The 115,157-nt window shown below is 39.7% G+C and overlaps 4 protein-coding genes across 4 annotated transcripts; 3 read left to right on the top strand and 1 right to left on the bottom strand.

Moving 5' to 3' along the window:
- Positions 1–8,272: 8,272 nt before the first annotated feature.
- On the top strand, positions 8,273–94,918 carry LOC131693194 (uncharacterized). Its single transcript, XM_058980826.1, has 5 exons — positions 8,273–9,117; positions 93,806–93,992; positions 94,049–94,435; positions 94,503–94,609; positions 94,692–94,918. Exons 1-5 carry the CDS (start codon positions 8,297–8,299, stop codon positions 94,912–94,914), a joined length of 1,725 nt encoding a protein of 574 aa, XP_058836809.1. The 5' UTR covers positions 8,273–8,296; the 3' UTR covers positions 94,915–94,918.
- On the bottom strand, positions 15,730–93,364 carry LOC131693195 (carbohydrate sulfotransferase 11). Its single transcript, XM_058980827.1, has 6 exons — positions 92,970–93,364; positions 73,098–73,787; positions 17,518–17,788; positions 17,249–17,454; positions 17,024–17,191; positions 15,730–16,962 (listed from the first exon to the last, which is right to left on the bottom strand). Exons 2-6 carry the CDS (start codon positions 73,230–73,232, stop codon positions 16,573–16,575), a joined length of 1,170 nt encoding a protein of 389 aa, XP_058836810.1. The 5' UTR covers positions 73,233–73,787; positions 92,970–93,364; the 3' UTR covers positions 15,730–16,572.
- An 8,128-nt stretch (positions 94,919–103,046) lies between the features above and the next one.
- On the top strand, positions 103,047–104,291 carry LOC131688423 (uncharacterized). Its single transcript, XM_058972628.1, has one exon. It carries the CDS (start codon positions 103,065–103,067, stop codon positions 104,289–104,291), a length of 1,227 nt encoding a protein of 408 aa, XP_058828611.1. The 5' UTR covers positions 103,047–103,064.
- An 8,361-nt stretch (positions 104,292–112,652) lies between these two features.
- LOC131689699 (adenine phosphoribosyltransferase) lies at positions 112,653–113,913 on the top strand. Its single transcript, XM_058974958.1, has 3 exons — positions 112,653–112,901; positions 113,321–113,558; positions 113,613–113,913. Exons 1-3 carry the CDS (start codon positions 112,798–112,800, stop codon positions 113,847–113,849), a joined length of 579 nt encoding a protein of 192 aa, XP_058830941.1. The 5' UTR covers positions 112,653–112,797; the 3' UTR covers positions 113,850–113,913.
- Positions 113,914–115,157: the final 1,244 nt, after the last annotated feature.

Below are 115,157 nucleotides of genomic sequence, written 5' to 3'. Positions count from 1 at the left end.
GTATCCTCGATTTCGTTCCACTGAATCATACACCGCCTTGAAATCCACAAAGTTCGCCAATCATATCCCAGGATTTTTTGCAGGGTAAACGTTTGGTCCGTCGTTGATCGTCTTTTTAGAAACCCGTCGCCTGAGCCCACCTAATAATTCATCCAGCTCGTGCCGATCACGTACTGGATGGCAGCGCAGACTGCCGGGATTCCGTCCTTTCCAACGACTGCCGTTTTTCAGTTCTAGAATATCCTTTCGTACTTCATCTCAAGTGGGTTGATCCACAGTTTTTTTGTTGGAGACGGACCACTGCGACCAACATTTAGATCTATTGTGGTTGATCCACAGTTTGTCCACCATCCACATTTTGTTTGTACATTCCATACTGGCTTCTCAGTTCTATAGCTCACAGTGCTCTTTCCACCTGGCAGCTATTTCTGTGCGATCTGTCAACAAGTTGTAGTTCCTGATCGGTACATATACCATGTCTTCCCCCCAGAAGTAATACCGAGAGGTAGTTCCTGGGAGGAATGATGGCGGAGCCCAATGGAGTTTAGTCGGTATTAATGGCTGGTCACCATTCGAGTCCGACACGCCCCCAGTGCACCCCGTGTGGTAGATTGGACCCTACCAATAGGACGTGTACTGGGCTAGGACATAAAGGTCTTCTCCATTGCAAAAAAAAACATATACCATGTACCTACCTGCTATCTTACGCCGATGAAGTTTTTTCTCGACTGACATGTAGCCGCTGCAAGCATTCGGCTCCTGGCCGGGGGTTTGTTCGTCCGTCGCACTTGCATTCAGCATTGAACTAGCCGTCACACTGGTTTTGCACGTGTGGTACCCAAATCTTATGTGGCTGTTGTACTGACCATCTCATGGACCAGCTGCCACGCTGCATCCAAGTTATCTCAAGTTGGCCGATTTCCCGACAACGCCCTCAGGCGTCATTAACTGTATGTTCAGTCGCATAGTTCTTTCACGCCTGGAACCTGTCATGCTGGACAGTCTCATGCTAATCTTACACACCAACAGAAAATTGCAAGCTCTCCATTCTAATAACTGGATGAAAAAAAAATGGCTCCTCCAGCGGCTAATAAAGGGAGCCATGGTTTCCCGTCGTTGCGATTTGGTCAGCAATCTTCTGGCCTGTCTCCGACGAGCTGCCAATGAGTTGGCTTCCTCATTCCTGTAGTGACCGGGTACCCAGCATATCGTGGTCAACGGATCGCAGGTGTCCTCTATACTGCCCATAAAAGCGTAAGAGTCCCATATTGAAAAAGAGGCACCCGAGAAAAACTCTGTTGAAGATATCTATTTTCATTGATCCTTATGGATGGGACAACCATATTTTGGTATTTTTTCGATATTTTCCAAACAAAGCTTATTTATGTATTGTGATTCAGTGGTGATATAGAATACAATCCAACAGGTAACTCATTTTTGGCAAAAATCCATATAAAACTCTTATGCTTTTATGGGCAGTATAGTCTGTATGTAAGGGTGGCGTGAACCCCACTTCGACTCTTTTTTGCGGCTTGGAAGCGTCAGTGTTGATCCGGACGGTTCGGGAATCGTTGGTTCATCAGTTCTAGTGATTTGGCCTGAGGGACTTCGGGGGGACTGCACGCAGCGACCTGGATAGGTTGATGTTGGTGTTCGGACTCCTCGTGTATCAGGGTCGGTCCCGGGTTCTATGGAGCGAGCTATTTCTGGGTGGTGCCTGTGTGTTCCAGGAATATAATTTGAGCCATTTTCAGAGGGGCACAAGTACTACCAGAAGTCCTTTCAAGGAATGTCAGGGCGCGCTTGAGTATGATGTTAGCAGCCGCCCACCGAAAGGGGAGAATGCTTGCTTCGACACAGGCTGGGAGCACGGTTCAGCGGGAGTACGGTTCGATCCTCCCACTACAACGATTCTGGTGTCGTCGGCGTAGACGAAAATATAAACTCCCCCGGCAGAGATGCAAAGAAGGAGTTCATACTGACGAGGAATAAAGTGAAGGCTAGGACGGATCCCTGTGGGATACCGTTTTCTTTAACATACGTTCTGGATTGTAGGTTACCCACTCGGAACGCACGATTGTTGAGGTAGTCCTTAATATAGTTCCCAAGGTTTCCAGTGACTCCCCAGGTAGCTAGTTGCCGGAGAACCTCCTCGTGGTAACTGTGCTGTAGGCCTTGGCGCCAGGGCCTGCCGGAGGATTTTTCCAAAGCCACCAGTCTCTCCAGCCTTGCGGAATGCAAATTTTCGCTGCTCAAGATGGTAGTTTTTTTTGAGGTAGTTCATAAGCCGGTTGTTGACCACCCGCTCCATAGTTTTCCCTACGCAGGGGAGTAGGCTAATCGGCCGAAAGTCTTTCGCCGTACGGGAGTGTTACCCTTCTTTGGTATGGGAATTACAAGAGCCGTTTCCAAGAGGATGGGATGTATTGGCCATTCCAGATGCGGTTCAAACATTTCAACAGCACTCTTCTAGCCTTTAGTGTAGCATACTGTAGCATAGGGTAGTTGACGGGTTGTAGACACTCTGTTCAAGTTTTGTCCGGAGTCCAGTGGGAAGAATATGGGCGCTTCCCAAGTTTTCTGCATCGTACTAAAACGTTCGAGGGAGGGCAGCATCTGAGGATAACGAGCTGAAGTGTTTGACTAGTTCTTCAACAATTTCTTGGGGTTCGATTGGTGTGGTTTCGTTTGCTTCGAGCGAGAAGCCTTCTTTGCCCGCTGACTGCGTTCACTCTCGTCCAAAGTTCGGCGGTAGAAACATCGGGAGATATCCTTTGGAGGAACACGTTCCAGCTCATGATCTTCGAAGCCTCGATGGCCTTCCTGGCCCGGCTTCGAGATCTACGAAACTCTGTAGCTCTTTGTTCTTTCTTGGAGTAGCTAGCGGGGGTCTTTTTCAGTATCCGGAGTGCTTTGTGGCGGTCTTTGATGGCTTGACTGACCTGGTTCCACCAGTGGGTGGCTCAGGATGGAGGTTTGCCACTTGTACAAGGAATATTGCGCTCGGCGGCCTGAACGAGTGTAATCATTAGTTGGTCGGGTGTGTATGCACGGCCTGGTGTGAGGGAGTCCGAGACTTCCTCCTCGTTGGCGACCCAGTCCGCCTGGTCGTATAGCCAGCATCGACGGTGTAACATTCATGTAACATCTAATTTAGAGTGTAGTCGGTAAAATGAGATAGGACTCCCAGAGAAGAGATGGTAAGAATAAAGATTCATTCGAACTTGAGCCGTGATCAAGCGCGGAGGCAACTAAGTGTTTTATTTATCTTTTTACCTTGATATATTTCACCTCAGTTATCAAACATATTGTGTTAGGACATTAAAGACGGCAAGTCGTGGCTAGTGCGGTCGTACATAATTTAAACTGAAAAGCGGTCTCTATTTCCGGTGTCCGCGAGAACGAAGCAACCACAGGCCCCAGCGAGCTCCGCGGAGCAGATATGTCCAAGACTAAAGAGTATTGGCCTCGGAAAAAGGTGAAGCTTCCGTTGTTAAGTACAATAACGTTACATTGTTCCATGATGTCGGCAATTTGGTTACCACAGCGGATGATGAGCGCTGAAGTCCCCCCTTCAGTTTTGAATCGAGATTTCGCACTCCACCGGGAATGTAGATAGAGGTCACTGTACATCTGACCGGATAGAATATGATTCGTGTTACGATTATATGGTCCGCGTTGAGTTGTACCCGTGTTGCTGATATGTTGGTCCGGATATGAATATCTTGGAGTGCCAAGCATATTGGTTGAAGTTGAGCAATTTGCAACTGTAGATCCCCCAAGCAACCCCGAAGGCCGTTCATGTTCTACTGTAAAGCCAGGAGGTGGAAGGTGATTGATTTGCTACAATTGTTGGAACTGAGTCTGTGGTTTACAGTTGGTTGGGTTTTGTAAGGTGTGTGGTCGGACGCTCTTTCCTTGCTTCCTCTGACAGGAGGGTTACCGTGAGGTTTCGACTCGCCGATAATAACGGTACTGAGATGAGACTTCATTCCTCCTACGGGGTTGGCGAACAGGACAGCGTAGGGAGAATTGTTGTATTCGATGGGCTGTCCGGATATGCTGCAGGGGCGATAATCTGGTCTAGGTTGTAATTATGGGAGGCAACCTACCCGTGGCCGGAACCCCTGCACTGGAAGTTTGTCGACTATGGTCGATACTACCCCAGACAGGGCCAATGCAGGAGGGAAGGCTTTCTTCCTGACTACCCAACAAACAATTTGGCTAGATAATGGCTTAAACAGATCTTGTTCAGCCTATTTTCGCTGGTTAAAGACTTGTTCAGCTTTCGTTGTTTGTTGGGTAAACGTCTGGCGATTTCGGATAATGTGTTGGAGGCTAAGTTCTCGGTCGGCCTTCGATCAGGTCTGGTGCCACAGAGCTCACGAGGAGCGTTCCTCGGTTGGGGGTGGTGATCGAGTGGGTTAGCGGACTGCCCTTCCAGTAGCCGCAGTGGGTATGACAATGACATCGCGGGGTAAGGCTAGCTGTTACTTCGGTCGATTGCCAGATGTGGAACCTCATTGGATACCAAGATCATCCAGCGATGGGACTGATGGGCTAGCGATTTCGGATATTTTGTTTGAGGCTGAGTCCTCGGTCGGTCTGCTAATGGATCTTATGCTGCTGGGCTCATGGAGGCGCACTTCTCTTGGTGGTGGTGCTTGAGTGGACTAGCGGACTGCCCTTCCAATAACCGCAGTGGGTGTAGTAAAGGGTTACCTGTTGCTTTGGTCGGTTGCCAGTTGTGGAACCCAATTGGATACCAAGAGCATCCGGCGATGGGGCTTGGTGTCCGGTGTGCTGAGATTTCGGTGTAATACCTATTATTAGTTGGTTGATTTGAACGGGTGCTCGTAAGTGGACGTTGCTTTCCTTTTGTTGATTACCCGGGGGCGGCTAATTGATGTGCTGAGCTGTCTGAAAACAGTTCAGAAACGTACGGCTGTTCTTCGTTGCTTGGAAAAGGTGTGTTGCGACTTACCCGGGAGAGGGCCAGGTCGCCTCAACCGATAGCCGCCGGAGGATCGTCGACTGTGGACTTTGGTGTTCTTTGTTGATTGGGCTGTGAGATTTGTTTGTGCAATTGTTTGTTTCTGTTACGGCTGGATCTCCTTTCACCGGAGCATGAAGTTTCTGGGGTTACTAGGTAGGTTTGCATTCTATCGGACGACCTTTATCTCGGCCCACAGAAAATAAAGTTTTTGAAAAGGCAACCAAACTGATCTTCCTCGGATACGCGTCGTACAGCTCATCCTATCGTTTGCTGAATACGTCTTCTGTTCGAATAGTCATCAATCGAGACTTATGGTTCTTGGAGCTCGTCGAAGTGGAGAAGTACTTGAGAAATTGAATCATTCGTGTCCCACAACGAAGACGATTTCGGTTTGCAATAGTGTGTGGTGGTTACAGAGATCGATCTTCGGCGTTCCACATGCGCTGAACAGTGACGTGATTGGTCCGTACGGTGAAGCAATTACGAGCCCGGATAGTGAGGAATGGAAAGCGGCAATGGATGAAGAGATCACATCCCTCCGTGAAGGCAGAACGTGGACACTTACAATGGTACCCCGACAATGTTGGTGGCAAGTACGTAAGAAAGTTGAGTCCGGACAGGTTGTGTGATACAAGTCCACATTGGTCGGTCAGGGATTTACTCAATGAAACGGAACTGATTACGATCAGGTTTTTACTCCGGTGGTGAAGCAAATCACAATTCATCAGCACATCACAGCGATTGCTCGTCAGGCTTGCTGTAGGAGATTTTTATGCTACAGCTTCCGGGATACTCGAAAGGATCATCGAGATACTGTGTGCTCCATGCGGAGTCCATAGGGGATGAAGCAGGCTGGGCGAGTATGGAACCTGCGAATTGACGCGGGAATGAAGAGCATGGGATGTCATCTATGAGCGGCCGATCCATGTTTTTATTCTCGGATTGTGGACGGTGTATACGAACATAATGATCTACGTCGAGGATATTGTTATCGTATGCTGAACCGAGTAGGAATTTAAGCATGAGCTTCCAGATTTCGGAGCTAGATGACTCAGTGTTTTTCGTTAGAATCCACGATCGACACGAATCAAGCCGGTTCGTTTGGATCCAGAAATTGGTTCACCATGCACAACTGCAAAGTGTCTCTTGTCCCCATGATGAGCGTCTTCATCCATCAAAACAATGAGGAATGTGAAACGCGCACAGTCGCATAGCTGTCGGAGCTTTATTGTACATTACTGTCGATATCTGCGGTCTCGACATCGGTCAGTCATTAAAAAACAACAGCGAATTGAAACGAACCGAACCAGAATGCTTCGGGGACGCAGACTGGATTAGTACTCGGGTTAGTAAAGAGCTTAGCGATAAACTTGTTGGTTGGGAAGCAGAAATCTGAAGTACTAAAGCTGAATAGGTCGGACTAGCGGAGTGCTTACAAGAGCTGCAGCGGCTGCGACGATTGGTAGACGACTTGGGTGAGCATATTACGTTACCCATTGTGTTCAGTAAAGACAACCAGAGCTGCATTGCACTTATGACGGTGAACAGGATCTCTCAGAAGTCGAAATATATCGACACCAAGTACTGTTTCGTTAAGGATTTGGCAGTCAGTAGGTGGTATCGTATCCATTCGGTACTGTTCAATGGAGTAGATGCAATCGGATCTTCTAATCAAACCCTTGAGTTAGGCTTCGGCAGCTAACATACGGTAAGTTGATAATATCCTACCAAATGATATTGAGGACTCCAGCCTCAATTTCGGCTAATTTTCCGGGTGGACTTACTGGGTACTCGCTTTAAAGGTTGATTTAGACGATATATCAGCTTCCGTCAACGTTAACGGAACGTCACCGTTCCGTCAGGATATGTTCTCCACAAACATATGATTACGGCGTAAAAGCCAACTGTCTCAAATGAAATTCCGGACAAACCGTTATAGGCCGACATCAGTTCACAACAGTTAAAAAGAGAGAAAACTTTTCTCCTATGTTTACTACCAACATCTGTGATTGGCGAGTAACGGTTTGTCCAGAAGTTCCGCTCAAAGTGAATTTTGACAGTAGACTTTTACACCGTAATCATATGTTTGTCGAGAGTTTATTACTTTTCTCTTGTGCACACGTGCCGTATCTCAAACCGTTCCGCGCCGTTGATGTTGTGTGTGAACGCTTCCATTTAACATTCCATTGGATTTAACTGCATGTCTTATTAATCTTGACGTTCCGTACCGGTGACGGAAGCCTGATGTATCGTGTGAATCCGAGGTGTATACAGCTGTACACATTTTTTTCTATGTGTGCATCAGCTGTCATTTTTTTCGGACAAACAAGAAGAAATGAAGAAGAAAACAGAAGCACGTGGTTCCATACTTTATTCTGATTGGTTAGTGATGTAAACATTTGCTCTTTTGCGATCCCGGGCGCCATACTTATTTTTACCACGTGCTTACAAGCTTCGTTTCGATTGGTCGGTTTGTTGATTATGTGCTTCGCGGTCCTGGGCCGCCATGATTAATTTCACTAGCAACAAATCAACACACTCAAACATAACGAATGTGAACACCTATACTATAATGCATCTCGGTGTGAATCGTACTTATGTGGTTTTTGTTTGAGGCGAAACTGAGTCAGTTCCTAACCCCAACTGCTGTCACAATGTATGAACTGACAGCGGTTGGGGTTAGAACCTGACTCAGTTTCAGGTTCAAGGGAAATCGCCATTAAGGTTGCACAGAGAATGCGCAAAATTCGCAAACGAAAAAAGCAGTTTTTCCACACCCTATGTCAGATCTTCATAAAAATCAATCAGCAGTACTGTAACAACATTCTACACACGCTGATTGATTTTTATGAAGATCTGACATACGGTGTGGAAAAAACTGCTTTTTTCGTTTGCGAATTTTGTGCATTCTCCGTGCAACCTTAATATGTTAAATGTGTGCCTTCCTCCAGGTGCCTGCTCCTGCACGATCTGTCAACAGATTCCTGTCTCGGTCATTAATCTATAGGTTAGTTCTAGTGCAAGAATCGGATACTCGAACAATCTTTATGTTTACTATACTTCCTACAACAATACAACTTCTATTTTTTTATGCGCAATGATGTTTAATTTTGTTTTAATTAAAAACGATCAGAACGGTAAAATCGAAACATTATTAAGATTATCAAGTAAATTGGCAACTCTGCTCAACATATATGTTTTTTGTTTATCTTTCTCGCAGCTGCTATGATTTATGTTTACATTCTTGTTTAGTGCCCGGTTCGTTCACCGCGTAACCCAAAAGTATTGCAAATTGTTTCGATGGAATTCGCCGATGAGTACAGTGAATATCGTGACGAAATTCCCAGGCGCCTGCACAACCAGCTAGCATTTGTTAAAAGGATTGTTATCAGTCGAAAATGTGTAGTGCTAGTTGTGATTATCAACGATGGATTTCAACTATTAGAAGTGAAGGAACGTGCTATTATTGCCTCGATTCAGCTTGCACAATTTTTAACCGCAACAGGAGCATCTCTTCCAGTACCAAGTATTTTTGGGACACTCTCGCCGATTCCGGAACCAGAGCTCAATGATAGTAAAGAAATTTCATTTTCTGTTTTCCGGTCGAATGACAGAATTGAGAGAAAGCTGTTCTATCTGATCAGCATTGATCGTAAACTGGTGGTAATTGAGAGAGAAGATCAACCGTTGGTAAAATTTGTGCATTTTCAAACCTACGAAAGCTACATCCGGCATGAGATTACGGAAATGGAAGATCGTCCGGGTTTTCCTGCTGTGAAAATATATCTTGAACATCAGACAGCTCCAATTGTGACTAACTTCCAGGCCTATCGCGTCGAACCCAACGATGCCAGTGTAAACAATTTCACATGCTTCCACGAAATTCAGCGAACGTTGAAGGAACAAACTAACGAGAAGCAAGCGGAACTGGCCACGATTCGATCGATGACGGGTGAATTGTTCGATCAATTGAACGATCGGCTGAAGCAGGTTCCGGGTCTACTGCGAACCGAGAATCCGGACGAAAAACGTCCGCTCGTAAAATACGGTGACATCTGGACAAAAGTACACAACGAACAGCTGGTGATTGGCTTTCCGGTTTTCAACTGCACGTACAAACGGTAGGTCATCATACAATTAGGAATAGTGCTCAGGGTTGTAATAGTTTGAAATTTAATTTATTATTGCCATGCTTTGATTTGAAATTCGAATTGGTTTTGCTAGATTAAGTCTACTCGCGTTGCAGTTGATATTTTTAATGAGTTCACCTTAGTTCAAATATTACGATGGAATCATCAGAATCGTGGGAGGCATTCTTCAACAGAATACTCTGTCTGATAAGTGTCCTGAACGAGAAGTCGAAAACATTTTTGCTGTGTTTGAATAACACGTTTCTTTGCCAAATGAAACAAGTTCTAGTGACACTATTTTAAACGTGTATCGCAGGGCTACGTTCCGTTTTGGCTGATTTGCAATGGATTGATTGATTTTACGCTACTCGAAGAGATATGACCACTAAATAACTTAAAATGTGAATAACAAGATGACTAACAAGGGGTGATTTGAAGATTTCGAGTTTTAGTTTTATTAAATGGGTTCATCCTGGAATGGGACTCGCAGATATATGGTTTATTTTTTCTGTTCATTGTATGTTACGTCCCGCATAGCCTCTTATTATGCCTCACAAATTTTAAATAGACTGACTGCTTTGAACGTTTTCGTTTCCGCGTATCCCGTACCAGGGCACTTTGAATTGTTTCGGTAAGTAAAGTTCAACTAGAGCTGAGCCAAGTTTCAGTTGACTATTGTCCGAGTAGGCTGTGTACAATCTTCGATGATGGTACCGTCTTAAGCTGATTATTTTTTTGGATCCGAATCACAGTAGGTTTGACCTAATGTATAAAATCCCTAGAAAACTGGCAATTTCGAGCAAACTTTCTCTGATCCGGGTCAAAAAATATGGCATTTTATTTTTTCTTTTGCAGAAATAGAAATAACGAACAGATATTTCTTAAGATTCAGATGACACGAGTCTCTGAATTCTGATGTGATCCACAGGATTCTGTATACTGGGTATTTTTTATACTTTTTCTGTTCAGAGCTTCGACGGCCAGATTCGGTTATAATTTGGGCTGCAGTAGCTTCAAACGGTAAAAAATCTCGAGTTTTTTCGGATTCCGGGTGACGTGAAAATCAACCAGTACGTTTAGCTGGAGTTTTGACAGCAAAAAGTTTTGCCATTGATCGCAAATGAGTTTTCAGACGTTGGAATTTCCTTTACCTAAGATGCAGCACCAGCACACGGGGCAAAAAGCATGCAAACATGGTGCCACCATAATTTCAAGCATTTTTGGACCAAGGAAATATAGCCTACAGGGCATTGCTGAGGATTCATACTAGGTATTGCTGTCAGTGAGAACCACACGAGTATGTATTATAATTTTGATAATTTTCGAACCATATCCTATTACCTACGTGTACCACTACCAACATAATATATTGGGTCTGGGAGGGACCCCCAGGGCACCCGATTAAAACGATTTGCACAAGGGGAGTACAAATGCCAACTTACTGTTGCTAACGGCTTTCTTTGTGGTTGACTCTTGAGATCTAAACAATGGAAGGCGATCCTAAAACACACCCGTGGACCCTATGAGTGAAGTGATTACTCTCGAGTAAGTGAATTACCCAGCGGACACTTTTTTTCCTTTTCGACCCTTCATACAGTGTTTAGCAAACTATGTTCAATGGGAAAAGATTGAACAAGTTGTAATGTAAGAGTAGGGCACTTGCCTGTAATTGAAAAAGCATGGAGCAATATTCCAGAAGAAACTGAGCGAGTCAGCTGTTCCAGTGTTCTAGCAGACTATCGCAAATAATTAAGTCAAAAGGCTCCCATTTCGAAAAAGTTTAATGAAATAAATCTGGCGAAATTCTGAAACGGACAGTGGACACTATAGTGTAGGGATCTAAATAGCTCATGACAAAATTAAAGGGCTGTGTACAGGACACGACCACGGTGACATTGAATATGTAGCATTTTTCAAGAGCGTGCAATATAATTCGCGAATGAATTTGAATGAATCTCTAACAAACCCAAGCCTCTCAATACGCGAAAGTCAAGTAGAGTCAGTATCACGTATCTTTGAAATATTAAACGTGTGTGTCAATAGGCTCGTTACCATATGTACATACAAATTACCGAAAACACACCGTCAACCCAAAGCACATACAAGCATGAAAATTAATTAATTTATCTCCATTCGCAAACTCACAAGTAGCAATCAGCACACACGTACCAACCTGCAGTGAACTAAATCGACATTGTACACGACTCGAACCTATCGCATTTCTAATTTCGCGTATGCAAAGTTTCAACTCGCGCAGCGCACGATAAACATTGCACACAGCAAGGAAACGGGTGCAAGTTGTGTACGGTTTAACTGTGTGCGGGATGCAAAAATGCCATAGCATCTACCGCTTATTGTACTGTCCGGACGATGTAGTCATGACGTTGCTCGTTTGGAATGCAAGCATCGACTGACACAAACAGACGCTCGGCACCTTTATTTACAATCTCCCTATTGACGGCTCTGCCCAAAATCGACTAACTCGTATATAGGAGTTTTCACTTTTTCCGTTATCTATTGATTTTAACGGGTTTTTCAATAGTGAACTATTGAAACACATAAACTATGTAGCAATAGTACATAACTTTAGTAATTCCCGACTTTTTTCGTAGTAAAAAGACGGAAATCCATCCTTAACATGTTAGCGTTCAAAAGAGTGACGCAAAAACGCGACAGCGTTTAATTTTAGATTTTAGGATGACACCCAGCCCTAGATAGCGCAGTAAGATATTTTCAATATTAAAACGAGATATTGGTTTCTGGAGAATCTACTGTCGGAGTAACATAGATTCGTAGCCAGAAACTATTTGACGACTTCCTTCGTCGCTCTCGCAGGTTGATGGGATTGACGTTATTGTAAACATCATCAATCCGCAATAGATTCAATAGAGTTATCTAAATATAAGGACCTTCGCTCTTTTTAGTTTCTATTTGCACCAAGTTCTACTACTAGTGGTTAATTAGTTCTCATGTTAATAATCCACCAATCATTATGACTACTCAGAATTTGATTTATATAAGAAGCCCGCTTCAAGATGTTGATTACAATACGCCTCGATAGTGGATAGCTGATATGAGCCTTTTTTCTGTTCTATACCTTTCCTCTATTTACCCGCTCATAACCTACAAACAACCAGTAACGAATGGATAATTGAGAAAGAATGTGCTATGTGTGGTGGTTGGCTATTCAAGTATTAGTAGTGTTTGAAGTACTAATGTATGTCTTTCATATGATGATCATAACTTTAGCTGTATCTTGCATCTGTCTAATCTATTACGTCTCTCATATATTGTCTTTTATTTCTTCTTTTCGAGTCCTATACAGTCATTCTACACCCGCCTTCAGCTGGGTCAGCAAAGATGGTGATAGTGATCGTCTTAACACTCACACATTCTCAAACGCTATCTCAAGCGAGAACCTACAAAAATGCCCTCGCGCACGCGATTACGAATTGGTCATGTCCGGAAGTCTGTCCTTGATCCTAGAAGCCTGGGTCCATGCCTTCAGCTGGCCCAAATAAGAAAACACGCTCATACCTATTAGACAACACGTCTCATGGCGACATGACCGGGAATCCTATCGATATAAGGGATCCCAATCTCTGTCAGAGTTTAAACTGCACACCGAAAATTTGATATCAGACTCACGGTTCGCGCGACCATTCAGGAACACACGCAAATATGTTACAAAATCACGTCGGCGTACAAACGTTAGAGCCCCTCGCGATTTTCCAAGCAACCTACACCCACGAACTCGCAAACATGATTACACCCTGGTGATAAGGTGAACGTTTCAGCACTCAAACTTACCAACGCGATCTCAAGCGTCAACCTACAAACTCCCGTGCCATCATGAATCGGGATCGTCCGGAAGTCTCTATCCTCGGCACCAACAGTCTAGGTCCATGTTAATTAATAAAAAAATAAAATTGAAAAATTAAGCGAAAAATAACTCCCATATCCCATACCCATACTCCCATATGGGGTAACTCACTCCCTGTCAGTATGTGATCTCTACACCGAAAACTAAATATCAAAATATGTGAATGGCCACAGGGTTTCAAAATCCAATTTATACACGCGAAATCACATACACGCGAGCACACGCGAACAACACGTCAACATACGAACGCTTAAGCCCTTCGCGATCATCTCCGCACACCTATGCCCGCGATCGCGCAAACTTGATAACACTCCGGTAATTATGTGAACGTTTTAGTACTTACGAAGTTACAAACGCGAACCCGCAAACGCGCGCGATCATGAATCGGTCACGTCCGAAAATCCTTACCCTTCATTCTAGCAACACAGGTACATACATTCAGTTGGACCAATCAAAACATAAAGCTCATATCCACTAGACCTAGTGATATGGAAGAACCCACTTTCTTCTAGAAACTGAACCATGCACGAAAAATTAAGTATCAGATTCACGGTCCGCGCGCGATAATTCTAGAACATACGCAAATATGCAAAAGGCAAACGGTTATAAAATATAATTTATACACGCGGAGTTACATACACGTTAGCACACGCGACATACAAACGCACACGCGATCGAACACGTTAACGTACAAATGCTTGAGCCCTTCGCGCTGATACACGCGATCGCGAGTCCCTACGCCCGCACATACATGAACTGTACAATGAATATCACATTCAGAATCTCGACCCGCTACAATTTTCCTAAAGCAGTGTTTTATTGGGTGCCATTACCTGTCTCGTCTGCAAATTGTAGTATGTGATTCTGACGGGAAGCCCTTGCGAGAACCTAGCTCTACAGCTCCAGTAGGACAACTCTCGAAACAAAAACTTATTTTCAACTTGGCTCGTGTTGCGTGTGAGAATGTGGATGGCGAAGCATATTTATTCTTACAGGTATACGAAATATGATGCGTCACGCTGAGTTCATATGAAGGACACACCCTCTACGCATCAGATCTGTACCAAAAACACGCAGCTTTAATTAGAATCAAATCAATCGTAAACAACCGTGCTCCTGCTCAAACTCTAACGACTACCGTAACTACAAAAGCTATACACAATGTTACTAACCACCGTGTTGCACCTAGTACTTCCACATCACCATTCAGCACTGCCAACAATTAAGCAAATGACAGAAAAATAAGAATACACGATCGTGATCCGTAAATCCAACAAACATTCCAAACCAGCTGAAATCATTTACAAAATCAGCAGAGATGACAGGGTGGACGAAAACAATAACGCAAGAAGAAGTGGAGTTATTAACCCTCACTCAGTAGTAGACGACGCAGCTAATGAACCTCCACCAAGGAAAAGGCTATCGCATTGAGCCGGGTAAATAAATGAAATACAAAAAAGAAGCTACCAACCAAACAATCAAACAGTTGCTTTACGCCGAGAATCTGCTGGTAACAGAGACTCTATCCTGTTGCCATTCAAATAACTGGTTGGCCATCTTTTATGTATTGAAGATTTTTAGGCAGTTTTATTTGGTTTTTATGCGGATATTCCTAGTTATGCGTTCTTTGCGGATTTTGTAAGTTAATGCGGTTTTATGGTATACGTATGCTCAGCGTAAAAAAGACTTCAGCGTAGTGCAGTAGGTAGTTGGGTTCATAGAGGAAGAAATGCATACTTCATTTTATTTCTGCCATATGAGCTTTGCTTCCAATATTTAATGTACTTCAACTCATTGTCGAAGCGTTGTAGCTTGAGACGGCTAGGATTTGAATTTGGGTAGCTACGTAGCATTATTATATTCCGAGGTGCAATAAAGTAGAACGTGGAAAGATGAGCAGTCTAAGCTCAGTCTTCTGCTTATCTGTGAATAAATAAAACTACCAAAATACTAATACACTCAAGTTTTTTTTTACGCGGTTTTTTTTTGCGCGGTATTTTTTTACGCGGTTTTTTTTACGCGGATTTTGAAATTTACGCGGTTTTCATTTACGCGGATTTTGAAATTTACGCGGTTTTCATTTACGCGGTTTTTGAAATTTACGCGGTTTTCATTTACGCGGTTTTTGAAATTTACGCGGATTTTGGAATTTACGCGGTATCCATCAATGAGGTTCCCTTTATCGCGGATTCTTAAATTTAAGTGGTCTTCATTTACGCGGATTTTGAAATTTACGCGGTTTTCATTTACGCGGATTTTGAAATTTACGCGGTTTTCATTTACGCGGATTTTGAAATTTACGCGGTTTTCATTTACGCGGATTTTGAAATTTACGCGGTTTTCATTTACGCGGTTTTCATTTACGCGGCTCGTATCCCCCGCGTAAAAAAAAACCTGAGTGTAGTTCCTTTTTTAGGTTGTTTTCTGTCACCTATGGTGACTACTGATAATTTGTGTTGAAAATAAACGAACACAAATAGATTGTTTTTAGTCAATTTGTAGACCTCCGAGCCTTTTGGGAAAATACGAGCATGATTCCAAAAATGTCATATTTTAGCAGCATTCCAACGTTAAAAGATTATCAAAAATTATTTCTCATTTTGAAAAAAATAGTAGATTTAGAAAATCCAAATAACGTCCGACGGCAACCTGGTCGTAATATTGGACTCATCAAAACGGAAATGTTCTTCGGTGCTCTTAGATCTATGTTGGGATAGATATCGTTTTTTTTTTTGAGTTCGACTCGCCAATTATATTCTACAGATTCCGTTGACTCGATGAGTGGATGTGAGATCTGATTTTTTCCCCAGATATAACAAATGTCATACCGTAAAAGCTCTCCTAGTTCAGAATATTAATGTGAAGACAGCTTAAATTTTTGTTTTTCTTAGAAAACAGTTTCATAGTGCCACGTGAGAGTTTATCTGAAATGAAATGATCAGGAGCTGCTCCTAATCATATTGAGGCCGCGCAGTGCACTGAGTGCACATCGTCATGAAACTTAGGTGAAATCGATTTAAAGCTTGAGGTTGTCGCCTTAATGTATCATTTTGGATGCTTACTTGACGAGTGCTCATATTACCCCGTTAGCCATCTTAGTATTCCTCCTTTAAAAGAGTGTCACCTTTCGAACTTCTAAATTGGAAGAGATTGTAGGTATTTCATCAATTCTCTTTCTCAAGAAAATTCTCCAAATTAATAATTTTGTCTTTAAACGTATTTTTTCTATTACTCTCTGTGTTCTAGAGCAAACAAAAATCTGCTCTCGTCCTTTGACAATGCCTTATTGCCTATTGTCTAATACTATCAAAGAGAAACTTTCGCCAATAGCCTAATCCTACACTCTACTGGACGTCTAAAATGTATGTCTTTTGCAATATAAAAATACGATTTTCATCCCGTCTGTCGTCTTGTTTTTTTTTACTCAAACCAAACTTTTATACTTTAGCATTCGATGCCTATAAAGTGATAAGTATGCTTAAAACAGCTGCTTATTTTGCGCGCTTCTAATTGGTCTCACTATAAACAGTAATAATTTGACGAATCGTAAAATTGTTTTTTTTTCAGTGTGCCACTCTACTGGTAAAGTACTCCTCCACGCTGTAACCGAACAGCTCAAAGTCGTACTTGTAGTATTCGTACAATCCCCGCAGCTGTTCCTCGTCCAGCTCGGAGAAAAGTTTCAGCACCACTTCGTTGGTGTGCGCTCCCTTGCCGGCATTTTTCCACTGGGGTTTGATAATCTTTCCTAACTGGGCCACCGAGATCAGGTAGGATTGGTCCTCCTCCAGCGTCTCGAACTTGGCTATCACATCGTAGTGGAAGAAACAGGGTGTACAGAAGTACGTCACCGGGATCCAGTGCATATCGATCTCGGCGTGCGGGTGTCGAACCTCGTCCAGCAGGTAATTGACGAACTCGGGGAATGTGGGATACTTTTGCGTGTTCCAGGGCTGCTTGTGGAGAAATGTGTCTAATTAATGAATAATCTATGTTGAAAAGAATATAGCATACCTGACCCTTAATGACCTTCCTGTATTTTTGAATAATTCGTATGCCGAGCTTGTGATGGTGCGAGTTCGGCAGTGCGTATTGGATCTTATCTTTGTAAGCGCTAACCAGTCTTTCGAACGGATGCCGCACGATAACGAATGAGATCGAGCCGTTAATGGCCTCGCGGAGCTGAAATGCAGATTTTTATTGACACAGAGAAGTATTACTCAAATCATCCGCACTTACCGTGTCCACCGAGGGCCTAGGATACTTTTGACGTGCTAGCTGCAGTGGAACATCTTTGGTCTTTCTAAGGAACTGAGGCGTATAGCCCGCCAACAAGTTGAAGTTGTACATCCAAGAGGTGGAGGCGGCCTTGAATACGTTGCACCATACCAGATGGTACTCGCGATTGATGAGATATTCCCATGCTTTGGGTTTGTAGTTCTGTTCTGTGAAAAAGATGAAAGAATAATCCCATGGAAAAAAACGGACAAAAGACTATAAAATCTTACTCGGTTCATTTAATCTATAGTCACTGCACTTTTCTTTCAAACGTGCCACTCGGTTCTCCATCCGGTGCTTCATGAACTCCAAGTCTATCATATACTGGTTGCCGGTGCCGTTCTTAATAGTTCTATGGTGCTGTTGTTGGTCTGCGTGTTGTGCCTGGAGATTATTGTGCTCTGCATGGTAGCCATTGTGGCTACGATGGCCCTGTGACGCTGGATGATGCACTGCATGAAACTGAAGTGGATGTCGGGAGCCATTGGTGCCTGCACCGTACTGTGGAAAAAGGGAATTGGACAAAATTGTAAAATTGGAAATATCCTTAGATCTACGGATCTACAGATATACGGAAATCCAACATTTTGTACGGAAATTTACGGACTTCTCTACAGTGTGCTTACACCAACAACAATCGACGGGTATACTTTCTATTGGCATAAGCATCTAAATTATATATAAGTCTTGCATAGGTCAAGCAGAAATACATATAAGCGAACGAAAATTAAAGGCGGAAGGGCAAAATCTACTTTATAAAACGCCCTTACTTAACAGTTATGTGTCCAACAAAAAACACCTTTAACAGTCCAACGAGGGTACCCGGGTACCTACAAATTGAAATGCTCATAACTATGGCTTCCTTTAACCGATTTGGACACTTTTAGATGTTTTGGATTCAGGAATTAGTCTACTTTTTGATAATGTACAATAGAACCGGAATAATGAATCTGGTTTTTGGTAATCCGGATTTTCCGGAGTAATGTTCCAGTACTAGGATATGATTTGTAAGTTTTAATAATGTCCTAGCAATATGAGTATCAAAACTCTTCAAATTGTCTCGGAAGTCTGTTTTTTATTGATACGGAACCCTATGGTAATTTGAAAAATGGAATTGGAATGGAATGGCCACTCACGGGCCCACGGGAACCTGCTCCGGAATGTCCGTTCCGGGGTCAAATCACCAAATGGTTCCAAAACCACGAGATACAGCCTACTGATGCAATTCCAAGAATTTTGATACCCATATTGCTAGTATTCCATTGAAGTTCGCAAATTGTACCTCAGCACTGGAACCTGCTTCCGGAAACCCGGATTCCCGAGAACCGAATGAAGTAACCCGATTCATTTTTACCAAGTCCAAAAGTGGATGAGTTCCTGAATCCAAAACGGCCAAAAGTATCGAAATCGGTTGGATATTACCTTAGTTATGGGCGTTTTAGTTTTGTGGGTACCCGGGTACCCACGTCGGCCTGTTACGTAGTAAAAAAATTCAGGAGCCCCTTCTCACTCCCACCCTTACTATATCAACAATATTATTAACCCAAAAACTTGACTTAGTGAAGTTCTAAGATGTCACAAAATTTCAATTTCCAGCTATGGATAAAACATAGGAATTTAATTAATTGAAACTTAAAAAGGTACCCGGGTACCGCGTCGGACACACAACGGTTAAGCTACACTTTGGTTGAAGAGCCAATCATTGGAATAAAATCAAAGTTCGTTATATCACTTGCAAATTAATATTGGTTTGTAATTTTATAGGTGGCTTATTGTATAATACGTCCACTTTACACAACACTATGCGTTAGCTCAACGGAGCCACGGATCTTTTATACATTTACTTGATGGTAAAATGTAAATAAAACGAATATTAATGTTTCTTCCCTTTTGTTTATTTGACAGAGTTCAATGCGTTGGCATAACTGACCCGTGGGTCTTGTATGATATATACCAGTGGTTTTCAACCTTATTCGTTTCATGTACACCTTTCCGAATATTCATCCCCATGATGTATCCCTTTCTGAAAATTACCTATCCTCATTACTCTGTCAAAAAATGATTTTCAATTCGATAAGAACCAATGATTCTCCAAGTAGAAACCTGTTCCTGAACACTCTCAGTGAGCATCTCAATTCTTGACACACTGAAAAATGTATTAAGACAAATATCCGACGGGAGTGTTGGGATAGCAAGTTGAAATTTACCCTGCATAATTCACCCCCTATAATAGTTAAATTTACCCCTAGGGGTGAATTCACCCCTGGTTGAAAATCACTGGTTTAGTGGTACTAGATCCAATCGTTGTTGAGTTACTGTTTGTTATTGCCCGGTCTGTAGTCATTGGTTTAACAACCGGTTGTGGTTTAGCATACGACGACTGTGTACCGGTCTTGGTCGTAACAGATGGAAGTTTCTTAGCAGCCTCTGCACACGGTTTTCCCTGGTGACACGTAGGGAACTGCCCTGAGTGTGTGACCACTGTTCGCTGAGTATATGTAACACCTTGAAGTGATTTGCATGGGATGGGCAGGTAGGAGAGTATTGGTTTTGCCGAACGCATTCCCACCACACGAACGCAGTTGCAAAGCCCTGGAAAAGAGTTCCTCCAAGTAAAGTACCTTCGTTAATGGTATCCACTTCTTCGTATTTTGACTTGTGTTGTTTGATAATGCTAGTATTAGTAAGCGGTTCTAGGTTATAAAGATTTACCTCAATAGTGTCATTGTCTATATATGCTAGGATGCTGTATAAAATGTCATTTCGTTCGACGACGTGTTTCAAGTAGTTCTGCGAAGCAAATGATTCTGTTTGACTAATGTTTTTAACCCATTCATGCCCATGACAACAACGTTTTTAAATAGCTATAACTTTTGATTGATGCGAGATTTGCTCACAAAAACAAGTAAGACTAATGTATGTGACTATTGCCTTTCATTTGAGTAATAACAGTTACAAGGATCAGCTCTAGAAGCGAAGTTATTGCAATTTGTCTGGCTCGATTCCGATGGAGCAGTGCTGCCAGGGACAGTTTACGTTGACAACGGAAAATGATTTTTTCATATATCTTCGTTATGGTGCAATATTATTGAAAACTGATAAAACTTATCAATTTAGAAATATTCTTGGAGAATTGTATTGAGCATTGGATGGTAAAAATTAAGCAGCTTGTAGCACTGCAATGGAAGCACCTATATTTTTGACAATAGACTTTTCGTGTTCCTTGATCTCACCGTTTTCAAGGAAAAACAGTTTTGAAACCCTACATGCACTAGAAAAAAAGTTGGGCATGAAAGGGTTAAACATAATCTGTACCTTATGACGTAGATGGTTAAATTACCTGCTGTGCTAAGCTTCATGTTCACCTTCGAGAATTGCTCAATTGCACGAATCGAGGGTCTTAGTGGACATTTCGGGAAGTCAACAGCAATACAGTATGACCGCATCGCAGAAAAAAAACTTGCTTTACATTGTCACTCATTGTTTGTTCACGTATCACATACTAGGTAGAAGGAATCAAATTTTGCTCTTGCAAATAGACAAATCGAAGCGAGTTTTGGCTTTTGAACTGAGCAAGATGAGAATACAGACTGAGTAGTAATGGTTATCCGTCAGTCTCAGTACGCGTCACTTACCTTTGCCCGTTAAGACGTTCTTACCCGGTGGGGAAATATTCTCACCATAGGATACCTCACAAATACAATAATTACTCGTCCTACAATCACAGGAATGCGTAAAAATTGGCATCCACAGTTTTGCTTCGTTGTTGTGAATCTAGATGATAACACACATGCGCTGAAAACAGCGAAATTTTCGTGTTTGAGCGCAATGAAAACTTGAATCGAGTGCCCCTATTGTTGGGTTACCATTTGACTCAATGCGATGAACAAAGATGACAGATGCTGCTCTAACCAACGGCTTCAAATGGATAGGACGATAATTGAAACATGGTCTCGTCACCCTCATCTCATCACACATCATTTGAAATACCGACGAGAAGAAATTTGATTTTAGCGCTTTCACACACGATCTTGTTTTTAAGTTGTTATGCAAAAAATGTTGACGGCTGCGTTGAACGTTATCATCACTGGATGCATAACATGGTCGAACTGGATGGAGGTGACTTTCAAAAGCCTAAGCTCCATTTTTTCCTTCAGCTAATGCCCAGTCTAATGCGAAAAGATCAGAAGTCAATACACACCGTACTTGGCCGGATCACAACGTTTTGCTGCTGAGACTGATTTGTCTGGATAGATCACCAGGGCTAGAATAAAAGCCACGGCTTCCTATGTTCTTCAGACACTATACACAAGATAAAAGTAACTGTTTTGTCGTTCGTTTCACGCTGGCTAGGAAAAAAGATCACTGAGTATCGTGACTGTTGCCTTTAATGGTTTGGAAATAGGCTGAGGGTCCAGATAGCTGACTCGCCTCGTTTGTCACGGCAATAAGCAACCAGTGTGGACTGAGACCGATGAAAAATAAATGCAAAACAATCTTATTGGACATGGAAGATTAATAAAAATATAGATCAATCATCAGCCAAAGTAAACTCTTCGCTGTGTAGATGCAAGTGGAAAAATAGATTTCTAAGGAAGCAGCCGAGGATAAACTGTCCGAACCTGTACTTTTTGCATCTGAGCTGCGTTTACCACACAACAACCGTTAGAAATCAATGTAAATTTAAATATCTATTTTTTAGCTACTCAGGAATTCTTGTACTTGACATTTGATATTATTCATACTAACATGAGACGCTGGGTTTTGAGTATAAAGGGCAAGTTCTTCAATTATAGCTTGATCAACATCTGCGTATCGATAAATGACAAACCCGTTTATCCATTATCCGATTCTAACTAAGATAATCGGTAAGGGCATTAAATATGACATAAATCCCAATAATCTGGGAGACGAACAAACAGGTCACAAGCTAAGATTTTTTTGTGCCGTTATTGATAAGGAGAGCCTCCATTCATCCACTAACGACAACGGCCTAAGGTTTGTCAAACTCGGCGTAGCCAGAGGTAAACATGATTATTTGTAGAACCATCTGGTACTACCCGAATCGGGAAACGCGCTCCCAAAGCGCTTATGATTCGCTTGGTGGTCGATATTTTGTCGATATCATTCTGAGAAACGAACGTCGATTCTGACCATGTGGTGATGTGCGGGATTCGCGCAAGGTCAGGCTAGAAGCCGAATGCTTGCAGTGGCTACACGTCAAACAGACAGCAATAGTGTGCGTTCCTTCAGTGCAATAAATGAAGGTACGATGAACATGTACTCGCGGAATCAGAGAAAAGTTTTGCTATGAACAAACTGTAAAAGTTTTACAAACAAGAGTACACACCAAAAAATAATGAAATTTAAACGACATGTAAATCAAGACGAATGTAAACATACAAAGATTGAATCCAAAATTTGATTGAAAATTACTTTAAAATCAATTGGAGCATCAAACAGCATACAATTTTACACTCTCATTCGTGTAATATTACATGTCATTCATGTACAGACATGTACAGCAGTATTCAAGTAAAAATACATTGAAGTGCATTGGTTTTCCGTTTAGAGAAACTGTAATTTTCAATCCACGTGTAGAATTATAATAAATAATAATAATAATAATAATCTCGTCAATGCAGGGGACATTTACTTCGGTCCAATCGACCGAAGAATTTCGAAAATTTGCTTTTGGATATGGAGTACGCGTCGAAGTCAAAATAACGGGGTATTGGGACTGAAATATATTGGAGGAATAATGTACAGTTTTGTTAAATTCATAAGGACCCCTGAAATAATTGAATTTTCGTTTGATTGCTTATTTCCTGATGGCATTCCGCCATCTTATCCCATGTATACCGCAAACTTAGTCCGGGGCTGGGGTGGTTTTTCCGCGTGACATATTTTTGTCTCTAAAAGGGAGACAATGCATCAAATATTTTAACAAAATTCAGAAATGTTGCCAATAGTTTGCCTTTTCATGCAACGTGTTCTATTTTGCAAGATCTATCTAAATAAAAGCGGTAGAAAATGAAAACTGTATACATTGCCAACTAACCCCGGTCTCCCCTACTTATATTACACGATCGTTGTGTCAAATGACCAACTATACCATATAATGTCTTATGTTAAACAACATTATGCCAAATGGCTTTATGTCAAAAGGGTAGTCTTATTAAAAAATTCGGACATTTTTTAAAGTATTTTGTTGCACTGTTGGTACTGATTATTTTTATATGAATACAATTTAATAATAGTTTTTCTTCTTTTAAACATGAGATGTTCTTATAAGTTTCATTTTTTGAAACATTTGTTTTAATACACTTTTGAAGTAATGTTTATTTAGAGACTTATGAGTCAATGACATACAATAATGCCCTCAATGAAAATGCCGCATTTTAAGCCACAGCCTGTCACCTCAGATGTTTCATACAGAACTGCACGACATTGCCAACCTGTTCGTAGCATCTCGGAGGGAGTGATTAGCGTTCCATTCGAAACCGCTAGCCACCCGTCCGGCTTTCGATTTCTTCCCAAACCAGACCTTTTGGCTCTGAACAAACATTCCTGAAACACTTTTATTACGTTGGTATCAGGGGCGCAAAATGAGCAGCGCTCAGGTTTTATAAATATATAAATGATCGTAATACACTTCATAGAACACAAATACTTCACGTAACTTTTTCAAAATGAACTTAAATTTGAACACAAACCATGGAGATTAAAGTTTCCAATGCGCCGTTTATAGGAAACTTGTCGAAAGTAAAGTCTACAAATTCTCCGTGATGAATAGCAATTACAGCCTGCTGGCTTAATCAAACGTTGTGACGGAACTTCTTCTGTTATTCCAGGTAATGCCAAATAAGGTATATGTCTTCTCGAAGCTACACTTGATACTGCACCCTCTCAAAGCAATTTTCGGGCTCAGTTCACCGTTGGACGGTAAAGCCAAGCAGGGAATATGTCCTCCAGAAGCTACCTTTGATATTGCACCTTCTCAAAGAAATGCTCGATTTCAGCTCAGAATATACTATCAGAACGTAAGAGGACTACGCACGAAGATCGATGAGTTGTTCGTGGCTGTGTCTGACGCAGAACGCAATGTCATTGTCCTGTCAGAAACATGATTGGACGACGAAATCAACTCACTGCTGCTGTTTGGACCTAGATATACGGTCTATCAGTCTAACTTCTGACCTCGCACAAAGCAGAAGCAAAAAAAAAATCGCTACGCTATAGCAAGCTATAGGCATCAGTGAAAAGCTATTGTTCTATATCAGTGCACATACAAATTGTGTCGTTGCCCCCGGCTGCGGATTGAAATGAGTTTGCCAAATGAAACAAAAGTGCCCGTGCTACGGGATAACACGATTTCGATCAACTTTAGTACAACTCGTGTTAGACCCACAGTTCAGGAAGTGGAACAAATAGTTAAAGTGAAAATGGAGCTTAATCTCGCTGAAGCTACGTACATTCAGCTACATCACGTAAAAAACTGTATTTGATCACGTTTAGAAGCTTAGCACAGGCCGAAAACTTCATTGCAAAGAACCATATCCAACGGGAGGTCGAATTTAATAACACCAGAATCAAGATCCCCGTGCATATGGAAAACGACATGGTGGACGTGCGTATCCATGATTTGGCCTCGCGCAGGAAGGAAGATTACATCAAACGAATCATGTCGCAATATGGAGAAGTAGAATCTATTACGAATGACACCTGGAGAAATTTTTTCAACGGCTTTCGTGTGAGTAAACCAATACCCTCTTACATGACTATCGAATGCAAATCACCGAAGGATGGCGTGACCTATAAGCAAACAACGCTAATCACATATCCCGGGCAGACCCCAACATGCCAATTCTGTAACCATACAGCCCACTACGGAAAAACATGCGCCGAAGCAACTAGTCAAAACTCATCTACTACAGCCAACAAGCCTAACAAGCAGCCACCGACACCTTCAGATAAACCGAAAACAACGATCCAATTAACCAATAATGCAGGTACAACGACCACGACAGCCGCTCCCGAACCAACAACTAGCATCGCCAATAAAGAAGCAAATACCGATGAACACGGATATACAACAGCGACCCGTAAGAACAAGAAACAAATACTAACCTCTGATCGTAAACAGCAAGAAAGCAGTACCGATGACGACATGGGCGGGAACGATAACGGGAGACCCCCAAGCGGCTTCACCGCAAAAAAAAGGATCTCAACACGCAGCAGCAAACTGCGTCAACAAGATCTGGCAGACCGACATTCTTAGAATTTTTTTGTTTTATTTTGGCTTATTGGAAAAAAAAATTAAAAGATCCACGGCTCAGTTGTGCTAACGCATTTAGCCGTTTCAAATAAAGCTTGTATTATCAAAAGTTTTTAAAAATGAGATAAATTAGTCCCATATAGTGTTATCGAACATTTCTCATTAGCATAATACCATTTTTATGATAAATCTTTTTTTACTGATTAGCTTTATCAATAACAACATAATATTTAGATGAAACTACTTTCAATCTCTACAAAAAGTGTTTGTTTACGTTTCATTCATTTATAATTTTGCACTAATCACCATGCTCCTCCATATCAGCAAACATTTAAAAATGTCGATTTTAAACTCCTCCGGGCAAAAAGGGGCAAAACGATACCTTGAAATTCGAAAAGTAGATATGATTTCCCATAGAATGTATAATAAGTGACAATTCCGAACTGTTTCATCTGATTATACAGGGTAAATTTATGAAAAAAGAATTTGCTACTTAAGATATAATTCTATTAATAAAACATAGTTAAAATGAAACTAGTTGCGCTCAAATCGGATTAAAATTGAAAGAACAACATTTTTTTGAAGGGAAGATAGATACTGTGATTTCGATTTTTTTTAGAATTGTCCTACACAATGATGTTTAAATTGCTATTAAAAATATAATTCTCATTCGGTAGTCACAAAATTTGGAGAATATATCACTAAATGCACAAGAAACCTAGGAAAAATAAAAATAACAATATTTGAAAAATAGGTTTTGTCTGACCTCCGGCCACGATGGGACGTGGTAAATTATCGAGGTATAACCTCCCTCTGTGCCTGTTCCAAGCTGTTCGAAATTCTAGTAAGCAACGTGTTGTTCCTGGAAGCCAAAACATAAAACTGGGAAATAGTGAATCACATAACCTCATAAATCTATCGGGTGTACCCCAAGGTAGCAATCTCGGACCGTTAATGTTCTTCTTGTTCTTCAATGACATTTGTAATATCCTTCCACCAGTACGCAAACTTGTCTACGACGATGATCTTAAATTGTTTCTCATTGTGCGGTCTGTATTAGACTGCATTGAACTACAGCGGCAGTTAGATGAGTTCTGTAATTAGTGTATTCGAAATCGGTTGACTTTTAGTGTATCCAAATGCTCAGTGATTTCTTTCACATGCAAAAAGAATCCAATTTCGTTGAGTTACACTATCTCTGGATAATCACTTGACAGAGTTTCAGTTGTCAGGGATCTTGGCGTACTGCTGGATACTAAATTGTCTTTCAGAGATCACTACTCCCACATTATTTCGCAAGCCAATAGAAACCTTGGTTAATTAATTAGGGATAGCACACTCTATACTTCCGGAACCATATAAGCGATTCGTACGAAACTTTATAGACGTCTATGGGGATAATATACCTTTCGTTTGGAACTAAGTTTGTGGGCCCAACCATCCCTGATAAACTGATGTGAGTTTGTTAATTTTAATAGGTGGCCACTTTTCGGGGCACTTGACAGTTCCTGTGTGGTTGTGGTTGGTTGTGAAGATAGGCAACGAAACTTCGGTTGGCCGTTAGTGACTTAGAACTACAAATGTAAGTTGTTTGATAGACATTTTATCGAAATTTTTACCTTTTTTGCATTCAGCGCAGTATCGGTTTGAATGGGAATTTGCTTTGTGACCGCACCCCACAATTCATAGCTCCGGAACCGAAAATCGGATCGGGATGAAATTTAATAGTCTAATAACTTACAGGGATAAAACACCTTTCATTTCAGACTAAGTTTGGATATGTCGGTCAAACCATCCCGAAAATCGATGTGACTGTTATTCTGAATTTGGACACTTCCGCCGGGGCTTCCGGAACCGATGGTGGTGGTCAAAGAGACTTTGTATGGTTGTTAGTGACCTAGTACTACAAATCCAAGCAGTTGTGGTTACATTTTGGAAAAATTTTCACTTTTCTACGTTAATCGCAGAATTCGTAAAAAATCGGAATTTGCTGCGTGATAGTACTCATCACCCTGTAGTTCCGGAACCGGAGATCGGATCGATTAGAAATTCAATAGCAGCCGATGGGAACGTTGTACCTTTCATTTGAGATGAAGTTTGTGAAAATCGATTTAGCCATCTATGAGAAAAGTCAGTGAGATTTTTGGTCACATACACGCACAGACGCAAATACACATACCTGCACACACACACACAGATGATGGAGATAGCGGCCCAGAGTTGGGACCCAATGGAGAAAAAAAAGAACTCACATATACGTAGCAAACACAGCAAATCCGTTCGCCAGAGGTGGGTTGGTGACGTCACCACCATCAGCAGCAGCTGAACTCATTCAGCAAGAGCAGGAGGAGGAGAGGCAGCAGCGGCAACAACCACAACAGCCAAAAGTAGTTCCAGCGAAGCACTTGGTGGAGGAGCTCCACAAGTTTGTGGATACGAGAAACAATGTCCCAAAGGGCATTAAAGAGATGGTAATCAGAATCCGAATGGCGCTACTGCCTGCCGTGAATGAGTATGACACGGCAACGCGGAGGGCTGATGCACAGTGGCGGATTTGGCTAAAAACCTGGCCAAAAGTTGAAAATTGCATGGTAGTATTTTGGGGTCTAGTACATATATTGTCCTTCAGATGGTGCTGCCGCATGCTATTTTAAGTGAAACGCTCCAAAATTTTCATATTTGAGGTGTTGACACATCCAAACAGTTTAAACCATCGCGCTTTGCTCGTATTTTTCATCGAGCGCCCGAAATATCAGTATTATTCAAGTGTAGCTAGATTTTGATAAAAGTGTCGGTTTCAAATGTGTAATAATGGAAAGTTATGCTGACGGTATGTACTTTAATTATATGTACTGATGTCAAAACATATTATTTTGTTTGTCTATAGAAAATGTCAATAACTTTCACGCTTTTGTAGCAGACGGTTTCAACAGACATTTTTGCTAAATTATTGAAATACTTTTTTTTGTCCACGTATGTCCACTATGTTTTAAGGCAATTTGTGTTCCTTGAACGATTCTCTATTTGGAACATAATAGAATTCTTGCCCGAATTTGCCCGTTTATGAGTAATCTTTGATTAAGTGGAGACGGAGATGGATTATAAGATTTTTAGATTAAAATTTGGACTCGTACTTTTAATTACTACTGCACCTCCGGTTGTCATAGCGAGTCGCACAATACTGCATTTTGATCAGAAAGAATTGGGTATTTAGTGGTGAAAATTTCATCGAGATTCATAAACATGTTCAAAAGTTATCAAAAGTGGAACACAAAAGACGTAAATAATTTTGGTCGTTCATATTGAAATCCAACGAGGTCAACAGAAGTAATCGCCAAAGGTTCCAAATATCAAAAATCGATCATGGATGCCATGATTAAACGTTATCGGGGAACTATGACCTTGGATCATGCAAAACAAAACAAATGTAAAGGTGGAATATATGACTGGATACTATAAGCGACAAGAGTAGAGTAGTGCAAAAGAATACTGGGATCTCCGGCCGTTATTTGGCCAAAGAGCTCACTTTGTCGAATTTGTTTGTGAGAAGGTTAACAGTCGTAGCATGTCAGCAAGCATGACAATAAAACGTGGTTGCTCAAAACTATAACAGGAAGCAGTACTAGCATGTTCTGACCAAGTATAACACAAGAATTTAAATGTTTCATTGTATAATAATGTACTTTGGACAAATCCTCGGTCAAATTTAATTTAAATAAAATTATCAATCTTAGTGAATTTCACTTATTTTCGTATTTTTCTCATATTTATTTTTAGTTACTGCAATTTGCATGCAAACTTGTTGTCAATTTTCACTCCTAAGTCCCAAAAAGTCGATTTTTACAAAAAAAATTTTTTCGAGATAACATAAAATCTCGACGTTTCATGCATTTTAAAGATGTTTTGCATCAAAAATACGAATTCGATTTCTGAAATTTCATGGAGTCCCCCTTTGAAAAAAAAAATTGAGTTCCGGTTTATATGGGAATTTCATATATGACCGGACGATTTAGTCTATATTTCCGGCCCCATATAAGCGATCCGTACGAAATTTTATAAACATCTGTGGGGATATAGCTGTCATTTGGGACTAAGTTTGTGAAAATCGGCCCAACCATTTCCGGGAAACTGATGTGAGTTCGTAAATTTTGAAAGATGGCCGCTTTTCCAGGGCACTTCCGGAACCGTCTATGGTGGTCAATGTAGTGAACGAAAGTTTGGTTGGCCGTCGGTGACCTAGAACAGCAAATTTAAGTTGTTTGAGAGACATTTTAGCGAAATTTTTACCTTTTTTGCTTTCATCGGAGTATCGGTTTGAATCACAATTTGCTATGTGATCGCACGCCACAACCTATAACTCCGGAACCGGAAGTCGGATCGGGATGAAATTAAATAGCCATTTACGGGGACGCAATACTTTTCATTTTAGGCCAAGTTTAGTCGAATCGGTCTAGCCATCTCCGAGAAACCAGTCACATCGGTTATTCTGAATTTAGATACTTCCGCCGGGGCTTCCTGAACCGATGATGGTGGCCAATGTGGCCAAATAGACTTTGAATGGATGTTAGTGACCTAATACTACAAATCGAAGCAGCTGTGGTCATATTTTCGAAAAAATTTCACCTTTATGCATTCATTGCAGAATTTATTAAAATCGACATTTTCTGCGTGTTCGTACTCATCACCCTGTAATTCCGGAACCGGAAGTCGGAACCATTAGAAATTCAATAGCAGCCTGCGGGAACGTTGCACCTTTCATTTGAGACTAAGTTTGTCAAAATTGTTTCAGTCATCTCTGAGAAAAATGAGTGACATTTTTGGTAACATACACACACATACGCACATACACACACACACACACACACACACATACACACACAGACATTTGCCGAGCTCGACGAACTGAATCGAATGGTATATGTCACTCAGCCCTCCGGGTCTCCGTTAAAAAGTCGGTTTTCAGAGCAATTGCAATACCTTTCTATTGAGAAAGGCAAAAATTTCACCTTTTTACATTCATCGCAGAATTCGTTAGAATCGAGATTTAATGCGTGATCGTACGTATCCTCCTGTAATTCAGGAACCAGAACTCGGATCCGCACAAAATTCAACAGCAGCTGATGGACCTTCCATTTAAAATCAAGTTTGTCAAAATCGGTTCAGAAAATTCCGAGAAACCGATGTGGACAAATCAGCAAATTTTGTTTTGTAACCATACTCTTCAACTCGTAATCCGGAACAAGATGTCGGTTGAAAATCAAATTCAATAGCAACCTATGGGAATATTATACCTTTCATCTGAATCTTAGTTTGTAAAAATCCGTTCAGCCATTTCCGAGAAACCGATGTGGACATTTTGTTAACAAATCTGCACATACACACATACATACATACATGCATACATACACACATACATACACACAGATATTTTGCGATCTCGGCGAACTGAGTCGAATGTTATATGAGACTCGGCCCTCCGGGCTTCGGTTAGAAAGTCGGTTTTTGGAGCAATTGCATAACCTTTCTATATGAGAAAGGCAAAAGAATAGTATTTAATTACCTTAATCAGCATGAGTTTAATGTTATCTTCATGTGATTATATTTTGAAATGTTGGTGGAATGGGTTTGAAAGTGGAGGGAATGGGGGGTTAGTAGAGTGAGAGTGGAGGATGCTTGAGAAATCCTTCATCTTATTTCGGTATACGGGGTGGATGAAGGAAATGCGGGCGTGAGGGTGGTCCAAGGGGAGGGGAGTGATGAAGGAGGGAGGTGTAAGGGCAAGGCGGGGGGAGTAGGGGCGGCGACGTAATACTCAACTGCATATTTTGCCTTCCATTTGAGACTTGGTTTGAGAAAATCGGTTCAGTCATCACCGAAGAACCGATGTGACTTTAATTGTGGAATATGCCCGGAATTCGGGACTTCCGGAATCGTCGATAATGGACAATATATTCAAAGAATGTTTGATTGGCAATCAGTGATCTAGATCTGCGATTAGAAGTAATTTGGTGACCATTTCAATAGTTTTTAGCCTCTGAGGTATTACGATTGTACCGATTTATATGGGAAATTCCAGTGTATCCTTACTAACACCCCTGTAACTCCGGAAGCAAGAGTCAGAACAGAATGAAATTCAGCAGCAGTCAATGGTATTACTGTATCTTTCATTTGAAATCAAGTTTGTAAAAATCGGTAGAGAATTCGTTGGGGAATGGGTGTGATATAAGCTTAGGAACTTGGCGGGTTCCCCGGGGGCGTCATGAACTGTCATAGGTGGCCAATGTGGTCAAAGCTGCTTTGATTGATCTTTAGTGATCCAGACCCGCAAACTAGAGTAATGTTACATCAATTTTAATATGTTTTACATCATTTGAACATCATGATGGTACCAGTTTATATGGGAATTTGCTGTGTGACCGCACTCTTCAACCCGTAACTCCGGAACCGGAAGTCGGATCAACTAAAAATTCAATAGCAGCTTATGGGAGCGTTATACCTTTCAGATGAAACTAAGTTTGCGAAAATCGGTTCAGCCATCTCTGAGAAAATTTTGTGAGTTTAAATGACACACACACATATACACACACATACATACACATACACAGACATTTGCCGATCTCGACGAACTGAATCGAATGGTGTATGACACTCGGCCCTCCGGGCCTCCGTTAAAAAGTCGATTTTTACAGTGATTGCATAGCCTTTCTTTATATGAGAAAGGCAAAAAGGGAGCATAAGAAGAAAAGAAAACCTTCGGCTCGTCAGAAGGCGCCAAAAAGAAAAGCACTGATCGTAGAAGCGAACGATACGACGTTTTAAGCCGCTCTTCTCAAGAAAGTGAGTGAATAATTGTGAAGGCAGGCCAATGATGATGGAAATAACCCAGCTTAATCTGCATCATTGCGACATTGCACAGCAACTGTTGTGGCAGTCGACAACAGAAACGAAGTGCGATGTTGCAATTATTGCAGAACTGTGTATCGTGTTCCTCCAGATAACGGCAACTGGGTTGTGGAAAGTACAGGGATGGCTGTAATCCAAGTAATGGGCGGTTTCCCTGTCCATAAGGTGGTGGATAACACACACGAAGGCTTCGTGATCGCCAGAATCAACAGCGCATTCGTATGTAGCTGCTATGCTCCCCAGAGATGGACACCAGAGCAGTACAATCGGATGCTGGTCGCACTAACCGACTCGTTAGTCGGACGAACGCCGGTTGTTAGAGGAGGAGAATTTAATGCTTTGGTCGTGGAGTGGGGTAGCAGGCTGACCAACGTAAGAGGTTACAACTTGTTGGAAGGTTTGACGAAGCTGGATGTGAGACTGTGCAACGAAGGTTACGCTACCACATTCCGTAAAGACGGTCGAGAATCCATCATCGACATAACATTCTGCAGTCCTTCGCTAATGGATAACATGAATTGGTGAGTTAGTGAGCAGTACACACATAGTGACCACTATGCGATCCACTACACTGACTGCGTCATTCCAATTCCGAGTGCCAATGAACTGTCGAAAACAGTAGTGCGGGCATGTGATGTAACAATACCGAGGAAAAGGGAGCCGAGGAACGACCGGCGTCCGACGTACTGGTGGAACGAAAGACTCAGCATCCTTCGGGCTGCCTGCCCAAAAACCAGAAGACGCGTCCAGAGAGCAAGATCTGAGGCAGTCAGAGAGGAGTGTAAAATATCATTTCGGGCGGCCAGGCCGCTTTAAAACGAGAGATAGTGCTAAGCAAGTCCACCTGCTACGAGGAGCTGTGCAGAGAAGTAGACACTAACCTCTGGGGCAATGCTTACCGTGTCGTTATGACCAGCATCAAGGGTCCAGTCGAAACATGCGCCAGTTGAAATATGCGCCGACAAACCGAAAATTATCGTGGAGGGTCTTTTACCGAAGCACGACCTAATCGCATGGCCGCCTACACCGCCTACGTTGATGCAGTATCTACTTCCCGGATAGATGGAACATCCAGCAGCTGGTGTTGCTGCTAAAACCAGGGAAACCACCAGAAGATCTACCATCGTATCGACCTATGTGACTGCTGGATACTCTTGGTAAGCTCCTGGAAAGGGTCATCCTCAACAGGCTGTCGACCTAGACTGAAAGTGAGAACGGACTATCGCAGAGGCAGCTCGGGTTCCGGAAAGGGATATCGACGTTGGACGCTATCCGCACAGTCATCGCGAGCGCGGAGAAAGAGTTGAAGGGGTAATCGCTACTGCGCCGTGGTAACGATAGACGTGAAGAACGCCTTCAACAGTGCTAGCTGGGGGTTATCGCCGTAGCGCTGCACAGAATGCTTATTCCGGACTATCTGTGCAAGATTCTGAAAAGTTACTTCCAGAACCGAGTACTGGTCTACGAAACGAACATGGGGCAGAGGTCGATTAGGGTCACGGCGGGAGAGCTCCAGGCCTCCATACTCGTCCCAAGCTCTGGAATATAATGTACAACTGAGTGTTAACACTGGAACTGCCCTGGAGAGTTGAGATCGTCGGCTTTCCAGATGATGTTGTCCTGACGATAACAGGCGAGATCCTTGAGGAGGTGGAGATGTTGATGGCAGAGACAATAGGCATCGTGAAACCTAGATGGCTGACGTCAAGTTGCAGTTGGCTCACCACAAGACCGAGGTATTGCTGGCACTGAGACACCTGGATCATGCCAAATCACGGAAGAGCAAGAGGCAGCACAAGACGTCTCCCGGCGGGTGTTTCATCTTCAATACTGAGGTATTGTGTAACGGGCTGGGCTGCTGCGCTGAACTCAATGCGGAACCGGACGAAGTTGACAAGCACGTTTCGCCTAATGGCTGTTCGTGTCGCGAATGCGTACAGAATGATATCGTCGGCTGAGGAAGCGAAATGCTACCAGCAGAGAAATGCACGTAATGCGAGGAGACTGGCCCAATCGGAATTGTTTAGGCAACAGGAGTGGGACAACGCGAAGAAAGGAAGGTGGAACCACTGCCTCATCGCAAATGTGTCGGCTTGGGTGCATAGGAAGCATGGAGAGATGAACTTTCATTTGACGCAGTTTTGTCCGGGCATTGATGCTTCCGGAAGTACCTGCATCGGTTTGGACACGTTTCGTCACCCTTTTGTCCGGAGTGTGTGAACGTGCAGGAGACACCGGAACAAGTGGTCTTCGAATGCCTTTGGTTCGAAGGAGTCCAAAGTGCCTGGTATAACAGTGGACAATATCGTTGAAGAAATGTACCACGACGAGCATATCTGGGACACTGTCAACAGAGTGGTTACGAGTATACTCTCCGAGCTGCAGAGGAGATGGCGAAGGGACCAACAAAGTAGCGCCATTGACTAGAACGCCGCTGTGGAACTACAAATCGGGTTTCGGGAGAAATTCCGCTGCTGGGGAACTCTCCGATGGTATAGACTGGGTAAACCGTCGGGAACCAGTTGAGTAGTACGCGTCGTAGCACCGGGTTCGAGTCGTCGTGGCGCCAGTGAACCGGACGTCAGGCTTCACCAGAGTCGCCAGACCGACCTCGACACCCTACCGGGCAGCTTGTGAGTAGGCTTGATCCACCGCCGGGGATTAGACCGAGTAGACCGCGTCGAATAGCTAGCAGTGGGTCGTTGCGGCGCAGGGTGAACCGGAAGCTACGCTCCACCCGGAATCGCTGGATGGACCTCAGCACCAACTGGCTGGCCCGTTGAGTAGGCTAGGTCCACCGCCAGGGACTAGACCGAGTAGACGAAGCGGGGAGCTAAATAGCTCACGGAAACGAACATCGGTATCGGGAGCAATCTCTCGAGCGACATTGATACTCTGTTTGTCAAGCGACTTCCGGAGGATCTGCCTACTCCGAAACGAAGTAGCAAGATTAATGCAAGAATTCGCGCCTAGAGTCATTCAGCGGGAAATCAGAACAGTTGCTGATGAGCGGGAGCAATTCTAGATCAATTTGAGCTGTCTCGCCCCGAAATGTTGGAGGTATTTGTTGCTATGACTCAAGAATTCCTTGTAATAAGCAACACACCCAAAGAAATTTTGTTAGTCAAGAAGGATACCGATCTCCTGAAACTCAACTTCGTTTCTTTCCGAGTTAAGTTTCCGAGCGAACTAAAGACTGCGGCGAAACCGCAGTTCAAACTTTTTACAACGTTCTGGTATACGTTGACAGGCACGTTCCGAAGAAAGTTAACCATCGACAAACCGGCCCTCCATGGCTAACGAGTACGCACAATACCACTCAGAAATTATTACGTCAGACCTCAACCATGCGTATAAACGAGCCAGTCAACACTGTTTCTTTTGATTTCAGCAAAATATTCAGCGTAATCTTAGAACGCATCCTAAGCGTTTCTGGAAGTATGTAAATGAACAGCGCAAGGAATCTGAACTGCCGTCGCCTGTGACTCTACCACCTTCGATAAGATAAATCATGATATCGCAATCGCAAACATGGAGAGATTTGGAATAAATGGTAGTATTTCGCAGTGGTTTCGATCCTACCTCACAGACCGAGAGATATTGGTTGTCATAGGAGATTGTCAGGCCTCCACTTTCTCTTCTACGTCAGGAATACATCAAGGTAGCATCTTGGGACCGTTGATGTTTCCGCTATACTCCAATCATGTACTCCACGATTATCCTTTGCGGATGATCTCAAGATTTTTCGTCTAATTCGTTCAATTGAAGATTGCAGTTTTCTCCAACAGCAGCTTCAAGTCTTTGCTGATTGGTGTAACAGGAACCGTATTTTTTGGAAGAATGATTCGAGTTATTTAACTACCATCTACTAGAAACAGACATTGAACACGTCAGTCACGTGAAGTATCTGGGAGTGATTCTGGATTCTGAACTTACGTTTAAACAAGTCTCTGACATTCTGTAAGGTTGTAAAGATTTCCTAGATATTTTGGAACAATTCAGCAAAACGTCGCATCTCGAGATTAGTATTAAGGACAATATCAATGGGACTTTGATATGCTTGTTGATGTATAAAACAAATAAAAGTAAAAGCACTGATCTGTCGATAGACAGGACATCAAACAATCATCCAAATGACCCTGACAGGCCACAACTCTGCACGTTTCGCTAAAACCAGAGCGAAGTTTGCGAGGATAAGCACCGTTTGTTCTTTTTCCTTGTTCGTTCACGGTACTTAATCCTCAAGTGGAGCTTAACCACCAACTATTTTGTTTTTTGTTATTTTGCCTAGCGACACAATTCTATTCGACACATGTGTTTCACATCAACTGAAAACTTGTGACCTAATCGCTGAACAGCATCGTTCAAAGTTCGGAACCATCTGACTTGATTCCAACGTGAGCGTTGTTACCTACAAAAAATAAATAAAATAAAGCTAAGGTCACATATGGTACAAGAATCCTTGCCAGCCACATGAAAGAGTTATGACACGATTCCCACAGCCTACTGATCCCAAGCAGCCAGAGCGCTTCAATGATGCGAGAGTTTTTCCACACCGACAATTTTTGCCCGCCGGCATCCGGTGTGGAGTGAGTGGTTGTCGAGCATGTTGGGAATAACAAAGCGGTAGGCATGAAATGCCATGAATAGTAGTATGGTCCACTACGCTACGGGAGGATGAGGGAGTGTGAGATTTTTTTTGACGGTGAAGGTTTGGAAGGAACGGCTTTCGTCGTTATTCTGTTAGTAGGGTAAATATGTAGATTGTGTACTGTTTAAAAAATGTGTACATTTGAATGTTTCCCACTTAATACAAAGCAATGATTACGACGAGAATGGTAATTTCCTATAATTTTGTTGCACAGACACCTAAAATCTTCTCCACCCCCTATGACACCGGTAAAAGCCAAGAAGCTACATTTTCCGGATGACGTGTAAAGGAACAGAGCGACACTTGAATGTTCTGCTTCGCGAATGGCGTGAATGTTTAAATGTACCAGGCATACGTAAATACACACACACAAATTGACGATGCGGAGAAGGCAAACCGCGAAGAAAGGTGGTCTGGCCCTGCGACGGGAGGAACGTGCTTTTCCCGAGGACATTTGTGTCGTAATCATACCAAATTACACGCGCTCGAGTAAAGTGGAACACAAGGACTCTCGGATTAAGTGAGAAAGGAGTTATTTTCATGTTCATGAATACAGTCAGTTGATATTACTTTCTGCCCTTGCATTTGGAATTGTAAGCGGTGAAATAATTACACGTTGTTTAGAGTTCCACACTTCGTTTTCAAAATGCGAGCAGGAATCTCCATCCAACTTCACTCCGGAGTAATCGTAGGAATTCAGTATTTGAGGAGCGCGGAGATACCTCAATTTTGGGCAACTGTTTTGTCGAAATAGATTAGTGACAACAGGTCTAGTTAGACCAAACAATTAGTCTAATGCTGACTCGGAAAATGTAGGACTTCTTAAGACACTTTTTTCAATAAACATCTTTATTTACGCTTCCTGCAGTAATAGAAGCTACTCTTTTCAGTCAGTAGTTATAGAATGCTTATCACCCAAACTCTTGTTTTTCTGGCAATGACCTATGTGATATAAAAGCATGTCTATAAAATTGTTCAAAATCGGGCTTTATCTATGTTCACAGTACAAGTTTTAATACTATTTTGAGGACGTTTTTCGGGTTATTAATTATTAAAACTTGTTTTAATAATGTAGTCCGTACAAGTTATCGAATGTATTTGGCCATCCCTTCCGAATAAATTGTATTTCATCAGCAAATAAGACTACATGTTTATGAGATTTCCACCTTCTAGAGGTTTTTAACAAATAACTAGACATTTGAAAATGTATAAGAACATAAGATTGCTTTTTCGAGACATCACTTCAGCCAATCTTAATTAATCCGTAAATCTTAGTAAAAACTAATCAGCATGGCTCGTGGAATACAACTTGCTCACGTCCTTCCGTTTAACCTGCACTAATTATTCAAATCTGATGCTTTTCTTCCAACCGTTGCCACCAGACCGAGTATCTTTGAGTATGTATACAAGAACTGCAGAACTGATATTAATTTTGCATGCTCACGTCGCTATCAGTATACATCTAAATCTTTGCTTCACAGTAGCACACCACCACCCTCGGTACTACTGGCTGTCGGCATTGTACATAGGTAACAGTACCTTCCTAATGGTATTATACCATTCAATCTACAGTATGTCCCAGAAAAAAAAAATGCAATGATAATGATACCACATTTAGAAGCATTTTTTCGTGAACTTTGATTACCTAATCCAATGTTGTATTTTACTTATTTAGCATGTCTACATTGTACATTGTACACGAATCTGCTGTCCTGAATCTGAGCACAACACGGCTTTCGGGCAAAGGTAATATATCTACTTTTATATTAAGATCGCTATCTTCGTACAATAGACAAAACCTTTATTTCTCATTTATCAATAGGGTTATATGCGCTAATTGAATTATTGGAATTTTTATTACGCTAAAAAAAGGTTATACATTGTATGAAACCTAAAGAAAATCAGTGTTACTGGTATTTAAAGCTCATAGTTGGCTCAACAGTTACTTTGCGGTTGTGCTAATAGTGAGGCATACCATCCATATATTAGTGGGGCGTTTTGTCCGGTGATAAGCTGTTGTGAAAACATGAATAATTTTAGAAGCAAACAAACCATTTCAAAAACTTAGTTAGGAATTTATATATTCTATTAAGTTGCTCGAAATACCAAATCCGACTCTTCTCAATTGGTTGAAATTCTTATAGAAAAATAATGGGAACTTATATCGAAAATGGCTCTTTTGAAACTTTAACGTACTTTGTTGTTTTGCGGAATTTTAAAGGTGTAAAACTAACTTAGTAGGGGAAAGAGGGTAACAGTGGAACTATGAAAACGTATTGTTTTCATAGTTCCACTGTTACCCTCTTTCCCCTACGTTGATTTCATGAAATTGTACTGTTATTAGTCATTTTTACGTTTTTTAATAATTCTCGGGTCTTAGGAATAGAAGTAAGGTGAATTTTTACCCTACATTTGAATGCTTCCCACTTAATACAACGCACAGTGGCCCCTGTTCATATAAAGTTGTGACAAAATTATAAAAACTGGTTTTTGTGGCTAAAAATCGGGTTTTTAACTAATTTTGGGTCGCTGAATCCATTTCTGCTATCAGTTTTGAAATTTCATAATTCTTTTTTTCCGACTACTTTTATATAAACCCATTTGAAGGTGTTGGACGTTAAGAGTTAATATACAAGTTAATAATAGTATTCAATCACATCGGATAGCAGAAATGGTTGACAAAACTTGTAAAAATCACTAATTTTTCAGCAATATAATTTTCTTTAGGCAACCAATTTGTAAAAAGATTTATGAGTTACAGGGCGTCTCCATATGGGTATTTTTAAATATATAGACATAACAACTTCGGTGCAAAAATGCCCAAGATGAGGCCTTTATATCTTGGAACTACACTAAATTTTGAGTAATATTGATGATAAGTGACCCATGGGGACCATCTCAAAAATTGGAAGACGTATAACAACAAATTACTGATATGACAAAGAATTTCTCAATTGCTTTTTTTATACAGAATAAACGTGAATCATTTTTGAACAAAAAGCTCACATCTATAGTTTAGCATATTCATTCTTTTTTTTTTTTCAAAAAACTCCAAACTGCTTTAATCGGTTGTGTAGTTCTCGAGATATCACCATTTGAAGTTCGAAGAAACGAACAATTCTAATGAATTGAATTGAATAGAAATCCTCGACATCACCTGCTTCAAAGACATGTCAAAAATTCAGTTTTCATCCGATTAGGGAAAAACTTTGAGATACTTTTATTCAAACAGGGGAAAAATAAAATAAATATTTATAAAAGAATTACAAGACATTCATTTTTTGGGTTTTGTCACTCGTCGTGCCACTGTGCAACGCAATGATTACGGCGAGAATTTTTCCTATAATTTAGTTGCACAGCCACCTTCTCCACCCCACATTAGACCGGTAAAAGTCTAGAAGCTATATTTTACGGATGAAATTATGCTCATATTAGATTACGCTCCTATTAATCTCCGTTGAATACTCTTTAAGATTTCAATATTCTATTTGATTGATTGATAAGAAAATCGTCCAAATAAAAGAATTTTTCTTCAATGCTATAATCACCACTATACAAATTTATGGGTAAATCAAAAAAGGGCTCTTTTGAACATTATTGTTGAATTTGTCAAATTAAAAAAAAAAAAAAGGATTAGATCAGTGTACAAAGTTCCCCACTCTCCATTGTGATCCATGTGATCGACTTGGACTCATCTACTGCATTGGTAATTAAAACTTGGGGCTCGCCATTTCCTTCTTAATCGTATACGTCCATGTCAACATCGTTGTAGCCCAGTCAAATGTTCTTGTTTGCTCCTAGCGCTGCGACTTATGTTTGTGAATTGATTTTTCTAATCGTATACTTTTCTACTGGTAGTGCTGGCTGTTGGTTTGGAGGTACTAGGCGAAATCTTGGGCGGAGTAGAGTTTAAGGTATTGGGGTGTTTCAGCAATAAATTCTGTGAGCTTGTAAGAAATGAAACCTTGCTGGTTTCACACCGATTCCTTTTTCTAAATTTTTCCTCTATTCGAGTTTTAATTCAGTCCCTAAACATTTTTGAAACATCCTAATTTGATACGTTTCATAAAAAATTGATTTCAAACTTTGTTCAAAGCCGTAGAATTGAAAAATATGGAAAACGCTGCGATAAGAAAAGGACTAAGAAGAGCAAAATTTATCATTGTTAGAAATTTTTCTATGTGAATAACTATTTTGAGTTACATTCTCCACTGTTTTCCTAAACCCCAACGAGCTTTATTGTGCACAGGATGGACCAGATCTAATTAAATTCCTTTAATTTTTGCCAACTAAAAATCACTTTTGTTGGTTCTTTTTTGCAATGGGCAATGTGAATCTTTTAGTGAAATTTTTTCCATTGTTTGTTCAACAGACTGTTGTGTTAGTTTCGATTGCTGGTAATGGAATAATCTTAAAAGCAGCTGAGCAAAGTTTTCCTAGGAGTGCCGTCTGTTTATAGTACAGACACGTTATGATTTGGCCTTTATACATTCAAAGCGTGGTCTGAGTAATGATAGTACGTCGCTGTTGTGCTATCTTATGACAAGCGCCATTTTGCACATTTCGAGAAAAACGATTTTTAAAGTTTGAGATTGAATATCCTGAAACTTATAAATCGTATAAACAATCTAAAGAAGACAATTGATGCTTTCTTCTATTCTGTATTAATCTCTCAAATATTTAGAAGATCGGTTGGCTATGTTGCGAGTTTTTACTAAAAATGTAAACAAAACTCGCACTCACACGTGTCATAGGTGTGTATTGATCACAAAATTTGTATGGCGTGTCATAATCGTGCATGGAAAATTTTCCATAGAAAAAAATCATCGATTTTCTACTTTTATTCATATCTTCGGCTTCATTTAGTCTATAAACAATCGGTGAAATGTATTTTGAAGGAAATGAGTCAGGGAATCTAGAAAAAATAAATATTTTTGCTTACAGTGTTGCCAAATATGCTATATTTCCAGTTTAAAACTTAAATTGCATTTTTCTCACAATTCGCGCATTGTTTTGAAACTGATTATGCCATTGTGTTTCTCGGATAGTTTTACATATAAAAACATCTTGTACATCAAGATAATTTGAGCCAATCCCCAGATACAGTCATTTGAAGCAAAAAATTAAAAATTTCTCAGCGCGTTACTCGTTATATCTTAATAACCAAGCAGAATGTCAAAATTCTATAAACGCCACTTTATAGAGATTTTTTAGACAAGTAATGCGGCATATCTAACTCAGTTTACCCCAAAATGGCGTTTGTCATAAGATAGCACAACAGCGACGAGTAGCTGATATTTGAGTTTGCTAAGTCAGGCGGGAACAGGCCTGTCGTAGTCTCATCACAAGAATAGCGTTAACAACACTTCCCGCGTTAGTACTGATACCAGATTGAGTAGTCATACCTCGATTTTGTTATCATATTACGTTCCCGAAGATCTGGATCCTAAAACTATCATACTCAGCGGCGTGACCAGGGTACGCATAATAAAGCCTTTTAGGTCCTACTCTAAGACGATCTCAGTGCTAAATTCATTGTATGTTGAACCAAATAAAAATAATTTTCGATATTTCACCTTCAGCCAATGTTTCACATTACGAACAGATTAAGGCTTGTTCACGATAAAATGTGGACATCCAAAGACGCATATATCTCTTGAAATATTCAATCACAAAATGAAATATTTCTCACAGTTATGACCACAGTTATACCGTCTATTCTTTTAAAAAATACATAATTCGTTAATATTTCAAATGCGCTTTCAAAAATAACTTCCTTCTTTCGTTTTAGAAAAGTTATTATGTGCGGTGGAAGCAAAAATCAAGAATTATTAATTAGAATACTTCTTGAAAAGCTTGGCTAATCTGTAAGTACTGTTTACAGCAGGCCCGTGCGAAATAAATAGACACCACTGCCTGCTGGTTCGTGGTAGTGTCGGATTGGTTTTTAGTACCGACTAAATCTAAACCTCTTGCACCTAGCAATCCTCATCCATCCAGGGCAACTATACTACTTCAGTAGGAATTGTGCTTTGCTTTTTATTTTGTGTTAATCGTTCATGTTTGTTTTGCATTACATACTGCTTTTTCTTGTTCAACCTTCGCGGTCTATCTAACCTGCTCGGGTTTGCTGCAAATATTGTCACCTGTTGAGACACATACCGATCCGGAGGTGTCGACCTTAATGATTTACATCTCTCTACAACCACCTTTATAAGCTTTCTTGTTCTTCTTGGCGCTACACGTTCCTCTTTATCTGCTAGGTGGTGCTGAGAGTTTCTTGGCGGCGGTATTTTTCCAGATAGCAATGCCCATTTTCACTTGTTCGAAAATTCTATCGTGAATATTTGCCCAAATTTATCTGCAAGGTAATGGATGACTAATTTAACACGTGGAAGACTTCAACCAGTTTCATGACATGTCTTTCTATACTGAAATGCAGCGAAATGAGGTAACACAGTAATTCTAAACGATAGAGAATTTTAAGCAGGGTGTCGACTCATTTCTGAAAATGAAATTTCCTGATTTTCCAGGTTTTTCCAGACCTTTTTAAAAAATTTCCAGAGTGCTCAAACAAATCAAATTAAATTCACAGTTTTCAATGTCTATCGTTTGAGCTTACACCATTTTTGCATTTTTAGTTAGTTTAAAACCTTTTGTATCTTCCATTTCAATTAAACCGCTTTTGGTCTTTTAACTGCCATGTAATTTAAATATTCCCAAATCTAAAAAAGTTTCATCCTCTAAAATTTTAAATAAAATATGTTTTTAGAGGCCTGATTGTGATGAATCTTGGATCAATGCATTGCATACTCATCGTGGTGCTTATGGAAATCACAGACCAACAGACATAACACTCGAAAACAATGCTTCGCCTAATATAATGATTATTTTAAATATTGTTTTGGTTGGGGCTGTGGTCGTATTTGCGACAAGGCCGCCTCTGGCATATGCACAAGTAAGCTGAGGATAGACCACTAGTGAAAAGTTGTTACCAGGCCCGAGGGATGACCGACAAGCAAATGAGTGTATGGGACCGTGTATAAAAGGAGGAGCTAGTGTTCTGGAAAAATTAGCGGATTGCAGCAAATTGTCTTTGGGCAACTGCGGCTACTCATTCAGTGGGTCATATGCGCGACTTCCGGAGGGTTAAGTAGGCACCGTTTTAACATACTCTATCATATTCTAAATACCCTTGAAGGAGGTCGTAACTCATTCTTACGTCAATTTTCAATGTAAAGTTTGTTCGCGACAAAATATGGTAACCTAAAAACACATTGATCTCTTTTTCAACCAAAAATGAAATATTTTTCACAAATATGGACGTATGTCTTTTTTATCTAAAAATACATAATTCGTTGACATGTTAAATGCGCTTTCAAAAATGGGTCGAAAGAAATGCGAATTAGAAATAATATGTGTGGTCCAAACGGAAATCAAAAGATATCTCATTGGAATAGTTCTAAAAAGTTTGGCTTATCGGCAAGCTCTGTTCACACTGTTTCCAAAACGTCTAATACTCGATTGCCATCAGCTACATATAAAAGAAATGCAAAATACAATCTTAAGAAACGACCAAATGGATTCGATAGTGAGACAAACATTCTGTTCGTACACTAATAAAATAATAATAAAATAAAAACGTTAAATGTGTTTGTGCATAATTCGAAGGGAAGGTATTGATTATTTCGAATTATAGTGATAGGCAGAATATGAGGGCTGAACACTTATTCGAAAATTGTAACATGGGTATTCTACCAATTTTTCCTGTGTGGCAATGGATTACAAAACTTGGACGTATAAGACTGGGTGAACCAGTAAAAACTTCATACCAACAGGAAGGTATCCCAGAATATGTACTAAGAAGATTGTTTACAGAAACGGTTTAACCACTTCTGTGCAGTAATAATCCGCTTTTTATGTTCTGGATAGATTTGGATTCTTCTTTTGTCGTGACTGAAGACTTACCTTTCAATATAGGGGCCCCTTTTCAAAATTTCGAAAGAAAAATGATGTAAGATTTTGAACGCTTATATCTTTTGTTGTACTGAATGGATTTAATCAATTTCTTCGGAATTTTGTCGAAAATATTTGTACCAATGTTGTATTAAATTTTGGAATATGTAGGACATTCATTATCAACGGAAAAATAGTGTTGTGAAAAATCTTTCGAAAACGACTCGGAAAAGTGAAAATTTTCAGCCCATCCCGCACAGAGCCGTCAATATGGTGCACCAACCGAACAATAAAATAATGAAAAGTTTATATATAGGTCCACTATATGTTTGTTCCTATGATTATTCGTATTGGGTTGCTTGACGAGAATAGTTGGTGGGGGAAAGCCGGCATATTCGTTTTGGTTATGCCATTAGAAACCGGACGGAAAGGAAAGGCTCATGCACGGCACGAGAATGAGTGAAAAAGCGATAGTAGTGCATATTAGCGAAAGCTTTACGTACATTTTGAACCTTAATAACAGGTTTTTGCAAATCCTTCCAAGAAAATCAGTGAATGTGGCAACTCTACCACTAAGCGAAAGCTACACCAAAACGAATGATGAAAATATTTTCATTTATCGCACAAAAGGAGGGCCTTTCATCTGCACTGAAAAGTTAACGCTTTGATGCAAAGCGTGCTCATTCGGTGTGAGCTGCGAAAGGAGAATGATCATATGTGTGTACGCAGTAAAAACAATCGTCGGCAAGGTTTGAATTGTTTAAAAAGATTCTCGTCTTGTATCAACATAGTTATCTACAAACCGTCCTTATTAGGACGAATGAAAACTGGAAAAAGATGGGTTGGTAATGTATATGACATAACAGGGGTGTCGTGACCACACTTCGAAGTTATTTCAAATCTTGCAAAACATACATTGACATAATTTCAATGATTGTTCCTATATGAATGAAATGACAAATTTTCAGGTTAACACGGCAATAACTTTGCAATTTATAGAACAATTTTATATTTTTAGTTATCATATAATAACTGTCATCTCTTCCAAACAACTTAACCCTCTGCTGCCAACCCCGTGGTTTTGCAGGGTTAAGGAGAATCATTGTAAAATGTCCAATACACGATTTTATGTTGCTACCTCCACTAAAACACTTCAGAACACTCCCACCTGTCATAAATGTACATTGTCTGCTTGTTGAAATCATCATATGAAATTATTGACCTGTACTCAATGCGGAGAACTCGGTAATAAAATTGATTTGCTGAAGATACTAACGAACGGGATCCCCATGAAAATTTCGCAGAGCCCGGTGAATCGAACTTAATGCGTAAAATTTAGCCATTTGAAAGAGATACAAGCAGAATTTTAAGAATATGATCATCGTGGTTATGTCCCGGACATTACCTGCCCCTAGTTTTTCGCTAAGCGTGTTTATTTCTGTACGCTAGGAAAAAGATTCCGGCAGTGAAAAGGTCAGTTGGAAAGTCCATCTTGGAATATAATAAATACAAACAAATAAATAAATAAAGCGATTTTTAATGCAATCTGGCAATAGCAGCACGTTGTGAGATGAGTGAAGCTTCGCAGCAAAAGGGAGGCAAACTTCGGTTAAATACACTATTTGTTGATTTTAAATATTGTCGTATCCGCCCGTCTGTTAGCGGAAGGTAATATTGAAACTGGAGCTTGCGAAAGTCATCTTCATACAGTTCTATTATATACGGAAACCGATGTCGAAAACGTTGAATTTTTTAGCGGAGTTGAGTGTTTAACCGTTAGGTAACGACATAGTACGCGAGTACCTTTTCAGATTTCAATTAAAATTACAATTTGCTTTCCATAACTAGAACCTGAAACTTGGTGACATCATAGTACATCACTAGGCATAAATTCTAGTGAGATAACATTGAAGATGTAGTAAATGGGCCTGAGGGGAACGTTTTGGTCGTTTCTATCACATAGCAGACTGACAGGGTAATGGTCATTACTATAACAATTTTAAACTTATTCAAATATTTGTAGATGGTTTGGAATCAGGAAGTCATCTGCTTTTTTAAACCTGGTATAATGAATCGTATGAGATCTTGTTTCCGGACACCCGGTCCTGGAGGTGTGTCCCAGCTTTGAAATACTATTTGTAAATTTCAAAGAATCCTAGCAATATGGATGTTAAAATTCTTGGGTTTGCAACAGAGATTGTTAACAATCGTCATGGGACTATCTGATAATTTGACCCCGGAGCGGTCTTCACAACTTTATTTAGTTGCTTAATAATTCTGTCTGTCAGATATGAAAGCTGTGCGTTACCTAATGCCGCTATGGACTAGCACTTAACACGAGTGGAATTGAGTTGCGCTTAGAATTAACTCGATGGCAAGTATATGAAAGAACTTGAAAAAACCAAGCTTACGCCGTTGAAAATTAGTTGATTACAAACCCCAAAATATAAGTCACATAAGCAAAAAATAAGCTGCCGCAAAACAAGAGATCAGCTACAATGCGATATACTGTTATACGGTCATGAAGACTTATTTCAAGAATCTGCATTTTTTAAAGAATTTATTGCTTTATTATTATGGAAATGTAACTAGATTATCAACAATATGTTCGATTTAATAGGCATAATTACTCTACCACTCTGTATCTCTAACATTATTGACCCATCTTTTTCGTCTACAATTTGTAAACATAAAAAATACCCACGGTTCGGCCAAGCTAATGCATTGAGCCGTGTCAAAGTAAACGGTCTGTGCATACCAAGCGTACTTATATGTATTTACCTTACAGAGTCAGATGAATCAGAACAAGGCCGTCGATAAATCAATTGGCATCCATATTAAATATTATATATGAGTCATTCCACTTCAGATTTACAACCAATTTTTTTTCCGATCTTTAGCTGAAAATTGTTCGCACTAAGTTTTGTTTTTGTTGAATGATTATTTTTTTCAATTTATGAGTTTGTAGAATTTTGAATTTTATTGAATTGAACATTTTTCAATCACTGATAACTCAGAAACTATTCAATTTGTATGTATGTATGTTGGTAGCCACCATCCTAGCTCGAGTCTTGCTCTGCACCGGCTCCACTTAACAGTACGCTCAAATTTCGTTACAATTCTGCATACAGCATACCACTGTATGAAAGACCAAAAAGGGGGTAGCGGACCCGTAGGCAATTACACCTACTCAGTATCCGCTGGAATCAATGAATCTTCTACGCACAAAATTTTCAATTTGTAGAAAAAATATTAAATAAAAGTTTCCTTTTCGCATGAGCTCACCGAAATTGTTTTTGCAATGCATATTTGTTTTTGCTATCTAACTTATGTATACTGCAAATACTAGAAGCAATTTTTTTTAAGTTGAACCAAAAGCATTTTATTATTTTTTGAAATCATTTAGATTAGGTAAAAAATTCGGAATGGATCTCCAAGTACTTCACGAGATAATACAATTATAACAGGTCACTGGTCATTTAGTGTAAAATTGGATTGTCTTCAGTTTATAACTGTAATATCTCACATAGTATTTTGATATCCACTCCAGATTTTTTCACAAAAAAAAGATTAAACATGATTCTTGATATTTAATCAATTTGTTTATAATAATTATAATAATTGCAGATTTCATAACGTATGCGGAATGAAATTTGGACAACGCTTCCAACATTAAAACAAAAACGCAACCCTGCGCAAGGCCCCATACTAAACGTAATACTCTAGGCACACTTATTTTAAACATCTAGTGTTAATTTCGACACGCTAGGAGAAATCATGTGAACAAAATGACAGCGAACGGCCAATCTGGCACCTAGCTGTTATGCCAAAAAAAAGTTTTGGCGCATTGGAGGATTATGGCATACCTTTTGTACAAAAGGCTGATAACCCTTCAAATGTACCGCAATTGCGTCCAAATGAGGATTTCTGTGATAATTTGATGCAGAGTGTATATGCCAGTAATTTTTGACCTAAACCAAAATTATGGAACAAGGCAGCTAAATCGGTTGCACAGACGCTCATGGCCAAAGTGAACTAAAGAGATCATCCATATCATATGTACTTCAATTTGGCACTAATAATTGTTACTTTTCGTTTAAAGGTACACAGATCAGTTACATAGAAATAAAGGGTCCTATTCTTACAGTCACGTCACCAAATGACTAGCAGTTGACCTGATATTGTGAACAGAGCCCTATGTATCGATTTTAATACGCTGCAAATCTGTATTATTTTGAAAATTGCGCGCCCAGATTTTGTTGCGAACATACCCTAGTAGACACGAAAATAATTAGAGTTTACTACCACGATGATTCGAATTCCAGAGAAGGAATAGGAATTATGGTTCTTTACCTACGCACAACGGGTGTACCCCATTAGGCATAAATACGTTAGGCATACGGACGTTTGGCATACGTACGTTAGGCATAATGGACGTTAGGCATAAAGACGTTTGGCATAATGGACGTTAGGCATAATATACGTTAGGCATAATGGACGTTTGGCATAAATTATCATGTTTAAGTATTCTTTACGAAAATAACTTTGTGGTGGTGACAGCATCGGGTTGTAAGAGCGCAAATGTTTGAAAATTTTTGATGTTGTAGAATTACTCTGGAAGCTGATAGAGCTCGATCAACATTTTATTCTATTGTAAATACCTTAAAAAAGCTTAACTCAAATAAAGGATGTAGAACGAATGCACATCGAATGAACGAATAAGAAAATTGCACATCTCTAAAATAGGCTAATACTCTTGTTTAACCCATTCATGCCCATGTTGTTTGTGGACAACAACGTTTTTTCATAACAGTTTTTGCAACCGGCCGAGACGGTTGTGCCTCCAGGTGGAAGGTTTTGTTCTCGAGAGAGTGACGGAGTGCGAGACGCTGTATGCGTTTTTGTGGGAGAGAGAGAGACCAGTTTGTTAAGTGTGAGTCGACAGTTGATACGTCGGAGGCGTGGTCAACGACATCCTCGGTGTTTTGACAGCAAACCGCGGGTAGACGAATTTGCCTACCGCGGTGGCAGAAATCGACAGTGATCGTGCCTGTACACACAGAAAAAATATATTGTATTGGTGTCGTCGGGCAATTCTAATCGACGAGAGGGGAAGCGTCACAGGTAGACTCATTTGCTCTATTCGTCTACCGCAGAAGTGGTACGACGAATAAGGAAAACAAGTGGCACCGAAAAGTGCCGCATCGACAGTGGGATTTTCGCAGCAAGCCACAGGTAGCCACATTTGTTTACCGCGGCGGTGGAAACGGAGAGAGCGCGCTTGTGGTGGTGATACCGACGAGCAGCTTAACCGGAGAGAGTTTTGAAGTGTTGCAGGTAGGCCTATTTCTCTACTGAAGAAGCAACGCGACGAAGAAGGACAGCAAGTGTCACATTGTCAAACAACGGGCACCGAGTTTACAACGTAACACATGAGGTGTGTTCTACAGGTATAACAGGTATATTTTTCATTCCTTTTTGTGATAGTTTTTCTTGCTAGGTAAAATGGATGAAGAGATGGGAGAACGAGTAACAGACCCTCCCCCTAAACCTTATGCTGAAAATGTAAATCCGACTAGAATTAAAATTTACCCAGAGTCGTCAACGGGACCATGGATTGTATTTATTAGGCGTAAAGTAAAGGCGCTAAATATTATTCAAATTTCTAAAGATTTGACTTCGCGATTCTCGGATGTAAAAGAGATCGTCAAAGTCAATAAAGATAAAATACGCATTGTCGTTGGTAGTCTCAAACAAGCCAATGCAATTGCTTCTTGCGAGCTTTTTACGCGTGAGTATAGAGCGTATATTCCTTCAAAGGAAATTGAAATTGATGGGGTCATCACAGAATCGAGTTTGACTGTTGATGACATAATTAAGCATGGGGTTGGTCGTTTCAAAGACACCATACTTAAAGACGTAAAAATACTTGAATGCAAGCAATTGCATTCAGTATCACACGAAGGAGATAAAAAAGTTTATCGACTGTCTGACTCATTTCGAGTGACTTTCGCTGGGTCTGCGCTGCCCAACTATGTCATTATCGATAAGATTCGTCTCCCTGTTCGCCTTTTTATTCCTCGTGTAATGAATTGCCTTAATTGCAAACAGCTTGGCCACACAGCCACTTACTGTTCCAATAAGGCACGGTGTGGCAAATGTGGGGGTTCTCATCAAGAGGATATATGCAATGAAAATTCAGAAAAATGTTTAATGTGCGGAGAAAACTCACATGAGCTCCCTGCATGCCCCATTTATAAATTGCGTGAGGATAAAATTAAACGATCCTTGAAGGAGAGGTCTAAGCGCTCCTATGCAGAAATGTTGAAAAATGCTACCCCTAAACCCATCTTCTTGGAAAACACTTACACATCTCTATTTTCGGAACAGTCTGACTCTGACGGAGCGTGCGAAGGTACATCATTTGTTTTACCCGGAAATTCCAGAAAAAGAAAACAGTCTTCTTTTCCCAAGCTGCCAAGAAAGGGCCTTAAAATTTCTCCACCAATAGATAAACTGCGCCCAAAACCGAAAAATTCCGATTCAAAACCGAAATCAATTCCGCCCGGTTTTGGGAACGTACAATCCAAACAGAACACCATTACTGGAAATAATAAAATTTCGACTTCCTCTGAGCCTCAGCCGGGGGTAGGATTATTGAAATTTTCTGAAATTGTTGATTGGATTTTTAAAGCATTCAATATTTCTGAACCACTAAAGAGTATACTTTCAGCTTTCCTCCCAACAATTAGAACATTTTTAGAGCAGCTGATTGCTCAATGGCCCATCCTTGCAGCGATTGTATCTTTCAATGGGTAATTCACCTCCTCCAATGAAAGATTCCATCACTGTTTTACAGTGGAATTGCAGAAGTATCATACCTAAAATTGATTCCTTAAAAATTTTACTGCATAATTTAAAATGCGATGCTTTTGCTCTATGTGAAACATGGCTTACCTCAAACATTAATTTCAACTTAAATGAATTCAACATTATTCGCCTAGACCGAGACACCCCGTATGGAGGAGTGCTTCTAGGAATTAAAAAGTGCTATTCTTTCTATAGAATTAACATCCCCTTGTTTGCGGGCATTGAGGCTGTAGCTGTCCAAACGAACATTAAAGGCAAAGACATGTCTATCGCTTCTATATATATACCTCCCAAAGTTCAAATTGGACAACGTCAAATTTTTGAGGTAGTGGAATCCATGGCTGCTCCGCGTCTGATACTGGGAGACTTCAACTCGCACGGAGTATTGTGGGGTTCCCTCTACAATGATAATCGATCCTCTTTGATATACAATGTATGTGACGAATTTAATATGACAGTTTTAAATACTGGCGAAACAACACGCATCCCCAGACCTCCTGCACGTCCAAGTGCATTAGATCTATCTCTGTGCTCGACATCACTTCGGTTAGATTGCACGTGGAAGGTTGTACCTGATCCTCACGGTAGCGATCATTTGCCAATCGTTGTTTCAATTAACAGTGAATTAGGCCTTACGAATTCAATCAATGTTCCTTATGACTTAACACGAAATATTGATTGGAAAACATACGAAACATTAATTTCCACTTCTCTTGCTTCGACAGAAGAGCTACCCCCTACCGAAGAATATGAATTCTTAGCGGGTTTAATTATTGAAGCAGCAGAACAAGCCCAAACGAAATGCAATCCTGGAATGACCATAAATAGACGGCCCCCTAATCCTTGGTGGGACAAAGAGTGCTCTGATGCATATGAAGCTAAACAAGTTGCCTACAAAGAAATTATGAAACAGAAAGGGGGTATACGTGAGAACTTTGAAAATTATTTCATTTTGCAAAACAAATTTGACAGTATACGTCGTGCCAAAAAATCTAGTTATTGGAGACACTTCGTTAATGGCTTGTCAAGAGAAACATCAATGAGTACTCTTTGGAACACAGCCAGAAGAATGAGGAATCGAAACGTGACTAATGAAAGCGAAGATTTTTCGAATCGTTGGATATTTAATTTTGCCAAGAAAATTTGTCCCGATTCTGCTCCTGCGCAGAAAATCACTCGCGATGCTCCCACAAGTAACGATTTCATAGATTCGCCTTTGACAATGATGGAATTCTCAATTGCACTCCTCTCATGCAACAATAATGCTCCGGGACTAGACAGAATTAAATTCAACTTGGTGAAGAATCTGCCTGACCTAGCAAAAAGACGCTTGTTGAATTTATTCAATAAGCTTCTTGAGCAGAACATTGTCCCGCACGACTGGAGACAAGTGAGAGTTATCGCTATTCCAAAACCGGGAAAGCCAGCCTCCGACCATAACTCGTATCGACCGATTGCAATGCTATCCAGCATCAGGAAATTGTTGGAAAAAATTATCCTACGACGTCTCGACAATTGGGTTGAGGCGAACGGCTTGCTATCAGATACCCAGTTTGGTTTTCGGAGGGGAAAGGGAACGAATGATTGTCTGGCGCTACTTTCGTCAGAAATCCAACTCGCTTACGCAAAAAAAGAACAAATGGCGTCTGTGTTCTTAGACATAAAAGGAGCATTCGACTTAGTCTCCATTGATGTTCTCTCGGAGAAGCTACATCAATGTGGTCTTTCACCGATATTAAATAATTATTTATACAATTTATTGTCAGAAAAGCACATGCATTTTTCATATGGCGATTTGGCGACATTCAGAATAAGTTACATGGGCCTCCCACAAGGCTCTTGTCTAAGCCCCCTTCTCTATAATTTTTACGTGAATGACATTGATAATTGTATTGTCAGCCCATGCACTTTAAGACAACTTGCAGATGATGGGGTGGTTTCTGCCACAGGACCAAAAGCTATAAATTTACAACAACCATTGCAAGATAGCTTGGATAATTTATCAATTTGGGCTTTAAAGCTGGGCATCGATTTCTCTACGGAGAAAACAGAGTTGGTCGTTTTCTCAAGGAAGCGTGATCCAGCTCAGCTTCAGCTCCAGTTGGTTGGTAGAACGATAGCCCAAGTCCTGACTTTTAAATACCTTGGAATTTGGTTCGATTCTAAAGGCACATGGGGAGGCCACATTAGGTATCTAATAACGAAATGCCAACAAAGGATAAATTTTCTGCGAACAATAACTGGATCATGGTGGGGTTCTCATCCAAGTGACATGATAAGATTGTATCAAACAACAATACTTTCAGTAATGGAATATGGGTGCATCTGTTTCCGTTCAGCAGCGAACACTCACATTATTAAACTGGAACGGATACAGTATCGCTGTTTACGAATTGCCTTAGGTTGCATGCAGTCGACCCATACAATGAGTCTTGAAGTACTAGCGGGAGTTCTTCCTTTAAAAGACCGATTCTGGGATCTCTCTTCTCGTTTACTTATTCGATGTGAGGTTATGAACCCACTGGTAATTGAAAATTTTGAAAGACTTGTCGAGCTTCAACCCCAAACCAGATTCATGACAGTGTATTTCAATCACATGTCACAAGAAATAACGCCTGCTAGGTATGTTCCCACATACGTCAATATACTAGATATTCCTGAATCCACTTTATTCTTCGACACGTCCATGCAAGCAGAGATTCGTGGAATTCCGGATCATCTACGCTCGCGGGAGATCCCTAAAATATTCACAAGTAAATATCAACACATAGACTGCCTTAAAATGTTTTACACTGATGGGTCACGAATCAGTGAGGCCACTGGTTTCGGTATTTTCAACAATAATTTTTCAATTTCTCTCAAACTTGCAGAACCCGCCTCTGTTTATATAGCGGAACTAGCAGCAGTTCACTATAGTTTTCAAATAATTAATACTTTACCCCCGAACCATTACTTTATCCTCACTGATAGTCTCAGCACAATTGCAGCTCTACGCTCAAAGAGGATTGATAACCACGATCCATTCTTTTTGGGGAAGATACGAGAATCTCTGAGTAACCTGACAAGAAAATGTTATAAATTTACCCTAGTGTGGCTCCCCGCCCATTGCTCTATTGCGGGCAATGAGAAAGCTGATAATTTAGCCAAGATTGGTGCACTAGATGGTGAAATATATGAAAGACCCATCGCTTACAATGAATTTTATAGCGCTTCTCGACAGAGGACACTTGCTAGTTGGCAAACATCTTGGGACAATGGAGATATGGGACGATGGCTACACTCAATTATCCCTAAAGTATCAACGAAGGCATGGTTCAAAGAATTGGATGTAAGTCTGGACTTCATCCGCGTGATGTCTAGGCTCATGTCCAATCATTATACTTTAGATGCGCATCTCCGTCGTATTGGGCTCGCTGAGGGTAATCATTGTGCTTGTGGAGAAGGTTACCATGACATTGAGCATGTTGTTTGGTCCTGCACTGAATATCGTGAAGCCAGATCACAATTAGTAGATTCTTTACAAGTCCGAGGAAGACCAATCCATGTTCCTGTTAGAGACATCCTGGCGTATCGCGATCCTCTATACATGGAACTTATCTATCATTTTCTAAAAACAGCGTCTGTCAAAATTTAATTAAATTCATCTCCTCATACTCTCATCCAAGGCTAATCATTCACCAATTAAAGTGTCCTAGAATATTTAGTTTTTAAATTTAGACAATAACAGAAAAAAAAGTAAATAAATACACCCGAAAATACTAGATCATTATGAAATACAACAATGTAAGGAAAAAAGCAAACAATAAAGTGATTTCAGTGTTAGTTTTAGACAAAGTACTAGTATAGTTAAAATTAGTCTTAAGGATTTTTGTAACGTGCTATGTAAAAAAAAGAAACTGGCGTAAAAAGCTTTTGCAAATGCCGTGTCAAATAAACGTATGAAAAAAAAAAAAAAAACAACGTTTTTAAACAGCTATAACTTTTGATTGAGGCAATATTTTCTCACAAAATCAAGTAACGCTAATAAACGTGACTATTGCCTTTCATTTGAGTATTAACAGTTACAAGGATCAGCTCTAGAACTGAAGTTATTGCAATTAGTCTGATTGGATTCCGATGAAGCAGTGTTTCCAGAGACAGTTTACGTTGACGACGGAAAATGATTTTTTCATATATTTTCGTTATGTTGCAATATTATTGAAAACTGATAAAACTCATCAATTTAGACTACCTTTGGCTACGTTTTCCACGCAATTGGACTGTTGTAAATATTCTAGGAGAAGTGCATTAAGCATTGGAAGGTTAAAATTGAGCAGCTTCTAGCACTGCGAGGAACGCATCTATCTTTATGAATAAATGCTTTTCGTATTTCTTGACCCCACCGTTTTGAAGGAAACATAGTTTTGAAATCCTACTTGCACTAGAAAAAAGTTGGGCATGAAAGGGTTAAAATCGGTCTATTTTGTATTAACGTATGAATAACGCACATCAACCGCTTCATGCCCATTATTTTTGTAAACAACATTTTTAAACTGCTAAAACTTTTGATTTAGGCAGAATTTACTCAAAAAACAAGTAAGACCAGTAACTGGTACTATTAGAACTTAGAACTGAAGTTATTTCTATTAGTCCGATATAACTCTGCTGGGGCCGTACTACCAGAGATATTTACAGTTAGTGTTGATTTGAATGTTGAAAATTTTGATATATCTTCATTATTTTCCATTATTGTTGAAAACTGATAACACGCATGAATTTGGACCGGCTTCGACTATCTTTTCCTAGTATATAGAATATTGAAAATTTTCTAGTAGAATTGTGTTGAGCACCGGAAGGTAAATATTGAGCAGCTTCCAGCACTGCGAAAGAAGCATCTTTCAAAGCGGGTTTTTCGTGTTTCTTGAACTCTATGAACACTACAAAAAGTTTAGCATGTAAGGGTTAACTTAGATTAGGTTTTCATGCATGCAAGATGAAATTCCCCAAGAAAAAATACATAATCTTGAAGAACAGCTTATGAAAGAAAGAATGATGCATTTTATTATTCATTCAACGAATATACGAATATTGCTGGTTCTATACTGATTGTCTCCCATAATCTTAAGCACAATAATTGTATTCTCGAGGCCATCAAAAATAGAACTACGGAATCTCTTTGATATGAGAGAAAGTTTAATCCTGTACTGTGACGAGTTACCGAAACGAAAAAGGTATCATCATAAACGTAGAATCCGTAGCCTAATGTTGATCTCATGACTTTTAGCAGAAAACAAATCATGGCTTCCGTGTCAATTACATTAGGTAATCAAACCGTCCAGCAACGCGATAAAATAAGAGATTTAGGAGTTATCTTAGATAAAAAATTAAAATTTGTGGAACATTACAACACAATTGTTCATAAAGCTAGTAATATGCTTAATTTTATAAAACGCTTCGGATATCAATTTCAAGATCCTTACACAATTAAAACTCTTCACGTAGCATATGTTCGGTCTATTTTAGAATATTGTAGTATTGTTTGGTCACCATTCATAAAAAAAAAACACGAAGTGAGAATTGAGTCAATCCAAAAACAGTTTCTATTATATGCACTACGCAAGTTAAGATGGACAGTATTCCCTCTTCCATCTTATGAAGCACGTTGTATGTTGATAGCTATTCAAACATTGAAAGAACGTCGGGACTATGCTATGAACTTGTTTCTAAACGATATCGTCATGCAACGTATTGACTCATCTTACATATTGTTAAAATTAAATTTATATGCTCCTACTCGTCAATTACGCAATAGAAATTTGTTCGCGAAAGGTCATCACCGTACAGACTATGCTAAATTCGGACCACTAAACCAGATGATGGCTGTGTATAACGAGCATTGTGAAAGTATTGACCTTACCCTGCCCCGAACAAGTTTAAAACAGTTTTTCAACTCTTTGCGGCATCATAGTACATAGGAATAGTATACAGGATAGTATACAAGCAATTAATATTTGTATAATGTAGTCTACAATTTGATTGACGAATAAATAAATAACTGATCCTGTACATGACATTGCCAGTTTCCATAGGATCCAAAAGTTAATGTCTGTTCATTATTTTGTTTTTTTTTTTTTTAATATTTGGATGCAACTGTATTAGTAATAAATCTAAGAGGCTTGAAATGTGCTAGTATCAAAACTGTTCACTTAAATAAAGGGATATTTTCTTCATCTCCTCTACAGAAACCTCTATAAAAACGAAAGCCTTGCGATTATTTTTATATTTTTGTGAATTATCCCTATCGTCCATTATGCCTAACGTCCATTATGCCTAACGTCCATTATGCCTATGATATTTTTGCCTAACGTACTTATGCCTAACGTATTTATGCCTAACGTCGCGCATCTACGCACAACATAAAAGCAATTAAATCGGGTAAAACTGGAAACAATTTTTCTGCGCTGAACTTTTATAGCAACTGTTTCACACCGGGCCAAAGAAAACTGGACGAACAATTTGATATAACCAGGGTCATACAAAAACAAAGAATGTTAACGATATCATCATGAAGCACGTCAGACAAATATAGTTGATGAATGAACAGATAATCAGTTGTCCTAAGATGTGTCCTGGAGTGAAACATATAGGTAATTCAAGTAAAATCAAGCGTGGGGTAACAATCTCAATGAATAATATTATGGATATACCTCTTGATTTATACAAGGAATCTGAACGACAAGGTCCAAAAACAGTGTGGTTTCCTTCAGAAATACAGATCATTTATCAGTAATCACCCAATTGCAAGGTTGTCCACAAAAATTTAACTGCTAGAGTTTTTCCTGTTTTGTACGGGCCATACTGTTCAATGCAAATGAAAGCTTTCCTCGTTTTCTGCGCTCTCGCATGTTGATTTGATGGTCGTTGCGAGGAAGAATGGAAAATATTACTTGCTTTATCCTTAAGCTCTATTGCTATGGAAGAACCACAAGTAATCTCGCTTACCATTTCCACAAGACCGTTTTTATCCCACCTTGTTTTGTAATCAAAAAGAGAAATTGCAGAAAGAAAATTACCTTCAGTAACCCTCTGTAGAAAATGTATTCTCAAAACATTCCACTTCATGTTTCATTTTCCACCATTCATAAGAAAACAATTTCAATCTTCATTTCAAACTTGAAACAATCAAAGTTTTATTAAAACATAACAATCATGGGGAACTAATTCTTAATAATTCAGCTGCCATCCAGTGCAAAATCGCACGCTCATATAATATGCCGCAGTGCAATCGTTAAGTTAAAAATCGATATCATAAAATGGGACTACACCTAGCACTATTGCAAGTTGAAAACAAAAAATCGTGCCAAACCAGGGCAAGCATATTTATTTGATGTTTGCTGCTGGCTACCTGCCAGACGTGTGCTTCGGTAACACTGATTGGCAAAAAGCGAAAAATGGACCATGCATTGAAAATTGATAAAAAAACTGTTCCTGTTCCGAAGGCTGTGCCCGTAGATAACCGTAGATGTAGGACCGAAATGGGATACCAACAGCATCGCAATGGCTAATTTTAAATGCAATCAATCGAAAAACTACATGACATGAAATGGTATCGGTTTTGTAAGTTCCGCTTTTTTTCATCATTTCAATGAGATATATGGGTTCGGTTTTGTGGCACTTGAGAATGCTAATTTTTGTGACGCCTCTCATATGATTCGTGAAAACGCATGGTGTTTTACGGTTTTTGGATTTAAATTGAAGGCAGGCGTATAGATATGAAGGTTCGTTGCGTTGTGACATGCAGTTTATACACTCCCGACATCAATTTTCATAAAGAAGGCCTTGAATGCTTTGTTAATTATTGCCAACTTTTTGATGTTTTTATTCCCCCGATGAACAAGTTTACTCCCCATATAATTGTTGGACATTAATATAAATAGAGCCAAATGATAATTGACTGATATCCAATTAATTTTATCGTCGTCACCCGCTGTTCATCGGCGGATGAGCTGCGGGGGTAGATCAATTTTATATATTGGAATTTTCAGTGAATGTGTCAGTGCAGACATTGTTCAACGAATGCGATTGCTTTTCACGCGGGGGATAATGCGGGATCGATTTTTAGGTGTGGGCAATATGATGGTTTACCCTGACTCGGTAAGTATTGGAATGAATCTTTTTTATTAGAATATTACTTGGTTTGAGACAAACTGAATGTTCTAAATTCAGGGTAGCAAGCAACTTACACGTTAGGTTTGAAAACGATATAACCCTAGTAACAATAGTGGTTTTATGGTACTCTTAAACCACTCTTTAAACTTAAGGACATTATACATGCGAGCCACAACATAGCTTCTACGCTGCACACACCCCTCTCCCCTACTTAGCCATGTATCTGACATGAGCAAATATAAAAATACGTTTTTCAATACACTAACCTTGCCGGTGTACCACGAAACTGCTACTTGAAGCTAGAACATTTTCCTAAACAATCAACCCGAGTTGTTGACGGAATTCCATCTGTAGCTCTTATTTTGTGCGAAAATATCACCCCTCTTCACTTGGGGTTTCTTTTCGAAACACTTATTTTTCTTCTTCTCATTTTCAGAACACATTTTCAAATGCACTTTAATCGCATACCACTGAAAAAACATCCACGAAACTTTTATCGTTTACTAACTAAACATCAAATTTTCTGCCAATGTGCAGATGACCGAAGGAAAATGTCCGAAAACTCGCATTTGTGCGTTTGAATTTTCACTTCGAATTCCATTTTTTCTCAATGTAAACAAGCGCGTCGGTGCCTAGCAACAAGCGTTCCTGGCTTCCACATATTTTCACCTTACATTGCACTTGTAGTGTATTATAAAACCTGAATTGTTACTTGGGAAGTGTACTCGTAGGAATATCCGATAGCACATCATATGAAAAAATAGAAAATTTTGTCTGATTATAGATTTTTTTTAAAATAAGTCTTATTGCAAAATACGCGTTTGTTCCTTTCCAGTGCCTGGTCCGTGAGAATTCAGTGAAACTTTGATATGTTCTGTGTGTCAAGTGAGTGACCAAAAGTTTAAAGTTTGAAACTAGTAAATGGTAGAAACAATTCGGAGAAGACTATCGATGTTTCTATCTATTCTGTATTAATCTCTCAATAACTGTGAAGATCGGTTGACTATATTGCGAGTTTATGGCTAAAATGTAAAAAATGTCGCATGTATGTATGATATGTCATAATTGTGCACGGACATAGTAATGTAGACTTCCTTATCAAAGGTTACCCGACACGAGTTCGAAAGGACACATCATTTTGTCTCATCCAGTGCGATTGCAGTTCTAAATATGTGCTCGTCGGAAAAGGGGAACTTGAAACAACCAACCGCGTGCTTCAGTAGATCCACGCACGACTAACTCGAATCGGTGACTACACCTTCGATCTTAACCTTGTGAGCGGACATGTAAACGTGGTAGTCCTCTACCAGTAAAACGTGTCGCCAATTCTGAGCTTAACTAGACGAACTTACGAGATAGCTGTCACGGCTTTAGAAAAGTTAGCGAATTATCTTTGATTCGAAAGAAGAATCAATATGGTTCGACCGAGTTCAATATGTATGATTTTAAACGGGACATCTGAGTCTTTGATGACGAATCTTGATTGACATCCATTTTGCCATCAGCTGGGTTTTTGCAGAATAGTTTTTTATGTTCGGGTCTGGAGTTTAGCGCAATGTGAAAATTTAAAGAATAATGGATGGAAGAGACAGAAATTTCGGTTGGTATGATAAATTCAATGACAAGTCAGAGGATAGTAAAGCAAAAGTGTGGTCAGCTATTTTCACTTGTTGTATGACTGGATGCTCCCGATTTTCTTCGAAGTATGCGTAAATACCTTTAACAGAAATAGTTCATGGAAGAATCTTTGGTTTACTCACAGGTGCAAAAAGATGGTTGTATAATGTCGTGACAGCACTTGGACTGGTGATTCTATTCTAATGATATTCAACAATCCACCAACCAGGTTACAGCTCCTAAAAATTGTCTCGTCGAACTACTGTTTTTTATACACAGAAATAGCCCATCGAAAAAAGTCCCTCTGCAAAAGTTGAGGTCAATCGAAAAATTGTTGACATCCGGTGTAATCTCGAAAAACATGCCTTTCTGCGACGTGGAATTATTTTTGTAGTTAATATTAGATTTCAGAGTGAAAATTCAGCATTTAATTTTATCTATGTCTTAAAAATTCATGAAATTATGATTTTTTTAAAATTATATTTTAAAAATTAAAAGCACCAGAAGGGCAACTTTTTTTTTTTCAAAAAGATGGGTGGACGATGTTTGTGACATAGCCAAAGTGTCGTGACTACACTTCGGGCTGTTAATTCCAAGCTAATGATATCCAACGGAATCACGTTTGAATGGAATTTTTTCAAATTATACTTTAATATATAATGCACTTGATACGAAGATCGTTAGATCCTGCCTCTGTCCTCTATGTTCTGTTGTTCATGGATGTGGTTGTGACATGAAATTTTTCAAAATTTTGTTCCAATTGGCCCCGGTTACTAGCACGGAACTGCACAAACTGAATAATGAAGTCAGTCTACCGAGGTAGCTGCATTCGGGTGGTCGTTTTCTTACCGGTGTTGATATGCAGTTTCCCGAAATAGGCCACCCCCCAAGATTGAATAAAAATATTCGACTTATATGTTCAAGATTTGCGGCTGGATGCATAAAATTAGCAGGAACCAATCACGAACGAGCTTTGGTCTGATGTTTGCTACGTTTCTACAATTGTAAATTTCAATAATGGCCCCTGTCATCCGCATGAAGGATAGTGTCCAGCATTGTATGACCTCCCTGCTGCTTGTATAGATAATCATGGGATCACGAGAGGTGACTATGTGCAACGAGTGGAGATAGCGGCCCGGAGTTGGGACCCAAAAAAAAAACTTACACATATGAAGTAGACGCGGCGAATCCCTTCGCTAAAAGTGGTTTAATGAGGTCACCACCTGGGCAAAACCAACAAGTGGAAGAACAGCACGACCAAAAAAAAAAACAGCAGCCGCAGTTTTATAACCAGGAGCAGCCTCAACAACAACAGCAGCCGTAGGAGGGGAGCGCCTGGTTGAAAATACCAAGAATTCCTTGAAAATAAAGCAAACAGTGGCACCACCGAAAGTGAGGGAAACTTACGAGGCGAAAGACAAACCCCAGGGGACGTCCCTCTCCACACCGAAGAGGCCAAGAACTTCACCAGGTGATGCGAGATCAGAAGGATCCAAGAAACACAAAGAGGCTCCCGGTGCACAGTGGGACGGAATCGAAAAAAAGCCGGGCATTGATATTTGCGACGAAACTATTGATTATGGCACTTTGAAGTCCTCGGAAAGGTTTCTTTATTTTTTAAGTAGTTTAATATAATGTTGGAAAATTTTGATTTAAGGGGGTAAAAAATAAAAAAAAAATTCTTTGCAAGTTGTTGCCAAGTTGTTTGTAGACAAAATGAAACTTTGCTTTGTTGTTAAGCGAAAAAAATTATTGGGTGAAATTGATGTACATGTCGGAATACCCCTTTAAAAAGTGTTTTTTGCTGTAACTTTTTTATTTGATTTTTTACAGTTTTTCGATGTTCTAGAAAGTTAGATGCTTTCAAAATACATCTTTTTGTGAAATAGACCAACTCGCTATCTCTTCGTTTTTAGGATATATGCCTGTTTTTTTTTGTTTTTTTTGGGCTAACTTTAAAGAGCTATGGTTTGTAGAGTAGCAAGTAGTAGCAGCTAAATTTATTTTCTTGTTGCTCAGCAAGAAATACCTTATTGATACAAAAATAAATAAATATAGCAAAAACTTCGCATGAATTCATTAAGTTTAATTTTGATGGTGCAGAAGCACATATTAATGGATCGTTTTACATTTTCTTTTCTTATGGATCGTTTTGTAAATATTCATGAACTATAATTTAACGTTCTATATATGAATCAATACATTTACAATGTTCATTATTACACTTTCTATGGAGCAATAAACATTATTTAGCAGACTTTTTCATCAAATATATGGATCTTTTTCTAACATTTTATTGCTCCTTGTTTGTAATAGACGAATTTCGCGCCAAATCGTATTCGGAGTTGGCAGCACCCCTCTCAGATTTTAATGAAACTTTCTACACATGAAGACTTTGTCTTAAAAAGCCACTTTGCATACTTTGTTTTAAGCCGTGTGGTGTCCGGCGGGCTGACATCCTTTTGCACTATTTCAGCCAAGAATAGAACCTCTGGGAAGCTGCTCCCATGTCGTAAGAGGCGACTAACAACGTGCTAGGAGTTCCTAGGTCAATGAATTGCTCCGTACCGAAGACTGCACGGACCTTAAGGTTTTGCATCATAGCCTTTATCCATTCGGTATTTAGTGAATCACTGACATATAGTCACCTTTTCTGATTCGCTATTCCCGATTGTGTACCAACGTTTTAGGTTTCTTCTGGCGGTTGTATAATAGCCGTAAAGGATGAAGTCTAATTCTACACTAAGTAACAATATATATTAATATACCGGCTCTTCTACGCCCAGGTATAACTTCCAAAGCTTTGGTTAAAAAACCGCTTTAAAAAAAGAAATTTTTCATTTAGGAAATTTATTGAATTGGCCTAAGATGAAGCTGTCGAATTGCACAAACAGTTTTTTTTATGTTGCAAGCGATCTGTAGATGTGTCAAATTATGTATTTTTTTTTATTAAAATCTGAACCGTCTACCAACAAATCTGTATTGACGGATACCTGAAAAAGTGACTTCGTTAGGTCTCATGAAGGTCTGACACTAGCTCTGTACTACTTTTGCTTTCCTAAACAATGAAAAAATTCAACATTCCAGAACTTCACTCTGTCAGAAAATGTAGGGCCTTCGGAAGCTAAAACTTCGTAAAATCGCACCCCTGGTCCTTTCTTCAAAATCATCCAGTGCAGTACTCTGCGTCACCCTTTCGAGCGTGAACCGCTCATATAATAGTCGGTCTTTGCCGGTATTGCTCTTCTCCCATCCATTCTTCTTCTGGGCCGCCGATGGATCAAAAGCCCTTATCGTTTTGTTTATTATATTTATTAAGCATGTCGTTTGCAATTTGACATTTAACCCAATCATGGAAACGTATCTGATAGGGAGAGTGGAGATGCCAACTTGTCATTAGAATTTCTCAGTGAATTTCTTCACATTCATTTGGGATATCTTTTATACTTTTTGTACGCTTGTTTTGTACGGCTAACTTTTGGAGTTTGCTTTGGACAGTCATTGCGAGAGGATCGTTTTGCACAGCTCTCTCGCGATTGTTTCCTTCTGTGGAAAAAATTTGGTACTATGCCATCCGTATGAATGTCTTTTCCAGTTAGTAGTAATTTATAGATTGTAAAATAGTTCTATTGTGCCTTATTGCTGTTAATCCCAAGGAGGAATGAAGTGAATAGTGATGTTTCGAAAAATAGGATCTAGAAGCTAGAGAAAGCAAACATGCAGTTAAAATCGTTCGTCTTAGTGGAATGATATAGCTGGTTGTGTTGTAGTGAGAAAGTATATAGATACGGAGCATTACATAGTGAATATGGCTTGTGAGGCAGCAGGGTGTGGATGCTTAGGAATTTCTAAACGGATGCTTCTTCCCGTTGGAATCAAGATAAGTTATCCTTTTTCATATTTTAATCTGCAATGCCCTTCATATTCTGTATATTATCGCACCAAGCTAGAATGTTTTTAATGTGTGAACCGACCATGGAATATATAGTAAAATTACGCAGTTCATCTCACACACATACACTGTTTGGGGTCGATTGGAGTCTGTTTGCCAGTTGTTGGACTTTGTAGGTCCGACAGCCATCGTGTGGATGGCGGCTTGTTTCTTCCGATAGGTTTATTGTCTTTCTAATTGGAATAGTGCCATCCTGGCAAAGAGAAATTAGATCACCACCGTCTTTCTTTGCACTGATTCTCTCATTGGTTTTTAAAACGTGCAGTGTACGCCGAGGGACGGGGATATGCAGGGTTTGCTTGATTTCTGTTAAATGTCCTGTCTCTTTTATTCTATTGTGATTTTTGTGAGTTTTCCTGCATATATTTCTGATGAGCGTTTGGGAGGTGGATGGACCGAGTTTGTGTAGTGCGTTGAGTCACGGGGAATAGATGGAGGGGTTTGCTGTTGATGACTGAATAAAGTTCCCCGTGTAGTGTTGACATTTTCGCTGTTTTCACCTTCTGTTACGGAAAAGCTGATGAATGTGTTGCATCTTCCAACAGTTTGTATTGCCTGCCATGGATAAGCTGCTAGTGAATACACGAGGAGCTCTTTTTGTTCATCGATGAGGTATTGCTCTGTTTGCCTCTCTTTTCTTCTGCTGTAAATTTTGTTCATTGAACGTGTTCGGTCTGTCCACTCATTGAATGTTATTGGAGGTGTATGCCCGAGTATACATGGAAATCACGGCGAAGTGCGGGGGAGGGAGATGGACAGTGTAAGGTATGCTCTTTAGACCCACGTGGAATAGGTATTGCGATTGCCGAGATAATTAATGCTCTCGAGTATTTCGTTGATATGATCAGTATAGTATTCCATGTTTCTTCGATAACGCTTATGCTCACTGAAATTATATAACATTTTTCGAAATTGTTTCATTCTGAATTATATATGTAACAGATTGATTATAGATGTAACATACAATATTGAATATTAATTATAATATTAGTATTGTGTTGAGAAAAGACAAGAACTTCATTTTTTACATATTCTGCTTATTTTAGCTTCAATCAGTAGATTGCATTCTTCTCCTTGCCTTCGGTGTTGCCTCAATTCGGAGTAGCTAGTGTAAAAAAGCGCGCGTCATCGGTTGTATATCGGACATACAAAGTCGGTCGTTTAAGGGAATTAGGTGGTGCTTGCTTTATACCGCTCAAAATGCATTCCAGCTAGCATAAAAACCCGCGCGAATATCGATTGCATGAAAGTCTGTATTTTATTAAATCGTTCGTGAAGAAAAAGCAATGTATATAATTGTCGTTTCATTACTTGTAGTAGTATCAATGATGGTAATCCATAAATGTTATGTTACGAAATCTTGATCTAGGCTTTATGTTATATTGTATTTTTCTTGATCGGTCGTGTTTTGCCGGAAGGATGAAACAGGGAAGAATAAATTCGTGTGCATGCCATCTGAAAAAAAATTGATTCATTCAAGTATAGGCAACACTCCCGGCAACCGGTTGCCCGGAGTTGAAGTTGCATTTTTTACAAATCAAGTATTTCCGAATTAATTCAACAAACGATAAATCGATCATAAATTCTCGGCATCCGGCTGCCCAGAACAACAAATACATGATAACATCTCTGAGAGTTGCATAATCGTATCACTTATCAAGGTGAATCCAGATTTGTGTAACGCTTTACCCTACCCCACTAACAAAAACTCCTTCCCGTGGCAAACGTGGAGATTAGACTGCCCAGAAAAATAATGTATTTTTGAAAACTCAATCAGCCCACCCCTGAGTCGATTCCTAGTCCCACCAGGAGTGCTTGCTCCAAATTTGAAGCAAATCGGACAAGTCTAGCTACCGGACCAACGTGCTTGAAGTTTGTATGGGATTTTTCGACAATTTACATGGAGAAAACCCTCTTGCACACATTTTCGCCGCTAGGTGGCACTTTATACATCAGATTATCACCAAAAGTGAAACTTAAGAATATAATTTTATTATCTACAACTTTGTTGAAGACTGCAAAGCGATCTGACTCCAATAGAAAAAGTTATTAAACTTTTAACGAAGTGATGTCTGAGTCAGTTTTGCATGGGGCCTAGCAATGCATGGTAGTGTATTAGTACTAGGTTCTAACAAACTAAGCATTTTTATGGAATAATGGTTAGATTTAGCTGAATAGTATGTTCGGAAGAATTGCAGTACATAATACGAGTTATGTTTTGGTTAGAAAATTTTAGTTCAATCTGTGACCGCATAGATGGCGCCAACACTAACTTTTCAACGGAGAGAGATAGAATATCGAGATGTTTGAAAGAATTACTGCAATATTCTTGTTCTACAACTTTGTAGAAGACACTTAATGGCTATCTCTCTTCGTTGAAAAGTTAGTGTTGGCGCCATCTATGCGGTCAGATGTGGAACTACAATTTTCTAACCAAAACATAACTCGTTTTATGTACTACAATTCTTCCGAACATACTATTCAGCTAAATCTAACCATTATTCCATAAAAATGTTTAGTTTGTTAGAACCTAGTACTAATACACTACCATGCATTGCTAGGCCCCATGCAAAACTGACTCAGACATCACTTCGTTACCACACTAATATTCCTTTCCTTCCCCGATGACTGTAAGGACGTGGCCGGCGCCGTTATTGACATTTTAATGAATAGAACTCTCGAGACTTGTACATTGATGGTGGATAGCTACTCCCAGGCCCCATCTGTTGATTCTCTGTGCAATTTCGCTTGTTCTGGTCAATCACGGAGTAGCAACTACGAATTGTGCGGTCATCATGCTCATGCTCATGCAAAAGCCACTTTGCATACTTTGTTTTGCCAAAAATGATCTAGACTGTCTTTTGAAAAGGGCCAAACTGTTTTACCAATTTTTTTTCAAATGGCTGTAGTCTAAAATGACAAATCCTTCAAAAAAAATGTTGCAGGAGTGATTTTCACAAAATTAGTCAAATTTTTTAATAGAAATACTGAAAAAATTCTTCATTGATTTCTACACTGAAAAAAATCGATTTTAAAAATTTAAAGTCGATTTACAAAAAAAAACATTTTTGATTTGGATGAAATTTTGTTCCAAGATAGATAATTATGTTCCCTACCTACCGTCAAAATTTCAAGTTGGGCACTTTCAAGGAAAAAAAAATATTTAAAAAAAAACTTTTTCTTGTCCAAACTGAATTTTTTTCTTCAGTGTATTTTTTTTTGAAAACTAAACCAATGAATGGCATAATCATATCAGAATCCATTTTCCCAACTGCTAGTTGCATGATACATGCAAAAAGTATCAGTAACGAATTTAGTACATATATATTCATAACAAAGTTGAATGAAGACTGAAAGACTGGAAGACTGCAGTTCATTTGTTCATCTCAAAAATGATAAATTTTATGAAACAATTGACAAACTTTTCTAAAATTTATTTTATGTCTGGTAGAGCAGCAGCACAATACAAAAATAAGAAAAACTTCGCAAGCTTGTGCAGTTTCCAGTCAAAGTATGATTTAAGTGCAGAATGGCATTTTTAGCAACGACCCATGGAAAAGGAAGAATTTTTTAATATTTTTATTCAAAAATTTGATTAATTTTGTGAAAATCACTCCTACAACATTTTTTGTAGGATTTTTCAGACTACAGCCATTTGAAAAAATTGGTAAAAAAAGTTAAGCCCTTTTCAAAAGACAGTCTAGATCATTTTTGAAAAAAAAACGAATAATGCAAAGTGGCTTTTTGTGACAAAGTTCTGTACAGAAAGTTTCATTAAAATCTGAGAGGGTGCTGCCAACATTTTTTCTGAGTTGGCTCGAAACATTTTTGATAACACACGGAAAAAAATTGTTCCCAAAATCGTGAATAAAGTGCCATGAATTCTTGAACAATCACGTTTTTACGTTACGAAAACAGGACCGTGACCAAAAATCATGGCTTTTATAATTATGTTAAATTTCTCTTCAGTAACGCCCGCACAACGCTGTGTTTTAGTTTTGTGAACTTCATTCACAGATTCCGCCAAGTTATTTCTAATTCGATTCTCAGTACGCGAACTAGTTCACAACTTTATGAACTTTATTCATAAAACCAAAGGTTGAATCATAATTTTTTCATAGATATAGGAACATTAGTTCACAAAACCAAAATATTCTGGTTATTTTTTCGTGAACTATTTCACGAAATTCGGAATTTTATTCATGAATCCATTCAATCCTCGTGAACTAATTCATGATCCCTAATATATTAGTCACGATCCAATATCCATGCTCGTGAAATAGTTCACGAAATCATGAAATATTTTTCATGTATTCGTGAACTGGTTCGTGTTTCCTAATATACTAGTTACGATCCAATATTCGTGCTCGTGAAATAGTTCACGAGATCATGAAGTATTATGCATGTATTCGTGAACTGGTTCATGATTCCTAGTACATGATTTACGATCTAACAAGTATCTATTTGCGTGCTTGTGATATGTAGAAGATATCCCCAATCATTTACAATTTCATGCAACATGGGAATGAAATTTTTACGTAGGATAATTTTTGTTCCATGCACTTTTTCATGAAATACCCAGCTGCTAGCGACCAGTAATAGGTACGAGCAGTAGATATTAGAAAAATAACTATTAGGACCTCGAACATAATTATCACTGAGAACCCGAAATAGTGTGCGTGATATAGTTTACAGAACCAGATATCGTGAATGAGTCTTATTTTAATGATCCAGTTCATATTGTCACGTTATTCTGAGTAAAAAAACCGTTAATAACCAATAATAATAGATCACGATAAGGCAAAGAGAATTTACGAATACTGTGATAAAACTGCTGATATCATGAACATTAGTTACATTACTCTTTGAATGTAAGCTCTAAAATAAAATATCATGATAACATGAACAGAAATTACGAACATCGCGACTAAGATCTTGAAATCATGAGCTTTGATCTCGCTAATGTCATAAGAATCACGAATAAGCTCTTGAAATCATGCACAACGTTTGACTGTCGATTGCGTATTCCCAAATCGTGAACAAGAATCACAACAAAAACTAAACATGTCCAGGGAACAACAACAGTAACCCAACTAAACATTCTAATGTAACGTCATGTGTATATTCGGGGCAAACTGGTTTTTAGAATACACAAATAGGTTCATGAATACGAGATTTATTATTCATAATTTCAGAAACTTGGTCACGATTTTCATAAATTGTTCAGTTCACGAAATCGTGACCTTGTGTACATAAATTTATGAACGAATTTTTTTCCGTGTATGGAACATATCGACGTGTTTTAATGTACATTGTTAATATTCTATGGATCAATGTCAGTGAATTTATGTCGCAAAATGTAACATTTTATGGAACATTTTCAATATTTTTATGGGGCTTTGAAAATCCCTAAAACAGTGTGAATGATTCATAAAAAAGGGCGATTTGATCCATAGATTATGTAAAATTGAACTAGAAAATGGTCGCAAAAGAGCACTAAAATAGTAATAAAAGAGCAATTAAAAGTTGGTTTTAATTGCTCTTTTATTACTATTTTAGTGCTCTTTTGCGACCATTTTCTAGTTCAATTTTACATAATCTATGGATCAAATTCACACTGTTTTAGGGATTTTCAGTTTTGTTTTACGGAACATGGACAACTTTTTAATGGATCGTTTTACAATTTTTCATGGATCATTTTTGTTGTTTTAGCGGCGCTAACTTAGGGCAGCCTTTAGTATTTTCGAGTTTTAGAACTTATGGCTTTAGAAATTTCTATAGCTTTAGAAACTTAGAACATTAGTCATAAGACTACAAAGTCTGAAATCTTACACTCAAGATGATTAGACTTTTTAACATAAGGCTTTAAAACATTAGAATATTAGAAATTTAGAACCTTAAAATTTTAAATTTTAGAACATTAAACTAAAGAACTTTAGACTTTGGTAATGTTGTCTTAAAACTATAGACTTTAGAACTTCAAACTTTAAAATTCTGAACTTAAGAAACTTAAATAATTTAGAAAATTTAGAAATTCAGGAAATTTAAAAACTTAAGAAATTTAGAAACTATAAATTTAGGAATTTAAGCGATCTAGAAATTTATATACTTTAAAAATTTAGAAACTAGAGACACTTTAGAAATTTAAAAACTTTAAAAATTAAGAAACTGTAAAGTTGGAAATTTTCTAAATTTCCAAAAATTCTAACGTTCTAAAGCCTAAGTCTAATGTACTAGAAAAATTTGAGGACTAAATTTGTCTAGTACATTAGACTTAGACTTTAGAATTTTAGAATTTTGGGAATCTAGAAGTTTAGAACTATGGAACTTTAGTATTTTAGAACTTTAGACCTTTACCACATTTGATTCAAGAAAATTTGACTTAAACATTAGACTTTAGAACTTTACTACTTTAGATCTTTAGATTTTTTGACTTTAGAAATTGAAACAGGTTTAGAAACTTTGAACATTGGACTTTAGGTTCCAAAGTCGGAAATTTTACACTTTAATAAATTAGACTTTGGAAAATTAGAAATCTAGAATTTTAAAACTTTAGATTTTAGAACTTTAAACCAAAGAACTTTAGAAATATAGGCTTAAAATTTTAGACTTTGGAATGGTATACTTAAAATTTCTGACTTTAAGAAACTTTAGAAATTTAGAAAATTTTGAAATTCAGAAACTTTGGAAAGTTAGAAACTTGAAATTTTGAAAAGTTATGGTATTTCCAAATCATATGCATAGAAATAATTAGATAATAACTAAAACGCTATAGAACAAGAGTAAGGTTACCACCTCATGTATGGCTTTGACACGAGAATTTTGGCGATCTGGGACAAACTTTAAGTGAGTATATGTTGAAACAAAACAAAAATTTGAATCAATGCGGTTGCTCGACATTTTAGAGCTCTTTAATAATTTTTTATTATCTAACGAATTAAAAAGAGACAGGTATGCATTTTTTTATTCCTTCTGCAACTCGTCCGGTTATCAATTTAGCACTGACCGGATGGAATTTTTCCAAAATTTACTGACCTTCAGCGCTATGTTTTCGCAATTTTTTGCAGTTTTATTTAGTTTCACGGTTAACCGCAAAGAATATAAAACACTAACCATTCTCGCTGTGGAGATAAGTTGTACGGGCATTGTTCTGCTCCACATATAACAGGAGAAGGGGAGTGAAGCAGATAGAATAGCGAGATCTTTTGGGAAGCCCACTGCGGTGTCCTCCGGGATTCGTTGTCAGAATCAAATAATCCGGTTATTTGTTACCAGTTAGAGATAGGTTCCAACAAAGGAGTTAAATTCACCAGGAGCAGTCGACGTTTGACTTTAGAATTAATTTTTCTTAATCATTTAATTGATATTGACAATTTCATTAGAGTTATAAAACCAACAACCCCTGTCGATATGTGATCCAATCCCTTATACTTACATTGTATGCCCTGAACCGAACCAGATGTTCCGAGGTGACCAGATAGAGCACCGTGAACGGGATGATTGAGAGGGTGGCGAAAAATAAAAACAAGCGCCTAACGATGCGACATTTGGTCCTGCTGGGTCCTTTCATCTAGAATAAGAAGCGTGGCACCGGCGTTGCTGGTTTGCGGTCGCTTCGGCTACCCATCAGTAACCGCCTTTGATTCGCCTAACAATGCGTTTGATTCCAATTGATCCGACCGGCTGATTTAGCACCAACACTAAACTGTACGAGTCTAGCTATTTATGTTACGTTTTGCTATTTCACTGTGCTGTGCGTTGATTGGTTTTATACCGACCGACCAACCGACCGACAGACAGACTGATACTCACTTTGCTTCGCGCTCACACTTCGCTAGTAATTGGTTTCAATTGATGTATCACTAACTTATATATGTATCACGAAACACTAGTCGACCGGCACCCGGCGATGGTTCGAACTTGGCCTGGTTTGTTTTTCACCCGACCGGGCTTCCACCGGTGCTGAAGAGGATGATCCACTGGCAACGACGACGACGGAAGGCAAACTACTGCCTGTCTTTGCATTTAAAACATCGCCGATTTGTACGCGGGTGGATTCTGCGTGTCACAGCTGTTGCCGCGATTTCTACTGCATTCTAAATAGATAGCACCGAGGTCAGAATTGCTGGAAAGGAAAGAGGGAGAGGTACATGCTTTTTAGTTCAGTAGTTCATATCAATTGACTGGTTGGTTGGTACACACGTTACACTAAATCTGACCCGCGTGCTCGCGATTCATTAAACTCTGAGCGGTGGGGCAGGGTAGGATCTATCGAATGCAACTGTTCAGTTTCTATATGAGGGAATACATATTCTAGATACACGCCTGTTCTAATTGACATAGCGACTAGTTTAGATGAGGATGATGCGGGTTCATTGTTTGCATGTGAGCTCCAACTGGAGCAGATTTTCGCACTGCCCTGCGATGCACATTATGCAGTTCGCCGAATGCTAATAAGCTCCGGCTTGTCTTTGCACGGGACTTCAATTGTTTAGAATGTATCAAACTAATCACCATCATTTAGTGGCCACAAACATGAGATAGTTTGCGTTGGTGGACTGTGGCCTTCGCAGATAGATGTTTTTTTTGAATAGCAATTCTGTTGATTTTGCCAAGGAGACATGGGTCACCGTATGCTGATGCGCAATAAGAATATGGCTCATTAAAAGTAAGGCTTGCTATCGCGTATGGAATACAAAACTCGTTAGTTTGGTTTTTTGATTACGCTTCACCTTTGAATTGATACGTTATCCATTTGTGTTGAGCATGTAATGATGCGAGTGTTTTTTTGTAAATATTGATTATAGCCAATATAATGATATTGGGATTAAGTCGGTGATGGGTACAGAATTTTAAAGAGGAAAAAAAAATGCCAAATGAACAGAATCGAAGTACAATGCACTAATTCCTGTTTCTGCTTGCTTGTTCATTTGAAGAATTGAAAATTTGATTACTTGGATGATGTTTTATGTCCTAAATGACGATTTGTGTCTTGGTAGACAAATTATATTACTTTTAGGCATAATATTTTAGCAGTAGGATGCCAATGAAGTGAAAGAGTGACCAATTAAATATACAAACGGGTGAGCCTTTAAAATTTCAAAAATAGGATTCGTATTTTTGGTGCCAAATGTTTTAGAAATGCATGAAATGTCGTGTTCCAGTGTCATAGCATTTTTTTTTATTCGCCATTATTGAGTTGATATGAGATTTGAATTTAGAAATACAGCTATTAGTTTTTTTATATCCTAAATGTATTAGAAATGCATGATCTGATGCCATTTCTCAAAATAAAAATAAGGACAACCCCAGATCTCGACATTTTATGCATTCCCAAGATTTTTGGTATCAAAGAAATTTCCAATTCTGGTATTTCAAATTATAAAATGGAAATTTTTACTTTCCATATTCCTCTTTAATAACTCGTACAGACAGAAGAGTTCTGAAACTTTTTAATAAATAGTAGACAAGAAAACCGTAACTAAAATATGTAACATTTTTGGTTAAATGACATTCAGTCAAACGGCATGCGGTTAATTTTCCGGAAGTCGCGCAAATGGCCCACTGAATGAGCAGCCGCTGGTGCGCTAAGACGATTTCGCTAGATTTTCAGAGCAGCGTGCCCTCAATGCACTAGCGCGACTTCCGGAAGGTTAAATCGCACAACAATTATTTTTTATTCCAACAAAACACATTAAAACTTATCTCAGATACTCTTCTGGAACCGGCATATCATTCTGTGCTAAAAACTCGAACGATCGCACAGGTACTGATAATCACTTCAGGATACAAACTAGCTCCTTCTCTAGTTTCAGCTGCTTCACCAACTACAGCAGCTTTGTCGGAATAACTTCAGTCCTCGAATGCACCACAGGATCAATTCAATATGAATTCTTCAAAAGGGTTAAAGTGATTCTTGTAAACAAACGTATTCCGATTATAATTCCGAATTCCTTAAAAATACACGTTAGTCCACATCTTAACCCTTCGTAGAAGCGTTTGCAAATGTTGCAGCCTTAATTGCTGGTGCCAAATCTTTGTAACATTGTTGTGACGCTCAGTGTAGGCTGGTGGTGTACCCCGTTGGGCATAAATACGTTAGGCATAATGGACGTTAGACGTGAATTATCATGTTGATGTATTACAAGAAACTTATTTTCCGACGGTGGTGGTGTCAGATGATGAGAGCCTGAAAGCTTGTACTTTTTAAATCTTGTAGAATTACACTAGAATTTTCATAACATCAGAATCAAGATCCTCATGCATATGGAAAAGATAATGTGGACGTGCGTATCCATGATTTGGTCCCGCGCACTGTGTAAGAATACTTCAAACGAAACATGTCACAAAACGAGGAAGTATAATCTATTACGAATAACACCTGGAGATTTTTTTCACCGGCATTCCCAACGGCGTTCGTATTGTGATGATGCGAATGACTAAACCAATACCTTTTTACATGACGAGGGAAGGCGTAACCTATAAGCAAACAACGCTGATCACATATCCCGGGCAGACCCCATCATGCCAATTCTGTAACCATACAGCCCGCTCCCAAACCAACAACTAGTATCCCCAGCAAGAAGCCAATACCGACGAAGACGAATTTACAACAGCGACCTGTAAGAACAAGAAACAAATAAGAGCCTCTGATCGTGAACAGCAAGAAAGCAGTACCGATGATGACATGACGTGACGTGAACGATAACGCGGCAGAAGGCAGACTTAATGACCCCCAAGCGGCTTCACCACCTAGGAAAAGGATCTTAACACGCAGCAGCAAACTGCGTTAACAAGATCCGTCTGCCAGATTCTTAGTACTTTTTTTTTAATTTTACTTATTGTAAAAAATTAAAAGATCCACGGCTCAGTTGTGCTAACGCATTGAGCCGTGTCGAATATACTTTTAGAAAAAAATTAGGAGCCTTCTGCACTTTGTATGTTTGCAGTCCATCCCGGTCATTTGAACTCGAAAAAAAAAATTCGTTCATGAAAACAAGATCACGATCTCGTGAACTGAAGTATTTACGAAAACCGTGACCAAGTTCCTGAAATTATGAATAATAAACCTCGTATTCAGTGGTATAGAGTGGTTTATGTTCATGAATTCAGGATCTGAGTCACGATTTTTGATATTTTAATCACGGGTAATGTGATTTATAATTATGATCTTGATCTTTCTAGTCACGAGTAGAGTGATTTATGTTCATGATTTCAGGATCTTAGTCACAATTTTTGATATTTTTGTCACGAATAGTATGATTAATGTTCTTGATTCGAGGATCATAGTCACGATTTTTGTAATTTTTTTGCACGCCATCATGATATTTTATTTCTAGAGTTTACTTTCGAATTTGATACGTGGAGTGATGTGACTGATGTTCATGATATCAGCAGTTTTATTATGATATTCGTAATTTCTTTTCGCCTGCTCGCGATCCGTTATTTTTTGGTTATTATCGGTTTTAGTACTTGGAGTATCGCGACAAAATAAACAGGAACATAAAAGTGTGACTAATAAGCGGGATCTTGTTCTATGAACTGCATCACGAACACGATTTGTTGCTCTGTAATGTATTGTTGGTGATCAGCGCAGTTTTCTTTTTCTGTTGCGACATCACACTGAATCTTATCAAATGAATAACGATGTTCTAGCTCCTGATAGTTTTCTTATATCTACTGCTCGTGCCGCTTGCTGGTCGCTAGCAGCTGGACATTTCAAGGAATAGTGCATGGAACAAAAGTGATTCTTCGAATAATACTCTAGATTTTGTGAAATAGTTCCAGTGAAAATCTCATGACCATCTTGCATGAAATTGAAAATGTTAGAGATATCTTCTAAATATCACAAGAACGCAGGATAGACCGTTGGGCAAGTACTAGTAATCATGAACTAGTTCACGAACCCATGAATCATATTTCATGATTTGGTAAAATATTTCACTTGCATGAATGGTCAGTCGTGACTATTGTACTAGAAATCATGAACCATGAATATTTGTATCATGAACCATGAATGTTTGATGATTTCATGAGGTATTTCACGAGTTGTGACTTTCAGTTTATGAATACATGAATAATATTCTATGATTTCGTAAACTATTTCGCGACCACGAATGGTAGTTCGTAGCTATTATACACTGAAACCTCCATTTACGAACCAAACCGGAGGTTCGTAAATTGAATTAGTTCGTAAAAAAAGTGTTCGTTATTCGGGATTTAGTTCGTAAAAAAAGTTTGCTTCACATTCTTATTAATATTCGTTGGTGGAGCAATATTCTCGATAACCTTAACAATATGGGTATTTTTGGAATGGGCTTGCCAAGTAGATACTGAAAATGGACAATTGGAACCTTTTCCAAGTTCAATATGACGAACAATATGGGTTCTATTTCCGTCATGCACTCGTCAACTCTATCCCTAAAATACCCATATTGTTGAGGTTATAGAGAATTGGATTCCAAAATAGTTCAAGATATCGATTTCCGTCATGCATTCATCAACCCCATTCCGAAAATACCCAACTTATATTGGTAACAATTAACTAAGATCACATAAGTATATCACTTCATGCTGTAATGTACAGCATGAACTTCCTCAAACTAATGTACAGCATGAACAACTCAAACTTTCCAAAAAGAGTTCGTTATTTCGAATTTAGTTCGTAAAAAAAGTTACATAAATCGAATATTACGCAAAAAAGAATTCGTAAAAGGAGGTTTCAGTGTACTATGAATCATGAAACAGTTCACGAATACATGCATAATATTTGATGGTTTTGTAAACTATTTCTCGAGCACGGATATTGGATCGTAACTAATATATTAAGAATCGCGAATTAGTTCACAAGGATTGTATGGATTCATGAATAAAATTCCGAGTTTCGTGAAATAGTTCACGAGAAAGTATCCAGATTGTTTTGATTTTGTGAACTAATGTTCCCTAACCTATGAATAACATCATAAGTCAACCTTTGGTTTTATGAATAATGTTCACAAAGTTGTGTGCTAGTTCACGTACAGAAAATCGATTTGGTAATGACATGGCGGAAAACATGACTTTAGTTAACACTAACTATTTCCACTAATGAAAGCGTTCCGCCAGCGTTACTGTAGGGAAATTGAACATAATTGTAAAACCCATGATTTTTGTTCATGGTCCTGTTTTCGTAACTTGAAAACGTGGTTGTTCCAGAATGCAGGGCACTTTATTCGCGATTTTGGGAACAATTTATTTTCCGCGAACGAAAGGCTTGGACTGATTCAACTTTTGGTCACATCCCTGACCGAGGCATTGGGATTCCGCTTCAGCGCTTTCATCACGCGCTTGTGATTCTGATCACTATTGGAACATCCATTATGATCGCATTGCTCCTTCCATTCGATGGTCAGAGTTTGGTAGTAACGTTTAATCACATGGCTCACCGTTGACTGTACGATTCCGAGTTGTTTTGCGATGACCCGGTGAAAGAGTTGAGGATTTTCCAGGTGCTTGCGCAAAACCAATTCGCGACGTTGCTTTTCGGGTGACGCCATTTTTCCAATTTTCTAAAAACTGACAGCGATAAAAATACAGTGTAAACGATACACTCTAATCTGCTTGTACCCAAATTATCTAATGGGTTAATGTCATTGGCGTGCGCAAGGGGGGGCTAGGGGTGGCTATAGCCCCCCCTAATGCGCTGGAATAAAAAAAATTTAGTATCATTATAATGTTGAAAAGACATGGCAACTTATCTCATTTTGTTTAAGCAAGCCATCTTATCTTAGTTAGTGCAAGTTTGTTGAAATCAGGAATCTCTATCGATAATAAGATAAGGTTGCTGAGAGGAAGCGGTAACTGCAGCAAAGATTCGGTTACCGGCTTAAAAATACAAGAGTGTTGGTGATCAAGTTCATTTTTTGCTTTGACTAAAAATTATAAACTTTTTATTGCAAATGATTAATGCAGTCGGTAAAGGCATATATAGCGATTCCAGGAGGTATTACATGGAAAGCGAGAACACGAGAAACTTTCAACGTTCTTCTAAAACTTAACAGTAATATAATCTTAGAAGAACTATATAGATGTTATTTATTTCGATAACAACTTATTCTACTTCAATATTCATTTCATTTTAACGACATTAAATTAGCTAGAAATTACGAAGTAGGAAAAGTTTAAAAAAATTAGTTATGAAAGAATTTGGAATATACAGATAGGAAAGCTGTCGGTTCTCATGGTAAAGAGGGACGACTCAGCTGTTGCCGTGAAACATGGTAGATTTAAGCAATTCGTAGTAACTCTGCCTAAGCATGACTCCTAACAGCAGAAGATAAAAAAATAGTCCGGAAGTTTCTAAGCCTGTTCCTACCCAAGTAACAATTGAAGTTTTATAGCACGCTACAAGTGCAATCTTAGTTTAATAGTAAATACCAAAAATATATGTTTAAATATCTTATTTCATGGAAAGCATGAGACATATAATTCTGCCTTTAGGACAAAAGGTTTTGGGGAACGATCAACAAGAGCTTGCCTGATCACAACGTAGCAGCAAGTTCATAAGGTGATCAGTTCAGCAGTCACATGACTATCGGATAACACACGAGGAAACTGGTTCGATGTGGATTGCCAACGAGCAACAGATGAGAAAAATCAGACTAGGAGCTTATTGCTCGCACTGGTTATATATTAGAACAGTGTAGTGAGCTGAAAGCCGCTGAAAAGGACGATCACGACATGGGCGCATAAGGCTTGATAATTATGGACTAGCGTGTTAGAGACAGTTTAAAATGATATTTAGTTTTGGGCATGTAGAGCGCAGGAGACTCGTTAAAGTGATTAATAGACAACCTATAAGGCGTCGTCGACTTTTGGCTAAAGCGTTGCTGTCACCGGAGGTATGCAATCGAGGAAAATATGTGTGTGGAGCGAGACTGGAAAGTGGCTCCCTGGAAATGTCTAATGCATTCAACCATGGTTCGCATCAAATACCCAGTCGCTATAAATAGCATAGGTTTACGAAAAAAATGATTTCTTTCCTAAATATGTTTTCTAAACGCATTTTGGACCACACAAAAACCTCTAAAAGTGTTATTAAATGTTTTCCTACAGAAAGAAAGTTTTCCATTTTCTACTTGATTCTCGGAGCTGCTCAGAAGTTATTCAGAAGTTTTGGTTTATGTTTATGTTTATTACCTTCACCAACAGGCCCTTGGCCCCAATGGTGGTTGCTTAAACTAAATACATTTTAAAATTGCTAACATTTTCGCTTTTATCGCATTCCGCGTCCAGTTGAAGTTAAAGGCCGTCGCCACACTGTTAAAAATTCGTTGGAGTACGGTAACAGCGCTCTGGCTCGAACGCGGGGCTTGAAGATCCAGACGTCCGAGGATTGTAGCGCAATCCACTCTAGCAGAGAGTAAGTCCGAGACGAACAGAGCTCGAGAGCAGTCCCTCTGAATGCTGAGTGTGTCGAGGTGTATTAGCTGGTAACGGTTTTCATAGCTCGGCAGCTGAAATCTGTTTCGCCATGGGAGATAACGAAGGGCGAAGCGTACGAACCTGCGTTGGAGAGCCTCGATTCTGTCAATCCCGTTCTGGTAGTACGGATTCTAAACAGCTGAACAATATTCAAACGTTGAGTGGACCAACGCGCAGTAAAGCGATTTAAGACAATATACGTCCCTGAAGTTTTTCGCTATTCGGAAGATGAACCCAAGCTGTCGTGATGCCTTATCCACGATGCATGACGTATGTGGTTTGAACGTTAGTGCCGAATCCATGATGACTCCGAGATCTTTGATGTGAGAGTGTCTTGGAATGCTCGAGCCGAAGAAATGGTAGTTAAACTGAGTCGGTTGGCGTTTCCGCGTGAACGTAACGATTGAGCATTTGCTCGGGTTTAAAACCATTCTGTTTAGATCACACCACGTACTAAAGCTGTCCAGTTCCCTCTGAAGAAGCTCGGTTCGGTTTTATCCCGTATTTGTTGAAAAATTTTCATGTCGTCGGCGAAAGAAAGGCAGGGTCCTTGTAATGTCAAATTGACGTCATTAAAGTAGAGGAGGAATATTACTGGACCGAGATGGCTTCCTTGTGGTATGCCGGATGTAGCGAAGAATTGTACAGATAGACAGTCCTTAATGCTGATTTGGAGTTGCCTTCCATCGAGGTACGAACGAAACCAGCGCAGAAGTTGTCCATGAATGCCGAGTTTGTCCAGTTTCGATATCATGGTTGATTTTGTCGAAGGCCGCAGATAGATCCATGTAAATACCATCGGTTTGCAATCCGTCAGCGAATCCTTCCATTACATATGTTGTGAAGGAGAGCAGGTTTGTCGTTGTTGATCGTTTAGGCATGAAACCGTGTTGGTCATCTGCAATGTAGTGTTTGCAGTGAAAGAAAATAGGATCTAACACAACCAGCTCGAGCAGTGAGTGAGTAGTGAGTGATAGCTCGAAGACTCGCCGAAGTGGTTCAAGAAGCCCGTTGATGCACTTTTTGACAAAAATCGAGGGAACACCATCTGGACCCAGGGAACAAGATGCTTTCAGTTTGGCATTTGCTGCAAGAATGGCAGCATTATCGACACAAATTCGGTTGATGGTTCGTCCTAGAGAAGGAGTTAAATTAGCGGCGGCAGCGACTTGTTGTGGTGGCAAGCGCTCGTTGGAAAAAACGCTTGAAAATTTGTCGGAGAACAGTTGGCAAATTTCCTTAGTGTCGGTGCCTAAAACTCCATTAAACGACATACAAGATGGCAAACCGGATTCTTTTCGCTGCTCGTTAACATACTTCCAAAACGACTTGGGCTTGGACGCTTGACGTTTCGCTGGTGTCTAAAAAAGGCGCGTCTGCTTTGCTGTTTGTATTCGTGGTTGAGTTGAAAGTAGTGATTTCGTAATGCAAGTGTCTTATGCTTCGAGAATTTTTTAAATGCAGCTCGTTTGGCAGATTTTAAACCTCTAAGGACGGTTGATTGCCAGGGAGGGCGTTCATCGGTACTAATTATTCGTTTTGGCACATGGCGATCGATAAGGTAGTTAAGAATACTAGAAAACGTCATCGCTGCTTCGTTCGCGTTGTCATTGTTTATATTTTCGTCCCAGTTTATATCCAACAGCGTGCTAACGATGCTGTCGTAGTCAGCGTTTTTAAAATTGTAGACGATAGAGCTTGAAACGTCTTCAAAATTCCCTCCTACGTTACCAGCGAATACAAGATGTAGTGGGGGATGATGACGCACCTGCTTGACTAAAGGATTCAGTGCAGTGCAGCAGTACGGAGCGCAGTCCCGGGCACTTACAAAGCAGAGGTCCAATGTACGTCCATTCTCGTTGGTGACAATATTAATTTGCCGAAGAGTTGCGCTGCTGTAGTTGTCCAAAATACAACTGGCATTGTTAATAAGCGCAGATTTTTCGATATCCAATCGTAGAAAACCATTACTTGCCTGGCACCACGTCAAGCCAGGTAAGTTGAAGTCGCCCAGTATAACAATATCATCAGACGAGGCGGCGATCGAGGCGATAAAAGAAACGGAGGAAAGATGTACATCGATCAGGCTGGAATCACGAATTCTGTCAGGTGGAAAATACACAACACACAGGAACAGATTGCGATCGGCAAGTTTCACTGATATCCACACTTGCTCGGAGCTCGCCCACCGGTCATCGTTGATCACTCGGGCTATTATACCACGGCGAACGGCGATAAGCACACCACCGCCTGATGTCTTGTGGCTGTTGAGGGCATTGCGGTTACAGCGGTAGACATCGAATGTTGAATCAAAGACCTGGCGAGACAGAGTACGGTTGTCGAGCCACGTCTCGGTCAAGGCGATAACGTCGTAACAGCAACCTGTGGTCGCGAGCAAATAGCTGTCCGTTGATGAATTTAAGCCACCAACATTCTGGTAGTAAACCTCGATGTTGTTGGAGGACGGATCAGGTACAGGAGAGAGCGAAGCCATGTTGCCGTGTAGGAAGATCCTTTCGTCAATTCCACGAACAGTATCGGAACGGTTCACGGTCGCTTGGTCGACTGTGGTGAGGGATTCGAGGCATCCCGAATCAACTGCGTCGCGCCGCAAAATACGACTATCGTCGTCGTCGAGAGAAATGGTTGGCATCTGATAACAAGATGTCGGAGCAAAAGGCAAAAAACTGGAAGCGAAGAATACATCAGCGCTTGAAGTATTCGGAAAAGATGTATACTTGCCATTTGCGGCAGGTTGGAAGACCCTTTCACCCATCCCACACACAGGACCGGGACGACTGATGATCGCTGGCTGCATGTGTTTGTCATCATTTTTCTTATAAATCCATTAGAGATTCACCCAATACCTTAAATAGATTTTAAATTTAAAAAGTAATTTTAGGTGAAAATCTAGGTCACAATTCACATACTGAAAAAATTGATATCATAAAATGAAGTTAACAAAGTTTTAAAGTAAAATAAAAATTATTTTTTGAACTTAAAAAACAATAGTGAAAAAAAAATCAGTGGGCCATAATCCATTACCAAATCCTGATGAGATAGAAGGAGAAACAATATACTTCGTAAATATTTTGATCTGATTACTCAAATTCAATTTCATATTTTTGTTTTTTTATATCTCATAATGCATTTTTTATGGATTTTTCTACCTTTCGAGCTCAGTTCATATTACTTTTTTTATTGATTTTATTTATGTTTTGCTTTTTGTTCAGTTGTAACACTTTTCATTGAAACATTCTTGAGTTTTGAATGTTCAGGAAAAATTTAATTGGTTTTAAAACAAGGCAGATTTATAGCAGGCGGCCTATTAAAATTTAAATAGCTCGTATATTGAGATCCACTCTAATTTTTTAATAAAATTTTCCCAACATAATTCTTAAAAATTAGAAAAAAAATCCAAGTTAGAAGCATTTGAAACTCTACGAATGTAGAATCGTTATGAGTCTTCTTTTCCAGTATAGTGCTTTTTGTGACCGGTTCTGTAAATTTTTGACTGCAATTTGCTTGCAATGAAATGCAAAAATTTTGAAAAAAAACTAATGTTTTCATGAATTGTCGGAAAAATACAGAATTAATTCTGCACAAAAGAAATGAAAACCCGAGTATGATGATCACAATTGCTAAACCAGTACAAACAGATTTCATGTAATGTATGTCTGCTGTCCTGAAGGTGTGTTGTCGAAGCGGTGTCATCGTTTTCGTATAGGGCTATCAAGCAATCGAGCTGGACCGTAAAGCAAAACGCTATGGCCAAAATCGCGGGTCTGAAAGATGTATGGTCAGGATCTGAACAAATTCAATAAATGAATCTGAAAGGGTAATGAAAATTTGATTTTAAACAGCTTCCGGGACAGAAGCTTTATGTTGCCAAAGATCACAAATTTCCAAGAAGTATAAAATTGTTGTTGCAGACAAGTTTGTCGGAAAAAGTGTATGATCTGGCAGTAAATTGGCAGTTATGGCCGTAAGACTCCGATTTTCATCGCAACCTACAATATGAACCTAGTTATACATCTACGATAGCCTTAAAAACATCTAGCGATTAATTAGGTCCCTCCCATGTTTTTGCCAGATTTGGCGAGTAGCTACTACAGTAAGAATGCGCAATGGCAGTACCGGGATAATGACGTCTTCCTTGAGAATAGGATGAACTCTGCAAATTGCCTGGTATTCCACCCAATCCAAATCTATACATCCCATAAATATAAAAAATTGAAACATGGCTAAGGATGCTAATTCAATGACCAGATACTGGAAAAAAGCAGCCAGAGGTGTTGATCAGCAGCTTGTGCAGAAATTAAATGCACGTATCAAGCCCAAAGCTCAAATTTTCATTCGAGACGAATTAAAACCGCAAAAACCCACAATGCATATTTAGTGGGTTTTAGTAAATTTTGGGTCGATGAATCCGAAATTCAAATAAAAAAATTGATTGTATCCACCTAACAGTGTGATATGGCCTTTCTTATTACACTAATCATTTGTATTTAATTAACATTATTTTTTGTTTTAACATTTTTTTAGAATATCAAATAGTACATTTTTTGATGCGCTTGCAAAAAATACATGATTTTTTATTGAAAAATCTTGAAACTGCAGCTTTTGTGCTTGAACGCCAATATTTTGATATCGTTTCCAGTGAACATGATATCTCGTGAACTAAATCACAGACCAATCTACAATTTTGGAATGTTGTTCGTGATACAACGTGTTTTAGCCACCGTAAAAAATATCCTCATTATGGTACCAATAATTTTAAAATAGAGCAACAGTTCATGACTTCAAATTTATTTGTGAATTGGAACTACGGATATGGTATGAATCGTAACGGACTTTCTCAAAAAATCCGCATTTGAGATCATCGTTGTGGTACGAAGTAGAGTGAGCCGTACATCGAATATTCCATTCTGACATGTGTTTCAAAAAGTACCGTCCAATATATAATTCAATAACAAAATAAAATAACTGTTTTGCAATCGAACCTTTACCAGAAATCTACCTGATAACGGAGGTTCAACATAACTGAATGTTTTTAAGCCGTTAGCCCCCCCTAATGGAAAAGGCTGCGCACGCCTATGGTTAATGTCAATAGCTTTTTTCGTGATACAATTTGATGTGGGACACCTTTTAATGACCCAATTGATACGTCGAGATTTTCCAACATTTCAAACCGAAATCTCATGTCTTCTACCCACAGTAAGGAAACTCTCTCCTTATCTATTTTCATACACGCAGGCATTCCGATTCTCCACCGAGCGAACAGTTTTGCTCAACTCTCACGGCAATGAGCGGCATATCATTTGTATAGAGCACTGTTTATCAGCACAAGGATTACAAAAGCTTACTGTTCATGCCCATCATAACCTTCCGCGTCACTATCTGGATCTCACACAGAATTTCTCAATCAAGATCGATATTTTCGCTATTATGAATGAATAAACAACAAAATGAAATGACTGTGCTGCGGTGTATAGAAAGTGGCGGCAGAGTAGAACGGACAATACGGTGCCGGTCCGGGACAAGGGCGATGACGAAGAGGTACAAAAATAGACGATGTTACGTGAATGAAATACTTATCCTACCTTAAGACGTACGAGAGGTACGTACGACGGGGAGAGTGACGAGAAAGGTGTTTGTCACTACAGGAAAGACACTAATGGAGCTCTCGACCGCTGTTCCATCGAATCCACAGGATGGGACGGAAACCGCTGGCTGCAAGATTAATTTTACTGGGAAGTAGGAAAAGTTGTATAACACTCATGACATGACAGGCTGCGAGCAGTACGGAACTCGCATACATAAATCATGTTGCGGTTCTGCGAGGGATTGGCTGTTTTTGAGTAATGTTTCATCTCTTTCCGGCTGTTTCTGTTATGAGTTGTGATGTGAGCGTATGGTAATCGACCTCTTGATGGGGACGCGGGGTTACCTTTACTGGATGTTTAATGTATTGTGCGTCACCACAAACTAATAGCACACAATTACTAGAATAATTCCCTTGTTTCATAATTGTTTATAATGATAATGGAGCCGCAATGCCACTTTAATTCGTTACAGTCCATTAACTAAATTCTAACTGCCAGAAAAGTAACTTGTTTGAGCAAAGTAAATTTGCACTTGACTGCCATTCGCCCACCCGCACCAATGTTTAACCATTCCCCGGCACGCAAAACGGCATCCTCTTATAGGTTAATGTTTATTTATACACATTTCAAGCTGCAAAAGCAAAACAAACATAATCATTTCAACAAACAGAGACTGTATATATGACGTACCCTCGGCGAACGAGAGCTCTCGCTTTGCTCTAAAACGATTTTCACCAACTGGCAACCGCGCGTTGGCCCATCTACTTTAAATTTAAATCTCGTTAACCTACCCGACTGGTCGCGGTTCAGGTTGCACAAAAAATAATGCTAATGACATTTTTAGCATTCATCTTGTAGCGGAATCGCCAAATTACCACCGTCGTCATCCGCTTAACGAGCTAGCATTTTATTTCGACCACCTACCGGACTGCCGGAGAAATCTCATACCGCACGGAATGTCCATCAAATCGCGTGACACTTGCGCCACCCATCACCAGCACACACTTTGTTGCGGTCGTTAGTATGATAGTTATTACTGCCCCGAAATGCTTTACCAAGGCCTACCACATAAGTACCTACAACAGAACAGTAAACTAGAAATTACTGGATTAAACAAAACAGCGTAGGCGGTGGAATTGCATCGCATCGGTTCGTGAAATTTGTCAACGTCAGGAGACTCACTGGAAGCATCGTCGTTGGTGAAAAATAAAGAACTTTTTCTCCGATCCCGACCGGTCCGGTCGTTAGTATAGGGACAAGGTCGATCGGTGACAGCGCCACGCTGTCTATGGTGGAACGCTCATGCATGTTGGCGTCGTCTACCGAGTGGCACCGCTGTGTTTTGTGTGAGGAAGGAGCTGGAAAAAAGCTGTGACATGCTGCAGAGGGCATCGGATAAGTTATCGAGCGGTTTAACACTTGGCTTGAACTATACAAACTTATATGATAATGGAGGAACAGTATTTTATGCCGGGGGGGGAGGGGGGTGGTAAATACAGATTAAAATTGTCGTCAGAGTCCCCAATGAGAATATCATATTGGAACATAGTTGTCGGATAAACGACCATATGAATGACATATGAAAAAAAATCGTTTCGAGAAATTTTTCAGATTTTTTCATGATTTACTCAAACATATGAAAACACGTACTATGTAATTAAAATTTTATTGAAATTGCTTTTTGACCACATCTTGTACTGAAACCTCTCTCTTGTACTTCAGTATCCGTTGAGCACGACAAGGATTTACAGGATTTATTTTTACCGGTTTATCTTCAAACATGATATCCTCACCGAACTTCCTGAACGTCGTTCGCTCGGCTTTTTTATTTACTCCTATTTTCGTCAACATTCTCAACGACTTTCCGGATTTTGTACACAATTTGTGCATAATATTTCGACGTTGTTCTGCTGAAAGTTCGAGAAATTTCGAAATCAAATGATGGAAATGATTTGTTTTTCTATTTTTTTTCTTGGATGAGCTGGGTGCTTTCTTTACTTAAGTGAAAAGTTTTGGTTCAAATACATGTCAAGCCAATGTAAATGTATTACCAATACAACTGTATCCAAATACTTAAATATTTCTGCAAAATATTGAACAAACATTATGTTTTGGAGCTATTACAAACTTGCAGTATTATGAACAGTACCCGCATTAGGTTACGGATGTTACGTTTGTGACGACACCATTTTTATTTCGGTAACTCATCACCAGAGCCGCATCGATTCTATTTTGCATGAGGGGGGGGGGGGGGGGGTAAGCTGCAGAATTCTTTAAGGTTGACCTGCGAACTTTAGATCATGAACGGAAATTTTCTACCAATGTACATGGAATTTGTGCAGAACCTGGAAGATCTTCAGCTAGTAGTATTCTGTGATGTGTAGGATACCGACTTACACCTAGAGGGACCCTCCTCAAAATCACCGAAAAAGGCAAGTACTTCCATAGCAGCGGAAATTGGAGTGTCGGATCTAGAGTAAACGTGCCGCCATGGGAATGCTGACCGCGCACAGATATCGCTAAGCGAAATTATGTCATGTGGCTGCGATCATTGCACCTACTGAGCTTCGCATGCTGGGAGCTAACCAGCTAGTACAACAATTGAGTGTGTTATTAAAAACGCTATTCTTCGAAGTGAGGACAACAAAATCGGATGTTCAGTGATAACGAGCGAGCGTTCTACGACCAAATCAGTCACGAGAAGCCCGATTTCAGTAAAGTTCTACCGGATAATGGTGATGTCACTAGCTTTTGAACCAGTATTTGGGAGGCAGCCGCTCAACATCGCGAAGGGTAACCAAGGCTAAGGTGCGAGAAGGAATGGGCAGTAGAGTGGGACATGGTTATATGAAAAAAATAAAATTTGGCTCCGAGTAACTTTTTGGGTCCCATTTAGCTCCCAGAACAACCCTGTAAATTTTTAGCTTGATCGGTGAAACTATATTTTTGCGCCCATGGTTTAAAGTTTACATGGAATGTCGTATGGGAAAATTGTCTTTTGCAAATTAATTCTTCCAAGAGTCGCCCGTTATCTCCTAAAAGCAAGTAGATGTCTGATTTTTATAGGAAATTTGTCAAGAAAACAAAGTTAGAAGACTGCAAAACGATCTGGTGTTTGTGAAAAAAGTTATTAAGCAAAAACCGATTGATGCCCTGAAGATTGTGAAAATTTCACTTTTCATAGCATCACTGCTTCTGACGGTCTAATTATATACAATTTTTTTAACTTTCTCTTATTATGTACAAAATAAGCCTCCCTCAAAACTCTTGCGAAGTGGCCAAATAGCATAGATAAACGATTTAGACACATTAAGAGAGGATTAACACAAAATTGCGTATAATTGAACAACCAACAGCAGTGGTGCTAGAAAAAATGGATATTTTATCAATCGTCAGAGCATCAATCGGTTTCTGCTTAATAACTTTTTTCTCAAGCGTCAGATCGTTTCGTGGTTTTCGAGACTTTGTTTCTTTATAAAATTTCCTATGAAAGCCACATAACGATTTATTTTTAGGAGGTAATGGGTGACTCCTGGATGAACTATTTTGTAAAAGCTAATTTTCCCATACATGGGACCTTTAAACAGTGGGCGCAAAAATATAGTTTCACCAATCGTGCTAAGAATTTGTACAGTTGTTCTAGGACCCAAATGGTAACTAAAAAGTTGCTCGGAGCTGGAATCTAATTTTTGTCCCACTCTAATGGGCAGGCAAAGAACTAGAGATGGGCGAGTGAATCGCGAATCGATTAAAAGAATCGACACTTCAACAAGAGTTAATGAACCGCGATTCTTTTTTAAAATACTGCGATTCACTGAAGGAGTGACAATTTATTATAAACTCAGCGAGAACCAAAAGGAACCGAATGAGTTTGCCATGCTTATGAATCACTCTATAATAAACTCTGTTTGTCGTACACGGAATAAAATATCAGCTCTGTTTGTCGTACACGGAATAAAATATCAACTCATAACTAATTTAAATTTAATAATAGTTGTAATTTTAAGGGAGAAACCAATCTTAAAAATCAAAGAATTTTTTTGTAAAAAATCGCAATTTTTATTTCAAATGAGTACAAAACTGTCTAAATTGAAAAATTATCCAAAATTCAACGTAGAGGTAAGGTATCTTGTTCAAAGAATATGTATGCAAAGTTTGAAATAAATCGGTTAAGTAGTTGTTGAATGACAGTGATACCGCAAATCATGTTTTTCCAGAGACATTCTACAAAATGCTTCGTCGCCGAGCCGCTTGTCGATATTTATGTTATTGAAATGGTAGAATATAATGTACCAAAGTTTTGATCCATTCGTTTCACCCAAAACTCTAAAAAAATCGCAAAAAGTTTTAACGCTGAAAAACGCACCACCATACCCATCTCGTCTTAACGCCTAATAAATATATTTTTTCCCTTTTTTCTCAAACATTTTTCAATGTACTGAAATGAACCACTGAATCGATTAAAAGAGTCGATTCAGTTTAGTGAGTGAGCACGATTCGCTCTCCAAACTGAATCGGTTTGCCCATCTCTACAAAGAACTATAGATTCCATTTCCCGGGTGTTTTCAGCTTCCAGGGATTCGGGAAATAAAAACAATTAAATTCCCGGGATCCTGGGATTATTGAATTACCATATAAAAATATATAGATTTTAATTTAAGAATTTTTTCATATCCTGTATGTGCTGTTGAAGACTGATGGATTTTATTGTATTCGTTTTGGAAACAAAATAACCTTGCGCAGTATGGAAATAAACGTGTACCTTATCACTCAGTTCATACTATGCCTACACCCAAAACGAATCTTAGAGAGCGGAAATGCATCTGTTTTTTTCGCTTTCGAACTATGAGCGAAAAGCGCCATTTCTTGCATAATACTGATATTATAGCAGAATATATGGTTTTACGGCTCTTTAAAAATGCCCTATATGTAATTCTAAAGCAGATATTAAGCTTATTGGTTACTGTGGGTATTACTTGTCTTGTATAAATGCGGGAAAATAAATATAAATTAATGGAACTATCATAATGTATGCGCAAACCGATGCTTCGGTCAGTGCCAGCTACGCAGCACTCAAATTATTTTTGCATACAATTGTTTGGTGCAGAACATGTTCTAAACATTTGTGAAAAATGACTATTACAATGAAAATGCTAGATTATATCTTCACATGTCTTGTCAAAGCAATCAAAGTAACCAACAGTGTTCCTACACTGATAAAAATCGAAACGTCAATTATATTTGCTTCAAACCACTTAAAATCCATATGAAGAAGAAATGCTTATGTTATCATGCGCAAACATACCTTCTATGTGTGAACTGTATACTCTATGTACACACACATATAAGTTATATTTGCGTAGTGTTATAGAATCGGGTTTTATGTGCCTTAATGTGAATGTAAGATACATACATTAGGTTTATGTGCCAGCAAATAGTGTCTATATGCATCAGCTAATTGCGATTACTTTTTTTTGAGTGTAGAATAATTTTGCTGTGAACATTTTTTCCCGTTGAGGGACTACTTTAAATTTGAAATAGGTGTCCGGAAATACACCAGTGTGTAGTGTTGCCAGCGAACTTTGCATCTTTCAGATGTAGCGTGTTGTCAAAAGCTATACTTTCAGTTCTTGTGCTCAGATCGTCATAAAAATTGGGATTAGCACTATTCAGGATATGTACTTGAATTATGTCTAATATTTTGTAATGTAATGTAATGCGTGTCGTGTAGAAACATCCATCTTTATCAACAACTAACGTTAGGTTTTTAATGTTTTGATTGCTAAAGCTTATAAACTTCGAATTGCTACACATAGTCATGAATATAGCGTGTTTTAAAATAAGTAAGACGAATAAAGAGAGACTAAGATTAATTAGAGAAGAGTTCCCTTTTTAAAAAATCAGGATGTAAAATCAATCCTTTTCGCGGCCGCTTGCTGCATTTTTTAAATGTTACCCACCGTAGCAGCCCACAGTATCCTACTGGGGTGACTTTTCCTCACACTCCGAAAGCGTTTAATTATCCGCAACATAGTTTTCCTGCATTTTAGCGTGTTGCCTTCCTGCTCGTGAGTATATATCTTCCAAACTCGATTTTGGAAGCACTACCCGCTCCTTCTCGTCTCGTGCCCTAGCTTATGTGGGTTCCTTGGAACTGCATTGAGAACACGAGTCAGATTTTTTTTTCGTGGTGCATTTTTCACAGTTTATGTAGTACCGATTTCCAATTGATTTCTTACCTTTTCGTATAAATATTGATGACACTTTTACCTTCAGAAACAGGAGGAGTAATTGTCATTTAATCCACTTAAAAAAAAACAAACTGGCAGATATAACACTTTCGGAGAACAATGCTGACAATCACAAATGGGAGTAGAACATAGATGCACTCATTGACAAAAAACTGTTTTCACGCTTCTGATTGACAGATTTTCACTTTTCTTTTGGTTTTTTGGTACAGACAAAGAACACACCGAGAGGGGAAAAGAATAGACTTAGTGACACGAGTGAGTTTTGTAAAGAGGAAGTGATGGAATGCAGCCAAAGAGTAAACGCGTGACCACCGATTCTGTGATTCTAGCGTTCGATGTTGACCGCACAAAGTTCTCTACTGAACTAAAATTATTCTACCGGACGGTATGCGAAGGAAAATCAGATTTTCCCATCCCGATTGGGAGAGTTGCGTGAGAGTATAGCGAAAAAAAGAGGCGAGAGAGTGAGTGACTAGACGACGGTGGATAATGCAGTATTTTTCGGAGAAGCTCATACGTAGTAGGCTCTGTGGCGGAGGCCACGTTTTTCGTCGCAAGGAGCGTGATGTACGACGCCTCGAGCAGATAATGCATGTGGCGGCGCGCATCCGAACACGGGAGAGCATTGTTGATTGAGGAAGTATGTGGTTTTCGGGATGACTTACAGCAGGTGGGCTGTGGGCCGGATTGAGTAAATAATGCTTATTATTTCATTACAATGATAGTGGTTATAATTTTATAATGACACTTATAATTCTAGTTTATCAGTCAATTCGTTATTGTTTAACCTATCATCTTCTAAACATCTTTTTTAATCTTTTCAGGCGGCAAACTCTAACAAATTTGAGTCTATTATTGGATAATCCCTCGCTTAATCGTTTCGAGTATCGGTCCAAATTTTACCAGCTAGACGACGATGATTTCACGTTTAAAAACTACAAACAAATTTTGGCAGTTGAGGATATCATATCTGATGTTCCCTTGTTCCAACAGGAATGGACGGAGCCAAAGGTTTGTAATTTCTACTAGTTTAGAGTTGGACGAACCTCACCCATGCTTATTTGTAGATCAATGTACTTCACTCGGAACAAACCGCAGTCTTCGTGGCGATAATGAAGTTGTCATCAGCCATCAATCATCTGGACTTTGCTACAACGTTTCAATGCTTCGTTACTTACGATGTAGCTACGCTTGAAGCAGATCTATGCGATCGGCTTCAGCTGTATCTCGGTTCGGTGGAAGTGAAACGAAGTGATCTCTACAGTGAAAACTTAGCCGTCACTTTTAAGGATCAACGAAGTCTTTTCAAAGACCTACTCTCGATAACGGCAACGTCCGAATTTATATCTATTGAAGTTAGTTTCGACCAGACACCTAACCGTGGATTGGATCGGTTCTTTGCCGAAACGCTCAAGTTTCAATCGATCAACTTGACCTGTTCCACCGATTTAGTGGTAACCGATCAAAAAACAAAACAAACTCATGACTCATAATTAATAATGACTGTTTCGATTCCCACAGGAACTTCCAAATATATTGTATTACGGTGATAACGGATACTGGCAGGCAGTGCTGATTAGATTAGACGAGCTGAATGATTCGAGACAAAAGATAAAAATTTACGGCAGGTGAGATGTTTTCCGGTTTTACCAATTATGAAATGAAATTATTATAATGTAAAGACAATCAATCATTGTCGGCTATTTTCAGACACAAACATCAGATACTAACAATACTACAGACCATTTACACTGATTATGAGGAAAAATGCTCCATTAAGTTGACGGAAGATATAAACGCTACTTTGGAGGAGTTTAAAGATAGCATTCTCAACGAGCTTAGAGTAAAAATCGATAAACCACTGGCCACTGAGGAAATTCTTTCCCATGAGCTGAAAACTGATTGTATTTTTTCAAAACTGTCTCTTAGTTGATTCACTAATTTTTTTTTATCGCTATTTATGTTGGAACATTCACAAGACCATCTCCGTTTCCATTGCCGCGATTGTCGATTGCCACGTGTATGTTAACTAATCGGCCGATCCGTTTGTCGATCTCATCCTCACTGTCATCATCCGAAGGCTCATCGTCGACTTCCTTTTTCAGCGCTGCCTTCGGGGATTTATCCTCTTTTTCCACCGTTTTCGTTTCATCGCCATCATACGGTTCCGGATCGGTCTCACCATCTCCGTCGTGAAGAATGTCAACAAAGATGGAAACTAGTGGGTCATCGTTTGGAATGTGATGGGAACTGCTGGACAGAACGGAACGTGGATCTGCTTGATCGATTGCTGCCTGTACGTTTTCCTGAATCGGTGCTCCCTGGATGGAGGCGATGCACAGAGCTGCTAGGAGTAACAGCTGCTTCATGGTTGAGTACGCTTCACTGTCGAACACGGAAGTGCGAAACTTTGATGGATCGCTACGTTCAAGCTTATATATTCGGTTTTTGATCGTAAAGATTATCTCGCGTTTGGTGGACCGGCAATTTACGATACCTATCTGTCGGACGATGGCTCTCAGTCAGATTTTGGAGCTTATCGAATGTCGGCTTGGTTTATTGCAGCGGTAATCTTTTATGTTGTCATCGTTTACAGATTGACGTATACTATGGATGCTATTGTTTTCAGACTTTTAAACCATTTCATAGATTAGGAAACAATAAATATATACCGTGTTTACCGATTAGTCCGAGTTAGATCAGTTCAGGAAAACCACTTCCGTTATCTCGGAACATTACTTAAGTATGACTATTTGGGAATATGTGTAATTGTGGATTCTGCTTCCAGTCAATTCACTCAACGACTTTAAGAAAAAATACATAAAGTCGCTAGGTAAGGCTCTCATTTCTTTTATAACTCGTCATAGCATCAATTGCCAAAATTGAACCACATTCACCGCTGAGTGCTGTGTTTTGCGTACCAGTGTTCTGAGTCTCATTAGGCTGTTAAGCAATTAAAATAGAGGTGTGATAACTTCCACAACTAACCACAAATAATCCAAAAGCACCAGCCACTCGCTGTGGAGGATAAGCCAAAGCATTGCCCTCTTCAACCACTAAGAGAGGAAGTAGAGTGAAGCAAGCAGGAAAGCGGTATCGTCTTTCGCCATCGTTTTCTGGGGGTAAATGATGCGGTTATTGGTCATCACAGTCGCCAGAGAGGTTCCAACAAATAAACAAAGCTCTTCTCTCTGAACAACTGTCAAGGACCGCATTACTACCAAAAGAAATCGATTGAAACAAACAAATTCAAAGTTAAAGTCCTATCATACCCAAAGAAATTTATGTAAAACTTGGAGATCACCCAATAAAAACCTGAATCTCTTGGTCAAACCCGGAATGGTGGCAACCCTCGCCAGATGGCCTATACTCATCATGAACGCAACGACATTGCCTGCAACTCCCATATCATGGCCCGTTCCAAATAGAGCTGGAGCCAAACGTGCTCGCGAGACGGAGGATGATAAATTTCTTTCTAAATCCGATGTCCCCAGTCTAACGTGTGACAAGAAAAAGGGTGATGTAGTAAAGGTACCCACAATCACTGTTCAACCCGCTACTAGTAAATGCTGGATTTACTTGTCGCGAATTTCTATCACCGTTTCCGAAGCTGAGGTTGGTGCTATGGTTAAGGAGTGCCTTTTAACGGACGATCCGGTCGAAGTGAAGAAGTTAGCGAAAAAAGACGCAAATTTGAGCGGGCTTAATTTCATTTCTTTCAAAATTGGTGTTGACCCTCAACTTCGTGAAATGGCCCTTAATGCCGAAACTTGGCCGGATGGGATGTATTTCCGCGAGTTCATCGACTTTCGGCAAGAACGTACTAATGACGGGAAGCAGGGGTTTCGGAAAACACCTCGACTGGGATAAATCCATCGCAAATAGCAGTTATTTTAGACTACGCACCGACAATTCGCCTGTTGATCAATGGCAACCGGGACGCACCGTAGAAAGCAATATGGAATCCCCCAATCCTCCCAGCACAGTCGTGCCTCTCGCAGTCAGCAGTATCTTCAGTCATCCCGGCACTGTGTCTGGGAATGGAGAGGGGGACTTCCAAATTGCCCTCTTTGGCAAGTATTTTAAAAATAATATTGATGAATCAACCGTTTTTCCTGATGGAACTGTTTGTTCTAGCTCGAATGCTTCCGACTGTCAATTAATAAGTCAACGCTGTCAGCCGTCAGCTGGAAACCTCCTGAGGAGCACTCCAACTTCCATCACGGGTGCTACCAATTCATGCAGTTCACCCGCGCCTTCTGCTGTTAGCAGTCATTCCAGTCGCCCAGGTGTGCATTCCAGACGAAGGAATCAAGGAGTGCCGGTCAGCCATCCGTGCCTAAAACCGTCGCCCATCCACTTATACTATCAAAATGTGGGTGGCATGAATTCCTGTGCAAATACCTATCGCCTACCTACCTCGGACTGCTGTTGCGATATTATCGCATTGACAGAAACATGGCTAAATGAGCAGACTCTTTACAGCCAGGTGATTTGCTCTGACTACGAGGTTCTCAGATGTGATCGGAGCCCTCTCAACAGCCACAAATCCTCTGGAGGCGGTGTTTTGCTCGCTGTGCGTCGTGGATTACAAGTTCAACATATAACAAACGATGCTTGGAGCAGCATCGAACAAGTATGGGCAGCGATAAAATTGGGAAATCGAACATTATATATATATGTGTGGTTTATTTCCCTCCCGATAAAATTCGCGACTCTGCACTAGTTGATTCTCATTCTGAATCATTGACTTCTGTTGCTGCGATGGCGCAACCCACTGACGAAATCATGATTCTCGGCGATTTCAACCTTTCTACAATAAAGTGGCGTTCCATTCATAACGGATTTCTACAACCCGACCCAGACGAATCTGTTTTTCATCCTGGCAGCATTACTCTTCTGGATGGCTATAGCACGGCTACACTTCTGCAGATTAACAGCACAACGAACGAGAACGACCGGATTTTAGATCTATGCTTCGTTAATGCCAGAGATCAATCGCCGCATATTTCCACCGCCCTCGCCCCGCTGCTAGTAAAGTATGTTCGCCACCATCCGCCTCTACATCTTACACTCCAGGACGTACCGCCTATGAACTTTTCGAGCCACACGCCCACCGTGTGTTACAATTATAAGCGGGCTGACTATAGCAGCATTCTGAATATTTTACAAAGCATTAACTGGGATTCTGTGCTAAGCAAGGATGATGTGAACTCCGCCGCTGAAACGTTCTGCCTTATAATGAGCTACCTTATCGATCGTCATGTCCCAAAGTGTAATCAACGAAGTGATCAATTCCCCTGGCAGACAGCCGAGTTACGTCAGCTAAAAACTGCAAAAAGAGCAGCATTACGAAAGTTTACCAAACGCTGTACCTTGTCACTGAAAGCTTATTATGTAAGGCTCAATAACGATTTTAAAAAACTGGACAGTTTTTGTTTTTCAAACTATCAACGAAAAATGCAACGTAAGCTTAAGTCGGATCCTAAATCGTTTTGGAGATACGTCAATGAGCAGCGGAAAGAAATCGGCTTGCCTTCTACAATGTTTTTGAATGGTGAAGCTGGTCATGATTCACAAGCCATATGCAAATTGTTCGCCTCAAAATTTGCGAGTGTGTTCGTCAGTGAGACACTGTCCTCGCAGCAGATTGACGTTGCAGCTAGCGGCGTGACCCAACTCGGACGGTCAGTGAGTGAGATTCGTGTAGAGCACTCGGATATTGTATCAGCAGCATCCAAGTTTAAAGCATCGTCATCTCCCGGGCCAGATGGTGTCCCTGCTGTGTTTTTGAAAAAGTGTATATCTGGTTTGGTGGAACCACTCTGTCAACTATTCAAAATGTCACTGACAACCGCGATTTTTCCTCAATTGTGGAAAGCAGCTTTCATCTTTTCTGTCCACAAAAAAGGTGATAAGAGGAACATTGACAATTATAGAGGAATTTCTGAGCTCTGTGCCATTTCCAAGCTCTTTGAGTTAGTCGTGGTGGAGTCAGTGTTTTTTCACTGTAAGGAATATATTTCTAAAGACCAACACGGATTCATGCCGAATCAATCGACGTTGACGAATCTACTATCTCTAATCTCTTTTGTGTCCGAAGGGTTCGATGCGAATCAACAAACTGATGTTATATACACTGACTTATCTGCAGCTTCCGACAAAATCAATCACGATATCGCAATCGCTAAATTGGAAAAACTTGGCTTCAGTGGATCACTCCTGCGATGGTTCCAATCCTATCTCGTTGGCCGTCAACTCAGTGTGAACATAGGTGATGCATACTCCAAACTATTCTCCGCAACGTCTGGAATTCCGCAAGGAAGCCATCTCGGACCATTGATATTCACTCTCTATTTCAACGATGTAAACTATCAGCTTTCCAGTTTTCCGGCAGTTAAAAAGTTCTTTGCCAGAAAGTCATTCATAGGAATTCGATCACCGAGAACTTTTTTCTGATTTACACACACGCATTTTTTGCTACACCACCATTAGCGAAATTTACATACTGTTGTTGGAAAAATTGGTAAATCTGAATTGAGCGGATGAGGCGAAATATTTTGAGATTATCTGTGCAGCATTGGCACTAACTACACATCATTGGAGTAACGTAGAAACATCAACGGACCCAAGTAGCTTCCCTGCGCTATCGCGGAAGCTATCTCCAATCGCAATCATTATCTCTCGATTTAATTGTTCAGATCGAAATCGTTGCAAAAACAAATTTCTCCATTTCATCGATTGTTATATAAAAAAAAGCGGTTAGGTTGGTGGACATAATATCAGTTTGAGCGCGACATCTCATACTCCCTCTTATGTAGGATGCTAGATTCGATAGGTTAGTTGCTGTTTAGCGTCTCGGCGTGAAGCCATGCTAATCGTGAATTAAGTACTGCTTGCATTGACCAAAATCACCAGCTCGGCAGAGCGCTCAACAACTGATTCGTCATTTTCCTTTTCATGGTTTGGAAACATATTTGTGGATTTCCAATGCAACGAAAAAATGCCACTGGCAAGAGAACTCAAGCAGAAGCAGAGTCACCAAAACATCGATGTGTCTTCTCAAAGGCACCAAATGGAATTCTTCGGGTCCCGGATTGAGTAAATCAAGTTGTTTGTTATTAAAGGTCATTCCCTGTAAAATGAAAATAATTACAAAGTATATCATTGTTATATGAGAATTTTCAGGTGTATACACTGGGGGTCAGTTGGTGTCTGGTAGTTTTAGGGCCGCCAGAAACCTGTCCAGCATCAGCATCCGATCCGGGAGTGACAGAGGGCCCACGGTTGGAGGGTTGAGTTCGGGTATCCTTGCCGGGATGTTGTGCAACCCGTTGCTGGAGTGATCGTGGTGGATCTCGGTTTAAATAGTGTCGAAGAGGCTGGCATCGTTTATGAAGTCTACGGCAATTTTCTCCCTTACAATATCGTTGGACAGTGCGTCGCGAATTGAAGGTCGTGCCTTACCTGGAGTTCCACTGTTTTTCGGGCCCGTATGTGCTACAGGTTGGGTGTGGTACGTTGAAATTTTAGTATGCCCGGTTCGCAGTCTAGAGAGAATTTTTTGTTCTTTTCAGTTCTGTCGATCGTCCCATTTGACGGGGAGTCCCTTAATTTTATGCAAGTGGTTGTTGTTGAGGGCCTCTGCGAAATACCGGATGATGTCCGCGGCTGGCACTTCCTTTGTGAGAGTTCCGTTGGCTCTCCGACCGCGTGCTGCCAGGGAGTCTTCTTCAGCGTTTCCCTCTACGTCGAAGTGTCTTGGGATCCTACAAAGCTTGGTAAGGGAATCGGCTTCGATCTTTATTGCGTAGATGGCCGCCCTCGAGCGCACGAAGTACCGAGAGGGAATCCGTGAATATAGTTGTTGCAGTTTCTTCTTCTATGACAGGACCAAAGAAATGGCTTCGGTTTCGGCGGAAAATACCGAGCACTTTAGCGGGAGACGGAGAGATTTCTGTAAAATCGACTCCAGTTTGCCCAAAACTACTAATGGTTATTAACAAAATTAATAGGCCACAACACATTATCATCATCTTCGCTTTCAAATAATTTTCATTCGTCACAGCTCTAAGAAAACGTTTGGGGCTTGCAATACAAGTCTCGCCTCTCTCCATTTTTATATCGACGGTGCCCGACACTACCGCGGTATCAACGTCAAATCGTTTCAGAAACACTCCTGATTTTCTACAGATCAAGCCGTCCACTTGTTCCTCAATATCCGCCATATGTTTTTCTGGAAACTTTTGCGATTCATTTGGCTCCTCCAGAAGCGCAATATTTCCGAATCCTGACTCTACGATATTATTTGAGCCATCCAACTTCGTCTGATCTCGTGACTCAAACCGATCATGCCACACGTGCAAACAACTCTCCGATCGTCGAACTTTCTTGTTCAGCTTTCCGTTTACTTCTTTCAGCACATACATGTTGTCCGTTAGTTCCGCCACTGCAACAATACGTCCTGTAGCACTCACGATATCGCAACGATCTGCATTAAACTCTATCCTCAACCCCTTTTGCGTCAGCTTATGTACGGATAACAATCCACTATCCAAATTAGGCACGTAGAGCACATCTTTAAATAGAATATCAATAATTTTTCCTTGGCCATCAAAACACTTTGTCGCTCCTTCGCCAACTCCTGCCGACATAGTTACAGAACCATCCGCCAATACCACCTTGATCCGTGAACTTTCGTCCAGTTTGCTAAAGAAGTCCTTATTGTTCGTCATGTGATGTGAACACCCGCTGTCTATGTACCAACAGCCTTTGCGCCGACTGTGCCCAGCAGTGAAACAAATCGGAGATTGTTTATTCAAAACCTGCTTCGCTTTCACCTCCTCCTGCTTGCCATCATCGGAATCTTCGTTGCTCTGCTGCTGCTTCTTCTTCAGAAGTCGACAATCCCGTCGGAAATGACCAGGTTTTCTACAAAAATAGCAGACCTTCTCCTTCGGCCCCCTGTTATGAACTTTCATAGCTTTTTCACCAGTGTCTACACCACGTTCTACTCGCCGCTGATGCTCATCGAATAGTTTTTGCTTTACAAGCTCCATAGTCTGGTCAGCATCCGGCCGGCTTTCCAGTGCCGTCACCAAACTACTATACGATTCAGGAAGACTGCGATATATCATCGCTATTTTTAACGGATTCTCTAGTTTCTGACCCGCACAATCCAGTCGGTCGAATAGCTCCTCGAGATCACACAAATGCTTCTCTATGTCACCTCCTTCATCCATGTTTAAGCTGCAAATGCGTCGTAGTAATGAGACTCGTGACGTCATCGTCGCCTTTTCATGGAATTCTTTAAGTTGATTCCATGCCGCTTGAGCAGATACAGAATTTCGAACCAAATTTAACTGACTATCCTCGACATAAAGAACAATAGTCGCCAAAGCCTTCTGATCGGCCTTCGTCCAGGCCGTTGTAACCGGTTCCGGTTTTATCCCTGCCACAGCATTCCACAGCTCCTCACGCTTTAGCAGCATTTCGATGCGCGTTTTCCATACTTGGTAGTTCTGGTTACTGAGTCGTGCAAACATATATTTCTCGCTCATTTTCATCAATTTTTCGTATTATCAACGAACAGAAACAAGTGAAAAAAAACGTTAACCGCAGCGCATACTCCAACCAAAAGAAGATACAATGGTGAACTTGCAATATAGCTACACAACACGCGCCTTTTACGAGCCGTAAACAGCCAACCTCGATTGCACTCGGGCAGAGGAAGAAAAAACAAAATTCTTGCAAATTTTAAAACTTCACCAACAGTTCTTTCACATCACCTGGGCCCATAACCTATTGGAGATAAACTCAGAGGCAACACCCAACAGGCAGCACAGTACACCGAATGACCGGAACAACCTCGGAACAACGCGTGATATGTGAAAGAAACTCGGGACGCAAATCGTGAACGTGTTTATTCAAGCTAATGCTACAGTGGAATGGATGGTACATTTTGCTTTCTCTGTCTGCTGACAACTAGGTTGTCCAGTGGCGCCAGGTATAAATATTACTCCCACTTTTACACTGCCAACACGGGTTACGATATTTCACCGGTGAAACGCCATTTTGGAACGGATGCCGAAGATTAAACGGCGACGAAACGCGGCTGACGAACGAGAGGACGAGGCGAAAAGTAAGCAGGAAAACAGCTGCCAAGAAGGAGACAACAGCTCACAGACGGAAATCACGGATAATAGTAGAATGTCACTGTTTCCAGTTCCTCAAACAACGCAAGAGGCAAGAGCTGCGCGTCCACTTCATCCGGAAGAAATAAAAGCATTAATCAGCGAGTTTGTCGGATCGTACGACGCTGCAATTTGGATACGGAAAGTGGAACATTATCAGAAATTATATGGATGGACGGATAACGCTACTCTATTGTATGCAACAACAAGATTGTTTGGCCCTGCGAAGTTGTGGTACAATTCAGTGGAAGAAAAAATATTCGGTTTTCATGGATTCAGAGTGATGTTGCTAACTACCTTCCCGAACTACCACGATGAAGCGGACCTTCACCGGGAGCTAATGACTGTAATGAAGAGACAGCAAGAAACGTATGACAATTATGTATTCCGTGTCCAGAATATTGCCAGTAAGGGACGAGTCTCGGAAATATCGGTGATCAAGTACATCATCAGTGGCCTATCCCGTGACAGGTTATACAATCAGATTGCAGCGAATGAGTACAACACAGTTTACAGCCTGCTGAAACGGATAAAGTGGTGTGAATCAAATTTCCAGTTGAAAAAGGCGGACACAGCAGGAGCGAGTGCAATACGTCAGCCGCTACGTTATTTCGAATCGGGTGTTAAGGCAGGAACAAATTCATCTACAGTGGGACCATCCGATTTCATCTGTTTCAATTGTAATGATCCAGGACACAAATCAATGAATTGTCCAAAACCACAACGACGTCCTCGTTGTAGTTCGTGTTTGAAGGTGGGACACAATGCGGAACAATGCTTCAAGTCATTGGACAAGGGAAAGTCAGTTGTACACAAACCAGCGGTTGCGATGATTGACACTAATGAAGGAAAGTCAACCATAACGAATCGGGTACCAAACGAGGTGATCGACACTGACGAAGATGGGATGATGAGATGTGATGCTATTATCGGTCGACGATTGAAGCAGCTGAAATTGCTGGTGGATTCCGGTAGCGCAGTGAGTCTAATAAAACAATCTGAGCTTGCAAATTTGATTAAGATAGATGGTGAAATAGGGAACCACTGCATAGACATTTCAGGCATCAATGAATCAAAAGAAGATTGTAGGCAGGATGGAAACAAAAGTTGTCGTTAAGGGTACAATGGTGTTTGATGTTTCGTTTTGGGTTGTAGCTAATGAAACTATGGGAGTCAGTGCTATTCTGGGTCGAGATTTTCTTAGACGGAATAACATAACTGTGATTCGTTTCGAAAAACCTGAAGCAGCAACCATAAGTGAAAAGATCGATTCTAACCTGCTAAAGCAAGCATTCGGTGACTGTTTGCCAGTAATGGTTGACTATGAAAAAATTAATTTGAGTGTGGGTGATAATGATGAAACCATCCGATACGGAGTGCGAGTTAACTCAGATTTCAAAACTTTTTATCGAGAAAAGAAACCAGACGTTGAGAAGGCAGTCAAGTACGTAGCATCGATTCGCTTGAAGGATGATAAGTGTTTTAATGTTTCCCCTCAAAGATTGGGCAAATTTGAAAGAGATGGTGTAGATGAGATTCTAGATGGTTGGTTGGCAGATGGAACGATACGCGAAAGTGAGTCTCCATATTCGAGTAGAGTGGTTCTAGTGAAAAAAAAGAATGGTCGTTATCGCTTGTGCATAAATTTCAAGGAATTAAATAAGTTGGTTGAGCGAGATCGATTTCCACTGCCGGTAATTGAGGATCAAATCTCTAAGTTAGAAGGTATGAAGTATTTCTCAACGATGGACATGAAAAATGGTTTCTTTCATGTTGAGTTGTCAGAAGAGTCTAAGAAATATACATCCTTCGTAACAGAGAACGGACAGTTCGAGTTTAATAAGCTCCCGTTTGGTTACACCAATGCACCATCAATTTTTTGTCGCTACGTGGCAAAAGTGTTGAATGAGTTTGTCAGATGTGGAAAACTAGTTGTCTTCATGGATGATTTTATGTTGTTTACAAAAACTATCGACGAGCATATTGACCTCTTACGTCGTGTGTTCGCGGTGCTGAAAGACAACGGCATAGAATTAAATATAGAAAAATGTCGATTTTTAGTCACGCAAGTCGAATTTGTCGGATATGACATTCGTTCAAACCAGATCAGTCCATGTGATCGACATGTAAAAGCTGTCCGAGATTTACCGATTCCACAAAACCCGAAATGTCTGCAGCGGTTCATGGGATTACTAAGCTATTTTCGAAAATTCATTAAAGGATTTTCTACTATTGCCAGCCCATTGTACGATTTGCTTAAGAAAGACGCTGTTTACAACTTTGGCCCGCAGCATCTGGAAGCGTTCGAAACATTGAAGTCTTTACTTGTATCCCGCCCAGTTCTTAGTATTTATTCTCCATCGTCTGAAACGCAGTTACATACTGATGCATCCTCTCATGGGTTCGGTGGAATTCTAATGCAAAGGCAACATAGTGACGGCAAGTTTCATCCCGTGATGTTCTTCAGTCGCAGGACAAGTCCAGCAGAAAGCAAGTTGCATTCATTCGAATTGGAAACCTTGGCAGTCGTATATTCACTTCAACGATTCAGGCATTATCTCATAGGTATTCCGTTTGTGATTGTGACGGATTGCAAGGCTCTAAAGCATACATTAGAAAAACGCGACACCAACAGTAAGATTGCTAGATGGGCAGACTTACTAGCTGAGTTCGATAAGCAGATAGTGCACCGTACGGGAGATAGAATGCAACACGTCGATGCGTTATCAAGGTTGTGCGTGAATGTTGTCGATGAAAAACGGGATCGAAGCATATTCGAAGACTCGTTATACGTTGCTCAGATTAACGATGAAAAACTGTGTCGTCTTAAAACCCTAGTCGAAGGAAACAAAGTCGCGGGTTATGAGGTTCGCGACAACTTGTTGTATAAAGTGGAACGAGATCGTCTTCTCTTGTACATTCCGGAAGAGATGGAAGAATCGGTCATATACAGGTTTCATGATTCGCTTGGTCATTTTGGTAAAGATAAGGTAATGCAATTGATTAAACGATCTTTCTGGTTTCCGAAAATGACTGAGAAGGTTCTCGCACATACAAAAAGGTGTATTTCTTGTATCATGTACAATCCTAAAGCTAGAAAGATAGATGGAGAGCTGCAAAATATCGACAAAGGAAACCGGCCATTTTGGATGCTTCACGTAGATCATTTAGGACCATTAGAGGCAACGACTGGTAAAAATAAATATGTTTTGGCAGTGGTGGATGGTTTCTCGAAGTTCATCAAGCTCTATCCTACTAAAACGACGAATACACATGAAGTAATGAAGCATTTGAAGTCTTATTTTATCAACTACAGTACGCCCAGGATTTTGATCACTGATCGTGGAACATGTTTCACTTCTCAAACATTTAAAAGTTTTGTTGAAACACACGGTATTGTTCATAGTCTGGTTGCAACAGCTTGTCCACAAGCCAACGGGCAAGTGGAAAGGTATAACCGTACGTTGGTACCCCTTTTGGCAAAGCTCGTCGAGTCCTCTGGCTATTCTTGGGATAGTGCCTTAATTGATGCCGAACACCTATTGAACAATACCTTAAATCGTGGTTCTGGATCAGTACCGTCGAAGCTTCTGTTCGGTGTTTTACAGCAGCGAAAGATTTCGGGTGATGCCGTGCAGTATTTCCAAGATTTATTAGAATCTCCGGAGCGTGCCGATTTGGAGTTTTCTAGAAGAGAAGCAGCAAATCATATTCGTAAAATCCAATATTATAACAAGCGAAAGCATGATAGTAGATGTTTGAAAACTACTTTCAATGAAGGTGATCTAGTTGTGATTCGTAGTGTACCGGTTGTTGGCGAAAATAAAAAAATTGAAACCACGGTTTAAGGGGCCCTACCGAGTTAAAAAGGTACTGGATAGAAATCGCTACGTAGTTTCCGATATTGATGGTTATCAGGTATCAGGAAAGCGTTTTGAGGGAATATTTGACCCCCAGAATATGCGTCTTTATAAACGTCAATCACCGGGAACCCTAAACGACGAATCTGATAGTGGTTTGAGTGATAATGAGTAACATTGATTCTCATATTAATTCCAGGAAGGCAGCGAAGAAGACTAGACAAACAATATCCTGTCAACCGTTCAGATCACGACAATAAATTAAAAAAAAAATGTATTCAGATCAGGTAATTAGGGTTGGCGAGAGCTTTGTAGGATGTCCGAGCTGTAGAAGGGCTAATTTTGAGTTGTCTTACCCCTCGACTCCCTGTGAATTTTTGTGAGAGTCTTATCCCCCCGTTTTATTTTAACTAGGTTTTAGTAGTTTTTGAACGTAGAGTGCACGCTCTCGCCAGCACACTTCCTGTATAGCCATCGCAGAAACCCCATCTTGAAATAAATCTTATAATATCTATAAAATTAAATGTAAAAATATAACTTCTAACGGTAATTCACCGGAAAAATTACAAAACCAATTTTTGTTTTCTTTTATTTCGGAATACTCTTACTTTTTCATATGTAGTGGTAATGGGTGCTTTGATATTCAGTTTTTAAAACTCAAATATTTTTTTTTCCTGATTTTTAAACATAATAAAACAAATATCAAACTTGTAAAGGGTGTATGGAATCAAATGGAATCGTTTTCAAATTGCTGTAACTTTTTTCCATTGGGTATCTTCTAATAATTTTTTTGAAATTAACCAAATGTGTATCGTTTATATTGTGCAACCGTTGCGAAAAAAGAGTCAGAAGAGCATTAGTGGGGTAAAACATTTTTGCGCACGTTCTTGGAAAATCCGGATTTCTCTGACCATGCCATTAGAAATAAGCTCAGAATGGTAAAATCTACGGTAAGTCGTGTTTTGAAACGATGCAACGAACGTTTGGCTGTTGATAGAAAAGTGGCCAAAATGGATAACCGTATTGTGTGTAGGATCACTAGCGGATAGTCGAAGCTTTCAAGAGAAATCGCAATAGTTCAATAGGAGACGTAGCGAAAAAAACTCCAATTTTTGTGTATATACGTAAAGTCCAAAAGGTACCGAATTACTATGAACAGCAAAATACAAAATCACGCGCGCAGATGCTCTAAACTCAGCTGTTGACAAAACTGTAAAATCAGCATCCTGGACTCCTTTGCTTTACTGCATGTCATAAGTTCGACGCCCCTTAAGACGTTGGAAAGCAAAAGATGTCTTAGTATGCCCAAAAATACATGATTTGGCAGGCAATTTGCTCTTGTGGAAAGTGGAACATATCTTCAAAGCGTCAATTTCCACTTCTGAGTCACTCGTCAGTCTAGATTTAGTCTCGTGCCATTACTCGAGATATGTTCTGAAGTGGTACAAGGCTAAAGAGGTCAATTTCGTGCCAAAGGATTTTAATCCCCCGAACGGTGCTGAATTGCGGCTATTAATGAAAACTGGAATATGAGGCAGGCACTTCAAAAGCATCCTATGGTAGTGAAAGCGGAAGCAGAAATGAGGAAAAAATAGATTGCCACACCAAACCAAATTCGCCCAAGACCTCATAAGGAACTGCATAAGACTTTATGAGCTGTGTTAAAAGAAAGGTACGTGCATTTGGATATGGGCTCTGAAATTAAATAAAACGAAGCTGGAAAAAATTAATAATGTGCTTTATTTTATACCCTGAAAGTTTGTAAATACTCTGTTGAATGGGTGAATTTTGACGAACCTTTACTTGGGGTGCAATTTGATTCCGTACGTCAAAATCATCGTCACAACGCAGCATAACGCATATAAACGGGCCTCGTTTCCAAACAATATATATTGTCGCGCTTATAATAAAATCACATTGCGGGCGTCTGAAAGGCGCATCAAATATAGCCACAGTTGCTCCGCAAGCAGATTTCAGTGGAGCTTTATTTTTCTGCCAGCTGTGTGCTTTTCGAAAGCTTCAAGGAAAAAGCTGCCTATACATTCATATAGGCGGCTGTCACGCGCCTATCTCAATTGAGCTTTCATTTAATCGCATATCGAGCGATTATCCTGCAAGGCACAATAATCAATTAATTACAGTAATAACCTACACGGAAACGAAAAACTACCAAAAATTGAGTTCCTTTGACTCAATCTCGTGGTATCGTGGGGGAACTTAAAATTAGGTAAACCGTGTTGAAGGTAGTTTCCATTTAACCACGGCAAAAATTACAACTCATTGATAGGTTTTTTATACTCAAATTTAAGTTGAATTTACCTAATTTTGAGTTCACCCCAAACAACTCAAAAGTACCTTCCTCCACGGAAGACCTCGACTGAGTCGAATCTCTCCTTTTGTTTTTGACAACACTGATGAGTGCGAAAGCGACGCACAACTCAAAAGTAAGTTAAAAGAACTTATTCTGCAGGTTGTTTTATTTAACCGTGTAGGATAGGATCCGCCAGCTCTGTCCCCTGTTTTTGAACCAATTCGCCAGCTCGTGATTGGATGAAAGTGACATAGGCAAACCTTCGGCTTGGAAACTAAAAGTACTACAGGGCTGCTTGGAAGTGTTGTCATATTGTGATATCAAACATAAAACGACGATTGTTAACTGTGTTGATTTTTTTGTTTTCTCGAGATACCGCTTTATGAAGTGCAGGCATTATTTGGCAGACGAAATCAAACATATTATCCAGAACTGAAGTTCCCGAGAGATCCGGTAGCGCGGTTATAGTGGATTCTGTTCTGTGTGCGGAATAATGCAAAAATGCCGCTTTTCGAAATCAACAGGCTGTGTAGCGTAAGTATGACAATATTTTGAACTTCATGTAAAAATTGTCTTTGTTCCAGTACCGAGTAAATTGGAAGTACCGAGCAAACAGGGAGAAAGTTATCCCGGAAGTCGCTTCTTGTTCTTCCTTTGGTATTATCGATACAGTTGAATTTTACAGTTTTCAACTGAATCGACCATCGGTGTAAATAGGAGCGTGTATTTTCTACTGCTGTTTTCTCCGAAACGATCACATGTAGTACTGGAACAAACCTATACATTGCTCCAAAACAAAAATTAAACCTTGCAGAAAAGTAGTTTTAGAATATTTAAAATAAATCCGAACAGAGAAGATTATTCTTGTGACAGAGGTTGCTTGACTCAGAAAGCAACTTACAAAAATGAAGAGGCATGAAGATATTTTTCGTAATGTCCAACAACGAATATATATTATTTTGTTTTTCTGTATTCCGATGGAAAAAAAAGTTTAAATGCGGATATAAAGACTAAATCTTTGATTTTTCCAGAAGTATGAAATTGGTACATAATATAGAATATTTTAATCAGAACAAATATACGATCGAAACAAAACAAATATTTTGGCAACATTGGTCGAGTGGGGTATGTCGTTTTCAACAGGGATTAGTAAAATATAAGAAGCAAAGAGAATAGGGAAAGAGACGAATAGTGTGAAGCCAAAAATACCTTATTGAGCAGACCAATCGTGCAATGTAAATAAACATTACTCACGCCTGAGTTGGAGGAGATAAGTATTGTACATCTATCAAAAAAGAAATTTGATTTTCGTCAGAATTTAGTTCAATCGTGATTGTGTAAGGTCCATTCTAGAGTATATGTATGAGTAAAAACAAGCTTTAGAATTATTTCATCTCTTTGTTTCGAAATGCACATCGTTTGATAAACAAATCCAACGATCGTCATAACGTTTGTTTTCAAAATATAATAGGAGTCATTTAAAGTGCTGCCCGCGGAAGCGGTTGCCAACATTCTAGTGTTGAAATCATCATAAAGAGAGTGTTGCCGTTTTGACTGATTTTCACTCTTCGTCTCTTTCCCTATTCTCTTTGATAAGAAGAAGCCAGCTGGCGGATCCTATCCTACACGCCACCGAAAAACTACCTAAAATTCAGTACTTTTGACTCAATCTCGTGGTATCGTGCAGAAAGGTAAAATTAGGTAAACCGTGTTGAAGGTAGTTTCCATTTAACTACGGCAAAAATAATAACTCAACCTTGAGTTTAATTTACTTAAATTTATGTTGAATTTACCTAATTTTGAGTATATCCCTAACAACTTTAAAGTACCTTACTGCACGGAAGACCTCGACTGAGTCGAATCTCTCGTTTTGTTTTTGACAACACTAATAAGTGCGAAAGCGACGCACAGCTCAAAAGTACCTAAATTTAAGTTAAAAGAACTTATTCTGTAGGTTATTTTCTGGTAGCGTGTAGGTAATAACCATAAAGTTTATTGTTCAATGTTTGTTTATAAGGTAAAGAAGTCCCAGATAAAGAATAGGAGAGATCGGGGCATGATGATATAGACAACATATCTTGTAATCAAAACCTCCCAGTTCAGCCGGAAATGAATCAGCCAGCATTCCGGATGAGCTTAACGGTGTGACTTGAATTTCAAACAGAATAGAACCTCGACTTAAATTGCTACGAAGAGAGCCAGTTTTAGTTTAATAACTCAATTTTGAATTTTGTAACCGTCATAAAGTCATAAATTATAAATCGAGAATTTAATATCATTAATTGAACCGCTACTGAATATAGACACTCATAGTAATAGACCAGCGAAGGTACTTTTATCCTAAGAGAAGAGACGACAACAGGCTTCTTGCTTTTCTTAATTTTCTCGACTAGGCCCTGCCGTAAATCTAAAGACAACAAGCGTTCATCATTGCCAGATTCCTTTCCTTTTTTCCATACTTTTCGCAATTGCTGAAAAGAATTTTACCCTCAAAGATCGCACCTCAACCAAGAATTTACAATGCTAGCTGCTTTTGAAAATAAAAACTTAATTTTCATTCATGTCTCTTAGCAATACACGTAGCTATATCGTCATTCAGGACTTTTATTCAATTTGCCTGAAATGTTGATGTGTGTGAAAAGTAGCCAGAACAGATCCAGCAGCACTGTTTTCCATCCCGCTTGTAAATATAATGAACGCTCAAGACTGGCAAAACGACCAATCAGAAGCTAGTTCAATATTGAGGTTAGGACTGGATCAAACTAGCTACGCGATTGTCTTCTGTTCTCTTAGCTTTTATCGAGCCAAACGAACTGTCAAAATCCGGAGCCAAACAAGCAGAACAAATATTACGATTTTATTTAAAAAAATGTAATGTATTGTATTGATGCCAGTTTAACATGCTTGTTTTTCTAGTTGCCAGTTTTGCAGTTTTTACATACGCGAGTCTATTACTATCTGGGACGGGACATGCCGATAGATATTTTCTTTTTCTTTTTTCTTCTGTTCATTATATTGTTCGTCTCACATAGCCTCCCTTTTTGCCTCACATAGTTTAAATGGACTGGCTGCATTTGACGTTCGATTTTTGGCTATTTGCATGTCTCGTCTCAGATTACTATGAGTACTCCACTCCGTTTATATCACTAACATGACAGTCCAATAGCAAAATGTGGCCACCTCTCCCAATGCGCTGCATTGGACAGATGTGTCATATTTGAATGTGTGCGTGATAGAAATCGATTTATCCTACCTGTATTATTTCAATATACCTTGGTTCATCATATGTTCGGTAACTGTCAAAACAAATACTCTTATCGGCGGTTCAGTGTTCAGTCAGTATGATAAGCTGTATGGTTTTGTGAATAGTTTTGTATGCTCCATTCATCAGTTTTTATGTTGATGAGTATTTAATGAGCTGATAAGTGTTTTCAATATTGTCTAGTCTGTCGATGCCTTCGGAAGCAAATCGATATACTATGTCCGCTGATTTGGAGCTAGTAAAGAAACACATCGGTGAATATCCTGATTTTCCTGTGAAGGGCATTCTCTTTAAGTAAGTACACAAAGTTTATTACTAAAATTTATAACTCTTACAATAAGATAAATACACGAAAAATTGTCGTTTGATCCTTTTTAAATTACAGTTCCAGTTATTTTAATTAATGCGCTGGATTTGGATAGATGGATGCGTTTGTGAATGTAGGGGCCCTTCTGGTACTGAATCGTGAATAATTCGTTTTTTTTGTGGTAGTCTAAAAAGTTTTCTAGCAACACTAACATGAACTTTCTGCTTTGTGCAAATAAGCAAACTTTCTTGTCCTGGTAATATCGTATACTATCACACTATCTTTTCCAACCAAATATATTCTAATTTCTTAGGAAGCTACGGATTTAAAAATAATAACAGCCTAAAATGTTTTGTACTAACATCATCATCCAATTTACATTATAACTCTTTATCTACTTCCGCAGGGACATATTCACCGCCCTGCGAAGCGGACCGGTATGTCAAGCACTGAAAGGTCTGCTAATAGCGCACGTCCGACTGGCCTGTCCTGACGTTCAGGTCATAGTCGGCCTTGAAGCACGTGGTTTCCTATTTAGTCTGATGATTGCAGCCGAGTTGGGCATCTCCTGTGTGCCCATTCGTAAAAAAGGAAAACTTCCTGGCCCGTGTGTGCAGTATGAGTACCAGCTAGAGTACGGAACGGTATGGCGATCGATTTACTATACAATGTCGTTTTTGAACATGGTTTCATTTTAGGACATTTTCGAGATCCAGAAAGATAGTATTGCTTCAGGCCAAAAGGTGCTAATAATCGATGATTTATTGGCAACGGGGGGCACCATGGATGCTGCCAACAAACTGGTACAGCAAATCGGTGGTGTCGTTGAACAAAATGTTGTCATCATAGAGCTGACAACGTTGGGTGGGCGAAAGAAGCTGGAATCTTCTGGGTTCAAAGTACATTCCTTTATTCAATACGATGATATTGAATAATCTTTGAAAGCGAGTCATAGTAAATTTAAGCACGTAACAAAATTACATTACCAGCCATTACATGTTGTGATTATCGGTGACGTTGGGTCAAACGAAAATAAATTTATATGGTTAAGGTCTTCAACCAGTTTAACATTCATTTTCGATATTGATACTTATCCGACGAAATAGTCTATGCTTGTTAATGGAGAGGAGAGATAATGATCTAGCTTCCCAACCCGTGGTAGGGCAAAGAGCCTCCGCGTATAAGACCTTCCGGGATGACGGGACAACCCGCTAGTTATCGAAAATACGCGACTTTAGGCACGCGAACCAAGAGTTTGATGAAGGCCAATGGTGCCGTTTCGTTGATGGACTAACGAGAAAACCATCGATGTGGATTCTTTAGGTCGGCGTATGCGAAACCGAAACGGTACTAGCGAAAGCGTGGATTATTTAAACCGTTGAATATCTAATTTCGCCAAGAAGGTTTGTCTGGGTTCCGCCCCGGCACAGAACATCCACCGTGTTGCGTACCCTCACGATAATGCGAGCGAAACACCTTTTTCGATGGTGAAGTTCTCACTTGCTCTCTTGCCATGTAACAATAGAGCCCCAAGGTCAGAAAAAATCATATTCAACTTGTTCAAGAATCTGCCAGGCTCTGCCGAGAGACGCGCGTTGAGTTTTTTTTAATAAGTTTCATGAGACAAGCGAGTGTCATCGTCATCCAAGAAACATTAAAACCAGCCTCCGACCACAACTCATATCGGCCGATTGAAATATTGTCTGGTATCCGGAAGTTGTTTGAGAAAACGATCCTATCCTGCCTCGGCAATTGGGTCGAAGCAAATGGTTACTGTTAGATGTTAGATAGATTTGGTTTTCGCAAAGGCAAAGGAACGAACGATTATCTTGCGTTACTTTCTAGGGAATCCAATTGGCGTTGCTCTCTACAGAAATCCAATTCGAGTTCTCCACGGAGAAAACTGAGTTGGTTGTTTTTTTCTAGGCACTCCAGCTTCTATTAATGGGTGTAGCGATCAATAAGGTCTTCACATTTAAATATCTCGAGATCTGGATCGACTCTAAAGGTACCTGAGGATGTCACATTAGGTATCTGAAACAGAAATGCCAACAGAGGATCAATTTTATTTGGACAATAACTGAAACATGGTGGGGTGCCCACCCAGGAGACCTGTTCAGGCTGTACCAAACAACGTTATTGTCGGTGCTGGAGTACGGGTGTTTCTGTTTTTACTCCGCTGCGAACATACACTTCATCAAACTGGAGAGAATCCAGTATCGTTACCTGCGCATTGATTTGGA

This window comes from Topomyia yanbarensis, chromosome 3, assembly GCF_030247195.1.
Source record: "Topomyia yanbarensis strain Yona2022 chromosome 3, ASM3024719v1, whole genome shotgun sequence".
Taxonomy (NCBI): domain Eukaryota; kingdom Metazoa; phylum Arthropoda; class Insecta; order Diptera; family Culicidae; genus Topomyia; species Topomyia yanbarensis.
Note: the sequence above shows the minus strand (reverse complement) of the source record. Positions and strands in the feature narration are given on the sequence as shown.

What these genes read in the sequence shown, in the direction of transcription:
- LOC131693194 (XM_058980826.1), top strand. Translation starts at nt 8,297, where the DNA reads ATGGAATTCGCCGATGAGTACAGTGAATATCGTGACGAAATTCCCAGG. An exon ending in TTCAACTGCACGTACAAACG is followed by an intron (nt 9,118 to 93,805) that starts GTAGGTCATCAT and finishes TAATCTTTTCAG; the next exon opens with GCGGCAAACTCTAACAAATT. An exon ending in AGGAATGGACGGAGCCAAAG is followed by an intron (nt 93,993 to 94,048) that starts GTTTGTAATTTC and finishes GCTTATTTGTAG; the next exon opens with ATCAATGTACTTCACTCGGA.
- LOC131693195 (XM_058980827.1), bottom strand. Translation starts at nt 73,232, where the DNA reads ATGAAAGGACCCAGCAGGACCAAATGTCGCATCGTTAGGCGCTTGTTT. An exon ending in CTATAGATTAAATGAACCGA is followed by an intron (nt 17,455 to 17,517) that starts GTAAGATTTTAT and finishes TCTTTTTCACAG; the next exon opens with AACAGAACTACAAACCCAAA. An exon ending in GGAAGGTCATTAAGGGTCAG is followed by an intron (nt 16,963 to 17,023) that starts GTATGCTATATT and finishes CTCCACAAGCAG; the next exon opens with CCCTGGAACACGCAAAAGTA.
- LOC131688423 (XM_058972628.1), top strand. Translation starts at nt 103,065, where the DNA reads ATGCCGAAGATTAAACGGCGACGAAACGCGGCTGACGAACGAGAGGAC.
- LOC131689699 (XM_058974958.1), top strand. Translation starts at nt 112,798, where the DNA reads ATGCCTTCGGAAGCAAATCGATATACTATGTCCGCTGATTTGGAGCTA. An exon ending in GTGAAGGGCATTCTCTTTAA is followed by an intron (nt 112,902 to 113,320) that starts GTAAGTACACAA and finishes CTACTTCCGCAG; the next exon opens with GGACATATTCACCGCCCTGC. An exon ending in ACCAGCTAGAGTACGGAACG is followed by an intron (nt 113,559 to 113,612) that starts GTATGGCGATCG and finishes GTTTCATTTTAG; the next exon opens with GACATTTTCGAGATCCAGAA.